Below are 140,878 nucleotides of genomic sequence, written 5' to 3'. Positions count from 1 at the left end.
CTGGAATTAGTCTTGGTGTGGTTTATATGATGTATTCTTAAAACACACTGACAGTGACAAACCAAAGCCAAAAAGCAGACAAATGAAGAACTTTGCTGAGAACTGGAATCTCCGGGGATAGGGGTGAAAGATAAGTGCATCTGCGGCTCAATTAGGATTTTTTAAACTAATTTTTATTTTGTGTGCATTGGTGTTTTGCCTGCATGTATGTCTGTGTGAGGCTGTCGGATCCCCTGGAACTGGAGGTACAGTTCTGAACTGCCATGTGGGTGCTGGGAATTGAACCTCAGTCCTTCAGAAGAGCAGCAGTGCTCTCCACTGCCGAGCCACCTCCAGCCCCTACTGTTTGAATTTTCTAATGCTCCCCAATTGATTCTGGATACAAACCACTCGTTCTTGGATGTGGAATTCTGGAGGGAACTTGAATACTCCAAGATAAAAGGTGTAAGTTCCATTTGGCCATGTTGCCCTTTATGAACAGCTGTGCCATGCACCAAACCCAAATTCCTGGTATCCTTGGTTGTACCCCAGTGTGTTGTCCCCTTTAGATAGGGCCTGTCTTTTTTTTTTTTTTTTGAACTCTTTTTGAGAGCTCAAGTCTTGAAAAGTGGTGTTGGAACAGTGCCCCCAAACCCCTCAATGGTAGGTTCTGTATTTGATGTCCACTTACCAATACGGGTGAAATTTGCATCAGCTGAGGGTGGACGGCAAGATTGAAGATGTGGGTAATGATGGGATGGATTGCTAATTTTCTTGTGGTTTGTCTTGCCTTTGTTCCACATTGACCAGGACTTGGTCTAAGATTTCTGAGACGCCGAGTATGAGGTGTTGCGTGAAATTAGCTGCTATGTCTAATAGATTTAGAAGTGGAAAAGGCATATAACATTGTACGGATTTTTGCCTTTGGAAGCAGAATTTAATGGTCATTGGCTGCTCTATCACCAACACTCACACTAAGCACAATACAAATTTCTGCTGCAAAGCAAATTAGGTTGTACCTCTGCAAAGAAGCTTAGTTCAGGGCACTGGAGAAATAACATTTTTTGGTCCAAGAGCTTTTTCTGATGAATTGGAGAAGAGCTAGGTATTTGTGTGTAAACAGTGGGTTGGCTGCTATTTGGAGGCAGCATGTTGTATAGAGAGTTGGGACAGTCTGGGTCCATTTGGAACTTCAATATTAGCTGTGAGATGGAGGGCAGATTTATCATTTTCATCTGTGAAATGGGACCACTGCGAATTGTTCATGTCCTTATAGGAATAGAAGGAAGATGAGAAACTGGATGGGATATTTTGTGCTTTTTGGAAGAGAAGTGATAAGATTGAATTGGTACATTTTTTTTTCCTGTGCTAAGCTTTGGTGCTGCTTGCTAGCTTTTCCATGTGTGTTATGTGCCAGTCGTCCTGGCAGCCTTGAGGCTGTGAGAACCTTAGTAAGTCTGGCTAGGGTACTTGTGATTTCTGTGGATCTGCGTCTCCTAAGCAAGCCCTCCCTTGTTGGGAAGAACAGTAGCTTGGATTTTCACTTGTTCTCCTGTTTTAAATGGTAATACCTGAAGCACTGAGAAATGCCAGTCCTTTGCCAGTTATGAGGCTTCCACATCATTGTTGGTTAAAGTTAATTATGGGCTTCTGCTGGCTTTGCTATGTAATTTGGGGCATTTAATGGTAACCTCTAGGCATAATTCTCTTTCCTCTTGTCAACATCTACCTTTGACATCTACATGTTTCCCACAGCTATCGCTTTCCATGAGAAAGTATTTCCTAACAATCATTTTTATAAAGCTTAGCAGTCTGCGTGTTCTGTTGGTGAACAACTTGGCTTTTTTCACATACTTTGAATTTGCTTAAGTGGACCTGCCCAGATTGTACCGACTCTGAAGAGTGTGGGGAGATGATGGCTTAGAAGTTGAGAAACTTGCTGACCTTGCAGAAAACTGGAGTTTGGCTCCCATATACCCAGGTTAGGTAGCTCTGAGCACCTGTAACACCAGCTGCAGGGCATCCAGTGCCCTCTTTTGATCTCAGCAGGCACATGTACACATGCCTGCATGTACATGCACACACATGTAAAAGCTATAAATCTTGGGCTGGAGAGATAGCTCAGTGGTTAAGAGCACTGGCTGCTCTTCCAGAGGTCCTGAGTTCAATTCCCAGCAACCACATGGTGGCTCACATCCATCTGTAATGAGATCTAGCGCCCTCTTCTGGCATGCGGGCATACATGGAGGCAGAATGTTGTATACATTATAAATAAAATCTTTTTAAAAAGTTATAAATCTTTAAAAATAAAGAGAAGTATGAGCGTCAGCAAGATAGCTCAGCAGGTAAAGGTGTTTGCTGCCAAGCCTGATGTCTTGATTTTGAACCAATCTCTGGGACCCACATGGTTGAAGGAGAGAACTGACTCTCACAAGTTGTCCTCTGACTTCCACATGCCTGCTGTGGCACATATGTACCCACTCCAAACCTCTTAAATAAATGCAGCTGGGCATGGTGGCACTTGCCTTTAATCCCATCACCCAGGAGGTAGAGGTGAGCAGATCTCTGAGTTTGAGGCCAGCCTGGTCTACATAACTAGTCACAGGTCAGCCAGAGCTATATAAGAAGACCCTGTCTCTTTTTAAAAGATTTTTTCCAAGTAAATAAAATAATAATCATAATAAAATAGTATGAGCTAGCTTTGAGAATTCTTTAAAGTAAGATTGAGCCTGTCAACTAATCAGGTTTTTGTTCTGAGGAGCTGGGCTAGGCCTTATACCACACATATGTCAGAATTCAGAGAGCTGGGCTTCATGCCTATGGGCCTTGGTATAATATAGGACTTTGCTATTTCAGAAAAACCAGTGGAGTTCCCTTGTCTGCTTCACATATGTTGAGCTAATTGTCTTCCTTCAGATCTTGTGGAATAAAACCAAACCAAACCAAAACAAAACAAAACAAAACAAAAAAACCCTCATCTCTGCCCTGTTTGAATCATCAGATAGTAACACTCAGTTGGGAGCAGGTACCTTGTTCTCAATACTGTGTACTGAGCTGAACAGTCGAGGCTCCTCCTGGCAGTCTTTATGGTTGTGTAGTGGAGAAACGGAGAGCAATTCTCTAGTGATTTTTTATTTGTTTTGGGGGAGAAGGTGCAGTTCTGGATGGAGAGGCTTCTTTGGCATGAGTTTGGGGCCCTGCTGTCATGGGTAGACTTGGCCAACATCAGAAACTTACTGTTTCTTTGGGTCTTGAGATCTAAGGGGAAGGGGTGTATTTTGCTGCTGTTTTTGTTTCTTTATTCTTACTTTGGATTTTATTAAATAAAAATTAAAAAAAATGTGTATGTATGTATGTGCACATATTTGTAGGTGCCCAGTGAGGTCAGAAGAGGACATTGGATGCCATCTGTCTGGTGGTGTTACAAGCAGTTGTGAGCTGCCCTGCTTGGGTGCTGGGAACCAAACCTCTTCCAGGTCCTCTGGAAGAGCAGCAAGCAACAGCTGATCACCTCCTCCACACACACACCTGTTTGAGAAAGTCTCAGTGCAGTCTGGCCTGGTCTTGAACTCACCATGTAGCCCAGCCTGGCTTCCAATTTGAGCTGGTTTTCCTGCCTCCGCCTCCTGAGCTCTGGGATTATAGATGTATACCATTATGCCAGGTCTCATATAACCCAAGATGACTTCAGACTACTGTGTATGTGCTCAAGGCTGGTCTTGATCTGATTCTCCTGTTTCCATCTCCCGTGTGCTGGAATCACAGCCGTGTGTTACCATAACAGTCAGGCTCATGACATGACATGCTGAGAGCAAGGCGATGGTGTGGTGTGGTGAGCTATGTTTGGGTTTTTGTTTCATACTCTGTTGACCTTTTAAACTATCTTTTTAAAACTGCTTATGGTTGTCAGCTCTCTCAGAATAAGCTCTCTGGCTTTAAATTTTTTGTCTGTCCACTTGAGTCTTATGCCTTAATAGTCTCCTTGCCAACATCATTCCTGAGTCTTTTAGGCTTTAGACTATGCCCCTTAGCTTATCCCTAGATAAGTTCCCTCCTAGAAGTTCCCTCTATCGGTTTTTCAGTTCGTTTACGAGAGTTTTGGATCTGACCTTGCTGCACAGATGTCTGTGTATTGGAACTAAAAATGAACACATGGTTTTTGTGCCTGTAGCACACGAACAGACACACTGGCTTATGATGTGTTAGAAATGGCACAGGCTGCCTCTCTTGGCACTGAGTGATTAGCAGGGGCAGAGGTGTGTTGGAGCTACCAAGACTAGTATTTGGGCATCCTAGTTTAGAAGGTGCTTTAGGAAAGGGTACTTGTAAGAAGATAAAGGGATTTATGGACAGGAGTGGTAGACATGATTCATCGTTGGATTTTAGGTTCCTAGGAATTTGAAAACTGGCCAATGATTACATCTCTGTGCTATTGTCCTGTTTAGTCTAGCACTTCTGATTCCTTTTATCTCATTAATCTGTTGCAATGTAGATGATTTGCAGAATGGAAATGGACAGAGACTTCCCTCACCTATAACTTAGGCAATTACCTGACTCAGAGGACAGCAGGCCCCCAAAAGACCTTTGCCTAAAGCCATTTGTCCATCACTTGAGTCATGACCTACCAAATCCTTCTCCATTGAGTCTGTTCTAAGGTGCAAGTGGCCCTCTGGCAAAGTTAAAAGTACTTTAATTTTGTACCCCAGTGTTTTTCAAGGTGATGTGGGAAGGCATGATAACCCATGAATGTAGTATGGAGGGTTAATTTGAAATTTTATTTGGGCTGGGGATATAGCTCAATTGGTAGAGCCTTTGTCTAGTATATTCAAAGTCCTGACTTGGATTTCCAGCACTGCAAAATATGTTAATTTGAGGCCTGGGATGTACGTAGCTTAGTTGGTAGTGTATTTACCTTTAATGAATGAAGCCTTGAGTTCAGTCCCCAGAAATGCATAAACTGGGCATGCTATACCTCATAAACAGTGTATGGTAGAACATGCTTGTAACCCTAGCATTGAGGAGGTAGAGGCAGAAGGGTCAGAAGTTCAGGGTCATCCTCATCTACATATCAGATTCAGGGTCAACATGAGAACCAAAAAAGAAATTTTTTCCCCCCTGAGACAGGGTTTCTCTGTGACTTTGGAGCCTGTCCTGGAACTAGCTCTTGTAGACCAGGCTAGCCTTGAACTCAGAGATCCGCCTGCCTCTGCCTCCCGAGTGCTGGGATTAAAGGTGTGCGCCTCCACCACCTGGCCAAAAAAGAAAATTCTATCTGGTATTATTCTTGTTGCTTTCCAAACACTATCTTGTCGTATTAGAAATGGGCTTTTATCCCAGATATTTACTATATGTAAAAGGAGAGATAGAAAATATATATACTAAAGTAATAAATACATACCCAGGTACTCATTAAGCTTAGCAAATAGGTATAGTGTTATCCATATTTTATGTAGACTCAAGTGTTGCTCTCATTATGTTTATCACAACCCCCCAAGGTCACAACCATCCTCATTTTTGTCTTCAATCATTTCTTTGTTTTTTTTTTTTTTTAGTCATCTAGATTGGCCTTTTCATTAGACTGCCATCAGAATGCTCACAGGGTCCTTGAGATAGAAAATGGGTTTTTAGTTAGGCAGAAAGAAGGAAGCACACATATTTATTATTAGCCTTTCAGCCTCTTAGACTTTTTAATCTTTTAGTTTCAAGCCACAAAGTACCCTTTTTTGCCAGGAAAAGCCATCTAGCGCTCTCAGATGGCTCTGCTTAGGTTTAAAGTCAGATGTTTTTCTTTTTCTAGATCCTAGAAACTATGATTTTTCTTCTTCAAAATGTCGGGGGTGGGGGAGAAGATGAGCTGAAGTGAGAAGGCCTCCGCAAGACGTGTGCGTTTGGGTACTGCCGTTCTCGAGAACTTGGCACTAAAGAGACTCGTCCCCAGCATGGGCAGATGGCAGAGGGATGCAGCTTCCTTTGAAAAGAGGCAAACTGCCAAATGGCTGAGGTGTGAACCTTTTGAAAGGCCAGTGCTTTGGGTTTCTACTTGCTGAGTTTAATGTTTTACCCACAAGTCACCAAAGAAAAGTCAGCTTGGAAGCTCCCAGCTGCTTTAAGTTCATGCCCAGTGGAATTCACCTTCCATTCTAGTCCTTTGGGTTGCTGGCACTAAGCAGCAGTCATGAGCAACTTTTATAAATGGAAACCATGTGTGGTTGTATCTTGTTTTTATGTGGCCATGTCCCCTGTGTGGTCTGTAGATGTATTCAAGTGTGGATTATTGGACCTCTTAGAAGGAACCTGCCTATGTTTTATCTCTTTCTTTCCTTGAGACAGGGTCTATGTAGCCCTGGCTGGCCCTGGAATGCACTGTACAGATCAGGCCAGCTTGAACTCACAGAGACCTGTCTCTGCCTCCCAAGTGCTGGGACTAAAAGTGTGGGCCTTTTTTGTTTTTTAAGCTATGGTCTTGTTACATAGCCTAAACCCTTGGACTTCTGTCAGTCCTGCTTCTGCTTCACAAGTGCTGGGGCTATTAAGTAGTTCTCAGCTCTTTCTGACTAAAGTCTTCATGGTCTGGTTTTGAAATTCTGTTGAGTTTTTTTAAATATTCATTTATTCATTTATTATTTATTATTCATTTATTTATTTATTTATTTATTTATTTATTTATTTATTTATTTATTTAATGTACAATATTGTGTCTGTGTGTATGCCTGAAGGCCAGAAGAGGGCACCAGACCCCATTACAGATGGTTGTGAGCCACCATGTGGTTGCTGGGAATTGAACTCCGGACCTTTGGAAGAGCAGGCAATGCTCTTAACCGCTGAGCCATTTCTCCAGCCCCCAATTCTGTTGAGTTTTAAAAAGCTCGGGCATCTATATTAAAACATGAAAGCAGAACTGAGCAGTGATAGCACATGCCTTTAATCCCAGTGCTTGGGAGGCAGAGCAAGGCAGATCTCTGTGTGTTTGAGGTCAGCCTAGTCTACAGAGCAAGTTCCAGGACAGCCTGGGCTACACAGAGAAATCCTGTCTCAAAATAAAAACAGGAGTGGGAGAGGTGGCTTAGCAATTAAGAGCATGTGTTACTCTCGCAGAGGACCTGAGTTCATTTCCCAAGATCCACATCAGATTGATCACAACCACCTACAACTCTAGCTCTAGGGGATCTGACACCTCTGACCTTCGATGGCACCTGTGCTTACAGGTGTAAACACACAGGCACACATACATAATTAAAATAAATAAAAAAATCTAAAAAGTTGAGACAAAAATCCAAAGCTTGGCATATACCTATAGACCCAACACTTAAGAGGTAAAGGCAGAGGAATCATGAGTTCAAGCTCATCCTCACCTACTTAGTGAGTTAGAATCTAGTCTGGGCTACATGAGATTGTATTTTAAATAAAAAAAATGAAGCATAAACATGTTTTTCACTTTTATTTTTGTTTTGAGACTGGAGCGATGGCTCAAGGATTAAGAAAATTTACAGTTGTTCCAAAGCACCAAGCTTAGTTGCCAGCATCCAGAGTAGCTCACAGGAGCTTAAAACCCTTTTTCCAGTTCCTTATCCTCTTCTGGCCCCAGTGGCCATCCATATACGTGTGGCAGACAAACATACTCATGCATATAAAGAAAAACAAACACGTATTTTTTAAAAACATGCTTTTTTGGGGTAGGCAGATGGTACATGATAGGCAGGTGCTTTACCAACTAGACTGCACCTTGGACCCTGAAAACAAATAAGCTTTTTGTTTTGTTTTTGATGGTCTTGAAACTCGCTTTGTAGAGCAGACTGGCCTCAAACTCACAGAGATCTGCCTGCCTCTGCCTCCCAAGTGCTGGAATTAAAGGAATGTGCCGTCAGCACCCTTGAAAACATAATTTTTGGTGACTAGAGAGATGGCTCAGAGGTTAAGAGCCCTGGCTCCTCTTCCAGAGGTCCTGAGTTCAAGGCCTAGCAACCACATTGTGGCTCACAACCATCTGTAATGAGATCTGGTGTCCTCTTCTAGTATGCAGGCAGAACATTGTCTGCTAAATAAATAAAATCTTTTTTTAAAAAGGAAAACAATTTAAAATAGAATTTCATTTTAGATTTTATTCTGCTGTAAATAAAGCATTTGGTTTATGTTTCAGAACATCTGGAATGCAGACTTTCAGTGATTGAAATACCTGTGTATTTACTTTATTCTCTGTGTGCTTTCTTACTCTCTTGGTGCAGTTGAGAGTTAAAAAGAATTTACGCCAGGTGATGGTGGCACATGCCTTTAATCCCAAAACTCGGGAGGTAGAGGCAGGCAGATCTCTGAATTTGAGGCTAGCCTGGTCTACAAGAGCTAGTTCCAGGACAGCTAGGCTGTTTGTTACACAGAGAAATCTTGTCTCAAAAAAAAAAAAAAAGAATTTACTTTGTATTTACTCCTTTGTATCACAGTGTGCCTTGGAAGTGAGTCAGCTGTGATACCTGGAGTCAGGCTCCAAGTATAATGTCTAGTGTCACTTCCAGGATGGGACTTAGACTTTATCAGAACTTACCCCTCACCCTTCATAAGCTTGTAGCCTATTCGTATCACCTCAGTAAAATCTTTATCATCTTGAGATAAATGAAAAAAAATGTTTTTCAGTTGACACATTTCTGGCTGGAACATCTGTGTTGGCATCTTTTGTTCTTTATTTGCAGAAAAGCTACTTGAAGTAGGTATAGTTGTTACTTTGGTGTGTAATCGAAGGTGGTTTCTGGAGAGCATCAAGCAGAGCTGTGTGACTCAGGGAGGGGAGGGTGTACTTGGGTGCAAGCAGAGCCCCTACCCTAAGAATGTCCTGTTAGGCATGGCCTTGGATCATAGCTGTGGGCAGAGAGGTGCTCATGGCTGACAACGGCAGTGTATCCTTTAGTGCTCTTCTTAGGCCGGGCTCTGCTCCCTGGCTCCTTGAGTCTATTTGGAACCTTGGAACCTTCCTCTCTTGAGTCAGGCCCAGAGGGAAAGCTCTTGCTCCAAGCTGGCAGCTGCTCAGATCTAAAGCCTCTTGGTTGGCTTTTACATAAAAATCAACTCTGCATTCAATTTCCTTGTGAAATAGTTTTCGTAATTACACTCAAGGTGCTTTATAGTAATGGTTCTGGGCATGGAAGGATCCAAAGGGATTGCTATTGCTTTGTAGGCTGGTGAATTCAGTAGCCAAATCTATTCAAGGAATTACCTTAATTTATTTCATTCTCCTTTAAAATGTAGGCTTTATTACAGAAGTGTTGCCAACATGTCTGTAATAAAGGGTTTGCTTTGTATTTTAGGACATCTGGAATCCAGTGTTCTAGTGATTTAAGTGCATATGTGTTTATTTTTCCCCTTTATTCTCTGTGTACTTTCTTACTTCCTAGGAAACCCAGGTTGACAAGAACTCAAAGTGCCTTTTCTCCGGTCTCCTTCAGCCCCTTGTTCACAGGTAAGGACATACGTGTCTCTATTCTGATAACTGAAAGTGGGGGTGTTCTGAGACCTCTCAGGGAACACGCTTGCAGATGCGTCGCTCGGGGAGCTCCAGGCACCTTTCAGACTGTTTGCAATAATTTCCTTCATTCCATGCCCCCTGGGTTTGGGGTGAGGCTGTTTTTATGGCATGAGGAGTGTGTCCTTGATTTCAGATGCTTGACACTTGAAGGTAAAGGCTGCTTCTTGGTAATTGGGTAGCCCTAGCAGTTATGCAGTTCAGGGTCATTACATATAAATTAAAGGCAAGAATTACCAAGATAATAGGCTTGCAGTGCATAAAAGACTTTCTTCAAGTTATCATTTCTGTCCCAGCTTCCAAGGAAGTTCATAGATTATCTAATAAAAATGACCTATGAACATATAGATGAGCCAGGCGGTGGTGGCGCACGCCTTTAATCCCAGCACTCTGAAGGCAGAGGCAGGCGGATCTCTGTAGGTGGAGACTGCTTTTTTGTTTTCCAACTGCTCAGACCCTAATAATCACACAGAAATTATATTAATTAAAACACTGCTTGGCCTATTAGCTCCAACTTCTTATTAACTAACTCCTACATCTTAAATAACCCATTTTTATTACTTTATATTTTACCATGAGGCTTGTAGTTTACCAGTAAGGTTTTGGGGTGTCTGTCTCTTTGGGCAGCTATATGGCGTCTCCCTGACTTTGCCTTCTCTCTCTTTACATCTCTCTTTACAAATAAACAGCCTTTCATCTCTCTGTGATTCTAGGCCAGCCTGGGCTACAAGAGCTAGTAGTTCCAGGACAGGCTCCAAAGCTACAGAAAAACCTGTCTCGAAAAAACAAACAAACAAACAAAAAAAAACCCACCCCACCCCCCAAAAAAAACCAAAAAACAAGAGGGCAAAGGGAATTGCTTGAGTTTTTGTCTTACCATTTTAGTGGTTAGCAGTTCTTGCAGCTGTTAGTGATCTTCATTGTGTCTAAGTGTGTCCTCTTGCAGCAAGGAACACAGTTGCTGAAGTAAAGGCTGTTGAATGTTGTCTTGGTAATGGGGTGCTGCCATGCCATCTCATATTATGGGGGACTTTTCAGAGAGAGACCTTCTGATCTGTCAGATGTGAAGCTCCTGGTTGAGTGGAAGCTGTAACAGCCTTTTTCATATTGTTTCAAGTCTGAGAGGCCACTTGCCCTACTTGGTTGTGACTAAGAAGCCCTTCAAAAAATAGTCTTTTGGTTGGATGTGGTAAACCTACCTACTCCTGTAATTCTACCGCACGGGAGGCAGAAGAATTGCCAAGTTCAAAGCCAGTGTGGTTTATGTAGTGAGTTTAGGCTGGTTAGGGCTACATAGTGAGACCCTATCTCAAAAAACAGTAATCAATTAATTAATTAGATTTAAAATGACTTTTTTTTTTTGAGACAGGATTTCCCTGTATAGTCCTGGTTGTCCTGGAACTTGCTCTGTAGACCAGGTTGGCCTTGAACTCAGAGGTCTGCCTGCCTCTTGAGTGCTGGAATTAAAGGCATGTGCCACCACTGCACGATGAAAATGCCAATCTTTAACTTCTTTGGATATTATAATCATCCTTATAAAGGTGATTAGAAGAATTACAATTTAGAATGGACATTTCCCAGCCAGTAGGGTCCCAACTGCATAGGTTCCAGTGAGTTGCTGGAACAAGTGACACAGTGTAGGCATCTATTGTGTTCTCATACACAGAATTCTTTATCTTGTTGGCTACCTATTTTTCTAGTTAATTGTTGTTTCCTCCTTAGGAGCACAGACATTCGTAGTTTCAGGTTAAGACAGAAGCCTTAGCCGGGCGGTGGTGGCGCACGCCTTTAATCCCAGCACTCGGGAGGCAGAGGCAGGCGGATCTTTGAGTTCGAGGCCAGCCTGGTCTACAAGAGCTAGCTCCAGGACAGGCTCTAGAAACGACAGGGAAACCCTGTCTCGAAAAACCAAAAAAAAAAAAAAAAAAAAGACAGAAGCCTTAGCACTCTTTTTAAAGACAGGGTTTCTCTGTGTAACCCTTGTTTATTGAGGAACTCTCTCTGTAGACCAGGCTGGCCTTGAACTCACAGAGATCCACCTGCCTCTGCCTCCCAAATACTGGGGATAAAGTTGTGTGGATTTTTATTTCTAAAATGTTTATTTTATATCATGGGTATTTTGTCTATATGTTTGTCTGTGTACCGCTTATATGTCTGGTGTCTGTGGAGGCTTTTAAGAGGGCATCAGAAACCTTGGAACCCGAGTACAGACAGGTGTGAACCACTGTTCAAGTGCTAAGAATCCAATTTTGGTCCTCTGGAAGAGAGCCTGTGCTCTTAGCCCCTGAGCTATCTCTCCAGCCCTGGAATGATAGGATTTAAAAAGAAAATTTTTAAGTTTTTTTTTTTATTCCTTTTCTGTTTACATTTTATTTATGGATTATGTGCCATATCGTGAATGTAGAGTTCAGAGGACAATTAACAAGAGTCAGTTCTTGTCAGGACAGTGGTGTGGGGGCAGAGGCAGGCAGATCTCTTTGAGTTTGGGGACAGTCAGGGCTACATAGACAAACTCTGTCTTGGGGGGGAAAAGTCAGTTATTTTCTTCTACCATGTGGAGTTTGGAGGTCGAATTCAGATTAAGAGGTTTGTTAGTAAGTCCCTTTACCTCCTGAGCCATTCTGCCACCCCTGTTTTTCTTATTTTATGTATATAAGTTGTTTTGTTTACATGTATGTGTGTACTGTGTGTGGGCTTGGTGACCGTGGAGAAGGTGCTGAATCTGCTGGTGCTGGAGTTAAGGATGGTTATGAGTCCATGTGAGTGTGGAGAAACAGAGCTGGGTCTTCTTCAAGAGCAGCCAGCCTTTTAATCTCTGAGCCAGCACACTAACCCAAGAACAACTGGATTCTAAGGCAGTTGATGTTCAGGGTGATTCAAGGCTGGAGAGCATCGGAGCCCTCAGTCCTCTGGCCTCTCTTTCTTGCCCTTTATTTCCCTTTCTTTTTGGCCTCAGCTTTGGGCACAGGTCTTCTGTAACATGCTTCCTGTGTGACTCCCTCAGGTGAGACAGTGTCGCTTGTGGATGTGGACATTTCTCAGCGGGGCCTGACCTCTCCACACCCTCCAACTCCCCCTCCTCCTCCAAGAAGAAGCCTCAGCCTCCTAGGTATAGTCTCTGACCTGCCCTTTTGCTATCTTGCCCTAGAGGGAGGGTGAGCTCTAGGGACTTGTTCTTTTTTTTTTTTTTTTTTAAAGATTTATTTATTTTATATACAACATTCCTTCAGAAGAGGGCACCAGATCTCATTACAGATGGTTGTGAGCCACCATGTGGTTGCTGGGAATTGAACTCAGGACCTCTGGAAGAGCAGTCAGTGCTCTTAACCTCTGAGCCATCTCTCCAGCCCTAGGGACTTGTTCTTTTGTTAGGAGCCAAATTAGTTTCTGGGTTTCTATTGATGACCCAATTATTTCCTGTCACTTTCTCCACACTTCCGTCATATCCTTAGACATGTAAGTGGGTGGGCATCTTATCTGCATGCAGTAATATTTACTGTCCATATGTTGACTAGCTTCACATATACCTTGCCCTCAGTCTGTTGCTACTGAGCTGTTTTCCAAGCAAAGCAAGGCTGGTTAGGATGAACTTGCCCATGGTGCATAAAGATGACGAGTGAAGGGCAGGCTACTTTGCCCCAGAGGGCAGCCTGAAATCCTCTCCTCCTCTGCCTTCACCTTGCTGTATGTGCTCATTTTTGCTGAACCTCTTGCTTTTGTTCTCTCTTCTAGATGATATCAGTGGGACGCTGCCTACATCTGTCCTTGTGGCTCCGATGGGGTCTTCCTTGCAGTCTTTCCCCCTACCTCCGCCTCCTCCACCCCACGCCCCAGGTTAGCTTAGCTTAGAGGCAAGACTTGTAAGAGTGGAAGGATGGGAGAAGTCTATTTATGGAACTTACAACTTAGGAGAAAGCCTCAATCTTTCTCCCCTCAGCTGGACTAGAACTTCAAAATGAGTCCAAAAAATAATTTTTTTTCTAACCTGTTTCTTTATGGAAGTAAATCTTATTTTTCTTAGAAATAAAAGACTGGGATTTTTGGTCCCTGCTTCTGGGGCTGTTTTACAGTCTCTTGAGTAGATATCACTTAAGAAACTGCCATAATGTCAGTTCAGTGAAGAGGTTGAATATGTTGCTGGTTATCAGAGTTCTGTGGTTTTTTTTTTTTTTTTTTCTAAGCTTTTTGGTATTTACCGCAGCCTTGTAAATAAGTACCAAGCATTTAGTAGCCCATACCTGCTTTGCCAGTCTCCGGTACCCAAGGAATAAAATGAATGAAATCAGCATTCTTTTCTACTTGCCTGGCAAAATCGTTACTCTCCCTGGGCAAGTAAGCGAGTCACTATTTCCAAGGCTGCTTTACCGGCACTTCACTTCGAGGTGGGAGAAGTTGGAATCGCTCTAGGCTGGTGAAGCCCCTGAAGTAGTCACCTTAGTCAGGTTAGTGAGCGGCTCCCCTACTGCTTTCCTGGGGTTGAATGCCCCCACCCATCCTTCACAGCTTACACACGAGCCCACACAGCTTTTTGTTCCAGCCCATCCAGCTCTTTCCCACTGCTTTGGCTTCCACCCTCTCCAGCTTAGCTTCTAATGCCTTGTCCTTCTTCAGTTAGCATCTCTCTCTCTCTTTTTGGGGTGGGGAAAGGGGAAAGTCTGCCTATGGGAGGGAGCAGTGTAGATAAAACAAGTGGTCTCCATTCTCTTGCCCTGCAGATGCATTTCCCCGGATTGCTCCCATCAGAGCATCAGAATCCCTGCACAGCCAGCCCCCTCAGCACCTCCAGTGTCCCCTCTACCGGCCCGACTCAAGCAGCTTTGCAGCCAGCCTTCGAGAGCTGGAGAAGGTAGGTGTTGTGATGCCGGAGGGCTGGCAACTCACCTGTCCTCCCCACCTCACGGTTATGCCTGGGCTGTCCTTCCTGTTTTTAGAGGAAGAGGAGTTTCTGTTCTTCCATATTCACAGTGGCTAGACAGTAGGCTCTTGTTCACGCCATAGGAGAGGAAGAAGATACAGTGGAGGAGGACTGTAGAGAATATTTGGAATAGTTTAAGATGGTTTTGCAAGGTAAACTGACCCAGTTTCCTTTTGCCCTCATAGGGTCATTTGTAATGAGGTGTAGAATTAGTCTTCTGGTGCTGGGGAGGACAAAAAGTGTAAGGAGCCTGATTTTCACTGTTAATGGCTTTACCTTCTCAGATATTTTGAAGAGTGGGGAAAAATAGATGGTGCCCAAGATGTTGGTGTTTCTCTGCTAACTACTGTACTGTTTCTTATCTTATATAGTGTGGTTGGTATTGGGGGCCTATGAATTGGGAAGATGCAGAGATGAAGCTGAAAGGGAAGCCAGATGGTTCTTTCCTGGTACGAGACAGCTCTGATCCTCGTTACATCCTGAGCCTCAGCTTTCGATCACAGGGTGTCACCCATCACACTAGAATGGAGCACTATAGAGGTAGGAGGTGCTGCTGTGGGAGAAAGCCTTCCTTCAGCTTTTTCTGCTTTTGCTGAGTTAGTCCCCTGACCTCCTTTTTAAGTTTTATTTCATTATTTTTGTTTTATGTGTGGGCCTGAGCATATGTATGTATATGCACCACCTAAAGAGGGTATTAGGTCTCCTGGAGCTTATTATCAGCAGTTATGAGTGGCCTAATATGAAGGTGTTCTCCATCGTACAGTATCATTTAGCCAAGATTTAATTCTCTTTTTATTGTTGCTATTGTTTTGTTTTGTTTTTTAAGATAGAATCTCTCTACATAGCCCTGGGTGTCCTGGAACTCACTGTGTAGACAAGCTTGCCTAGAAGTCAGAGATCTGCTACCTCTGCCTCCTGAGTGCTGGGATTAAAAGTGTGTACCACTGTGATCAGCCCAAGATTTAATTCTTTTTTTTTTTTTTTTAAATTTATTTATTTATTATGTACACAGTGTTCAGCCTCCATGTATGCCTGCATGCCAGAAGAGGGCACCAGATCTCAATACAGATGGTTGTGAGCCACCATGTGGTTGCTGGGAATTGAACTCAGGGCCTCCAGAAGAGCAGTCAGTGCTTTTAACCTCTAAGCCATCTCTCCAGCCCCCCAAGATTTAATTCTTTATGTAAAAGATAGTAGCCTAAGCCGGGCGGTGGTGGCGCACGCCTTTAATCCCAGCACTCGGGAGGCAGAGGCAGGCGGATCTCTGAGTTCGAGACCAGCCTGGTCTACAAGAGCTAGTTCCAGGACAGGCTCCAAAGCCACAGAGAAACCCTGTCTCGAAAAACCAAAAAAAAAAAAAAAAAAAAAATAGTAGCCTAGGAGTGATGGTAGTCTGGTCAAAGATCCATATTTTTTATATACATATATATAGTGTTCTCCCTGCATGTAAGCCTGCTCACCAGAAGAGGGCACCAGATCTCATTACAGATGATTATGAACCACCATGTGGTTGCTGGTAATTGAACTCAGGAAGAGATCTGAGCCATCTCTCCAGCCCCATCTTCTAAATAATCTTTTAAAAATAAAAGCTGGGCCAGGCAGTGGTGGTGTATGCCTTTAATCCCAGCACTTGGGCGGCAAAGGCAGGCAGATCTCTGAGTTGCAGGCCAGCCTGGTCTACAGAGTAAGTTCCTGGCCGGGCGGTGGTGGCGCACGCCTTTAATCCCAGCACTCGGGAGGCAGAGGCAGGCGGATCTCTGTGAGTTCGAGGCCAGCCTGGTCTACAAGAGCTAGTTCCAGGACAGGCTCTAAAAAAGCTGCAGAGAAACCCTGTCTCGAAAAACCAAAAAAAAAAAAAAAAAAAAAAAAAAAAGAACTATACAGAGTAAGTTCCGGGACAGCCAGGACAAAGAAATGGTATCTTGAAAAATAAAAACAAAAAAATAAAAATAAAAGTGAAAATCTTTGTGATTTTCAAAAAAAAAGTTTTATCTCTATAATTGTTTTAAATACATAGATACCCGAGTTGCATGTAAAATTTGTTGGGGGGTGGAGATCATATGTAGAAAAAGTTTAAGAAGTCATAAATTGCCAGGAGGTGGTAGTAGCATATGGCTTTAATCCCAGTACTTGGGAGGCAGAGGCAGGTTTGTGGTCAACTTGGTCTACAGAGTGAGTTCCAGGACACCCAAGGTTACACAGAGAAACCCTATCTTTTTCTTTTTTTCTTTTTTTGGTTTTTCGAGACAGGGTTTCTCTGCAGCTTTTTTGGAGCCTGTCCTGGAACTAGCTCTTGTATACCAGGCTGGCCTCGAACTCACAGAGATCCGCCTGCCTCTGCCTCCCGAGTGCTGGGATTAAAGGCGTGCACCACCACCGCCTAGCTGAGAAACCCTATCTTGACCCCCTTCCCCCCCCAAAAAAAAGCCATGAATTAGGTTAGGAGAGGTGGCTCAGTGGTTAAGAGCACTTGTTGCTCTTCCAGAGGCCCAGAGTTCAGTTCCCAGCATCCAAGCCAGGTGGCTCACAACTGTTTATAACTCTAGTTCTAGGGAATCTGATGACTTCTTTTGGCCTCTATGGATACCCATACATACATGGAACGCACATACAAAATAAAAATAAACCTTTAAAAAAAAAGAAGCAGCAGCAGCCATGGATTGATTAGCTAAGTGTTGGAAATGGGATTTGGTAAGAAGCCATCAACTGTCTATTTTTCTGCTGTTCTACAAAAGCAGAATGACAGACCAGTTATGAAATAAACTATTTTAGAATGAGATATTTTGTTGAAACTATTAGAATGATGATTAGCTAGACTCTGGGAATAGTAGATGAATACTTGATGTTTAGGTTCATGATAGATGAGGAAGTGAGAGCTCTCCTGAGTACTACTCCAGTGACTTTGTGGTTAAAGGTCCTTCTTACATAGTGGGGTTTTTAGAAAGAAGCTTTGTTTCTGGTGCCTGTTGGTAGTGGGGCATGCCCTCATTATTTTCAGTGATACAAGAGTAACTGCAGAGACTCCAGTCTGCAGTTCCGTGGAGCGATTAGTTATCACAAATTATGTTCTTTTTGTGGGTGTTTCTTTTGGAACCTTGTATTATGTCATAGGAGTTCAGATTCTCTTTTCCCTTTGAGACTCTGGAGTTGGAGGAGGAGGACTTGCTAGTGTTTTGGGCATGGGTTTTAGAAGCTCAAGAAGGAAAGGTGGCTGGAGAGATGGCTCAGTGGTTAAGAGCACTGACTGCTCTTCCAGAGGTCCTGAGTTCAATTCCCAGCAACCACATGGTGGCTCACAACCATCTGTAATGAGATCTGGTGCCCTCTTCTGGTTTGCAGGTACACATGCAGACAGAACACTATACATAATAAATAAATAAATCTTTAAAAAAAAAGGCAAGACTGATTTTACTTTTTTTGTTCTTGCTGTGTAAGAATGGCTACTTGAAGGAGGGAAAGGTGTGTATATTTGCAGGCATGGATCTTAGATCATTCACACATATTACTACAGTTCTCACCTCTCACATCCTTTATAGTCTGTGTGCATCTCATTATATAATAAGTGTACTTAGATATTTGGAAATATAAATATGGGAAGTATGTCATTTAAGGAATAGTTTAATACGGAAAAGAAGATCTTTTCTGAATTTATTTTTTTTACATTGTTTTTAATTTATGCATTTTGTGTGTGCATGTGTGAACATGTTTATGCTGGCTACCACATCTGTATGGTAGACAGAACAATCGGAGAGAATCAGTTCTTTCTTCCTACTGTGTTGGTTCTAGGGCGAAGACTCAGGTTGTCATCTTTGGTGGCAAGCACCTTTATCCACTAAGCCATCTTGCTGGCCTTATATTTTAAGAGTTTTGTTTGTTTGTTTTGTTTTTCGAGAGAGGGTTTCTCTGTGTAGCCCTGGCTGACCTGGAACTCACTCTGTAGAACAGGCTGGCCTCGAACTTACAATCTCCTGTCTCTGCCTCCTGAGTGCTTGAATTCAGAGTGTATGCTATCATAACCAGCAAAGTGAATTTTTCAAAATTACTATTTTTAAAGATTTACTTATTAAGTATACAGTGGTCTGCCTGCATATGTCCCTGCAGGCCAGAAGAGGGCACCGTATCTCATTACAGATGGTTGTGAGCTGTCCTGTGGTTGCTGGGAATTGAACTCAGGACCTTTGGAAGTGTAGCCAGTTCTCTTAACCTCTGAGCCATCGCTCCTGCCCTTCAAAATTATTTTTAAATAATAAATATAATAATTAATTTAAATAATTAATAATAAATATTTTTAAATAATAAATATTAGGCCAAGTGATGGTGGCTCATGCCTTTAATCCCAGCATTTGGGAGGTAGAGGTAGGTAGATCTCTGTCAGTTCCAAATAGCCTAGACTACAGAGTGAGTTCTAGAACAGCCAGAGCTAAACAGAGAAACCCTGTCTCAATGCCAAAAAAAAAAAAAAAAAAAAAAAAAAAACTTAAAATGCTCAAACCGGCCTCTCAGATCATTTGAGGTTCTTTATTTGGTTTGGGTTTTTGTTGTTATTGTTGTTGTTGTTTTTAGAGTTTTGCTATATAGTCCACTCTGGCTTCTAATTCAAATCTACCTACTTTAGACTCATGACGAGGAAATGTTACCACACCCCACCAAAAAAGTTTGTAAATTTACTCTTTAATCTTCCATTTCAGGAACCTTCAGCTTATGGTGCCATCCCAAGTTTGAGGATCGCTGTCAGTCTGTGGTAGAGTTCATTAAGAGAGCCATCATGCACTCCAAGAATGGGAAATTTCTCTATTTCTTGAGATCCAGGGTTCCAGGTAAAGCTATAGTTATATTAATTATTATTGTTGTTGCTTTTTTGAGACAGGGCCTTATTGTGTTATTTTAGGATGGTCTTAAACTTTCTGTGTAGCCCTGGTCTTAAACATACGGTCCTCTTGCCTGAGCCCCTGCTAGTTGTATTAAATATAAAACCTAACTTGGAAATGATTTAGTATCCTACCAGAATGCCCCAGCTGCCAAACAAAGGTCACACCTGAAACTTTCTGACCTGTCTGTTGTAGGAATCCCTTTTCCTGCAGAGTCCAATGACTAACCCCAGCCCTTGTACATTAATCCTATAATGTTCTGAAAAATGATTTTTCTTCTCTGACCATGTGAATAAGAAAACTCCTCCCATCTCTGAAACCCAGGCATCTTGTACCATTTGACACTGAAATGGCTCCTTACCGCTGTCACAGGTGTCTTGACTCCTGTGAAACAGAAAGTGAGAGCTCCCGTGTCACTTCCCTGGGGACAGGGACGTGAGAGTGGGCTCACTGGGAAGGCGGTGGTGAGTGGGTCCAGGAGGCCGGCTCAGCTGTTTAGGAAAAGATGCCTGCTATAGATTTGTCCATACCGTGCTAGCTGGTGATGAGGAGTGGAGTGGTTGTTGCTGTTGCTTTGTTTTTATTTGGTATATTGGCATCTGTTCCGTTGTTAAAGACAAAGATTTCTCTCCATTTGGGAGCGCTGTCCTGTTCTTGGCTTCACTGCTGTGGTCATATAGTCAACCAGCCCACTCAAGAAGGCGCTTGCCTAGTCCCTGTCAGAGAAGGTGAAGGAATGGTTTAGAGGAAACTGGTTTTGAGCATTGGGTAAAGAACACTAACAAGCACATTAATGTGAGGAATTTGTAGGATACAAACAGAACTTTAGTGAGAGCTTCGTGCTTTCACTTTGAATCAAATTAGCTTCCTAAGCAGGGTGCCAAGAAATTGCTCTAAAATGTAGGAGTTGTTGGGGAGCCTTGGGCAGAACATCAGGAACAGGATCGGGCCAGGTGACAGTGATGTTTGTATAATGTTGGTGATTTAAATAAGGCACGACAGGGTGTGAACTGTATTAATTTTCACTTCATTTGGTATTTGCTGCTGTGCTGCCAACACCATCGGGGCTCATGTGTTAGTCTCAGTTGAAGGAAAATGCTAGAATTCTTCAGGATTGACTCTGCTTAGCAATTTTTAACATTTGTGGATATGATGGATACTTATTTAACATTTACTTGTAACTCAGTATAAAAAGTAAGCTAGCCAATGCCTTCCGGCACTCATAGCCTTAGGAAGGGATGGCAGGAAGACAAAGGTAGGAGAACTCCCAAACATAGAAGTGATATTCAGGGAAAGAGTGGGCTCAGCTTTTGTAAAGTAGGCAGATTCAGCAAGATGTCATAGTACTCTGGGGCATCTCTGCTTGCAGACTGTTGAGGGACTTGGTAGGCTCTTAGACTCTACCAGTACAGCTCAAATGGGCTTTATCTTCAGAAACTGCAGCTGATATTTTAACATTGTACATGGGCTAGAGTTTGTAGTATTTGCTACTATTTATTGAGTGCCTGTTGTATACTAAGTATAGGTCAAGATTCTAATGTAAATATCTCTTAATTTTAACCACCTCAAAATTAGCTAATCAATTAGTCTATTATATTATAGGTAATGGGACTGGGCATTTAGCTCAGTTGGTTGAATGCTTGTTTAGTCAGTCCCCAGCACAGCATAAACTAAGTATAGTGGGCATACTTGTAATTCTAGCACTCAGGGTGTGAACTAAACCCACGGTCTTGGGCAGGGCAAGCTGGGCAAACTCTGTTGTGGAATCACATTCTTGTCTGTCTGTCTGTTTCTGTCTCTGTGTGTATGTGTGTGTTTGGGGAGGTGGTTTGTCGTGTGTGTGTGTGTGTGTGTGTGTGTGTGTGTGTGACTGCTTTGAGAGGTGGTGTTTCCTGTGTGTGTGTTTTCTTTGGATGATGGTGTCTCATGCATCCCATGCTAGTTTCAAGTACACTATCTAGCTGAAGCTGATCTCAGTGCTCAGTATGTAGCCCAGACTAGTCCTGGAACTTGTGACAATCCCCCTGCATTAGCCTCCTAAGTACTGGAATTATAGCTGAAAGCTGCCGTACAAACTTGCCCTGCTATGACAAGATTTTAAGTTTCAAGTTTAGTACCATAGAATGAAACCCTGCCTCAAAAATATTTTTAAGTAAAATATCGTTCTGTCTGGAATTTACCTATTGTAACCCCATGGTTACAATATGGCTCTCTGTATTTCCTGTAAAAATCATTATTAGATTCAAAGACTTGACCCATCCAGTTTGGACATATGGTGGAGGAGGGCTAATAAGACCACTTTTCCTAGGTATAAGGTGAACACCATTCAGGCAGAACTTGAGCACTGCCAGATACTGCACAACTTTTCCCATAACTCTACCTAATTATCTTCTTCGTTGTTAGTTAAGATTTCCTTTTGTTTTTCTTTAGCCGCCCCCCCCCCCCCCCCCCCCGCAATGATGTATAGCCCTTACTGGCCTCAAACTGACTATATTGCTGTGGCAGACTTTGAATTCCTGAGTCTCCTGCCTCTACCTCCTCAGTGTTGGCATCATAAGTGTGTCTTTCATTTTTCTATTACCAGTACTTGGATCACTGAAGTGCCTATCTCTGCACATAAAAGTTTAGTCTTTACAACTGTCCTAGAACTTACAGAGATCCACTTACTTCTTTGCTACCCTGCCTCTAATGCTGGGATTAAAGGCATGTGCCATCATGCCCAGTTTTAAATCTCTCTTTAATGCCGGGTGGTGGCACATGCCTTTGATTCTAGTACTTGGGAGGCAGAGACAGGCAAATCTCTTGTTTGTTTGTTTGTTTGTTTATTATGCAATATTCTGTCTGTGTGTATGTCTGCAGGCCAGAAGAGGGCACCAGACCTCATTACAGATGGTTGTGAGCCACATGTGGTTGCTGGGAATTGAACTCAGGACCTTTGGAAGAGCAGGCTGTGCTCTTAACCACTGAGCCAGCTCTCCAGCCCCCCCCCGCCCCCCGGCAAATCTCTTTAGTTCAAGGCCAGCCTGTAATGGTTTACAGAGTTAGTTCCAGGACAGCTAGGGTTATTACACAGAGAAACTCTATCTCAAACAAGACAAAACAAAACAAAAACCCAGAAACAAAAAACAAACTCTTTTTAATTTTCTTCTTATTTGTCTTCTTCATCTTCTTTCTCCTCCTTCTCATTCTTTTTTCTTATTTGCTTATATATATTTATTTTTTACACACACACACACACACACACACACACACATATATATTTTTTTACTGAGCTCTATATTTTTATCTGCTCCCCTCCCTGCCTCTCTCAAGGTTCCCATGCTCCCAATTTACTCAGGAGATCCTGTCTTTTTCTATTTCCCATGTAGATTAGATCTATGTAAGTCTCTCTTAGAGTCCTCATTGTTGTCTAGGTTCTCTGGGATTGTGATTTGTAGGCTGGTTTTCTTTGCTTTATGTTTAAAAACCACTTATGAGTGAGTACATATGATAATTGTCTTTCTGGGTCTGGGTTACCTCACTGAAAATGATGTTTTCTAGATCCGTCCATTTGCCTGCAAATTTCAAGATGTCGGGTTTTTTTGTTTGTTTGTTTGTTTTGCTGTGTAGTACTCCATTGTGTAAATGTACCACATTTTTCTTATCCATTCTTTGGTCGAGAGGCATTTAGGTTGTTTCCAGGTTCTGGCTATGACAAACAATGCTGCTTATGTACATAGTTGAGCACATGTCCTTGTGGCACAGTTGAGCATCCTTTGGATATATACCCAAAAGTGATATTGCTGGGTTTTGAGGAAGGTTGTTTGCTAATTTTCTGAGAAATCGCCACACTGACATCCAAAGGGGTTGTACCAGCTTGCATTCCCACCAGCAATGCAGGAGTGTTCCCTTTACCCCACATCCTCTCCAGCATAAGTTGTCATTAGTGTTTTTGATCTTGGCCATTCTTATAGGTATAAGATGGAATCTCAGAGTTGTTTTGGTTTGCATTTCTCTGATGACTAACGATTTTGAACATTTCCTTAAGTGTCTTTCAGCCATTTCAGATGCCTCTGTTGAGAGTTCTCTATTTAGGTTTGTATTCCTTTTTTTTTTTTTTTTTTTTTTTTTTTTGGATTATTTGTTCTTTTGATGACCAATTTCTTGAGTTCTTTGTATATTTTGGAGATCAGATCTCTGTCTGATGTGGGGTTGGTAAAGATCTTTTCCCATTCTGTAGGCTGTCGTTTTGTCTTGTTGACTGTGTCCTTTGCTTTACAGAAGCTTTTCAGTTTCAGGAGGTCCCATTTATTAATTGTTTCTCTCAGTGTCTGTGCTACTGGGGTTATATTTAGGAAGTGGTCTCCTGTGCCAAGGCATTCAAATGTACTTCCCACTTTCTCTCCTATGAGGTTCAGTGTGGCTGGCTTTTTGTTGAGATCTTTGATCCATTTGGACTTGAGTTTTGTGCATGGTGATAGACATGGATCTATTTTCATTCTTCTACATGTTGATATCTAGTTATGCCAGCACTATTTGTTAAATATGCTTTTTTTTCCCATTTGATATTTTTTGCTTCTTTGTCAAAAATCAGGTATTCGAAAATGTGTGGATTAATATCCAGGTCTTCGATTCGGTTCCACTGGTCCTCCTGTCTGTTTTATGCCGATACCAGGCTGTTTTCAGTACTGTCACTCTGTAGTAGAGTTTGAAGTCAGGGACTGTGATGCCTCAAGGAATTCTTTTATTGTACAGGGTTGTTTTGGCTATCCTTGGTTTGTTGCTTTTCCATATGAAGTTGAGTACTATTCTATTGAGGTCTGTGAAGAATTTTCTGGGATCCTCTTTTTTTTTTTTTTTTTTCAAGGCTGAGTTTCTTTGTGTAACAGTCCTGGCTGTCCTGAAACTTGCTCTGTAGACCAGGCTGGCCCAGAACTCAGAGATCTGCCCGCCTTTGCCTCCTGAGTGCTAGGATTAAAGGTGTGTGCCATCACTGCCTGGCTCTCTTTAGTTTTAAATGTTTTGGTTTGTTTTATTAATTTTTCTTTAGATTTTATTATTTTATATGTTTAAGTTTTTACCTGAATGGGTCTTCCTGCCTCAGTTAAAATAATCAAGAATATCCTACACAGGCATGCTCAAAGCCTAGGTGATTATAAATCTGTTAAAATGGTAATGCTAACCATGCTCATGGTCATGTTATATCTAATATAACACAATATAATGCTTGGATTCAAGCACCTTTATGCACTGAGCCACCCTGCTGACCCATCAACAAAGTCTTAACTGTGAGTTCCTATAGAATCAAATAAGCTATACACTCAACTTTGAAGGGCTCCTGGGCCTATGAGCTTAAATGAACCCAAGTCTTCACAAGATGGGCCCCCAAGGGGTGAAGTTTTCCCTCAGGATTCCTTTCCTGCTGTGTTAGTAGGGATAGGAGATATCTCTGCCATGGTGCCGATTTCTATAATTACAGCTGCTTTTCTCAGCACTAGCCTGAATGCTCTCTTGTGTTGAAATGGCCTATGCCAAACAAATTAGTTCATTAACTTTCAACTTTTCTCAGGTTCTCAGGACATAAACAGATTGAAGGCACATTCTTGGCTAAAACAGTACATTAATGGCCTCCATCCCAGTTCCTGATAGAATTCTTGCTCCCCTCTGAAACCTCATGAATGGGCCCCCACTGTCCAAATTTCTTCAGTATTCTTGCTTCCCAAGTTCCCAGGAGAATGGCCAGTTAAGCTCAGCTTCCAGCATTCAAGAGCTTTTTAAATACACTGTTCCAAATTCTTCTATATTCTAGCCACAAAACAGTTTCAGTGACCTAAGGACCATATAACCAGGTTTATCAGCAGCGACCCCACCCCACTCCTGGTACCAATTTCTGACTTAGTTTCTTTTCCTGTTGCTATGATCAAATATTCTGAAGCAGTCTTAGGGAAGCCAGAGATAAGACTTAGTGGTTAAAATCATTTACTGCTTTAGCAGAGAACCTGTGTTCCATTCCCAGCGCCCACATGGTGGTTAACAACTGTCTCTAATTCCAATTCCCAAGCATCCAGCTCCTTCTGCTTGCTTCCTCATGCCAAGCATGCATGTAGTGCACGTACATGTAGGCATAACACTCATCCTCATAAAATAAAAATGAATAAATCATTTTTAAAAGAGTGTATACTGCTCTTGCAGAGGACCCATGCTTGTTTTCCGACACTCATATCGGACGTCTCATAACTGCCTGTAACTCCAGCTGGTGGGGGGGAATCCAGTGCCCTTTTATGGGTTCCATGCGTATATGTACACTTGTGCACATAAACTCAAGCAGGCACATATACATGCACATAATAACTAAAAGTGAGTTCTAGGTCAGCCAGGGCTATATAGTGACACCCTGTCTAAAAAAAACCAAAACAACAACAAAAAGACAAATTAAAATAATATAAAATAAAAAGCAACTTAAAGGAAGAAGGGTTTACTTTTTGAAAGATTTAACTATTTTATTTATTTGTTTGTTTATTTATTATGTATACAATATTTTGTCTGTGTGTATGCCTGCAGACCAGAAGAGGGCACCAGACCCCATTACAGATGGTTGTGAGCCACCATGTGGTTGCTGGGAATTAAACTCAGGACCTTTGGAAGAACAGGCAATGCTCTTAACCTCTGAGCCATCTCTCCAGCCCCCTCTATTTTTATATTATGTGTGCCTTAGTTAGGTTATTATTGCTGTGATGAAACATCATGATCAATAGCTATGGAGCAAATTCCAGGAGTGGATCCAAAGCCTCACTGGAAAAAAAGGGGGGGGGGGACTGGAGAGATGGCTCAGAGGTTAAGAGCATTGCCTGCTTTTCCAAAGGTCCTTGGTTCAATTCCCAGCATGGCTCACAACCATCTGTAATGAGGTCTGGTGCCCTCTTCTGGCCTGCAGACATATACACAGACAGAATATTGTATACATAATAAATAAATATCATTTTTTAAAAAAAGGAAAGGAACTTGAGGAGTGTCTTAGATAGGCTTTCTATTACTGTGAAGAGACATGATGACCACAGCAACTCTTATAAGGAAAATATTTAATTGGCTGGGTTATAGTTCAGAGATTCATCCTTTATTATCATGGTGGGACATGGCAGCATGCAGGCAGACATGGTGCTGGAGAGATAGCTGAGCGTCCCACATCTTTCACAGGCTACAGGAAGTGGTCTTAGACACTGGGTGGTGTCTTGAACATATGAGAGACCTCAAAACCTACCCCTGCAATGACACAACACACTTCCTCCAACAAGGCCACACCTAATATTGCCAGTCCCAATGAGCTTATGGGGGCTTGTTACATTCCAACTACCACAGGGAGCAAAAGAGTCACACACAGTCCATCAAGGGAAGCAAAGGCAGGACTCAAACCAGGTGAGAACCTGGAGGTAGGAGCTGATTCAGGCCATGGAGGAGTGCTGCTTACTGGTTTGTTCCTTCTCATGACTGCTTATTAGCTTGTTTTCTGACAGAACCCAGAACTTCAGGCCAAAAGTGGCACCACCTACAGTGAACCCCCCAATCAATCACTAATTGAGAAAATGTCCTACAGCCAAAATAGTCTACCTATACACAGCCCAATCTTAAGGAAGCCTTTTCTCAGTTAAGGTTCCCTTCTCTCATATTACTCTAGCTTGTGTTGACAGAAGACTAGCCAGCACAATATACGTGGGTGCTTTGCCTGTGTGTATGTCTGTGTACCACATGTATACCTGGTATCCAGGGAGGCCAGAAGAGGACATCAGATCCCCTGAAACTAGAATTAGAGAAGGTTGTGAGCTGCCGTGTGGGTGCTGACAGTTGAATCTGTGGAAGAGCGACTGGTGCATGTAACAGTCCAGCCATCTCTCCACAGAGAAAGGGTTTATTTTAAACTCACAGCTGAGTCCAGTAATATAGTCCGTCATGGTGGGAAAGTCACGGTGGCAGAGGCTTGAAGCAGCTGGTTGCATTTTATCCATAGCCAGGAGAGAGCAATAAATGCATGCTACTGCTCAATTCCCTTTCTGTATTTATACAGACTTGTGGGTGGACCTTCCTCAATTGATATAAGCAAGATAACTCTGCAGAGGTACATTTCAAGTTGACAGTTCACAGCATCACAGCTATAGGCACAATACTTTTGCATTTTTTTAAGCTTCATTTATTTTGAGGTGCCGGGTGTCAAACTAAGGCCTTGTTCATGCAAAGCAGGTGCTCTACCACTGTGCTATACTAAGTACCCCCACTTTGTTCATTTTTCAACTGGTTATATATTTCATTATTGAGTTATTAAAAGTTCTTCATACATTTCTTTCTTTTTTTTGTTTTTCAAGATGGGGTTTCTCTGTGTAAGAGTTATGGCTGTTCTGGAATTCGTTTTGTAGACCAGGCTGTCCTTGAAGTCACAGAGATCTGCCTGCTTTTGCCCCTGTAAGCCTCTGCCCTGTGTTAGAAGTAAAGGCCTGAGCCATCTCCTGGGTCTTTGTACATTTTTTGTATAAATCTCTTGTCATATCGGCAACTACTACAGCCTATCATTCTGTGTTCTTTTAAGTTTTGGTTTGTTTATTTTGATTTGAGGAAGGGTCTCACTATGTAGGTCATGCTGGCCTCCGCTTTAAACTCAAAGACCAATCTGCTCTGTTTCCTGAGTAGGTACATCACCATCATCCCTGGGTCATAGCTGTGCGCTCTCTCTCTCTCTCTCTCTCTCTCTCTCTCTCTCTCTCTCTCTCTCTCTCTCTCTCTCTCTCTCTCTCTCTCTCTCTCTCTCTCTTTTCTCTCTGTTGCTTTGGAGCCAGTCCTGGAACTAGCTCTTGTAGACTAGGCTGGCCTCGAACTCACAGAGATCCGCCTGCCTCTGCCTGGGCAGGGATTAAAGGCGTGTGCCACCGCCCAGTGCTTTTACTTTTTTGATGCTGTCCTTTGAAAGGCAGTTTCCCATGGCACATTCCTATGCTAACTCTGTGTCGCCTCACTGTGGGACCAGGCAACTGGAGCTTCCAAAACCAGAAGCCAAAGAAAATCTTTCCTTTTTAAAAATTTGACCTTTTTTTTTTGTTTTTTTGTTTTTTTGTTTTTCAAGACAGGGTTTTGCTGTAGTTTTAGAGCCTGTCCTGGAACTAGCTCTTGTAGACCAGGCTGGCCTCGAACTCACAGAGATCCGCCTGCCTCTGCCTCCCAAGTGCTGGGATTAAAGGTGTGAGCCACCACCACCTGGTAAAACTGACTTTTTTATGTTAATGATCTCCCATTTATCCTGTCCCTCTTTTCTTCCTTTCTGTTCCCTCACTTCCTTCCTCTTTCCTTTCTTGCTTGCCTGCTTACTTCACGGTACTTGGGAGGTAGAGGTAGTAGGAACCCAGCCTGGACTATGTGATACTTCATCTCAAGAAACAAAAACAAAAAAACAAAAACCAACCAACCAAACAAACAAAAAACATACACACAGAAAACCTAAAGAAAGGGACTGGAGTGATGGCTGAGCAGTCAAGAGATGACTCAGTGGTTAAGAGCGTTGCCTGCTCTTCCAAAGGTCCTGAGTTCAATTCCTAGCAACCACATGGTGGCTCCCAACCATCTGTAATGAGGTCTGGTGGCCTCTACTGGCCTGTAGGCATACACGCAGACAGAATATTGTATACATTATATATATATTTTAGAAAAAGAGTGTTCTTTTAAAGGACTGGGGTTTCTCTTCCCAGCAGCTCACAAATGCATGTAACTCCAGCTCCAGGGCATCTGATACCCACTTCTGGCCTCCTAGGACTGGGGGACATAGAGATACACACAACACACACTAAACAATAACATTTAAATTACAAAGAAAGAAAAGATCAGCCACCTGGATGGGGGAAGAAGACTAAAGGCTTTTAGATTGGGAGCTGTGGTCTGTCCAGCGTGAGGTGTCTAGCAAACGTTAGTCACTCACAAATCACCACTGGCTGTCTTGAATACCCTTTATCAGAGGACAAGTACTCAGAGGAGCCACCTAAGAAAAAATTTCTCCCAAGGTTCCCTTTACATGTGGCAGAGCCACCATGGTCCTTTCCTTAAGTGGAGCAGGTGCTGAGGGCAGGTGGCCTTTATTATTTTCTAACTAGTTATGTCTGCAGTATTTCTTTCCTTTTTAAGATGTATTTTTTTTTTTTTTTTTTTTTTTTTTTTTTTTTTTTGGTTTTTCGAGACAGGGTTTCTCTGCAGCTTTTTTTAGAGCCTGTCCTGGAGCTAGCTCTTGTAGACCAGGCTGGCCTCGAACTCACAGAGATCCGCCTGCCTCTGCCTCCCGAGTGCTGGGATTAAAGGCGTGCGCCACCACCGCCCGGCTTAAGATGTATTTTTTAAGGTATATGAGTGCTCTATCTGTATGTATGCCTTTAGACCAGAAGAGGGCATCAAATCCCACTATAGATGATTATGAGCCACCATGTGATTGCTGGGAATTGAACTCAGTCCTCTGGAAGAGCTCTTAACTGCTAAGTCATTGCTCCAGTCCTGACTGCAGTATTTCTTTGGATAGGACTATGGCTAAGAAAAGAATTCCTAGCTGGGTGTGGTGGCATATGCCTTTAGTACCTCCCAGCTCTCTGGGAGGTAGAGTGGATTTCTGAGTCTGAGTCCAGTTGGTCTATAGAGTGAGTTCCAGGAAAGCCAGGGCTACACAAAGAAACCTCGTCTTGAAAAACCAAACAACAGAATTCATTCAGTGTCTTTTCAGCCGTGTTTTCAGTTTGCTCCTCTTACTATCCATAGTTCCTTCATTTATGGAAACCAGCACATTATTATTTTATTTGAACACGTTTTCGTGTCCTGCCATTCTTAGTGGGTGTCTGTTCCGTGGCATTGACTGTGGAATTGGGCTTTCCCAGCATAAAGCTTGCTGATCCATGTGGAGGTGTTTGCTGTGGGTCCTGGCAGGTCCATGAGCTCACTTTCTCAAGCTGGCTGTAGTTCTTTCAGAAGAATCATCATCTTTGTCACTGTAACCCAGCCTAATGCTTCAGGGGTAATACCGAAAGGAGAACAATGAGGGAAGGATGGGACAGAGCTGTCCTGGTCTGGCCTGAAAAGACAGGTGCAGGAGTGGCAGTTTTGACAGCAGCTCTCCCTGCTATACCTGTCCTTTCTGCTTACTAGTTGGTATGTTGTGGGGCCTTTCAGAGCTTCAATGATTTATACCAGCACTGCTGCAGAGAGGGTTTGTAGTGAGTCTCTTTCTGTCCCGCCAGCCAGCTCCTAAATAATGACATCATTTTTTTGTTGTTGTTGTTTTTTTTTTTTTGTTTTTTGTTTTTTTTTTTTTTTTTTTGGTTTTTCGAGACAGGGTTTCTCTGCAGCTTTAGAGCCTGTCCTGGAGCTAGCTCTTGTAGACCAGGCTGGTCTCGAACTCACAGAGATCCGACTGCCTCTGCCTCCCGAGTGCTGGGATTAAAGGCGTGCGTCACCACCGCCCGGCATGACATCATTATTAATTATGAAAGCTTGGTCTTAGCTTAGGCTTGTCCCACTAGCTCTTAATACTTAAATTAACCCATATTTTAAAATCCATATTCTACCACGTGGCTTTTACCTCTGTCCCATTCTGTGTGTCCAACTTGTTCCACATCTCCATGGCCTCTCTTCTTCCCAGAGTTGTCTGTGCCTGGAAGTCCCACCTAGACCTCCTACCTAGCTATTGGCCAAATAAACCAATCAGAAGGTGCCTTGACAAAGACATCTTCACAGTGTATAAAAAGATTCTACAAGAAGGGCTAAACTTTAAACACACATGACCCTTTCTGGTAATAAAGGCTGTTCAAGCCATTGTACCTCTGAACATCTTGAGCCCTGGTATTCAGGATATTGCTAGATAATACTGAACAACTTTCTCACATTCCCAATAGGGAGACATTGGGTTCTTGTCCATTCCTGAGACCCTCAGGCCTGTGCTTGGCCCTTTGGCCCCAAGGAGTCTCTAGCTTGGCCTCATTTATTACACTGTTTTCCACAGATAGGAGTGCTTTTGGAAGCTAGGTGTGGTGGCCCACACCTATGGTACCAGTACTCAGGAGGTTGAGGCAGGAGGATTGCTGTAGGTTGAGGCTAGCCTGTCTACATAGTAAGTTTCAGTTTAGTCTGTGCCATGTAGCAAGACCCTGTCTGGAAAAAAACAAAACAAGACAAATGTTTCTGGAAAGGTTATCAGAGGACACTAAATTCTGTGAGTAACATATGGTAATGGTGCTTCACAGATGACTGACACAGCCCTTTGTGAGGGGTTTTGCACAGGGTATATGCATGAACTCTAACACAGCCTTATGACGCCCCCCACATTTCTCTTCTTCTGTCATTAGCTGCATTACTCTGTCTGAAGATTTCTCTTTGTTTTCATTCTTAAAGGACTGCCACCAACACCAGTACAGCTGCTTTATCCAGTGTCCAGATTCAGCAATGTCAAGTCCCTCCAGCATCTTTGCAGATTCCGGATTCGGCAGCTTGTGCGAATAGATCATATCCCGGATCTCCCACTGCCTAAGTATAATGGGTTCATCAGGGTTAGGGCAGGGATGGTGGGTTAGAAATGCCTTTGAAGCTTGCAAGTTGCTCCCAGAGGCCAAACGCAGTATAAAATATCTGTAGGCAGTGTCTTAGCACTTAACTCTAGAGTTGAATCATTGGAGCAAAAAGGAAGCTATGTCTGTTGGCCTCACTCTGCAGGCCTTGGGCAGAGTGCAGAGCAGTAAAACGAGGGAGACAGAAGTGTGTAAGGAGTGAGGTTAGAATTTTATCAGGTTGGCAAAGACTGTTCAGTAGTTATAGCCAATGGAGAAGGGAGGGTTCAGCAAGAGAGGTTTCTTAAAAGAGACAACAGTCAATTTCCTGAGAAGTGTTCTCTTAAACAGTACACCCTGTGTCTGTTTGCTTTCCACAGACCTCTGATCTCTTACATTCGAAAGTTCTACTACTATGATCCTCAGGAAGAGGTGTACCTGTCCCTAAAGGAAGCGCAGCTCATTTCCAAACAGAAGCAAGAAGTGGAGCCCTCCACGTAGCAGCGAGGGCCTCTGCTGTTCAGCATAAGAAGGTAGGAACACCCAGCCTCTTTATCAAGCCACTAGACACTTCCTGAGTATACTTCTGACCCACGCATTTGTCTGATAATTGGTTCCCTAGTAGGTACATACTTCATTTGCAGAAAAACACAACAGGCATGAAGGCTTAAAGCAGTGGTTCTCAACCTTAATGCTTCAACCCTTCAATACAGTTCCTCATGTTGGAGTGATCTCCAGCCATAAAATTATTTTTGTTGTTACTTCACAACTGTAATTTTTGTTACAGTTATGAATCGTAATGTAAATATTCTTAGAGATAGAGGTTTGCCAAAGGGGTCGCAACCCACAGGTTAAGAGCTCTTACATCTCTTACAGAAGACCCAGGTTCAGCTCTCAGCATCACTACAGCAACTCAAAACCATCTGTAACACCAGTTCCAAGGGCTGTGGTGCCCTCTTCTGGCCACTGTGGACACCAGGCTTACATGTGCTACATATCCGTACATGCAGGCAAACACTTAATGAATATAGTAAAAGTAAAATAAATACAGTTTTTTCCTTTGTAAAGAATGAGACAAAAAAAGAGAGCTGGGGATACATAGTTCAATAGGAGAGTGCTTGATTGCTAGTACTACTAAAAAATTTTTTTTTGGCATCTATGGTTTAATATGGCATCCACATGTTTAATCCCAACACTTGGGGGTAGAGGCGGGTAGATCTCTCTGAGTTCAAGGCCAGCTTAATCTACAAAGTGAGGTTCTAGGACAGCTGGGGCAGCAGAGAAACCTGTCTGGGAAAACAAACAATAACAAGAAGAAGAAACCCCAAAAATAATAATTTATTTTTTTAACCAAGAAGAACATGGTGTTATACACCTGTGATCCTAGTATTTGGGAGGTGACACAAGAGGACCCAGTGTAAGGGGTGGGGTGGCATACTATCAGCATAAGTAAGGCAGACACAGTGACTGCATATGCAGCCTTCTCATATGTGCCGCATCTGATCTCCAGATTACTGAATGCATGATACAGAAAGCAAGAGTCCCAAGAGGAGATAAACTTGGAAGGAATTCATGTATGCCTTTATTTTTAAAAGGCATGCATTTTAGCAAGAGTTCCACCAAGGCTCAAAACTTGAGATGGGGCATGAGAAAAAGCAGTCTGCCTTTTATCAGCCACTATAGAGTAGGTGTTCAAAAGGATAAGTTAGACTGGGCATGGTGGCACACACCTATAATCCCTACACTGACGTGGAGGCCACAGGGTCAGATTTCACAGTTGGCCTCAGCTACACAGCAAGTTTGAGGCCAGCTTCATGAGATCGTGTTTCAAACTACCACACACACATACCAAAGATAGATAGACAGACAGACAGACAGACAGACAGACAGACAGACAGACAGAGGAAGAGGGAAGGGGAGTGAGGTGGGGGAGAGGAGAGAGAGTTTGAAGAGATGGCTCAGCAGTTAAGACCACATACTGCTTTTGCACAGGACTTGTTCAATTTCCAGCACCCATGTCCAGTAGCTTACAACTATTGAGAAGTAATAGGATCCTTCAGTTATAGCATGATTTCTGTGGGTGCTGTGCCCTGCAAGAAACTCACAACATCAGGAGCACATTCAGAAGGCCTCAGGTGTTGGTGGGTAGGGGCTCCAGACATCATCATACAGGAGGATATGTTTGGACTAAAAATACAGTTAACCAGAGTATTAGGGTGGGCAACTGAAAGAAGTCTTTGAGCGTTTATGTCCTTTGTGGCTTTGTGATACAGGACAAGGATCAAAATGAACAGAGGCAATTGAACATCTGGTACAGTATTGTCCAGCTGCCATTCCGATCTTCTCCCACCTCCAGTGCTGGTCTATCCTCTCGTTCTCTGCTACTCTGTTAGAACTGTGGTTTTTGTTTTGTTTCCCTTTTACCTAGGTGTTTTGATTGCCAAGCTCCAGTTTGAAGAACCAAATGAAGCTACCACAAAAGAAGAACTTGGCAGAAAGAGAGAATAGAGAGGTGTTGTGATTCCCAGCACAGACTTTGGTTTCCCTGCAGCTCTGGGGCTTCAAAGAAGCACACAACCATCCTCCAAGTGGGGCTCCCTGTTCTACCCAACCCTGTGCCACCCCAGAGATGAGCTCCTTGGAAAACTGGAAGAAGTCTTAACACTGTTTGTTTTCACGAGTTATGTTTTGATATTTACATTTCTCAGTGTAGGAAACTCAGTCAAAGGCAGCTGGGGTTTGTACCCATAGAAGTGAAAGTGGTGTTGGGATGAGCAGGTCAGGGGAAAGGGGAGGGAAGGGCTGGTAGGTCGGCTGGTGCCAAAGGCAGCATTGAAATCTTTTCCATGACCCTGGGGGAAGAGCAGGGGAGCCAGAGACATAAAAAAGAATGAGATTGGTTTCTGAGGAAAAGCATCCGATTCTCATCTCCAACTTCAGTAGGAGATGAGCGAAGGGGTGATGGGTAAAGAGAAACGGCTGGTCTTGTTGCTGGAGGAATGGTGACTCCGCTCCTTTCCTTTAAGGTTTACAAACCTGATTTCAGAACCGCCTCTCATGGAATCGGTGTTCATTTTGTTGTGCTAAATTCCTTAAGCTCAGTGACCCGAGGCAAACCCAGTTCTCCCTCCATCCTCACCCTCTTTTCCCTCATAACTGTACATTTCCCTTTGGTTATAACAACACTCCTATTGCTTCTGCCAGCTGTCAAGGCAGGAGTGTTTCTTGTCACTTGGGCAGTTCAGAGCTCCAGTCCTGGGATGCTGAGGTTAATGGCGCATGCTTCCAGGTTCTTCATGGCAAAGCATACCTACAGCTGAGGAGTCAGTGTTCCCCCATCTGTCAGCTAGTGAGAGGAAATGTGGAAGAAGTGAGAAACAGCTGTTGTGCTTCTAAAGGAGTCTGCATGTCTCAGCCTTAATGGGATTTCCATAGAGCAGAAAGAGTCTCATGATCATAGTTTTATCATTGTCATCCCACCTCTGGGATGGGAGGTGGCAAGGGCTTCCTCATTTCCCCACGTTCATTCTTGCAACCCAGATATTTCCTGAGTCAGACCTCATTGCCCTTCCTTTACTGGGAAGTCTATCAGATGCTAGTTTGAAAGTTGCCTGTTTTCGAGATAGATGTGAAGAGAGGAAAGAATGTTAGTGCTTGAGTTGTCTTTGTGTCTGAAGCTTGCCATGGCCAGTCATTGGCTACATAAGTTGGCTCTCCTACAGTTAGTCTGGAAGAAGTAACAGTCAAGATGAACAGTGTAGTTGTTGGGTCTTCTTTACTCTCCTCTAGTGTTCCATGCGATAGCCTTTGAGTTCTCTCTGCTTGTATCTGCCTTATATGACAAACTGAACATCATCAGGTTTGGAGTTCGGGTGGTTTAGGGTGAAGCCCTGTGTCTTGGAAAATTAGAAAACTATTTCTTCTGGAAAGTGGCCTGTGGGCTCCCTCTGCATAGAATCACCTTCTTCCTCCTTTAGCTAAACAGAAAGGGAATGAGCTTCCTCAACTGGCTGGAAAGAAATGAACTGTGTGCGTGTCAGTCTAGCCCACTTCGGACATGTCTCGTGGTACCCTTTTCCTACTTGACTTCATATGACCAACAGCATAAGATCAGAGATTGGCGTACCTGTAAGCTCTGCCTCTGGAGGGTACAGGTCACTCACCATCATACATACAGAAAGGGCTGTTCTGCAGTAGAGCCCCAATTCTAGAATCCATAGAGATCTTCATGTGGTTTTGGAAGGGATTCTTTCTCCAACTTCAGCCACTCATAATTTAAAAATTAGTGTTCATCTTGTGTTTGCATGACTCTGAGCTAGGTAGCGTGGAAGGACATATGAGGTAGAAGACAAGACCCCTTCCCTGAGGGAACTGTAAAGTGACTGTTGCATGTGAAGGAACACTCATTGCAGCAGGAGATCCGGGGCCATTGTTAAAGATAGAGTGGGTGTGATCAGGGTAGACCAGATGGTCTAGGAAAGCTCTGTGGTGATGAGGGTTTGGGTTGTAGGCAAGGGCAGTGAAACAGAACACTCAAACTAAAGTACAGGAAGAGAAATGTGCATGGCACGTGTGCAGCTGCCTTAAATAGCATCAGAATCCTGCTTGACTGCAAAGGTCTAGATTGAAACTTCCCAATAGTTGCACAGGTCTGATGGCTAAGGGAGTGTGAGGGTGTTGTGGAGGACAAGACCAGAAGTCAGCAGACACCTCTGTGGTACTGGGGTTACCAGTGGAGAATTTATATGCTCAGGTGCAAACCAGACCTGCTACAGAGCACAGGCAGCCTCATCCTTTGTGTCCTGGGAAAGTGGGTTGCACTGTGCTCACGATCTGCATGTATTTCAAACGCAGACCCTTTGTTGGCAGAATGGGTTGCAAAACAGCAGTGTGGGAGACAGCTCCATGAGGCCTGGCTTGGCACATGGGAGCCTTGGGTAGAAGAGAGTGGTTGGGGAGAGCAGTCCTGCAGGCTGGCTGGAGAAGGGAGCAGGAACAAGGCCAGAAGCCAGCATTGGCCTTCGCCCTTTGCCCATGCTGCGCAGTTCTAGTGGAAATGCAGTCCACTTGTCTTTGGTGGTTATGTGCCAGTCACAGACCAGGAAAGGCTGTCACTAGAGACCTGCTGGGGAGTTGTGGTTGGGGGGGGGGGGGGCACTACTCCCAGACCCAGCCTATAACCTTTGCTTGTTTATAACCTTCCTTAAGACGGGTATGTGCCAGTGTGAGCCAGTGACAACCACTGCTGCAACCTGTTATTACTTGAAATGCACGTCTGTGCCAGCAGCATAGGCGTGGGGGAGCAGGGGCTTGGCTGTGGAGTCCAGTTGTCCTGGTTTGATGTTTAGACTGATCATGGCCTGTCTCCTGCTTATGCCAAGGTGAAGAAAATATAGATGGCAGTGCCAGCCTCTTGAAAAAGCTTGGAAGTGTCCCATAGTTTCCTGTTTCTCCTTTCCTACTGTCACTTAGGCTGAGCTGTTTGAGCCAAGCAGGGAGTGATGGGATGGCTACACATTCCTCTCTGATGCATATCCCATAAGGAGTAGGGAACAGTTCAGAGTACAGCCCCAGGGAGCCTTCCCCATGCTCCTAGAAGGGCATGGCCTGCTTGAATCCCCTATCCCAGTGGGAAGTAGGGATAGGAGAAATTTCCCCAGGTAAGATAGTTTCCTTCTTTGTTGCCTCTCCTGATTTTTGAGCCCAGGAGTCAGAGGTCAAGTCACTGAGATGTAAGGAGCAAGGTCTATGTGTGTCCTCATTTGTAGAAGTCTTGTCTGCAGTTGGGATGTTGGGATATCTCCACTGGCGGCGACTAGGATTTGTTTTCCACTTTAAGAGAATGGCATGCCCCCTGTGTGGAGGGGAGGAGCTTTGAGTTAGACATTTTCCCTATGGGAATCCTCTTGGTCTGGTTTGTGGGAAGAGGGGAGTAGATGTGTGGTTTTGTTTCTGGTCATGGCACGGCTGTCCTCACACGGATGTGTGCTGTCGCGCACCTGTGGCGTCGTCGTTCACTGCAGCAGTGCTATCAGTAGTTCAAAATGATTTATTTGCTCCTGGGGAGTAAAATCTTTTTTATTAAAAAGAAAAAGGAAAAAAAAAAAAAAGGTGTGCCCCATTATGATAGCTGTAGAATTACTGGGCCACAAGAATCAAGTCTGCAAGTCCCCATGCATGGTACATCTTGTTTTGGCATTGGAGCCTTTTGTGCTCGGTAGTGTGCCAGGAGGCCTTCCTTTAACAAGTGGAGAAGAACGTTTTGGGGAGTGAGATGGGACTGAATCACCGAGAGGGCTCTGGGGACTCGGTGCTGCAGTTGAAAATAGAATGCCGATTCTGTAATCTGCCAGAGGAGGAAACCTTTCTTTTTGTGCAGATTTCATGTGTCCGTGACCTTTCATTGCTTCCTGGTGTCCTGGTAGGGGTCATCTAGTCTCTTCTGTTGTCCCTCTTGTCTTTCCTGTCCTTTGTCCTGTCCCTTCCCACTTCATCTACCTCCCGGAAAGCCAATCCTGCATGCTGAGTTTGTGACATGCCTTCACTCCCATTTCATCTTCAGAGGGTTTAAGAGGGTCCCTGGAGCTGCTCCCTGCCCCACCAATCCTCCTCACAATGCCAAGAGGCATCAAGGAGCAAACAAAAGCAGCCAGCTGTAGCGGGCACACAGCAACATTGGATCGCAGCTGGACTGCGATGGCAGCTGCTTCTGGAGACAGATAGGGAAAATAAGACAGTTTTCTTCAGCCCCCTTGGGTGTGACCCCCCACTGTGCACGCAGCTCAGCGGACAGTGGCCTGGTCTGACCACTCCATCCCTGGTGCTCCCAAGAGGGACAGGCAAGATCCAGGCACCGCTCTGGGCAGGCCAGACATTGGGATGCCCACACTGGTGCTGCATGGCACAGGCACTGCTGTGCATTCTGGTGGTTTTTCAGAAACTGCGTGCTGAGGGGTGTCATTCTGGACTCGGTGGTTAGGGGGTTCTTCACTAGAGGGGAGCCATACTCCTGCAACCACTTTGTCCTGCTCAGCCACCCCTGTCCTCCGAGCCAAAGCCTGGCCTGGTTTTTGTCTTCCCATTTAGTTTTCCTTCTTATTCTCCCTTTTTGTGCTTAATTTATTAAAATAGTTGCTGTATAATTTATTTTCATAAAGTATAAAAAAACTAAATGGTTAAAATAGACTTGCAGGCCAATCTTAAATGGGTGGGGGGGGGTCTGGGGTGGGATGGGGAGAGGAAAAGATGTTTTGATATAAACAAAACAAATGCACTTTGGGTGTGTTGGTATTTTTCTGGGCATAGAGGGGCGGGTGTTGGGATGTCCCTGTAGATTAGTTCCAGAATGGGGTGTCTGTAAATACTGTATCAATAGGCATGTTTGACTCTTGTAAAGGGACATTAGTAGCTGCTGCAGGTCCTGTTTGGAAACCCTGTGTATAATTCCCGGTTTTTTGTAAGTGTCAGTGCGGGAGACATTTGACTCTTGTGTTTGTATCTCCTTTTTATGATTGCTGTACCGACCCATGTCTTTTTGGGGAGGGATGAAAAGAGATTTGAAATAAAAATGTTTAGAAATGATCTGCTCCTGGAATTCATGTTTTTCGGTCTCCTGTCTCTGCACCCTCCCTGGGCATGGGGTCCCTGCACTGGTAGCCATGCAGAACACACCCAGTACCATCTTTAGAGTAAAGTTGTTGGAAAATTTCTGAGGCTGATGGCCACTGCCCAGAGCTGCCCTACGAAGTGCAGGAGCATTCCAGAGGACGTTGGGGAGAGTGGGCAGGTGCCTGCAGCCTTCCTGCCTGGGTGAGCTGAGGCACAATGTGGAGTGGCACATTTTTATGTGGCAGTAGCCATTCTGGTGAGGCTAGCCTTAAGCTTCTTTGCCACTTTTCCAGCCTGGCCCTCCCAGCTCTTGGGCAAGGCCGTCACTTTCCTGATTGGTGCAGGGCTGTACTGGGAGCTATTTCAACCCCACCTACCCTTCCCCACTTAGTCTTCTGCTTTCTGCTTAAGGGACCAGTGTGCTGCCTGGAAATTTGTCTGTAGGTTTCCTGCTGAATTCCCTGGGAAGCTTCTTCCTTAGGCTAAGCAGGTGGGCTCTAGTTATGCTGGCCCCCGTCAGCTCATGTGGGAATGGAAGGTCCTTGTGAGAAAACTGTTCCGTGGTCCTGACAATGATAACTCCTGAGTAAAATTTCCTTCGTTGTTGAAGGAAAAAGTGCCTACAACAATAAAGTCAACAGTATTACTGGGTAGGTTTCACTAGCCATTTGGGAGCCCGTCACAAGCAGGCCTCATTTAGAGTGTTAGAGTGTGCTATCAGAATATACTTTCCAAATGTAGCACTGATGGTCATTGTTCCAACTCCAGATCACTCAACATGGTGAGTCCTGGTGAACTCAGCTTAAGAAAGCTAGGCCCGGGCCCTCTGACTTGGACCCTAAGACCCCTGGAAGAATGAGCATCCTTTGGTAAACTTGGGCCCAAAATGTTGTTCACGCAACAACTTGTAACCACCTCTTCACCTTTGCGGTCTTATCCACTGCAGCTGCTGCCTCTTGTCCCAAAGGCTGCCCCATCACCTCCATGCAGAGCTCATCATGCACATGTGTAACTTAGAAGTCCATTGCACACAGCAGTGTGGAAGATGCCCCTGCTATAATGGCCAATGTCCCCTGGTGGAGATGACATAAGGAAAGTTTCTCCATCTTTCCTGACTCCTCCCACATCTCAGTATGAGCATCTCACCTCATGACTCTGCATATTTGTGCCAGTTGGACTCTGGGCACCCAATGTTTTTCTTTGTTGTTCGGTCAAAAGCTCAAGAGTTCATTCAAGCTCATAAGTGAATTGTCATTGGGACTCCTTCCCAAGAGATTCAGAAGGAGGGTATTTTTGCATTGTTAAACTCTACTTTGGTAGAGTTTTGTTTTTTTTTTCCCCTAAGGCAGGGTTTCTTTGTGTAGCTTTGGAGCCTGTCCTGGAACTTGCTCTGTAGACCAGGCTGGCCTTGAACTCACAGAGATCTGCCTGCCTCTGCCTCTAGAGCGTTGGGATTAAAAGCACGTGCCACCACTACCTGGAAGGTATCCCCCTTTTTATCTAAACAGTTTCAGCAATTTCCCAAGTGGCCTTGCCTCCTGTTTCCTCCCTCCCATTCTTTAAAAAACCTAGGGGCTGGAAGGATATGGCTCACTGGCTAACAGCACTTGTTTTTGCAGAGGATCCAGGTTTGGATTCCCAGCACCCACATGGCTCACAAACATCTGTAACTCCAGTTCCAGGGGTCTGATACCTTCTTCTGGCCTTCATGGGCAACAGACATACCTGGTACATACGTACAGACAAAACATTCATACACACAAATGTTTAAAAAAAAATTCCGGGCTGCTCTTCCAGTTTTTTTTTTTTTCCAGGCTGAGCCTCAAACTCACAGAGATCCACCTGCCTCTGCCTCCCAAATGCTGGGATTAAAGGCGTGTTCCACCATAGCTGGGCTATTCCAGGGGTTCTGAGTTCAATTCTCAGCAACCACATGGTGGCTCACAACCATCTACAATGAGATCTGGTGCCCTCTTCTGGCATGCAGGCAGAACACTACATAATAAATCTAAAAAAAAAGGGGGTGCTGGAGAGATGGCTCAGAGGTTAAGAGCATTGCCTGCTCTTCCAAAGGTCCTGAGTTCAATTCCCAGCAACCATATGGTGGCTCACAATCATCTGTAATGGGGTCTGGTGCCCCCTTCTGGCCTGCAAGCATACACACACAGACAGAATATTGTATACATAATAAATAAATATTTTTTAAAAAGCCCTGAGGCAAAATGGAGATAAAAAGAAACAGATTAACAAGAACTAAGATAAGTCTGAACATAACTAATAACAAGTCTCCATGTCATGATTGGTTGGTGGGCCCAAAAAGAAAAAGCCTGTTAACACCTGTCTAAAACTAAAAATAAAAAATTCTTTCTAAGCCGGGCGGTGGTGGCACACACCTTTAATCCCAGCACTCGGGAGGCAGAGGCAGACGGATCTCTGTGAGTTCGAGGCCAGCCTGGTCTACAAGAGCTAGTTCCAGGACAGGCTCCAAAACCACAGAGAAACTCTGTCTCGAAAAACCAAAAAAAAAAAAAAAAAAAAAATTCTTTCTACAAACCACATGTAAGGGCCTGTGAGAAGGCTTAGCAGGTAAAGGTACTTGATGCCAAGGCTGGCTATCTTCGTTCAATGCTTGGATCTGGAGGCACGTGATGAAAAGGAGAAAAGCGACCTGAAAATTGTCCTCTGACCAACACACACACACACACAGAGGGTACACACTTAGACTGGGGGAGGTAGCATCAGGGACAGGCCCTCCTGGCTGAAATCAACTCTGGGCATGAATGTGGGGGCGGGGGAGCTGGGATGGAAACCACACTGGACTGGAAAAAGAAGCAACTTTGGAAGAAGTTTGAGGCTCACTGGCTAGGGGAGAACCCAGCATGTGTGAGGAGGCTGGGAGAGCAGCGGAGTATGGCCTGGTAGGTCTCAGGCTGGGCAGAAGCACTGGGCTGTAATCACACTTCCAGCTCCTGAACCTGCCTGACGCCAGGCTGAATCTCCCCCAGGTGGTTGGAGAGAAGCATGATCAGGACAGGGCACGGGCACGCCCTTCTCTGTTGCACCTCGTGAGTGCCAGCGCCAACCTGTAACACTCGGGCTAGGGTTGGACAAACTGAACGGGGCAGTGAACCTTCAACAAGGAAAAGAATTCCGAGGCAGCTGTTGGACCTACGAATGGAACTTCGCCTGGTTCTGGGAGCTCTGGGGCCAGGAGTCGGCGTGGACGGAGCTAGATGAGCCTTCGAGCTTTTCCTGCCACCTAGTGGCTGCTCTGAGCCAGGCCACCCAGCTGCGCTCTCAGGCTGGTATAGTGGGTGAGGCCTGGATAAATATTCACAAATTCACAATCCTCTTCTGCGGCCAGATTTCGTCTTGGCCAGTCGGGGACTCTGGCTTCTCCGGCATTTTCAGCCTGGCCATACGCGAGGGAAAAAACCCTTTTTGAGGTGCAGAGAGAGCCATGTTTTCTCGTCATGTGCAGAGCTGAGGCCAACAACCCCACACTGGTGGGTGCCTGTCTCTCTCTGGCTGGCTTGACGATGGTCAGTGACAGGTGGGACTCCTGCCCGGCTTGGTGTCATCCTAGGATTCGGTGTAATTCTCTAAATATGTGCTGTTTCGTGCAGGCCCTTGAGTTTCCCCCAGCCTCTCTCCCCCCACCTCCTCTAGAGGATACGTCGTCCCTTTTTCTCTAAGATGACAAGGGACAACAGGCACTCCGAGGCCTGCTGGGGAAGGCCAATCAGGCCTGTGCTACTTCCTGGGTCTCCTGTCTAGACCTCGCCTGGGGGAGAAGGCTGCTTGAGCTGAGATTTTCGTTGCATCATGTCAGGCTCCTGCCCAGAAAGCTGCTGCAAGAATTTGGGGGCGGGACCAGGCCCTGGGGGAGGAGCTTCAGGAGGGATCCAGGAGTCCTCTGAAGAGGCCTCGTGACCAGCTGTGAATCCCGAGTAAGGCGTCCAGGGACACCTGTGTGCACTCGGGTGCCTGCCACCTTTCCCAATTGACACCCACTCTCCCTCTCCAGGCCTGGCAGCCTCAGCTGCACCCGGCCAGATTGCATCATGCTTGGCTTTGTTCTCAAAGAAGCAGGTGCAGGAGGGCCGCTTCCCTCTCCTCCTTTCCATTCCCTCCTGGGCCACCCTCCTTTCTCACCTCACGGTTCTCAACGTCCCATTAGAGGGAGGAAGGCAGACTAGGCTGTATCACTGTGGTCCCCCCAAAAGGCAGGTGGCATAGCAGGATACAGACTATCAGAACTGAATGACAAGGTCAGAAACAGTCTCCTGCTTCTAAAGCTAAAAATAACACAAGCTGAATTAATTCAACCCCTGTTGGAAGTAGGAAGTGTGTGTGCACGTGGCTCGTTCACACACACCCAGTGCTTTCTGCCCATGTTCTGTGTGATCTTTTCTGCCCCTATTTTCCGTTGGAGCGCAGAGATGTGAGAATACTTCCCTAAGACCACAGGGTTCCTCAGGTAGACCTTGGACTTGAGTCTTGGTCTGTTTGGCTTTTGACAGACTTCACCAAGAGACGACTGGAAAATTCTATGCTGACCGGAACTAAACATTTTCTTTAAAGGGAGGCTTGGAGATGGCAGTAGGGATTCATACCTGCAATCCTAGGAGTCAGGAGAGAGCTGAAGGAGGGGGGTTCCATGGGTTCAAGACCAGCCTGAGCTCTGTACTGAGTTTAAGGCCAGTCAGGGTTACAAGGAAGACTTTGTCTAAAAATACAAGGAAGCTGAAGGGAGTGTATTGGACACTCATTAGGAGGCGAGAATGTCTGTCTTTTAATCTGAGAAAAGAACTAAGCTTCGTACCAGGTGACCAGGCTGTGCCAGTCCTGTTCCCACTGCTCTACCCCTCAGGTGGAGCAGCTGCTGCAGACTCTGACTTAGACAGGGTGCCAAAGGGTAAGAGCATGTCCAGGTCCCGAACCAGGTAAGATGGGCATATGGGCTTTTACTGGGGATGCATATAATGCCCACAGGCTGGGCAGAGATGGCAGATGGTACCACTCCTCTCTGTAAGGACTCTATTTGTAAATCTATTGTTTGGAGTGTGTTTTGTTTGTTTTTCCCCGGGACAAGGTTTCATCTTTGTAGCCCAGGGTGTCCTGGAACTTGCTCTGTAGACCAGGCTGGCTTCGAACTCAGAGATTGGCCTGCCTCTGTCTCCTGAATGCTAAGATTAAAGATGTATAGGGATAGACCCTGCGAAGTCCTTGCCACGCAGAGGTTATTTCAGTAGCTTGGAAATGGGTGCCTAGAGACACGCTGCTTTCATTTTCTGGTTACTGAAGGAGAATGAGAGGGACACCAATGGGAAAGAATACTGTCTGGCCTCTGCAACCAGAGTCCAGCTCCTCCAGGGTCTGGAAGAGGCCAGTTGGGGGGTGGGAACATGCTTACTTGCTGGCACTCCTATCTTTTTAGTCCAGGACAGACTTAATATAAAGGGACAAAGGGTCCATTGACCCCATAGCCTTGTGACACCACCCAGGACTGCCCTCCCTCCTCAGGCAGTCAGCAGGGCCCTTGGGTAGCAGACAGGGGCCATGAGGCCACCTAGAGGACATGGCGGTGAAGCCGAGAGAGTTCACAGTCAGCTGGGTGGGGAGTGTGTGGGTGGTACCAGGGCCAGCCAAGGATAAGGGCTGCTTCTGGAACTCTGCTGCTACCCTCAGAGCAAACCTCCTGATGCCCTTCAGTATGGAGGCATGGGAGGAGCTGGCGAGTCCAACTTCAATACCAAAGAAACCAGCTGGGTGCTTAATTGGGTCTCCCTGCCCCCCAAGGCCCCCCCCACACCCGGCCTATAAAGCCCCCTTTGTCTGGTAGGTTGAGATCTTAACTCTCTATTTCAGCTTCCCACTCCCTTCTCGCTCACCCTCTGGTGCCTGACAGAGAGACTGGGTATGAAATGTGGGGCCAGTGTCTTGCCAGCCTGGACACCAGCGTGGATATCAGCAGCCGCTCCTGCATGTGAATGGCAGGAATCCCACTACCCAATTCAGAGCAGGTGAACTGGCGACCCTGTTCCCTCTGGATTCCACTCTTGCCCTGGAGCAGAACACCTACCTCATTTATGCCTATTCATGTAATGTCCCTCTCAGTTTGGTCCTGCTTTGTCTGTGACAAGGAACACCCTGTTTTTGGTTGCCACAAAGAGAAGGAGTTGCTTGGGCACGTTCTTGGCCTTCATCAGGGTCGGTGAACCTTATACTCTTGTCATGTGGGATCCAAAAGTCCCTTCTTGGTAGTGGGTTAGGTCATCCTCTGGTTTGGCTCATGGCTGGGGCATGGCATGCTAAGTGGGCGACAGGAATCTCCATCCATCCCTGTTCCCCACCCCCATGCCCGAGGCAAAACCCCCAGTGCGTGTTTACAGAAAGGCTGGACCTAGGCAACAAGGAATCACCTCTGCTTGTTCTCACCGCCATTGCCCTGTGGAGTGGCACAGTGCCTCCCTGAGTTCAGCACTTTGTGAGTATGTCTGCTGGCTCTCAATCTCTGAAGTGGCCCATTGCCATTTGGGCCATCGGATCAACTCTGCCACAAGCCTTTTGGTTCCCTTGTCCAAGCTTCTTTCTGGAGCCTGTGAAAGGAGAGGCGGGGCCCTCTCAATTTGGCTAGCCTCAGGAAAGTGACAAGGGTCTTCCCCTAGAGCCGGAGTCTTCCCTCCACTGACAAGATGCCAGGACAGGCAGCACTATGGGTGGAGGCAGGAAGAGCCCCTGGATGTGTGAGGCCCTGGGATGCACAGTGTGTGTGATAGAGTGTGAGACTTCGCGCAGCTGGTGGCCGGTGTCTGCGTGTGTGAAGTGTGAGCTCGTGGAGCGCGGCCCCCACCCGGGCCGGGGGAGATAGCGGAGCCCGCGGAGGGGCGGAGCCTGCGGCGGGGCGGAGCCCGCGGCGGGGTGGGCTCGGGCGGCGGAGTCCAGGCGCTCCTAGCTTGGCTCGTGGTCGCCGGGTGCAGCTGCCCGGCCAAGGTACATGGAGGGGCCGCCGCCCCCTGCGCCCTCTGGGGCCAGCGCGCGGAGGACAGCATAGCGGTCGCAGCATGGAGCAGGTCAGCGGATGTCGGGTACGGGCGCGTGTCTGAGAACCAGGGCTGCGGGCGCGGTGACCCGGCGAGGGTGGGCGAGGCAGGAGTGATGGCCGGACTACGAGGGAGGGGTGCGGGCGCGGGGGCTCTGGGCGGGGCCGAGCTGGAGGAAAGGGATGGGGCACCGAGCTGATGCACACAGGCACACGCGCGCTCTCGGGGGCACTCCCCCAACGCTGATAGCCAGGGAGGCACGAGCAGAGGGTGCACTCTACACCCCCCCACACGCACATTTAGAAGCCCCCATCTTCAGTCGGGAAGGCAAGCCCCCAGCCCCTGCTCTCTAAACCTAGGCCTGAGGGGACGCGGGCTCTGCAGAACGGAGGGGTGGCCGCACGACTTCGTTGTCCCCCAGGTCTCCACCCTCCAGTGGGACTTCAAGATACAGCGGCCCTTCCCCCCTACGTGTCAAGGGACTTCTCCCAGCCTGTCTGCCTCTTCTCCCAGTTACAGCAGCTGCAGCAACTGCTGCCACCATTTCACGGCAATGAGAGGAAGGGGTGGGCTAGGAGTCTCGCCACATGCGCCCCAAATGCAGCACTGCAGCTCTGGCCAGGTGGGCGGCTGCCTGCCTCTTACCCAGGTTTCTGGCTGGGCACTGAGGGTATGAGCTAGAGACTAGAGACTATCACTCTGTTAGCTCTGCAAACCTCAGAGAGCCTGGCCAGTCAGGTCAGTGACGGGGGGGGGGGGGGGGGGCGGGAGAGCAGATTTTCGCTCACAGCTCTGGCTCTCAGAGGGGCAGCAATGGATGGGGGTGAAGTGTCCTTCATGCTCCCAAGGGTGCTGCTTGTATGAGGTCCTTGGGTGGGGTTTGGAGTGGTGGAGTTGGCTTTTCCGTCATTAGGTGTTTCTGGAAGTGCTGAACCTGTCCACGTAACCATCTTTTTCCTGCTTTAGGCCGCTTAACCTCTTAAAATCCGACCTCCCCCACTGAGCTGTTACAGAGAGGTTCAGGCATGGGCTACCCACGATGGTGAAGAGTCACCAGATGGATAAACCTAGATTCTGGAAGGTTGGGAAGCATTGAGTGCTCCCGGTTTCTTTCCTGGGCTGGGCTGTGAGGTTTGGGGCGGGGTCATGGGCTACTCCAGTCTCCAGGCCTGTTTGGCATCTTGGCCATTAATTTAAATGGCCAGTGGCAGCTCCCGAAGCAGTAGGTCTGGTAGGGGGAAGGGACACCACTCCTCATTTCTTACTGCTGAGTACTGATGGGCACACTAAAAAGTCAGGGGCCTTACTAAAGGCTGCTGAATTCTTTAATCTTAATATCAGTTTTATGTTACATGAATTTCACCTCCATGTTTTTGGTCTTTGAAGACAGGGTTTCTCTGTGTAGCTTTGTTGGAACTTGTTCTGTAGACCAGGCTGGCCTCGAACTCACAGAGATCTGCCTGCTTCTGCCTCCCAAGTGCTGGAATTAAAGGCGTGTGCCACCACACACCAGCTTTCTTTTTTTTTTTTAAGGCAAGAAGGCTAGGGCCACTGTTCCTGTCCCCTACAGCCCCCACCCAAGTACTCCTCCAGGTGAGTTTTGCTTCTAGAGCGACATCCTCTTCTATTCTGGTATCAGCCTCTTCCCTTTCTCAAAGGACAGGCCTTACCAAGCCCACTGCCCTCCCTCCCAGGGAGCAGAACAGGACAACAGGACATTGGACATTCTTTTCTTCTCCTCTTCCTCTCTCTCTCTCTCTCTCTCTCTCTCTCTCTCTCTCTCTCTCTCTGTATGTGTGTGTGTATGTATCACTGTGTGGCTGGGTTCCCTAGTGCTAGTGCTACAGGAGTGTACATGTGAGCCTGGCTCTTCAGAGCACTGCTCGTAGGCCTGAACTGTGAGTCTCCAGGCTGCTGTGAGAGTTGCCAGCTATGGAGAAGAGCAAGTCTACTCAGCCTACGGCCTTCCAAATGTGAGCTCACTCTTATGATGGGCGCGGTGTGGGGGGATTTGTGCGAGCAGAGTGGAGGTGCCGGCTTGACATGTCTAAGACCTTGGGGTATCCTATACCCAGAGCCCTGCCTGCATCTCTGCCAGTGACTGGTGTTCAAGGCCACCGGAAGCATGGCTTGTAAGGGGTGTTTCTGAAACCAGAGCCGCAGCTCCTATTTTAGGTTTCCCATGTGCTGAGTCCTCTTATAAAGCAGAGAATCCGTTTATAGTGCAAGACCCTCCCTGTGTGTCTGCTTGGTATGTGTGGATTCTGGCATGTAGGGTTTCCTAAAGGGGAGCCTGTCTGGAATCTCTCCCAGGGACTGGATTTGCCAGGTTCCCCCAATCTTGTTTCCAGCTCCGCCCCCTTTCCTCCCCATTGGACTCCCCTCTCTCCACCCAGGGCTGGCTGAGGGCCAGACAAAGGAGAGAGGGGCAGCTGCTGGGGATTTCCAGAGCTTCCAGGGGGAGGTGGGAGCCACCCACCCCTTCCTCCTCTCCCCTCCCCTCCCCTCCCCTCTTTCCTTGTCCTCCTCCCTTCTACTCTCTTTGCTCCTCTACCCTTCCAGGAGGGCAGCCTGAGAGTGAAACAGACCCTCTTATGTGGGGACGGGGCAGAGCCTAAGCTGACCTGATACCCCTCAGCTCCCACAGTGCCCTAGAGCAGAGAGCAAGTAGTTACCATCAGACCTTGCTTGAGTCCTGGATCTGAACTGGGAAAGCCTGGATAAATTACTTAACCTCTCTGAGCCTGTTTCCTCATTCACACAGTGGACCTAATTATATTCCTCTTCCAGTGTTCTCATGGGGTTAAACGAAATTAGATTAGAAAGACCGTGAGCCATCATCAGCGCTCAACATAGTTCAGTCCCTTTCCCCTCCATCTTGGTGTTCCAAAGCCCTCCTAGCAGGTACCACGATCTCTGAGTCATCCTTTAGCATCATATGCATGCTCAGTCCCTCAGTCCATGACCCAGGGGCTCCCTGGCTGACAGCCTACAGTTAGGACCCCGTTGTAGGGCAGAGACCCACCCAAGGCCTCATCTCTGTGCCACCCCATAGCAGTCAGCCAGTTCTGATGGAGCAGGGTTATCACCTCCTGCGGTGACACCTGCCCAGCCTTCCTGTGACTGCTGCCTGCCCAGGGAAACTGCAGCCCCCAGACAGCTGCCCAGGGGTTGCTAGGCTAGGGGCCCGGCTGTTTGGTAAGACCCTAATGCCTTAGCCCTAACCTAGCCAGAGGTCTTTAACCTCCCTTCCCGAGGTGTGTCAGACTTCTGCCATAGGGGCCTGGCAGCAGGGATCAAGTAGGGACTGGAATCTTTTGGAATGAATAGTTTCCCCACTGACAGCATTAAAAACTCTTTGTGATAGCTGGTCAGTGGTGGTGCACGCTTTTGATCCCAGCACTCTGTAGGCAGAGGCAGGCGGATCTCTGTGAGTTCGAGGCCAGCATCGAACAGACCAAGTCTACAGAGCAAGTTCCAGGACAACCAGGGCTACACAGAGAAACTCTTGCCTTGATAAAAGAACCCCCCCCCCAAATTCTTTGTGATGCTTTCTGCCTTTAACCCCAGCACCCAGGAGGCAGAGGCAGACAGATCTCTGTCATTTCGAGGTCAGTCCTAGTCTATCTAACAAGTTCCAGGCCAGCCAAGGCTACGTAGTGAGATTGTCTCAAGCAGAGCAAACAAACCCAAAGGTGTGAGTCTGCAGAATAGGCTTACGGGTTTGCCAGAGCTTGCATCCCACCACTCCCTCCTTCCTCAGTCCTTGGCCACTCAGGGGCCTTTAAGAGTCTAAGCTAACCTCCCAAGACCATTGCCTTCTTTTCTCAGTCCCTGGCTTCCATTGCCATACCATCCCAGAATATCCTTGTGCGTCTCCCTCCCTAGAATACAGAGGGCCAGCACGCCGTCTCTTTCATCAAACTGTCCCCACCACTCCATTGCACACTATGCCATGCTCTTTGGAGATGCAAACTGTAGAGAGGACTGGGTTCCCTCTGGGAGACTTCAGAGGATCTAGGAGCTGAAAGCTAGGGTTGCCAAGACCAGCTCTCCTGTTTAACCCTACTCTCCTCTCTTCTTCCACCAGGGGGCACTCATTTTCCTTTATTGGAAGGGCTGCTGCAGAGGCCAAGTTCATGACCCTTTGGCCCTTTAGTCCATTATTTTACAGACAGTTCCCAACGTATGGTGGCCCAAATGGCAGCTTCTTAACTTTTTTTTTGAAACAAGGTCTTGTTATGTAACCAAGGCTGACCTGGTACTTTCCGTGTAGCCCAGACTAGCCTTGAGCTGATGGCAAATCTCCTATACAGCCTTATGTGTTGGATTACAGGTATATGCCATCACACCCAGCTCAGTTTACAGGATATTGGCTTTACCAGCATGTAAAAGCAATATAACTTCAGCAAAAACCACATTCCGGTTTTTTTTTTTTTTCCTAAAAATAAGTTCTCATGTAGCTCAGGTTGGCCTATAACTCGATAATGTGTGGTTGGGGATGACCTTGAATGTCTAATCCGCTCCTCTTCACTTCCCCAGAGCTGGGATTATGAGAGAAATGTGCGCCCGGGCAGTGCTGAAGCGTGCACGGGCAGCCCGTATACGATGGTTCTAGGTAGGCACTACCTCTCCCCGTTCTGAGGATGGTGTGTGCTGGGGGAGCGTCTGCCAACTGAGTTCCAGTCTCCACACTTGTACCCAATCCTCTGACCTTCCGCACCAAGGAATTTAGGATGTTTTCAGTGGAAGAGACCCCGTGTTCTCCTTACAGGTCCCGGGAGCTTCAGGTCTGATGTTAGATGTGAGCCTCTATGCCTGTCCATTCACAGAGGGAGAGAGAAGGCCTTACTGATTGATCTTCAAGGGTGGGATGGAAGTCCAGACAATGTACTTGTCCTCAAAGTCAGACAGCTGCCTAGTGAACAGGACTGGGCATCTCATCTCAGACCTCCCTCAGTGGCACTCTTAAACTTCTTGCCAACTCAGGACCAGGCCAACACTGAGGCTTCCATGGCCCTTCCCGTGTGGTCCTCCCGGTCTCTGTCCAGGCCTGGGGATGCTTTTCTTCCAGGATTCCATGGCCCTTCCCGTGTGGCCCTCCCGGTCTCTGTCCAGGCCTGGGGATGCTTTTCTTCCAGGATTCCATGGCCCTTCCCGTGTGGCCCTCCCGGTCTCTGTCCAGGCCTGGGGATGCTTTTCTTCCAGGATTCCATGGCCCTTCCCGTGTGGTCCTCCCGGTCTCTGTCCAGTCCTGGGGATGCTTTTCTTCCAGGATTCCATGGCCCTTCCCGTGTGGTCCTCCCGGTCTCTGTCCAGTCCTGGGGATGCTTTTCTTCCGTCCGTTCAGCTTCCTCCCGAATGTCCTCAGTCTTTTTCCCAGACACATGTTCTCAAATGCTTGGTTTCTCTTTTAATTACAGTTCACATGAACTGGTGTTTTGCCTGCATGTGTATCTGGGTGCCACGTGTGTGCGTGGTGCCAGTGAAGGCCAGAAAAGGCTGTTCTGTCCCCAGGAGCTAGAGTTACAGATGCTTGTGAACCAGTGTGGATGCTGGGAACCGAACCTGAGTCTTCTGGAAGAGCAGCCAGCGCTCTTAACCACTGGGCCATCGCTCCAGCCTTCAAATATTATTGTTGGTTTTTTTTTTAGATTTATTTATTATGTATAGAGTATTCTGCCTGCATGTGTGCCTGAACACCGGGAGAGGGCACCAGATCTCATCATAGATATTTTGAGCTATTGTGTGGTTGCTGGGAATTGAACTCAGGACCTCTGAAGAGCAGCCAGTGCTCTTAACCTCTGAGCCATCTCTCCAGCCCTATTGTTGGTTTTTAACACAACATCTATTGATTTTTGTGTGTCTATTTGTGTGCACATGCCTGTACGCCTGCCACTGTGCACATGTGGAGGTCAAAAGACAAGTTTGTTCTGGCTTTTCACCATGAGGATTCTGGGGGCTGAACTCAGACATTAGCCTTGGAGGCAAGTTGTCTTAACTTGCTGCACCATTTTGCTTGGCCCTATACTAAAAACCACAGCAGTGTTCTAAAGATATACTTATTTTCTGCATGTGGGTATTTTACCTGCATGAATATATGTGCACTACAAGTGTGCCCGGTCCCTGTGGAGCTCACAAAAGTGCATCACATCCCCTTGAACTATAGTTGTAGGTGGTTGTGAGCCACCATGTGGGTGCTGGGAACTGAACCTGGGTCCTTTATAAGAGCCACTGCTCTTAGCTGCTGAGCCATTTCTCTAGTCACTTTTAAATGTTTTAAATATTTATTTAGTTATTTATTGAGAAAGGGTTTCTCTGTGTAACAGCTTAACTGCCCTGGAACTCACTCTGTAGACCAGACTGGCCTCCAGCTCACAGAGACCCACCTGCCTCTGTCCCCCGAGTGCTGGGATTGAAAGTGTGCACCACCACAGCCAGCTAGTTATTTGTATCTCAGATGGATGAGCGTTTAGCTGGGTATATGTATGTGTACCACATTTGTATCTGGTACCCACCGAGGCCAAGAAGGAATGCTGGGCCCCTGGACCTAGAGTTACTGGGGGTTATGAGCTGCTATGTGGGTGCTAGGAGCCAAACCTGGATCTCCTGCAAAAGCAGTGGGTGCTTTTAACTGCCTAGCCATCCCTCCAGCTCCTCCCCCTCAACTCTGTTTTTTGAAGACAGGGTCTGATCATGTAGCCCAGGCTATCCTTAAACTCGCTGTCTAGACTTCTGACTTGTGATCCTCCTGCCGCAGCCTCCCAAATACTGAGATCACAAACATGAGCCACCAGGCCTGTCTCAGCATCCCTGTCCCTCAGGCCTTCTCAGGTACCTGTTCTCATCTGATTTTTCTGACCTTCCCACTCAAGCATCAGCCTTGCCCAAGGCTCACCTGGACTGTCAAGTGGCCTGGCCTGGCCTGCCCCACCCCACGCCACCTTCCTGCTCAGTTTCACAGCTTCCTCTTCGCTCTGCCCATATGCATGGTTTGACCCCCGCTGGCTCCCACCGATCTACCAGGAGTCCTTTTTGCCCCATTTACAATGCCACTTGCTTGGGTGTCTCTTCTGTTTGTCCCTAAAGGCTGCTGTTCCTTCAGGTTCTGTCCTCCATGTCACCCCGTTCCTTACTCTCTCCAGAGACTCTTCAGCTGCTTCCCATCTCTCCAGACTTCTAGACTCTAGCTCAGGCCTATCTTCTGAGTAGCCACCAGACCCGTGATTTAAGCGGCCAGTGAATATTTCACTGAGTGTGGATTGAGTGTGTGAACTCACCTGGTGGTGGTGGCGCACGCCTTTAATCCCAGAACTTGGGAGGCAGAGACAGGTGGATCTCTGTGAGTTCGAGGCCAGCCTGGTCTACAAGAGCTAGTTCCAGAACAGGCACCAAAGCTACAGAGAAACCCTGTCTCGAAAAACCAAACCAAACCAAACCAAACCCACACAAGTATTTAAGTTGGTTGAACCCTAGTTTCCTTGTCCATTAAACACAATAGTAAATTCTATGCATGGCAAGGCCTTCATAACTTTAACTGAAACATCTCACGATTTGGTACCTGACCTGTTCACTCTCCTAGGACCATCCTACATAAACCTTAAAATTGTTCTAGATTCTTCCATCGCCTTACCCTTCCCCTAGTCCCAAAGCCTCTGACGTTTGTTGCTTACCCCACATCGCTAACCGCTAACCTGCTTTTTTATTCTCTTTGGTTCCTGTCCTCCTCACTGTGTGCCTGAGGTAACAAAACACACCATGACCTCATGTTTCTGCCAGGCCAGACCAAAACCTAAGTGCCTGAGCCGTGGCTCTCACAACGTCTCTCACACCCTCCTGTCTCCTTCCTCATCCCTCCACACTTCCTGCCCACACACCACCAGAGCCCTCCCTGCCTTTGTCCGTGAGGAGCCTGCTCCCCAGCTAGCCTCCCTCTCCGTTCCCCTCATCCAGGTCTGCTCAGCTACAAAGCCCAAAGATTCAGACAGAGGCGGCTCATATAGGCAGTTGTCCTGTTTCTTTAGCCTTCCATGGCTGCCCTGGGGTCTCACCATAGAATCATGGGTTAGGAAGATCAAGTCACTGAAGGGAAGGAACAGGGCCTGGTTCCTATATCCCCAGGGCCACCTGCCACACCCTTGCAGGTCCCCTGCTTCCTGTGGTAGAACTGAGTCAGCAGCCATGACTGGACTGGTGAAGGGGAACCCCCACGAGGGTCATCAACTCAGCAAGAGCACGCTTGTCTCAAACCCACAGTAAGATCCTACAAGGAAGAAAGTGGTTCCTGGGCCAGATGGTAGGATGTACAGATAGAGTCACACAGAGACAGAGGATGGGGAACCCGGATGGACGATAGACAGAAAGAGTATGTGTGGTGGTATGTATGGGGGGGGGCGGAGAAGATGGATAGGAATGATTGGCAGGCAAGGAGGGGTGCAGGTCAAGGTGCAGGAAGAGGTGGGAGGAGCAGCAGGGTGGGGGACAGTGCACTTTCTGGGAAGTGGGAGGGGGTGGAGGAGGTTCGTGCTGTGCATTGTGGAGGGAGGAATTGGCCTGCCGGTCAGCGTGAGCTCATTTCCTCTTACAACCTCCTGTAGGGTCTGAGGGCATCAGGCTCTGGAAAACGTGAACCAGGGGCACCCAAGGGGCCACCACCCTCCTCCCTGCCCCCACAGCCTCAGCTCAAATCTGCTCTTTTTACGGAGGCAGCCCTTTGTTCTGGGAGGAAAGAACCCTTGTGCCAGGGAGGGCAACACGCCTTGCAACACTGGAGCAACAGGCAGAAGGGGCAGGAACTGGTACTCTGTTGAAATGGAGAAGATCCTGGCATTGTGATGGATAGGATAACAATTAGGGACATTTTAGGAGGAGGGGGTAATTCTGGCTTCTCATCTTGGTCAGCTGAAAGAAGTTAGAGAGGCCTTTACAGTTACTGGAGAATCTTTTTGAATGTCTATCAGTGGCCTTCGGGCTCTCAGGAGGAGGGACGTCCCCCTTGCCACAGCCCAAGGGGTGGGCTTGGTGACTTGGGTCTGTCCTGGTGGTGGTAGTGGTAAAGCGACCTTTCTTATGAGGTCTCCGGACTCAGGGAGGTCTTTCTGCTTTGCCTGCCTTCCCTGAAATCAATGACTATTTCTTGGGGATATCTGCTTTTTTCCTACCTCATAATCTGGGAAAAGGAACATAGAAACCTTTAAAATTGTGAGGAGCCAGATGTGGTGGCTCATGATCATTATCCCAGGATAATAATACTCAGGAAACTGAGGGATACGGTTCAATGCCACTCTGCAGTCCCCTGTCTTAAAAATATCAAACGAAGTCATATCAGAGAAAACCCAAAACAGGGCCTTTTCATCCCAGCACTCAGAGGGCCGAGGCAGGTGGATTTCTGTGAGTTAGAGATCAGCATGGTTTACATAGGGAGTTCCAGGCCGGTCAAGTCTTTTATATTCTATAAAAGAAGGAAGAGAAAGACCCTCAAACAAAAAATCCTGTAAGAAGGCTCAGAAAGAGGCCAGTATAGACTGGAGGAAGAGGGCAGATGAGGTTTAGGTAGAAAAAGAACTTCCCAGCTCAATGAAGGCCTAAGGTACTGGTTCTCACTGGAACCAGTGGGGGCCTGTGAGCTGGGGGAACAGGGTGGGATTCCGTTGGAGGACCGGGAAGTAAGTGGCTGGCTCAGGCCAGGAGTGTCTCTTTAGGCCTAGCTCCCAGTGGAGCAGGAAGGGTAGCTGGGAGGTGGGAGTGTCCCCTAGGATGGCTGTCTTGGCAGAGATCATCTTTGCAGGACCAAAGCTGGGACACAGCGCTGCGGTGGGCACCTAATGCCAGAGACGTCTGTCAGAATTCCCTTCCAGTCCTGACTCTGCTGCCATCGTGGTACCATCCCCTCTTCCTGGGAGGGGTCTTTTCCAAATGGAGGGGAGGACGACATACCTCACACCACATCTAATGTGTCTCAACTTCCATGAGACCCTCAGGGTCTCCACCCCAAGCCTTGTCCGTCTTTCCCTGTATGAGATGAGGTCGTTTCATCCCGTCTCCACCACTCACAGCTTTCTGGACCTCGGGGTCCGTTTCTGTCCCTCTCTAGCTGCCTTTCCTTGTGCTGTTACTGAGTTCAGTGCCCGCATCCTCTTTCTGTGCTTACCGTTCAACATCTGTCTGGGCCGGTCCCCTGCAGGCCCTCTCCAGAAGCTTCCCTGAGACCTTGTCTCTGGACCAGGTTTGTTTCTGACCCTTGGCTCCATGGTCCGTGTATATCCCTGTTTCCCTTCCCTTTACTTTTCTGCTCAGCGTGTGGAAAGGCCACTGGATACGCCGGTTCTGGAGCGTGGCTTGTGGGGCGGGGTGGGAGTAGGTGGGCGGAGCCGCAAGAGCCCGCCCCCTCTGGCCCCGCCCCTCTGCTCCCGGCCCCCCCCTCTCCCGTCCCCTGGGGCCCGGCCCGTGCCCCCAACCGTGCCCTGGCCGCAGAGCCTCCACTGCGGCCCGATGAATGGAGTCGCTTTCTGCCTGGTCGGGATCCCGCCGCGTCCGGAGCCCCGGCCACCCCAGGTAGGGCTCAGGACCCGGGCCAGGCTGGGGCGGGACCAGGGGCAACGTCCGGGCTGGGGTCACTGCGCCGCCGTCGGGCTGGGGTCACTGCGCCGCCCTCGGTGGGCACCGCTGCGGGAGCTTAGTGTCCAGCTGGGGAGCGCCAGGAGGGACAGCTGCGCTAGGCTGGGGCTAGAAGGGGGCCGTCGCGCAGGGGCCCCGACGGGCCCGGGGCTACCGGGCCGGGGCCACCCAGTCAGTGGTGGTGCCAGGCCCTGGGCGGCCGGGCAGCGGGGGTGGGAGGCCCGCGCGCCTTTTGTCCGGGATTTTCAGGCGGGGCGCCCGCCGCCGTTTCCTCTGCCCGAGTTTTCGTTTTCCGTTGGCGAGGCCCCCGCACAGCTGGAGCCACAGGGAGTGGGGGAGGGGTCCAGGGGCGGGACGTCCCCGGCTGGCCCCCTCCGGCTGGGACTGCGTTGTGGGCTGCTGGGCTCGGGACTGGGACCCCAGCCCTGGCCGGCCCTCCCCTCTGCCCGCTCCGGCTGTGGGTGGGTCCGGGAGCGGGGTGCCAGGGGCATTACTCAGCGCTGGGCTGCTTTGCTTGGGTTCTTTCATCTGCCAGCCGCTGAGGCTGGGGAGGGGCCCTCACCTTCCCAACAGGGTCAGTCCCCTGCCTTGGAGTCTGGCTGCCGGTTCCGTGCGTTCACCCCCACCCAGCTCCTCCAGCTCGCAGTGGCAGTGCAAACCGAAAGACTGAACACTGGCTGGTCAGTAGTTTTCCTGAATTTGGAAAAGACATCCCTGGGGTCCAGTTTGAGGGTCAAGGCTAGAACTGAGCTTCACCCTCTTTTGACACTTCAGCGGGCTCCTGTCCTCAGGGTGTTGGTCCCGCGGGCATGTACTTTGAAAACTCTTTAGGAGACTCTGATGTCTGAACTGGACGTATTACATTCCCCCTCAGTTGGCTTCTCTACCCCTCCCTACAGCCAAAGTGTGTTTCCTAATTATAAACTTGAAATTCAGGATGGACAGGGGGTGGGGGGGATGGGGGGTGGGGGGGGGCGGGAGTTGAGGTCATTAGGCTTGAATCTTTCGGATTCTCCCTCCACAAACTGCAGGTACTTCATCCCTGACCCCTTACTGCCTCCACCCATATCCCCCTGTGGGCTACTAGTGGGTGGCCTTTGATCCCCTGTGGTTCTCCCCTCTGCCAGGGCAACAGCCCCATTTTCTAAAGTGGCCAGCGCTGACGGTAGGAGATTTGAATCTCCATTGCAGAACCATTCATTTGGCCTGCAAACTTGGCCCAAAGGCCCCCAGCCTTGGTGGCTTTCTCCCATTGCCTGTATGTGGTTGGATCCACCCCCAGACGGCTGGGAACTCCAAGGCCCTGTGTGTCCTAGGCCCTACCATTCCCTTTCAACGAGAGCAGTGGATCCCCTCCCTGCAATGCTAGATTCCGGGGTCCCAAAGCCCTCTGGTACTGTGTAGTAAAAGTGTTAGTGCCTGTTTTATTTTTTGTTTTGTCCAGACAGGGTTTCCCTCTAAGCCTGGCTGTCCTGGAACTTGCTCTGTAGCCCAGGTTGACCTGGAACTCAGAGATTCATCCACTTGTCTCTGCCTCCGGAGTGCTGGGGTTAGAGGTGTGTGTTACCATGCCTGGCAGTGTTAGTGCTTATTTTCAGATAGGGTCTGACCTAAAGGTATGGAGGCATTGCTGGGTTGGCAGCTGAGTTCCGGTGGTGGTTAGGGCATGGAAGAAAGCTTGGGGGTGGGTTATTAGGAAGAAAGCTTGTATGTTGCTGGGGTGGGGCAGCACTGTTGTGTGGTTCCCAGCTGAAGCTGAGGGAACTGGACCTGGGGAAAAACCCTTTTGTGTGGGTTGTATGGATGAGGCCTGCTGTGTCCTCTCAGGGCAACCCTGAACTCATGACAAAAGGATGCAGTGATGTTGGCATAGTTGGGAGTAGGAGTGAGGGAGGGTGTGGTATTACAAAGCAGGGCAATGTGGGAGTGGGCAGTGGGTTGCTTCATCTCTCATTGCAAAGATACTTTGAACCCTCCCCCCTTCTTTGTGGCTGGAGAGAGAGCAGTGGGTGCTGGGGACTGAACTCTTACACTTTTGGTTGTGAGCCTATCCTTTAACAGCTGAACCATGTCTCCAGCCCTACTTTGAAACTTCTTGTGTAGAGTTAAAAGGCAGACTACAGCTGGGTGTGGTAGCTCACGCCTTTAATCCTAGCACTCAGGACGCAGAGGCAGGCAGATCTCTGTGAGTTCAAGACCAGCCTATTCTACAAAGCAGATACCACGACACACAGAGAAACCCTGTCTCAAAAAACCACACACACACACACACACACACACACACACAAATAATGATGTTAATAATAATAGTATAAAAGACTACAGAGCAGTTGACTGGACTGTGTTGGGGTGAGAGATTGGGGCTAGTTATTCAGAAGAACTCCCAGGGACAGGTTTGTGAGCTGCAGCACCCCAGAGCAGCCTGGAGCATGGTACAGGGATATAGCTTTTAGTAGTGGACTCCTGTGATGCTGGATTCCAATGCAGATAGCTAGAGAGATCCAGAGAACATGCAAATATATTTAAATGAGCATATACATTAGTGTTAGAGACTTATATATTTTTTGATCCAGAATTTCTTGCTATGTAGCCCAGGCTGACTTTGTCTATCTCAGCATCCTCGGTGATAACTAAGATTTGTTAGTGGTTCTTCTGGGTCAGGATTTATATAGCTCATTCTTTTAATTGTTACAGTATCACATCGAGGTTGGTACTGTCATTGTCCCATCTTACAGTTGCTCACTCACTGAGGCAAAGTGAGCTAACGGTGTGACCAAAGCTACATTGTTCATAAAGAACAGAGTCAGGGGCTGGAGAGATGGCTCAGAGGTTAAGAGCACTGGCTGCTCTCCCAAAGGTCCTGAGTTCAATTCCCAGCACCCACATGGTGGCTCAGAACAAACTCTAATGAGATCTCTTGCCATCTTCTGGCATGCAGACAGAACACTGTATAAAGAGAGAGAACAAGAGTCGGGAGGAAGGGGTCACCGGGTTCTAGAGTCATGGCTGGTCCTCACTGCCCAGCTACCACTCTCCTTTGAATCTGTGCCCATTTAGCAGCGTCCACATCAAATCCTCCTTCTGCTGAACTGGAGCTTGCTTGTCCTTGCTGGTCATCAGGGTGACATAGCCTCAGGTGTCCCTCAGTGTGTGTGGGTAGGGCATCCATTCCTTGCTCTTCAGTCTCCTTCCCCACCTCCCAGGCTGGCCCCAGCGCTGCAGGCCTGTGACAGTCTGCTGGCTGGCATTCTCCCCTCCGTCTAGTGGTCTCGGTCCCGCTCTGCTGGATGCAGGGGTTCAGAGGTGAGGTATTGGCTTGGTCAGGGATTTAGACAAAGCCTGGTCTTAATTATCCTGCTCTGCCACCCGGACTCTGTCATGAATAGGGCCTGTGGGAGTTGGCACTGCCTCTCCCCACGCTTACCCCCCCTTTAAACAACCCACCTTCAGATCTAGGCCCCTGTTTCTCATGAAATGATGCCAGTGTGTCAGCAGGGCAGTGCCAGGCTGTACCGGGAGAGTGTCTTCTCCACCATCTCAGGGAGACATCAGGCCCCCAGATGGTCTTGGCTTTGGGCATGGGTAGAGTTAGAGCCCTTGGGAGGGGGGCTATTCAATACCTGTCAGAGTGGTCAAAACCAAAGGACCCATCTTGTTCAACATCTTACGCTAAAGAGGAGAAGGATGCCCAAATGTGTCATGCCCCTCAGACTGAGTGGCAGATAAGGATTTAGGCCCTCTGAGCCCCAAGCTCCCAGGGGTTCTGTCCTTGGTGCTGTGTCCCCCCTCCCCATCCCACCAGCCTCTGGGACTGAGTCCTGGGGTTGTGACAAGGATGAGTGGACAATGTGTCTTGTTCATCTGTGTCCCCAGTGCCCTGCACAGTGCCTGGCACAGGGCAGCCCTCCGTAAATGTTTGTGGAGTGCAAGCCAGAAGCCTCCCCCACTGGTCTCCCAGTGTGACCAGGGCCTAACTCTCTCCCTGGCATTGAGATGGGAGGCTCGTTAGTCTCCCCGTCAGACTAGAGTTATTCAAAGACAAGAGAATAATATCAAATCTCTCCATGGTGCTTAATGCTGGGCAGGTATGTTATTGCTGTCCCAGCTGACACAGAGAGATTCCATGACTTCCTGCAGTCACACAAGTGAGTGACAGAGCTAAGGAACTGACCGTGCTTTTAACCTCATTCTGATGGCCTAAAGGTGTCAAGCTTGTTACCACACAGTCTGGCAGCTAGCCAGAGCTCGGAGAATATTTGTTCCCTGGCTGACTGACTAACTGGATTCATGAATGCTGAGACAGTGTGTGACAAACCCACAGAATTTTGGAGCCTATCCTTCACACGGAGGTGGGGTCAGGGTCTCAGGAAGACAACCTGACGGTAGTGCTGTGTTTTCTGAACCGAGTGCCTGAGCTAAGCCTACGGAGGAAGGGAAAAGTCTCTGACCGCTTCCTGTCACTACTGCCTTCCAAGGCTACCAGGTGCCACTGCAGCTCCTGCCTTCTCTGGCTTTCATTTGGCTCTTCATTTCCCAGAGTTCTGAGGGGAAGGTGCTGAGAAACAGGCAGGTGAGAAAGGTCTCTGGTAGCCCTGAGCAGGTGAGCTCAGGCAGCTGGAAGTTTGTTTTTGTCAAGTTGGACGGTGGTCTGAGTGTGTCTGGAACCCGGCCTGTATTAGATGTTAACGTTTTATTTTATATTATGCTTTCATTTTTAGTGCTCAGGATTGATATCAGGGTATGCTGCCTATGTGCTGTATATCCTGCCCATTACTATCTTTTTGTTTGTTTGTTTGTTTTTGTTTTGTTTTGTTTTTCGAGACAGGGTTTCCTGTGTAGCTTCAAGGCCTGTCCTGGAACTAGCTCTTGTAGACCAGGCTGACCTTGAACTCACAGAGATCTGCCCGCCTCTGCCTTCTGAGTGCTGGGATTAAAAGCAGGCGCCACCACTGCCTGACTCTACTATTAATTTCTTATTCTCCTGTCTCCCCCTAATGCTGGGGGCAGGCACCACTATACCCAATATAGAACTGAGATTTGAATCTGGGGCCTCATTTGAGAGAAGTGTTCTCCTGTTATCTACATGCCTAGGCCCTGTTTTTACTTAACTTGAGTCTAATTTATTTATCTTTGGTTTCTCGAGGCAGGTTTGTCTGTGTACACAGCCCTGGCTGTCCTGGAACTTGCTCTGTTTGAAGCTGGCCTCAAACTCATAGAGATCCGCCTGCCTCTGCCTCCCTAGTGCTGGGATTAAAGCCATGTGCCACCACTGTCCAGCCTGGCACTATTTTTAAAAAATTACTTTTATTATTTTATGTGTACGTGTGTTTTGCCTGCATCTGTGTCTGTGTACCTCATGTGGACCTGGTGCCTGCAGAGGTCAGAAGACAGTGTCAGATCCTCTGGAACTGGAATTATGGACGGTTGTGAGCCACAATATGGGTGCTTGGAATCAAACCCAGGTCCTTGGGAAGAACTACTAAACCATGTCTTTAGCCCCTTTACTTTTTATTTTAAGACAGAATCTTGCTACATTAAGGAGGCTGGCCTTGAGTTCTCTCTGTAGCCACAGCAGGCCTTAAATGTCCATCCTTGTGCGTCAGCCCTGGGATTATAGTCCTCTATCATCCAGCCTGGCTGTTATCAACCATTTTATCTCTCAAGCAACAGGTGTTGGGTTTCCAGGCCACAGCTGCCCTAACCTTGGGCCCGGGGACATCTCCTGCTTCCTTTGACCCTCACATACCTGGGCTGCTGGGTCACCCTTCCTTTCTGTTCTTCTTTTCCTGGTCTGAATTAGCACTAGTCAGTCAGACCTGCGGGCTACAGCTTCATCTGCTCACAGGGATCTACGCACTGGGAGATATTTGACGTTCTACCTTCTGACCCAGCAGACTGGCCCTGGGGCCTGGACCTGGGTCTGGGATGCCCCTATAGGCTCTTGGGAGCCTGGAACACCCTGTAGTTGAGTGTGTGGGTCAGGCCTTACCCTTGTTAGTTCCCATTTTAACTCTACCCCATCTTTACTGTGTGGCTTTGGACACTAGCCTCCATTTTCTCTTTCATGTGGACTTGAGGCTTCACTGTGAAGCTTACATGAGCTAGGCACGCACTTTGTGACTGAGCCAAACCCTAGCTCTTGACCTCCATTCTTACCTCAGCCTTACTGAGAGGCCTGAGTGAGGGGAGTCAGGCCAGTCTCTATTGGCAGCATTGTTAGGCAAATAGTGATCAATGGGTGGTAATCCAAGCCCTGGTGATGGGAGGCAGGTGGCTTGCCACCAGTTCAGGGTGAAGGCTGGCTGGTTATACTGTGAATTCCAGAGCAGACTGGGCTATAGGGTGAGACCCCAAACAAAGGAGCTGAGATGTAGCTGAGATGGTAGAGTGCTTGCCTAGCATGCACAGGCCCTGGGTTCAATCCCTAGCACTGCCCTGATCAGCCATGGTGACATAGGCATGTAATCGCACCACCTGGGAAGTGGGGGCAAGAGGATCAGAAATTAAAGATCATCCTTAGCTATATAATGCATTTGAGGTTATCCTGGGCTACATAAGACACCATCATAAACAAACAAAGCAGGCACTTCTGGTCAGAGTTATCTGAAGAGGAAGTGAGCTTCTATGGAAGTAGTGAGGTCTCCATCTCTGGAGGTATCCAAGCCCGGGTGGACAGTGATGTGGACTAGTGATAATTCTGGCATTGAGGTAAAGGTCAGCCCAGAACCTCCTGGGGGCCCTCTTGGAGATCTATGTTGTGTTAGTTTTAAAGGAACTGTTTCCTGGACTCAGGCACACTGGAGACTAAGACGGGGCCAAGATGCCTGGTCGGAAGAATTAAAGGCTGCCACTATGATTGTGGCTGAGTGGCTCCACAGAGGCCAGGTATCCCTGACAGACTGCCTGGAAGTTGCCTGCAAGGCCTGGTATGAGTGTGAAGTGGGCTGGAGAAGGCAGGGGGCCCCTGCTGAGCCAGAAAGACTGGGTGACCAAGGATAAGGGAGGGACCTGGGTCACTGGTCCTGGAGGCTACTTGATCATCCTGGGGTTGAGTGCCAAGGAAGGGGGAGAGTTCCCTGGTCCACCAACACAGCCTCTCATGTAGCAGGGGCCTCAGCTGCTCCCTGTAGCAAGGGGCTGGCCTGTAGGAGTGGAACTAGGGAAAGAAAGCCTTATGCCCAGTGCTTTTGGGGGCGTCTGGGGGCCAGGAAAACAGTGGAGCCTTTGTCGACAGCTGCCAGGAATCTGGCGGAGGAGACGGCCCTCGGTCTGGCTGGGTTCTCCACAGACTGTCCCCTTTGAAGTGACCCTTTCAAAGCTCAGCCTGTATCCCTGGGAAGAGAGAGAGCTTGAACAGACTGGGCAAAGGGCTTGCTGGCCTCTGTGTCATGGACATAGGGCAGGAAGCCTGTGGGCCCCAGGAATGTTGTGGGCTGGGGGGACATGTAGGAGCCATGTGGGAGGACAAGAACTCGGGGCCTCAATGACAAGCAGGGGTGTCGGTTCGGGGAAGGGCAGAGTTCCTTCTACGGGTTGCCAGGCTTCTTTCAGTCAGCAGTCTGATTCTGTCTACACTGGGCTCCCAATCCAGCTCTTGTTTTCTTCCTTGTTAATTCCTGCCACTGATGTGAGACCCACTTGGGAGAGCAGGGTGGGAGTGTAGGACCTGGAGTGCATGGAGAGGTGGAGTGGGGGTCTGGGCCACAGGGGCCCCTCCCCCAACCCCACTCCACTCCTTAGAGCCTCTAGAAGGCTGAAGGACCCCCACCTCTGAGCAGAGACCCCTGTCTCTGAGTGGAGACCCCCACCTCTCAGCAGAGATCCCCACCACTGAGCAGAGACCCCCACCTCTGAGCGGAGACCCCTGTGCTTTACCAGCGGTCTCCTTATCAATGAGGGATCAGTTGTGGTTCTGCACAGTGGATGGCAGAAGGGAGGAGAGAAACAGCCAGTTAGAGAGGGTACCCTTTCCTGTCTCATCTTTCCTTTAGGGAAATTGAGGCCTAGAGAAAAGGCAGGGTAAGAAGACTAGAGGCAGAGAGGGAGATAGAACTAACAAGAACCGGTCTGGTGACACAGGAGACTGAGGCCAGAGGGATCACAAATTCAAGGCCTACCTGGGCAACTTACTTGAGACGTTGTCTTGAAATTAAAATGAAAGCTAAAAGGGCTAGCTCAGCGATAGAATGCTTGCCTAATGTGCACAAAACCCTGAGTTCAGTCTGCGCAGAGTGGCATAAACTGGGTGTGATCGTGCATGCCTGGATCCCAGAACCCAGGAGGTAGATGCAGGAGACTGGAGTTCAGTACCATCCTCGGCTCCATCTCTGTGAGGCCTTGAACTCACAGAGATCTGCTTCGAGTGCTGGATTCAAGGCTTGTGCCATCGTCCCTGGTTTAAATTAAAAAAGAAAAAAGAAAGAATGAAAAAGAGTGGAAGAAAGAGAAAAGATGCCGTCCAGGTAAAGGAGTAGGGTTCTCAAGTGGGTAAACAGCACTCTGAGTGTTGGACAGAGCAGTGGGTAGGGGACTCTTGGTCCATTCAGCCAGGGAAGCTCCCTGCCCCACCCTGATGCTATGCCACCTCTCTTTGCACACTGACTCTGTATCCACAGGAGGCATGATGGCTCAACAAGGGACTGGAGTACATGGCAGAGAATCCACCAGGTGACAGTGCCTAGTAACCTGTCGGGGATGGACGGTGTAAGCGTGCCGTGATGGTCACACACTGAAACTGCCCCTGATGCAGTTCTGAAAGTGTCATCAGTGGCAGGAACTGTCTTCACTTGGATTTGAGGAGTCTTCTGGAGGTGTGGTCTCGGGTTCCTCTCCCAGAGAGGATGGGGCTCTCTTTGTTGCTCCCTGTATCTTGAGCTGGCATCTACACAGCTGAGCTCTCATTAGCTCTAATGAGACCTTGGCCCTGGGCCCCTGCGCCTTGCTGCACCTGGGGGAGTTGTGGGGACAGCTGAGGGTGAGCAGGTGTACAAAAGGGGAGTAATGGGGTTGGTCACCCAGGCTGGTGAGAGAGTCACTTCCCTTCCTCTCCTGCAGCCTTTGCCTCCTGCATTGGGACCCAGAGGCCCAGGTCCCTCAGTGCTAGGGCTTATCTGAGGGACCGGGTATGGCCTGGGACTGCCAAGGACATTCCCAGGCATGGCTGGCATGGTGCTCCTCTTGCCCTCCCCCCATGACTACAGCCTGGGGCAGCATAGGAGGCTCAATGCTTGGGAAAAATTGGGCAGTGGCCAGATCTTCAAGCAAACCAGCTTTCATTTTGTGGATGATCATTACTTGTAAGCACCCTGGGCTCCACACAGCCCTGCCCTCAAGGGGTTCCTTGTCTGCTTTTTCTATTGCCCAAAAGCCAGACAAAATGACTCCACTAAAATTTTATAAACATGGCTTGTGAGATTCCCATCTCCATTACTTGCCAGTCCGGAATTTTCCCACGGCCCCCTTGCCTAAAACCCTAGTGTTAAAGAAGACCCTGGCAGACCAAAGGCACAGTGTGGAGCAGACCCAGAAAGGGGGACTAAAGGCAAAGTGGGCGACATACACGTGTTACCAATTTAGAAAGGCCCAGTTTCAGTTTGGATCCTGGGTGACCTTGCGTGGTGGTGTTTTTATTTATTTACTTATTTCAGCCTTTTGGCAGAGTCTGTGTAGCCTCTCGGGTGCTGGGGTCACAGATCATTACCCGCACAGGAGCTCAGGCACCTCATAATGCCCCTTGAACATCTGTATTTTTTTTTCTTTTGAGACAGGGTTTCTCTGTAGCTTTGGAGTATGTCTTGGAATTTGCTCTGTAAACCAGGCTGGCCTCAAACTCACAGAGATCCACCTGTGGATCTGCCTCCTGAGTGCTAGGATTAAAGGCGTGTACCACCACCGCCTGGCTGAACATCCATCTTTAGTGTTTTTATTGTCTTAAAAAATTTATTTATGTATTTATTTATTTATTGAGATAGGGTTTTTCTGTGTAGCCCTGGCTGTCCTGGAGGTCACTCTGTAGACCAGGCTGACCTCAGACTCAGGGATCCACCTGCCTCTGCCTCCCATTGCTGGGATTAAAGGCATGACCAGTGGTAGTGCATATCTTTAATCCCAGCATTTGGAGGCAGAGGCAGGTGGATCTTTGTGAATTCAAGGGTAGTTTGATCTACATAGAGAGGTCCAGGTCAGCCAGGGCTGCACAGTGAGACCTTGTCTCAAAAAACAAACAAAAAAGATGAAGACAGTTGCTGGTAAGGTTGCCACGGGACCTACTTAAACCGGGTTGTGATGAGACTAACTTGGTTTTGCTCATCTCATTCCAAACCTGTGGTTCAGATGAAGGGCCTTACCAGCTATAGCTCCAGCTCCTAAGCTGAGCAGTCTTTTCCTTCTCTTCCTCCTGTGTGTGTGTGCGTGTGTGTATGTGCACATATAGACATCGGTGTGTCTTCCCTCCCTTCTCCCTTCCCCCTCCCCCTGTGTGTTACATATATGCGATATATATGCATGTGTGTGTGATGTATTTGCACATGTAGATGTGGGTGTGTGTTCTCCCCTTCTTCCCTTCCTCCTCCCCCTCTTCTTCCTTTCTGTTTGTTTCATATGTATGATCTATGTGTGTGTGTGTGTGTGTGTGTGTGTGTATGTGTGTGGTGTGCCCTCCTCGCCTCCTCCTCTCCCTTCCTGTGTGTTACATATGCATGATCTATATACATGTAGATACAAGTGAGTGTCTTTCTTTCCTCTGTTCTCCCCCTGCTCCTCTCTTCCTCCTTCCTGGATGTGTGATCTACATGCATGCATGTGTGTGTGTGTGTGTGTGTGTGTGTTTACGGTGTCCTCCCCTTCTTTCCTGTGAGTTACATATGTGTGATCTATATGCATATGTGGGGTGCTACTAAGGAGGCCAGAGGAAACGGTGTTGTCCTGCTCCATCACTTTCTCAATTATGATGCCCTTGAGACAGGATCTCTTACTGAACTTGGAGCTATACTGGTGACCAGGAACCCTCCCGTCAGTGCCCTCTGTAGTATCTCTGGGTTTCAGATACAGATGGCTGGGCCTGGCTTTTCTTTTTTTTAAGCATGATTTCTAGGGATTTGAACTCAGGTCCTTATGCCTACAGAGCAGATGCTCTTATCCAGCAGATCCATCTCCCCAGCAAACAGGTGAAAACTTTTTTAAAATGCAGTGTCTATGGGTGTTTTACTTGCATGTGTATCTGTGTACCATGTGTGTGCCTGCTGCCGGAGGAGGTCAGAAGAGGGTGTCTGATCACTTGGAACTGAAGTTACAGATGGTTGTGAGCCACCACGTGGCTTCTGAGAATCAAACCTCAGTTCTCTCTGGAAGAGTAGTCAATGCTCTTAACTTCTGCGCCATCTCCCCAGCCCTGAAAATTATTATTACTATTTCTTTGAGACAGAGTCTAGCATATCCCAGGTAGCCAAGGATGGCTGATGCGGCGGTCGGAGGAATTTGGAAATAACCAAAATAGCCTTTTTAGAATAAATCAGTTTTAATAAAAGGAGAAAGTGGGGTACACTTACAAAGACGAGGTTCCAGCGACACAAAGAACCAAGGCAGAACAAGGGGCGGGCCTCTCCCAAACCCGGTTCTTTTAAAGGTATCTTTTGCCCCTGGAGCGGCCACGCCCCTCAGACAAGGGATTGGTCAGCCGCCCGAACAGATGGCCTTGAACTTGTAGTCTTCTGCCTCCACCTCCCAAGTGCTGGGGTTCCTGGAACATATACCACCATGCCAGTTTGTGCACTGCTGGGAACCTAACCCAAGACTTTGTACACACCATGCAAGAATTTCAGTAAATGAGTCATAGCTCTAGTCCTAAGTGAGAACTTAGTAAAATACCGTCTGCTGGGAGGATGTTCAAAGGCCACCACTATGCAATTGTATATTTATTATAAAAACAAAACAAAACCAAATCCTATATTGCCTGACCCAAAAAGGCATGGATGATCACCTCCCACAGCTCAGCATAGGCTCACCTACCCCAGAGCGGTTGGCCTGGAGCCCAAGGAGGACTGGCGAAATAAGGGAGGGGAAGACATCCCTGCCAATGGCTCTAGTAAACATGCGCACACTTACATCCTGAGTGAGATTCAGAGCATGGGTGTGAATACCAGTTTGTTCCACCTTCTAACTATCTGTCGATGGACAAGTCCTGAATTCTGCTGGGTTGTCCCACACTAACTGTCTAGCATTGGTAAACCTCGCCTTGATGAATCCCTCTCGAAACTTAATGGAGAAGCCTGTGTTTACTGATAGAACCCAGGAATGGCCAGGAGGTGGTGGCACAGGTCTTTAATTCCAGCACTCAGGAGGCAGAGACAGCAGATCTCTGAGTTTGAGGCAAACCTGGTCTGCAGAGCGAGTTCCAGGACAGCCAGGGCTACATAGAGAAGCCTTGTCTAGCAAAACAATAACAACAAAAAAAAAGAAAGAAAGAAAAGAAAAAAGAACCCTGAGCCTTGAGTTCCCTGATCCCATGCAGAACAAACCCTGCTGCAGCCAAACATGAGTGGTGACATCTTCCCCAGGCTGTCCTGGAACTCAGTGTATAGACCAGGCTGGCCTCAGATTCACAGGGACATCCTCCTGCCTCTCCTTCCTGAGTGCACCCAGCTCCTCCCATGTACCTTTGTGTTAGGCAATATGGCAGTGACCACAGGACAGGTGTAACATACATACATACATACATGTTTATACACTTGGTGTGTGTGTGTGAGTATGCGCGCGCGCGTGCACTCGTGCCACAAAACATAAGTGGAAGTCAGGCAGTTCTCAACTTCTACCTTGTGGGTTCTGGGACTTGAGCTCATATTTGTGTCTTTATTTATTTAGGTGGTAGTGTGATTTTTAAAATCATTTTATACACACAAGTAGGTGTTTTGTCTGCATGTATGTCTGTGGTGCCTGAGGTCAGAAGAGGGAAACTGGATCCCTTGGAACTGGAATTCCATGTGGTTGTGAGCTGCCATATGGGTCCTAGGAATCAAACCCAGGTCCTTTGGAAGAACAGGCAGTGCTCTTAAACACTGAGCTATCTCTCCAGTCTGTTGGTTTTCTTTTTTTAATTTATTTATTATGTATACAACATTCTGCTTGCATGTGTCCCTGCAGGCCAGAAGAAGGCACCAGATCTTATTGCAGATGGTTGTGAGCCATCATGTGGTTGCTGGGAATTGAACTCAGAACCTCTGGAAGAATAGTCAGTGCTCTTAACCTCTGAGCCATCTCTCCAGCCCTGGTTTTGTTTTTTTGAAACAGAGTGTCACTAAGCTGCCCAAGCTTTCCTGGACCTTGATATGTTTCCCAAGCCTTGAGTTCTCAGTGATCCCTGTCCCCACACCCATTCTCAATTCTGGGATACAGGCATTCCCTGCTTAGACATTTGTTTTGAACCCTGTGTCCACATCTGCTTTGTTTAATGCATGTCTACCTCTTGGATCTTTATAAAATCGGACTGCTTTTAATTTTGCAAACCCTTTGGGCCTTGCTGAACTAAAAATTGCTGAGCAGCTCCTAGGTGTCAGACATTCATCCAGTCGACTCTGCAGGACCCCTCACAGATGAAGAGATGGAGGCTTCGAGAGAGAAAGGATGAAGCCAGGGTTACACGTGGAGACTAAGCCCCTGGTTTTCTGATCCTTATTTATTGTACCAACCCTTCCACCCAGAATCCCGCTTGGAGATAACCTTTCCATTGTCTTAGATTAGTCTCTGAAACTGAATTGTTTGGGGACAAACGGGGGCAGGGTAGGCCACGGATCGACTCTCCTGTCCTTAAGCTTAACAAGGTGCAGAGCTCTGGGGCAGGGACTGGTTCAGATGTCATTTCCTAAGTGCTCAGCTGTTTGTGAGCTCAGACTTGTAAACTCCAAGAAAGCGTGGCTGACCTGGGGCTAAGGTAGCGAGGGATGGCGTCCCGAGGAGGCAGAGCCTTATTTGGGCAAGGATAGGAACGAGGAGGTCTCCAGCGGCCCCGTGGCATCATTGAGGTGACTGGTGACTGATGATAACCCTAAGGGGCCTATAGGCTTGGGAAACGCAGTTGCTCCAGCTAATGGGCGCTGCCTTGGGCAGAGTGACCGTTCCGCGCAAGCTTCCGATAGGCAGGGACCCACCAATCAGAGGTACCTCTTGTTTTTATTTGCATGACCACGCCTATCATGTTCGGGGCTCAGCCGTCTGCAGGAGCCGCTTTGGCCCCTTGGGCGCTCACCTCGTTTCAGGCCGTTTGTTCCGTGGGGCGGGGCGGGGGCTGCGACCCGGCTGGCAGGCTAGCTGCACTATTCATAGCTTCGGGGCAGGCGTACTTCGCATATTTGTCGCTCCTCACGTCTGGCTGGACCACCCCTCCGCCTTCCCTCGTCCCCTCCTCCCCTGCTCTCCCTCCTTATCCCTTCAGCCCTTTCTACAGTTATCTGATGTCTCAGCTACCGCCTGGTAGCCTGTGCACATAAGGCCACACAGCCGGTGTCCCTTTGTTCTGAGAGAGATTGGTAGTGACGAGGCATGAGATGAGGTGATCAAGAGCCTAGGCTTGACCTGCCAAGGAAGATGTACCTAGCAGGAATCTGAAACACTGTGGCACCTGGGTCCATCCCCTCAGCTGCCAGGTTGACATCTGAGGACCGGGAGGCCAGTCAGAGGTCTTGGGAAGAAGACAGGACTGTGGGAGAGACGGGCAAGTGCTGTGTCTAGCATGTTTGAGACCAGTGAGGAGGACTGGTGGCTGGACCACCGAATGTCAGGACAAGGCATGGCTCCAGAGTATGGAAGCTGATTGCCTGTCTATCCATGTGTGCCCTGCCCCCTCAGCCTTGTCTTCCAATGCTCCAACTTTTGGATATGGTTCCCACCAAGAAAGAACAAAAAGTTGAAATGTGGGCGTGGTCGCACAAGCCTGTATTCCCCCCCAATACTTGAGGGCTAGAGGCATGAGGACCAGAAGTTTAAAGTCATTCTTGGCTACTACATAGTTTAAAGCTAACCTGGGCTACATGGAACCCTGTCTTAAAACAAACCACAAAAAAGAAATGAAGCAGCCTCTTTCCCAGGTGGGCCCTCAAGGGATAGGGGTAGCCACCCCAGTGGTGACAGCATTCTTTGTTCGTTTGTTTGACACAGGTCTCTCTTTGTAGCCCTGACTAGCCTGGAACTCACTCTATAGACCAGGCTGGTCTGGAACTCAAAAAGATCCAATTGTCTCTGTCTCCCAAGTGCTAGGATTAAAGGCACGAGCTACCACAACCAGGCAGTGAGGGCATTCTTTACCCCCCCATTAGAAACATCATGCTGCTCCCCACCTGGACCACATGCTGTCCCTTCAAAGAAGACACAGTCCCGGTCTCTCAGGACTCACGGCTACGGGAGGATACAGGTCAAAATAGCCTCATAAGCATATATGCCCGAGAGGGTGCCCAGAGAGCAAGCATTGAGCACAGGGCAGTATGTGTGTGAAGAAGTGATTCTAAAAATAAAGCTTTATTTTGTGTGGAGTGGAAGGACACCTGAAAGCCAGAGGATGACTTGGGAGTCACAGGGGTCAAACTCAGGTCCTTAGTCTTGGTTGCAAGTTCCTTTACCAGCTGAGCCACCTGGAGCTGCTGTGTCACTAGACGTTAATGTGAATGCTGGGAGTTAATGCTGGGAGCTCCAGGGTGGGTTAGGAGTGAGGGCTGGGGAAGCAGGAATGGGGCTGAAGGCAACAGAACCTTCCAAAAACAGTGTGTTGCAGTGGCCCAGGGGCTGGAAGGGTGCATGCAGGGTGCTCACAGGAACTGGAAGGAGGCTAGAGGCATCCTGGAGCACAGGGAAGGGGGTGTGGTGTGTGTGGAGGCTGGAGGTGTGTCCTCCAGGGCCTGGTGGACAAAATATTATCACCTAGACTGACCTCCTGGAGGGAAACTAAGTAGCTCAGAGTGGGTGTGGGTGGAAAGCAGGCTGACTCACTGGCCGTTGGGTGGCAGGGTCCACCCTAATGGTGTTCGGGAGGCTGGGTGGGGTGGATGATACCTCCCACCTATCCGTTCCTAGAATGCCTTCCCAATAATTTTGCTGAGCAAAGAAAACCCGTGTGAACTTGATTGACAACTTTGATGTTACCTAGAAAAGGGCCAAGGTGAATGCCGGTGTTAAATGTGTCCCTTCCTGAATGCTGGGGTGGAGGTAGGTCTTTCTCCCAGTCTTCTGTCCACCTCCCCCCAGTGTCCCCTGGGTGAGTGTAGACTTCCCTATCCAGTTGTGGCTTGGGTCAGGGAGAATGGGTGGCACCACTAAAGTTCACAGTGCTGTGTGTACAGAGGGCCTGTCATCTACTGTGCTTGTGGTTCCATGGCTGAGGGCAGCTGGGGTGACTGAGGGCAAGGGTCTGAAGATAAGAGATGCCCTCTGTCCCTTTCTGACCAAGGGTTCCAATTCCGGCATAGTCAGGAGCACAGTGGAGGGCACTTGATGTTATAAACCTGTCCATCCCCTCAACTCCCGGGTTACCTGTGCTGCAGCATAGGCTAGACCAGGGAGAGGTTCTGCTCAGAGGCAGGGCCAGGGTACAGAGGAATGCAGAGGTAGCCTGGACAGGACTAAGGTAGGGGGTGGGTGGTTTCAGAGGTGAGGCTAAGAGCCTCTTCCTGCAGAGAACCCCACATGCCCTGGGGGAGAGGCTAGGAATCTGCTGAAACCTGCCCTCTGAGGGAATGTGGTCTCAGCTGGACTGGAGTTGAGCTGTCCGTCTGCTCTCAAAGAAACCAGTGAGTGCACCTGCTGTCTTGTCTCTGCCCAGGTGGGAGGACAACAGGAAGAACGGGGGGGGGGGGAGCACAGAAGGGTGGCTCACACTGGGTTTTCAGTCTGTCTCAAATGAACTGTCCAGTGATAGAATGGTTGTGAGGACTTTGAAGAAGAGTGACTTCAGGCAGCTCCTGTCTTCTTGAATGACTGGAGTCTCACAGTCTCTTCAGGGGAGGGAACTAGGCCTCCTTGGTACTTCTGGACCAGAGGGAGGCTTCAGAATTTTACACGATTTGACCTTTCTCCTGTAAGGGATTTTTTTTTTAATGAGGGGGAGAGGGGTTATGCCTCAGCTAATTGGGACTGAGAATCCTGGAGAATGCAGGGTGGGGGACAGGCCACTGGAATGACACCTGTCCCTTTCTTTTCCAAATGAGACGACATGATGTGGCAGGCATGAGCCAGCAGAGGGCTCTGCTGGCTGTGGCACTGTCAACAGCAGCGTGTAGTCAGGATCCTCGGAGCCCGCAGAGACAGGGATGATCCCATGTGGGCACACCTTTGTGTGGGTGTTACAGGGAGTTGTAGGCTCACTGGGGCTTAGCGCAGACTGGGTGTCCTCTGTAAGGTTAGATCTCAGACAGAGTCTCACACTGAGCCAGAGAACTCTTCAGTAGTCCCACCATCTCTGCGTGGGGCAAGGCTGGGAAGACTGTTAGAGGCCGTTCAGTTTCCAGTGGAAAGGATCCTATGAATAGCAGGGACTTTTTGTGTGTGTCAGGGTTCCTGACAGCCCAGGAGCTTCCCTGTGTGAAACTCTCTAGAACTGCAAAGTGGATAGCAGCAGTCCTGGAAGATGGGACTGGAACTCCAGGTCCCTCAGAACCAAGGTTATCTGGGTAGGGTTCAGCCAGGCTAGGGGCCTTCTGGACAGGTGTATGCAGCATCCTAGGCTGGGAATTCATTCCAGCTGCTATTGACATTTTCCCCCGTTAGGTGGTGGTGGTGCATACCTTTAATCCCAGCACTCAGGAGATAGAGGCAGGAGGAGCTCTGTGAATTTGAGGCTTTCCTGGTCTACATAGAGAGTTCCAGGATAGGCTCCAAAGCTACACAGAGAAATCCTATCTCAAAAAACCAAAACCAAACCAAACCAACAACAAACCATGTCTGTGTGTCTGTGTCGGGTGCAGACATGCACATATGAGTGTATGTGCCCATCAAGGCCAGAGGTGTCAGTCTTGGCTGGCGCTGGAGTTCCTGGCAATCGTGAGCCACCTGATGTGGGTGTTGGGAACCAAATATGGGTCTTCTGGAAGAGCAGTGAGCACTCTTAACTGCTGAGCTACCTCTCCAGCCCCTGACAAAACCATTTTTGAGTGTATAGTTCTGTGACATCAGTCACACAGACATTGTCACCACCATCCACCTCAAGCTATAACCCTGCAATCGTTGAAGCACCAAGTTTCTAGTCTCTCCGGAGGCTAGCCACCCTTCTCCTTTCTGTCTCTGGGAATCTAAGCGTGACATATAAATGAACTTCCTACGAATCTCTTTGTGTCTGGCTTAGTTCATTCAGCGTGTCTTTAAGGCATGTCCCTATGAATACTGCATCAGAACTCCATTTCTTTTTCAGACTGAGTAATATTCCTCTGGGTTGATCTATTATATCTTTTGGGGGGGGGCAGGGTTTCTCCTCTGTGTAACCCTGGCTGTTCTGGAACTTTCTCTGTAAAACAGGCTGGCCTCAAACTCAGAGATCCTCCTGTCTCTGCCTCCTGAGTGCTGGGATAAAGGCCTGTGCCGACACCACCTAGCTTGATATACTGTATCTTATCACATTCATGTACCGTATGGTTAACTCATCTGTGGACGGGTGCTTGGATCACTTTCACCTTCTGGCTATTATGAAGAATACAGGTGTTCTTTGTTTTATTTTATTAAGACTAAGTCTTACTATGCAGCCTCAGCTGACTTGGAACTCACAATGTACACCAGGCTGGTTTTGAACTCAGAGAACTGCCTACCTCTGCACCTCAGGAACTGTGATTAAAATGTCATATGCTATCATGCCTTGGCCAAGAATGCTGTTGAGAACATGTATATGAAGTTCTATACTGGGGCTGGAGAGATGGCTCAGAGGTTAAGGGCACTGGCTGCTCTTCCAGAGGTCCTGAGTTCAATTCCCAGCAACCACATGGTGGCTTACAACCATCCATAATGAGATCTGGTGCCCTCTTCTGGCCTGCAAGCAAACATCCAGATAGAATGCTGTATACATAATAAATAAATAAATCTAAAAAAAAGTTCCATACTGTTTTCCACATCAGCTGCATTTTATCTATATAAATATATATGTATGTATTTTATATATTAAATAACACATGATATATATGTAATATAGAAGATATATATATATTCCCTCTATTTCGGTTTCTCCATGTTCTTTCTTAAAATACAAATAATCTTCTCCCTCCCCTGCCCACTCTCACAGTCTCAAGTACCAGAAGTTGACCTCAAACTTACCATGTAGTTGAGGATGAACTTGAACTTCTGATCTCCCCGTTTTTACCTCTTGAATGCTAGGTTAACATTCCAGTCATAAAGTGTGCATGCATGTGAGTGTGTGTGTGCGTGTGTGTGTGTCTAGGCACTCGTTTCTATGCATTTGTGCAGAGTTTAGAAGACAGCTTTGGCTGCCATTCCTTGGCCACTGTACACCTGGTCGCTTTTAAAAATTGTTTTATATTAAAAGGTTTATTTATTTGCCGGGTGTGATGATGTACCTGGTTAGTCCCGGCACTGGAGAGGCAGAGGCAGGTGGATCTCTGAGTTTGAGGCCGGCCTGTCTATGTCTACGTAGTGAGTTTCTGGACAGCTTATTTCCTGTGCATTAGTGTATGCAACTAATGTGTGCCTGGTGACTGTGGATGCCGGAAGAGGACGTGGGATCCTGAGTGGGACCTGGGGTTGTGAGCTGCATGGGTGCTGGGAGTTGGACTGCAGTCTTTGCAGGAGCAGCCAGTGCTCTTCACCCCTGAGCCACCCCTCTCTGCAGCCTTAGATCTTGTTTGTTTGTTTGTTTGTTTTTGTTTTTGAGACAGGACCTCTCGTTTCCTAGAGTTGAACAGTAGGCTAGACTGTCTGGCTGGTGAACCCCAGGGGTCCATTTGTCCCTGCCTTCCCCAGCACTGGGATAAGATGCACACACTGCTGCACCTGGACCTTTTTTATTTGTTTGTTTGTTTTAAAGTTCTTTGGGCTTGAACTTAGGTCCTCATGTGTGCAGGGCGAGCGTTTTACTGACTGAGTTCTCACTCTAGCCTAGTAGTTTCTGAAAGTCTACCCTGGACAAAGGCTCTCCAGATCAAATCCATTTCTGAAAAACAGTGGCCTTCGTTCTTAGGGAGGCTGTCGTGGTACCCTGAGGCAGTCTCTTTCTCCCGTCTCTTGGGACAGACAGATGCTGGTCAGGTCTTCCAGAAAGTCCAGCATTGCTGTGAGGCAACAAGCCCTCACTCTCCGGGTTTGATTTGAGGAGGCATAGCCGGAGAGGACACCCAGAAGACCTAAGACAGCCCAGGGGCATCTGGGTGGAGTGAATCAGGGCGGAGGGGACTGTGTGGCCCTGTCCCACACTGCCTGTGGTTGCCTTGGCAATGGCCCGGGTGTTTACTTTGTGGCTGACTCCAGGCTCACCCTCTTTTATAAGTGCTCATTTCCCACCATGAGCACAGACTCTGTCTTTGGGCCTCTGTCCCTTGGCGTCACCAAGGCTGGTAACAGCTCTCCCGCTTGGTGGTAGTCCTGCCAGCCTGGCACCTTTTCCATGCTCCTCATCTGCTAGGAGCAGCCTCCACTTGGGAATTCATGTTGCCCATTCCCAAAGGGCCTAGAAACCAGGTCTGTGGATCTCTCTTCCCCTCTGAGGGAAAGCAGTGTTTCTCAGTCCATAAAAGCCTGGATTGGTGGTGGAGGGGAGGGGTGCACACCTTTAATCCCAGCATTCGGGAAGCAGAGGCAGGCAGATGGATCTCTGAGTTCGAGGTCAACCTGGTCTACAGAGCAAATTCCAGGACAGCAACAAAAAGGCAGGAGTGGGTCCGTTGTGGGAGGGGCCATGGTGCCACTGTGTGCAGGGGAGTGCCCAGGTCTGAGAGTGTATGCGGTGCCACTATGTTTGTGCAAATTTATCTGAGTGTCTACATGTCTTGTTATCAAACCTGAATTTTCAAGCTCCTACTGTGTGCTCTGGGCCCCTACTGTGTGCTCTGGGCCCCACTGTGTGCTCTGGGCCCCTACTGAGACTCTATTTTTTTGCTTTTTTGAAATTGTCTCACTGTGTAGGCATGTGTGGCCTGGAATTCACTGTATAGCTCAGACTGTTCCCAAACTCTCCTCCTGCCTCCCCAGTGTTGAGGTTACGGGCATGTATTATTACACCCAGCTAAGACTTTCTGTAGTTGACTTAATTTTCTCAACATTCTTTGGGTGAAAGTTTCTATCCACCTCCGTTTTATCACTGAAGATGCCAGGCTCATGTGCCTGACTGGGATTGTCCCTGTCCCTCCTGGACAGATTAGCTGTCAGGCATGGATCATGCTTCCCTGCCCCCTGTCCCAGCCTTCCTCTGCCTTGGCTGTGACCCACTTTGAGAGGGACAGGTATGGTGTGCCCACAGACCATCCCAGACCTGGGCCCAGTAATCTGGGAAGGACAGCATAGGTGGGGAAGACCTTTTGAATCACCTCATTCTAGCTGACTGGAGCAGCACAGGGTCCCAAGCTCCAAGCTTCTGGAGGTGGTGGTGTGTCAGTGGAGGGGCTGGGAGCTGCAGCTCGCCTGGCCTGCTTGTCAACTTGGCCTGTTAGGACTCGTCAGGAGGGGCCTCTGCTCTATTGAAGCTGGGAACTGGGATGCAAGCAGGGCTAAAGGGTGGAGGAGGCCCTGGAGGCACTGCCCTGGAGGGAGGAGACCAGGCCAGTGGGCCGGCATTGTTTTTCACGTGTGCACACGCCTAGGAGAGCCCCGACTGTGGATTTGTCGTTGTCTGTGAGGTTGTGGGTGGCTTTGGATCTGTGTATGGTGGTGTGATCGACCAGTTGGATGATTCTATGGAGGTGGGGGCCCTTGTTGGTCACCTGCAGTTTGGGACCTAAGGTCTGGGAGGAGGCGCTGAGCAAGCAAAGGAAGGAAGAGCAGGCGGGGCTGACCTTGAGCCCTGTCCCAGGCTTCCTGAGTTGAGTAGCAGGCTCCACAACGCTATCAGCTTCCCTCCTTCTGTCCCTGACCCTTGGGCTGCCCGACAGCTCTCCTCCCTTTCCCTGGTTCCTGGTGACCAGGCTTAGACTATGCAGGCTTCCTTTCCTCTGCTCTTGAACCCCCCTCCCCAAGGGCTAGCTTGGGAGCCCATCACTGCCCCTCTCAGAAGTCCAGCCCCTCCCCCCATGTCACGTAAGGAGCCTCCTTTGTGTGTGAGGATTACCTGACCCGAGGCAGTGAGAGCAGCTGGCTGGGCCTAAGTCTGCTGCTGCGGGACCCTGGAGGCTTCAAGAGCTGGGAGACATTCCTGATGGAACTGCCCTGCTGGCAGGGACTCTGTGTGCCTTAAGCTTCCAAGGGATCTCACGCTGGCCCTTGGCACTACTCTGGGTGGGGTAGTTGAATGGATAGCCCAGAGGTAGCATAGAGGGATCTGGGGGTGGGGTCAGACCCTGGACTACAGCTCTGGTGACACAAGAGTGAGGCCTTCTCTTTCTCTATCCTCGCCCTCTTGAGTATCATTATAATTAAAAAATGGCAAAGGGTGGGGGTAGGAGGTTGGCATGGTGATAGTTGGAAGGCAGAGGCAGGTGGATCTCTGTGAATTCAACACTAGCTTACTGTACAAAAATGAGTTCCAAGCCAGTTAGGGCCACACATTGAGACCTTGTCTCAAAAAAAGTGTGTGTGGGGGGTGAGAGCTGTAGAGATGGCTCAGTGACCAAGAGCAGATTCTCTTTAGCAAGAGAACTTGAGTTTGGTTCCTAACACCCGTGTGGATGGCTTACAACCGTCTGTATTCAGCTCCAGGGGAGCCAGTGCCCTCTCCAGTCCTCTGGGGATCTGTACTCAGGTGCACGCACATGTGCGCACACACACACATAATTAAAAAATAACAAAAATATTTTTTTTTAAAAAAAAAAATGAGAGCCAGGTATGATGATGGTGCACATCTGTAATCCCAGTACTTTGAAAGGTGAAGGCAGAGACTCAGGAGTTCAAGGTCACCCTCAGCTACACGGCGAGTTCAAGGCCAGCCTTGAAATCCTGTCTCCAAACCAAAGAACAAAATAAAGTATTAAGAACTCTGTTTGAGCCAGGAGTGGTTATAAATGCCTGTAATCCGAACATTCTGGAGGCTGAGGCAGAGGAATTACTGTGAGTTCAAGGCCAGCCTGGTCTGTATTCAGAGTTCTATGCTAACAGAGCCACAAAGCAATATCCTGTCCCCCACCCCCAAAAAAAGCCATCATGGGTATGTAGCACTTAGAGGACCACAATTAGAAGTACTTTTTAGAATTCTGGGTGCCCTTCCTTAGGGGGGCTGTCCTGAACCCCGGGGCACGGACCCTTAGGAAGATAAGTGGAATAGATTTTGCCAGCTGAGCCACTTAGGGGGCTGGGAGGGGCTGGCCCGTGCGTGATTCCGGCAGTGGGGGAGGAAGCGGGCAGGGTGTGTGGGGAGGACACACTGGGCAGGAAGGCTTGGAATAGAATCTCAGCAACGCCTGGTATTTCCCAGGCTTGCCCCTCCCCCTTGGGCTCTGGGGCCCACCCCACATTCCTTTCCCAGAGGAAACCGGAGGGAGCTGGCTCCCCAGGCCTAGCAGATCATTTCTAGCTGTGGCCCACCTTTGAGGCACTACTGTGTGCACTACAAGTGCCCTGCCCCCTTCTCTCTGTGTCTCTCCACTGAGGCAGCCTTCTCCACATCTACCAGGTTAAAAGACAGAAGTGGACGCTGGAGATTCTGGTCTCTTTCCAGGTCTGTGTAAGACTGGACAGTGTCACATCCTCTGCCCTCCCTATAGCTCTCAGGCCCCTCCAAGTCTCAATCAAACACTCATTATTGGTCAGCCAGGAGAGGCCCATGGGGTGGAAGAATGAAGAATCTCTTTGCTTAAACGTAAGACCTCTGCTTGCAGCATGACAGAAAAGTGCTAGCCACACAGATCTGAGATCTAGACTCCAACCCTCCAGGTCTATGTAGAAGCCACAGCGTGGGTTGCAATGGCCGACATTGGAGATTTTCCTGACCTCCTAGGGAAGTAGCTTGTGTGCCCTCATCAACACATAAATAAAAAAGGAAAAAAGCCTGGAATAGGTGGCAAAAGCAGAGACGGGCAGATCGGTGCTATCCTGGTCTATATCTCAAGTTCCAGAACAGTTATGTAAGGTGGCCCTTAGGCAGCTGGGAAGACTTAGTGAGGGGGCCTGATGGAGTCAAGGACATCTTTGTGTCTGCCCTCTATTTTGGCTTCAGAGTCTAAGTGGATGAGGACATCTTGGTGGGGTGACCACCTGGTCTAGGAAGGTATGGCCCTTGGGAGGAAGTCACAAGGGGGGCAGAGCAGGACTTGGTGGGATGCAGAATTCTTGATTTTCTAGTCACCCAGTGGGAGAAATGCAGACTCAGTCCCACTGTCCCTGACTGGTCCCTTCCTGCTCTCCCGGAGTCCTGACTCAGCTCACGGCAGCCTGGCTCTTCCCGTTGGGCTTCCGCAGGGTGGAGGTGGGGGTCCAGCTCCCGCATGGGCCCCACAAGCAGCAAACAGGAAACAGAAGAACAAACCCATTCCCTGGCTGACCTGGTCCCTCCACCCTGGGCCTCACCCTCACCCTTCCTCTTGTGTTCTTCCTTCCCTCCATCCTGCCAACCCACTCCCTCCCTCTGTGGTCCTCTTCTGTGCCCTCCTGGAGCTACTCTCACATTGACGGCCTTCCTGGCAAGTGAGGACAGTGACTGGCCAAATGAGTGCTTGAAAGTAACCCAGCCCTGTGGCTCTCCCTCTTAGATGGGCTCTGGGCTTGTGTCCCCTTTTGCCGGGCACTTCCCTCTCTGTGCATAGCCTATCCTATCATGGTGGTAGTCGTGACAGATGCCTTCAGGAACTCGGGGTATGAGTGATAATGGAGAATACATACCACTCAGGGCAATTGCCTGCCCTGCCTCTGCTGGGGGAAAGGATGGGACCTGGAGAGCCAGAAAAGGGGAGAGGGGGTGTCTGGAATCAGCCAGCTTCCTGTCCCACTCACATTCTGGAGGGGGCAGAGGGAGAGTGGACAGCTTGGAGCCTCCTCTCAGCTTGGTGACACCTGGTTCATGGGCAAGGGTCCTGGGGAAAAGGAGTGAACAAGCTTCCTTTGGGAGATTGGAGTGAGGTCTCTGTAGCCTGAGGGCTCTGGGCTGGCTGTACGTGTCCCACTTGAAGAGCACAGTGTCCTGAGGCAAGCACATCTGAGCGGTGTCCTTGTCGCCAGCCTTGTATGTGGTTCAGTGGGCATCTCTGTGGGGTCTGAAAGGGTCTGGCATACCTTCAGGGGCTGTGCTTGTATGTGTTCCCCATAGGGATGTTTGCCTGGAAGGATGTCCAAAGGTGTAATAACCACACTGAGGGGCTCTGAGTACAGTGTATCTCCGGGGGACAAGTGGAGAGGGTGCAGTGAGGCACACAGCTAGTACATGTTTCTGCAGGAATGTGAAGCCAATGGGCCCATAATGTGATCGCCCGACATTGTGAGTACTTGTGTTTGCATGGTGTGGTCGGTGTGTGCTGTGCCTGAGCAGAGACCGCTGGAAGCCTCTGGCGTGGGGCGGAGGGTGGGCTGGCGCGGCGCCGGGGCCGCCCCCGAGGGGGAGGCGTCTTTCCCAGCGACTTGCCGGCGTGTCCCAGCCGGGTTCTGGCGGGCGCCTTCACCCGGGCGGCGCGGGAGGCGCGGCCCCACTCCAGCAGTCCTGCCGCCGTCCGCGCGGGCCGGCCGCCCCCTCGGGGCCTCTGGGCCTCGAGCCCGCGGCTCTGGGGGGCGGACTGGGACTCCTGGGTTCCGCCTGCCGCGCGGCGGTCCGAGGACGTCCCCCGCGGGGCGCCGAGCCGCGGAGTCCCGTACTGCGCGTCCCGCTCCAGAAGCCAGGCCCGGTGCGCGCTGGGGCCACGACGGTGGACGCAGCGCCGTGTGGCGCGTGGAGCGTGCGGGCGTCGGGGGCTGGCGCTGGGAGCGCGCCGTCGGTGTGGACTGCAGCGCCCCTGAGCCGCGCTGCCTCTGGCTGCCCTGTCTGAGCCACAGCGACCGCCGAGCACTCGGGCTGCGTCCGGCCAGGGTGAGGAACAGCTTTGGAGCCGGGCGGGAGCTGGATGTCAAAGACTGTGGGTCTAGGGTTACCCACTTTCGAGCTGAGAGCATCTTGCATTCCCAGACGACATCCTTGCAAGTGGTGTGTGTGTGTGTGTGTGTGTGTGTGTGTGTGTGTGTATGAGCAGGTGAGAGTCAGGGTGAGGTGGCAGCGTTTGCGTGGGAGCTTTCCCAAGGGCTCTGAATGGAACCTGGAGTCTGGGTAATAGCACCTGTGGACTCAGCCCTCCTAGTTAACAGACTGTGGAAGGATGGAAAGGGGGCTGATGACTGGAGGAGTCGCTGGCTAGCATATCTAGGAATCTAGGCTAGTAGAGACCCAGTGAGAGCTAGGCACTGGGTCACTAACCCGAACAGTGGGCGCCACTCTGTTCTCTTATCTTTTTTCCTATCAGCAGGGATGCTGACACAGAGGCAATAATGGTTTCTTAGTGGCCAGAGGAAGTTGAGGTGGCAGAATGGCCCCCCAGCAAGCATTGGGTGATTCCCAGGGCCGGCAGTTGCCCGGCTGGGGGCAGTGTTTCTGATGTTCCGGGATCTGCCGGGCTGGTAGGCGTGAGTCACAGTGGGCGCCATGCCCAGTCTCAATACAGTGTTCTCTGCTATGACCTCTTTATTCTGGGGTGGGATGAGGGGGTGTCATACAGATGTAGCCAATCCATCGAGTGTCCCCTTCTGCCTGATGTGTTCCCTGGGCTGTTTGCCCTTCTTTAACCACAGCTGATGTTTCTGGATGTCTCTTTGTTTTCAGACAAGAGGCTGAGAGTGTTTACAAATAGATTCCAGTCAGGAGGGCTTAATTAGCCATGCCTGTGGCACCTCTCTGTCCTGTCTGTGTGCCTGTGTCAGGGAGCAGAGGAGCACTTCACTGCCACTGCCCTCTAGTTCTCAATGCTGGTCTGTTTCTGTACCTTACACCTCTCCCGCCCTCAAGAGGAGAGCTAGACTCAGTGTTGTCCCAGGTCATAGGGGAGGAGCAGAAACCTGCATGTAAGGTTAGCGTGAGGCTAAGTCTGAAAGAGCTTCCCACAGGGGAGCAGCCAGCCCTGACTGCATCTGTGGAGTCTCCTCTGATAGGGATGTGGTGGTGGTGGTGGGGTGACTGACATTCTCAAGAGACTAATTGAATTGGAAGGAGTGGGAGACAGGACCTGGAAAGAAGAGAGCGATTGGAGAGGCCTAGATATGTGAGAAGGGGGAGCTGTTGTGCTGGGGTGACGAGAGACCAGTGGGAGGAAGGCATACCCACTGTCCTGGATTACAAGCAGGTCCCCTCAGGGAGTGGCACCCCCAGGCAGCTGGCAGCTCTAGGCAGGATGTGTGTGTAGGGGGAGGGGAGGGAAACATGTGGAGACCTGTCCCAGCCGCTTCTCATCACTGGGGCAGCTGGTGGCTTAAACCTTAATCCAGGGCACCAGCAAAACAATGGGCCCTGCAAACACCCTCAGCTCTGAGCCTGGGTGGGAGTGCAAAGGAGGGCAGCCCACAGTAGTGGGGGAGCAGGGGTTTCTGTGGGAGAGGCACTGGGGACCCATGAGATCATCTTTCCATATCAGGGAAATCAGGGAGGGGTGTGTTGGAAGCTCAAGGAATTTCCATGAATGTTCTTCAGGTTCCGTGGACCCCATGAATGTGAATGTAGGGCCCTGGAAGAGGCCAGGGTGTAACCACAGGGGAAGGAACTGAGGGGACACCATTGGGTCCCTGCTAAGGACTGGGACCAGGAGTAGTCTAGGTCTTGCTTGGACCCTTCTGGGGATGGAGAGTTCAGGACCTAACCTGATTTTTTTCAGGCTATGGAATGTCTCCTTTTCTGGGCCCTTATTTCGCTGATTTGTGTCCTCCACCTGGCTCTGTTCCCCGAGACTACAGTCTGCAAACCTATTGTATCTGTCTCGTTTTCCTTTTATTTATTGAGATTCGAGACTCTGCTCTCTCCCCTAAACCTGCTGGATGGCAGCTAAGCCTCCTGGCTGTGCACCATCACGAGCTCTCCCTCTATAGACCGGGGGTGGACAGTTTCTCAGATGGGTCTCTTAGCTAGCAGAAGGGCAGCTTCCTGAGGGCAGAGGCAAGTGCTAGCTAGCTCAGGCTCCCCAGCGGCTGTGGGGATTTGGGGCTTTGTTGAAGGCTTCTTGCTTTTCTTACGGCCTGTCCCCCTGGGATCCATCTTTTCTGTCAGCCTCTCTGCATATGATTCATCTCATACTTGTTACTGCTGTTTATCTCAGTGTCTAGAGATATTCAAGACAGTCTTCTCTCTCCGTCACCCCTTGCCTCCTGCCCCAGATGTGGTCCTAGATGGGCCCTCTCAGCTCTTTTCTTTGGATGACCTACCCTGTCGTCTAGGGGAATCCCAAGCATTCTGGCAGGATGGACGGAGGGCGGTATCTCCCATCGGCCTTCCTGGTGAACCAGCCTGGCCTTTGGGCTGAGCTTTGCAACCTCAGCAAGTCCCTTTAATGGCCTGATGTCCAGTTGGGGCTTTTGATTCCATGCTGTTGGAGAGTGCATGTGTGTGCCAGTGTATGCAGACATGTGGCTGTCTCTGCGCTGTGTGGATACAAGACTGGTTTACATACCTGTGCCCTACCAGTGTGCCTGCATGGTGCCTACACATGGTTCTGTGAGTCTGCCCATGTGCACATCTGCTATTTTTACTTTTATCATTTATTTATTTGTTTGTTTGTTTATTTATTATTATTTTTTGGACGGAGTTTCTCTATGAAGCCTTGGCTGTCCTGGAACTCACTCTGTAGATGAGGCTGGCCTTGAACTCAGAGATCTACCTGCTTCTGCCTCCTGAGTGCTGGGGTTACAGGCATGTGCTACCACTGTCTGGCTTATGTGTACATATTTTTTTTTTTTTTTTTTGGTTTTTCGAGACAGGGTTTCTCTGTGGCTTTGGAGCCTGTCCTGGAACTAGCTCTTGTAGACCACGCTGGTCTCGAACTCACAGAGATCCGCCTGCCTCTGCCTCCCAAGTGCTGGGATTAAAGGTGTGCGCCACCACCGCCCGGCTTATGTGTACATATTTGTTGGTGTTCCTGTGTTGTGTTATGTTTTGTTCTGTCTACATAAGTTGTGTGTGTGAGTGTATTCATGCATGTCAATGTATGTGTGGGGATGTGCAAGTTGTACGCACAGCTTCCTGTGCAGAAAAAGTGTGTGTGCAGTGCCTGGCACACAGTAAGTGTGTCCTGGCTCAATTTCCAGGAGGAGACTGAGGGAAAGCTCAGAGGGAGGAAGCTGTCAGGCTTCAAAGAGTGAGAGAGGAGGGGAACAGTGAAGGGGTCAGGACCCCCAAGGCACCTGGGCCCTTGCGGCTGTAGATGTAGGTGATCCTGTCAGGCCCTAGGCTCTGGGCAGCTGGCGGCGGGTACAGAGCCATGAGCGTAGGCTACACGAAGCTCATTCATCTGTTTCCCTTTGCTCCTGCAGCTTCCACTGGGCCCACGAGATGGGTGCTCTTCTGGACGCCCCCTCCCCTGGCAGGGGCCGAGGACACTGCTGCTGCGCAAAAATCTCCAGGATGGCTTTGGTTTCACCCTGCGTCACTTCATTGTGTACCCACCCGAGTCAGCTGTGCACTGCAGCCTGAAGGTACGTCAGCTTGCCAGTGCCTGGCCACTGTGTGGGAGGAGGGAGCTCCATGGGAGAGAGAAGCTAGTTGGACTATCAGCTACCTGTCAGAGGAGTCCCGGCAGGGGTCCGGCCTGGCTCCTTCAGACCCACAGTAAGAGGGGAGCTTTAAGGAGGCAGTACTCAGTATTCGCTGAGCCTATGACTCTTGCTCCATGACTGTGGACAAATTCCCTAACTTTTCTGGACTGGGTCTTTCCAGAGGGTGCAGAGGTGAGAAGTCAGTATGTGCAGAGCTGCATGTGTGTGTGTGATACTCAGACACACATACAGACACACACACACACACACACACACACACACACACACACACACACACACACACACATTATCTGGAAAGGGAATGATCATTTTGGGCAATGGGCTCCTTGTTCACTTGTCCACTAGTTCTTGACCTGGGTCATCTCTTCAGGGAACCCCCCCCCTTATTTGCTGGAAGGAGTCCTGGGGGAGGGGTCCAAGGGCCCCCGGGTCTTAGTCCTAACTCAGTCCTTTGTGGTTGTGGATTGAGGGCCGTCGCACCGCTCTGTGACTCAGTTTCTCCTGAAGGCTGCTTTGCCTTGACCCCTGAGAGCTTTTCAATCCCTAATACAGATGCCTCAGACTCTGAATCACAGAGCCAGAACTTCTCACAAGGCCACCACCTGGAGAGAAAGTCCCTGAAAGCAAAGGGTGTGGAAGACAGGAAGGTCGCTAGGCAGCAGTGGGGCTCCCAACCTCCCTTCCTGCAGAGGAAACAAATTTCTAGTAGAGTCCATGAACCCCTCTCTCTCCTTCCCCCAGGGTTGGATCAACCTACACAACTGCTGGGGGATTATTGCTTGGGTACCTTGACCCCACCTGCCACACAACCAAAGCATTAGGTTTCCCTGTATGTCTCTGCACCTATGTATGCCTGCTTGCATCGGTGTGTGTAGTGTCTGCAGGCTGTGGTGTGTGTATATGTCTGTCACATGCTGTGTGGCTTTCACATGTATATGAATCTTTGATACTAGGATCATCTTTTTTTTTTTTTTTTTTTTTATATATATTTATTTATTTATTATGGATACAATATTCTGTCTGTGTGTATGCCTGCTGGCCAGAAGAGGGCAGCAGACCTCATTACAGATGGTTGTGAGCCACCATGTGGTTGCTGGGAATTGAACTCAGGACCTTTGGAAGAGCAGGCAATGCTCTTAACCCTCTGAGCCATCTCTCCAGCCCCGATCATCTCTGTCATTTGTCATGTCATGTCATGTCATTGGCTATGCCTAAGCCTTGGGTGTCCGAGGGCACCAGCCCTTTCACTCCTGGAACCCCTGGTTTTACCCTTCCTTCTCTCTAGCTCCTGCCACCTTCTCTTAGGACACTGGAGGAGTGGCAGTGACAGAGGCTGTGCTCTTGCGTGCTGGGCTCGTTTTCTCATGGGTCACTGGCCAACTCTGGGGCAAGACAAGCCAGGATTGCTCCCTCCCTTTCCAGAACCTGCCCTGGACTGAGAGATGTTCTCATCCTGAGGCAGTAGGAGGGAGCCTGCAGTGAGCTTAGCCGTCCATATGCACCTGTTTGCTTCTGCCACCCGCTGTCCATGCTGTCAGTGCCCACCAGTGGGCATGCACCTCCCACGGGAAATCCAGCAGCACCCAGCAACCTTCCTGGTGCACCTTGACCTGACTGGGCTGCTAGTGAGTCCTGAGTTTGGGTCCTGGTTCTGCTGCTGAATGGCTGGACAATGTAACCCTGAATGTCCTGTTAACTCAGGTGTAACACCCACTGGCTCAGCCTGTCTCTGTTCTTCTGGTTCTTCTCCAATAACTAGTACCCTCACCAGATGGACCCCTGGCCCTCCTAGCAGCTCCCCCTCACCCCTGTAGGTAGCTTCAAGAATCCTGCGCCTTGCCTGACACCCACTTCTTATTAAAGAACCTTTCCTGGCCGCTTTTTCTTTCCTTTCAGACCAGAATGGCTTAGTCTGACTTCGCCACTTGCTGGTGTTGGCTCAGGATATCCAGCCCTAAGTGTGCACCCCTCCCCCTTGCTAATCGGACCTCCCAGCACATTCTCTGAGAGAGATAGCCCTGTTTACACTCGCCAGGCTACTTATCTTTGTCCTCCTGAGTCCTCTGCATGTGTGTTGGGGACCTCCTCCCTTGGGTTACAAGGGACCTTCTCCCTAGGGGAAGAGGGCATGAATCCCTGGTAAATTGAATGTTCTTGGAAGCCTGGGATGCTAGTGTGGTGGGATTGGCATGTCTGAGAATAGGATGTATATATTTACTGGACATTTGTTCTGAGCTGGACTCTGACAACTCTCTAGTTTTCTTGCTGTTGGCTGGTTGGAAGGAGACAAGGGTTAGAGTGGGGATCTCAGCAGGCTGCTGCTGCTGCTGCTGCTGCTGCTGCTGCTGCTGCTGCTGCTGGGGGCTGAACAGGTGCCACACCCATCTCTCTGTTCCCCGCAGGAGGAAGAGAATGGAGGCCGAGGCCGAGGAAGAGGAGGAGGAGGAGGTAAGGGGTGGAGCCAGGGTGGGGCAAGGCTTCAGTTTCTCTCCGGCTCCTGTGGGCCCCACCCTCTTGTTGTCCACACCTCTAGTCTTTCTCCTCTTGGTTCCTGGCTAGGCTAGCTCCAGGCATCTCCTCCTCACGCTCTTCTCCTCCCCATTTCCCCCTCTCACGGTTGTCTTCCCATGGGCCTGTCCCTCCCACAGCCATCTGATACTGAGTACTCTGAGTGACAGATCCCCATCTGGTTCCACCCTCCCTCTACTTTCTCCCAGAACAAAGTCTAGGTTAAGGCTGCAGGATCTGCGCATCAGGGTTGGGGTATACTGAGCATGGGTTCATCTTGTGGGTGGAGACAGTGGACAGTGAGGTCCCGAAAGGAATAGTGGGACCCTAAGGCATGTCTTCAATGTGAGCCTGACTCTCCTTACTGTTACCTTTGCTATCTTTTTGTTTGTTTGTTTTTTGAATCAGGGTTTTTCTGTGTAGCCTTGGCTGTTCTGGACTCACTCTGGTAGACCAGGCTGGCCTTGAATTCAGAGAGATTGGTCTGCCTCTGCCTCCCAATTGTTGGGATTAAAAGAGTGTGCACCACCGCCTGACCCACCTTTGCTATCTTAAGAGTCCTTTGCTGGCTCTCGAGCTCCCCAAGTGTTAAAGCAGACCTTCCCAGACAGGCAGCTCTCCTGCCCTGCCTCTGTCTGTGGGCACTGTGGGGACATGATCCTCCTGAGTCACCATGCCACTGGAGGAGAAGGAGCCCACTGTCCTAGCACAGGTTCCAGTAACAGAGTCTTGTTGGCACATGATGGAGTTAGTATCCATCCTGTGCTCATCTCAGCATCCCAGGGTTCTCATACTTCTGCCTGGAGCCCTTGACCCAGGAGAAGGAAGAAGAGTGGAAGAATATTGGGTTTCTCTCTGGTCCTGTGATGCGTCCTCTCTCCATATATGTGAGGTCTTGTCAAGCTTGTACCTTTTTTAAAAAATTTAAATTTAAAAAAATCAAGTGCATTTAAAAGAGTATTTTATGTTTGTATGTGCCTGTGTATATGTCTCTTTGTGCACCATGTATGTGCAGGAGCCCACGTATGTTAGACGAGGGCACCAGATGCCCTGGAACATGAGTCACAGGCAGTTGTGAGCTGCCACGTGTGTGCTGGGAACCAAGCCCAGACCCCACACCAGAGCAGCCCATGCTCTTACCCTCTGACCCACCTCTCCAGTCCAGATTAGGGCCTCTTTTTGAGGATTACCAGTGTGTGTGCTCGGGATAATGCTGGAGTACGCATGTACCGTGCCTAGTGTGTGGAGACCAGAGGATGACTTGGTGGCATTAGCTCTCTGCTTCCACCTTTATATGGGCTTCAGGGACTGAATTCAGACCACGCAGATGCCTTTCCCCAAGCTATCTTGTCAGCCCATAGGGGCCTCCTGTATGGTGCCCTTCCCTGTGTCTTATGCATTGTTTGTGACATCTTTGTGACAGAGAACTCTGGAAGGGCAAGGGCTGTGTGTACATATTGTGTAGCTTGGCTTCTAGTACGGAACAGGGGCTCAGCTCATGGCTGTGGGCAGCTCTTTATGTGTCCTTGGTGGTGTCCTTCTCCTGTTGTGGTACCTTGTGTGGCTGTGGGCATAGGTCCTGTGGAAGCGCGGTCATTGCATGCTTGTGTCTCTGTGTGATCATCCTCTGAGTGTGTCCCCTGTATGTGTAGCTATACATGGGTGTGGCCTTCAGCAGCCACGCCCAGCTAACCTGGCTGATGCCCACCAGGACCCTCCCCTCGGCACCGCCTGGAGCCCATGGACACCATCTTTGTGAAGAATGTGAAGGATGGTGGCCCCGCCCATAGGGCAGGGCTTCGTACAGGTAAGCCTGCCCACTCCTCTGGGGCTCCCTCCCTTTCCTTCTCACTGGGTTGGGGTTCTTGAACCCAGATGCCAAGGAAGTTCCTCTCCTCTCACTGCCATTCATGCTTGGTCCAGGGGCAGCCTCCACGCCCTGCTTTGGACTCTGACATGTGGTCCCACTCCTTGTCCCTAGGAGACCGGCTGGTGAAGGTGAATGGGGAGAGCGTCATTGGGAAGACATACTCCCAAGTCATAGGTCTGATCCAGAACAGGTGAGCAGCCGACCTTCTTCCTTCCCCAATCTGGGCCCTGCAACTGGATCCCTCTCCCCCAGACCCTGCTGCCTCTGGGCTGACTCTCTCTGTCTCTGCAGTGATGACACCCTGGAGCTCTCTATCATGCCCAAGGATGAGGACATCCTCCAGCTGGTGAGTCCTCTGTCTGCATGGAGGGCCCCAGTGGGAGAAAAGAGAGGAAATAGCCTGACGTTGCTCAACTGGGGTTTTCAGGCCCATCCCTGGGCTGGGGCCGCTTGTTGCTTCACTCAGGTCTGCTCTGTGCTAGGGAGACAGGAGGTGCTGGCCTTGGTAGGCAGGATTCCTGCCAGGATATCTGAAAGGGTGGCTCAGCGGGCCCTGCCAGCCTGGCATGTTCTTGTTTGCTCCTGTGAGAGGTGCCTGCTCCCTGTACCCCCTGCCCACTTGGCCTGAGGGCGCACAGCTCTGTAGATGTGCATACCAAAGAGCGCTCTTCAGCACACCCCGCAGTCACAGACACTGACTACAGATCGGGACACTCATCCCTAGCTGTATGACTCCGCTCCATATAAGACACACACGCATTGCAAGCTCAGAAGAACAGACCCTCTGTCTGTTTCAATATCACTGTGGTTTCCCCTTCGTGCCAGTGTACCACAATGCCTGTATAGCACACAGCAAGATCTCACAGCAGTCTGACTTGCACCTTGGGCTTGTAACACAAACGCCGCACACATCTGGATTCTGAGGTGCTGTGATGTAGACACACACTGGCGTGTTATTGCAGTGCTGCCCGCAGCTGCCTCAGCATGCGGCAGCCCCTCTCAGGTACCTGTGCTTAGTGATATTGCAGGATCCTAAGTTCAGGCCCACGGGGATCTAAACTCTGAACCCATCACCCCCAGCGCCTCAGCACGCTCAGAACATGGTGTGGAGGATGCCACACATGTATTGTATGAAACAAACCCAAAGCCCTGGAACACTCCCTCCCCTTTGCCTTGTGCCCTGTTCTCAGTCTCCTGAATCCTACCCAGATGCCAGCTTGCTTGCTCCTTAGGTCACTGCCCCTCAGAGGATGGCTGAAGGCCAAGCCCCGGAGGCTCGTAGCTGCTGTGCTGGCTTTGGCTGTGGCTGTGTCACTGTAATGACAGGGCCACACTTGGCATGTTGCCTCCCTGGGAACCTCCATTCCTGACCTCAAATGTCCCATTGGTCTTCCTGGAGATGAAGAGGAAAGACTGGAGGGGATGGCTCACCCCAGGTCTTAAAGAGTTTGCCTGTATGCCAGACTTGAGGCAAGGCCACTATGAAAGAGTAGCAGGACATGACCCTGGGGTACCCTGGCTCAGTCCAGTCCTTAGGTCAAAGGGGTGGCAAGGGCAGCAGCTTTGAATTCTGCCAGACCTAAACCCAAGTGGGCTGCCAGCCCCAGATGTCAACATCTGGGAGCTTCCACTACCCTGCCATCTCCAGGCAGCCGGAGGGTGGGGCCCAGGCATTCCTGTGGTTGGGAGCCAAGGCTGGAGGCCAATCGGGCGGCGGCAGTTGCTGACGCCACCACCGACGCGGCAAGTCCCCTCCACACCCATCCTCCCTCCTCCTACCGCCAGGCAGCCGACAGAGAGCCGGGTGGTGGAGAGGGGGAGCTTCAGGGAGGGCTGAGTGAGGGGACTGAGGGACCCAAACCAACAGGGCAGGGGCTGTGGTGGGAGGCAGTGGGGTAGCAGGCACGGGTTGGCGGCATGCTGCCTCCGCCACCGTGATGCTGGGAGCTCCGGGAGCCAGCGGGATGGCAGGAGGGAGAGGTATGTGTTGCTGGCCCAGTATGCCAGGCTGGAGGGGCCGAGTGTTCGGGGGTGTGGTTAGCTGGTCCTTGTCACATGATGTTTGTGTTTGGGACTGGAGGGGTAGATATTTGTGTATCTCATTGTGTGTGTTGTGTGTGTGTCAGGGTGTGTATCTTGTTGTCTGTCTGTGATGTGGTGTAGTATGTGTGTGTGTCTGGTTCACCCTCCCACCCTTTGCTTCTACATCCTGAGACAGCCCCCTCAGCTCATCTAGCGCTGGGCTGGGTCAGGGACACAAGACTGCTGTCCCTGGGGGGCTGCCTCCTTTTTTGGCTGAGCCTGGGCGCCAGCCCTGTCACTCCCCAGCAATGCAGCGTCAGCTTTAGCAGCCAGTGCCAAATTCCAGGCCTAGGGGTGGCCCGAGGTGGCCCAAGGCCCCTTAGTCAGTCCAGCCCCTTCTCTAAGCTCGCTTCTGGGGAGCAAGAGATGGTTATGTTCTTCACCCCAAGGCTCAAGCCCTGGGCCCCGGTTTACACCACCCTATATTGAAGGGGCAGTGGGCTCTTCCAGCCTCTGCCCACCCTCAGACCACCCCTCCTTGGACACACCCCTTAGCCAGCTTTCTACTGTTTTCTTCCACCTTGGCAGTTTTCTGTCCATTTCCCCAGCACTCCAGAGGCTGTGGGCATCGCTGGGCATAAAGGATCAGTAGGCGGTAGAGGACAGGATGGGGGAGGACCCTAGCGAGCAGATGTTGGAATGTTTGTGGCTAAAGGCTGTCCTTGTTATAAGTCTTAGAGAAATCTATTTCTTGAAAGAGGGAGAGAGAGAGAGAGAGAGAGAGAGAGAGAGAGAGAGAGAGAGAGAGAGAGAGAGAGAGAGAGAGAGAGAGATTCTTATTTCTTTGTCCTTCCTCAGGACTCTCCCTGGAGCATACCCTCATCTACTCAGGATGCCCTTACTTAATCGTCTCCCTTCCATTCCCTGCTGAGGACTTTGGTATTTTAGGGCTGTCTCATTTCTCTTCTGAGTCCAGTCTGGTCATGCTTCTATGCCTCTGTTTCCGGCCAGGCCTACTCCCAGGATGCCTACCTGAAGGGCAACGAGCCGTATTCTGGAGAGGCCCGCAGCATCCCAGAACCACCTCCACTCTGCTACCCACGGAAGACCTATGCCCCGCCAGCCCGGGCCTCTGCCTGGGCCACTATGGTGCCTGAGCCTGTCTCAGCACTGCCCACAGATCCCCGGAGTCCTGCTGCCTGGAGTGACCCAGGGGCCTGTGTCCCATCTGCCACCCGTGCCCACCTGGACAACTCTTTATTGGGGATGAGCCAGCCCCGCCCAAGCCCTGGTGCCTTTCCCCACCTCCCTTCAGAGTCCCGGACGCCCCGTGCCTTCCCAGAGCCCGGCAGCCGGGTGCTTCCCAGCAGACTGGAGTGCCAGCAGGCTCTGTCACACTGGCTGTCAAATCAAATACCCCGCAGGGCGGGGGAGAGACGGTGCCCAGCCATGCCACCACGGGCCCGCAGTGCCTCCCAGGACCGGCTGGAGGATGTGACTACCCACCACCCATGGCCCTGCTCCACCTCCCAGGATGCCTTGAGCCAGCTGGGCCAGGAGGGTTGGCACCGAGCTCGCTCAGACGATTACCTGAGCCGGGCTACCCGCTCTGCTGAAGCACTGGGGCCAGGAGCACTGGTGTCACCTCGCCTTGAACGCTGTGGTTGGGCTCCCCAGCGTCCATCTGCCCGCACCTCTGCTTGTCCTTCTCGGGACCTGTCAGGGCCCCAGGCCCCTCCTTCATCTGGCCTGCAGGGTCTGGATGACATCGGGTACATTGGGTATCGGAGCTATAGCCCATCATTCCAGCGCCGGACTGGTCTCCTGCATGCGCTTTCCTTCCGGGACTCACCTTTTGGAGGACTTCCCTCCTTCAACTTGGCCCAATCTCCTGCATCATTCCCACCGGAGGCCTCTGAACCACCTAGAGTCGTCCGACCAGAACCTAGCACCCGAACCCTGGAGCCTCCTGCAGAGGATCACCGTGACGAGGTGATCCTGAGGCAGAAACCGCCAACGGGTCGCAAGGTCCAGCTGACCCCTGCAAGGCAGATGAACCTTGGATTTGGTGATGAGTCCCCAGAGCCAGAGGCCAGAGGGGAACGCCCAGGCAGGAAAGTGGCCCCTTTGGCCACTACAGAAGACTCTCTGGCTTCTATCCCCTTCATTGGTGAGTGGTGTTCCGAGCAGCTGGCTAAGGATCCCCGTCTCTGTCCTTTTGTGTCCCCACTACCTGTCTACTGTGCCCGTGACTGGGCTGTGTGCCGATAGGATCATCTGGGTTTGTCCATTCTTCTCCCACTTCCATTCATCTTCCCATCCAGCTTTTCTTTCCTCCCTCCCTTCCTCCTCCCTTTATCGATCCTTCCTCTTTCCTTTCTGCCTTCCCTTGTTCATTCATTCATCATTCTTAACTTTCCTCTTTCCTTCCTTCCTCCTCTTCTTCCTTCCACCCTTTGTGTCTTTCATTCTTTGTTTTTCCCACTTGTCCTACATTCCTCCAACAAATACGTCAGGCACTGTGCGAGGCTTCTGACTTCCCTGGGGGAGTGGATGGGCAGACAGAAAGTACATGGACAGGCTCTGTGGATGGGGAAGGGCTCTGTGGCCTAAATGGGTGTGGTCAGCACTGGGAATATTGAAAAAAAAAAAAACTCGGTTAAGAAGGATTCAAGGTAGATGGAGGAAGAGTGTTCAGAGAGGAAGATGGAACCGTACAGAGCCTGCAGAGAGAGGCAGAATGCCCTTCCAGGCCATGTGGTCCTTTCCCGTCCAGAGCCAAGCTTGGATTTCACCCGAAGAACAGAGGAGGCTGTGGTGGCTGCCTGTAGAGTGGGAGAGGGAAAAGGCAGTGAGGCAAGGGTGATCCCCTCTCTCTGGCTTGGGAGTGCAGGAAGAATAGGAAAAGGGTTAGGGCTGTGAAGATGCAGGCTGGGCTGGGCTGGGGGCTTTAGAGAAAGCCTGGAGTGTAAGATGGTGATGTTGGGCCTAAGACCTGGGACTGAGTTTGGAGCTGAGCAGGCCTGGGAATTGAGGAAGAAGTTCAAACAGGATGGTGTGAAGCCATCAGCAGCCTGCAGTGGGGATACAACCCTGTTTCAGTAAATTCCAGCCGAGCCACTGTCAGGTGCTCCCGTCTACACGGAAGACATAAGGCTTGTCCCCAGCCACCAGTCTGCTAGAGTGCTGTCTGTGTTTTAGGGACCCGCTCCAAAGGGGGTGGCTCAGCCCCACTCCTCAGTGCCCTTGATGCAACGGGAGGCTCAGCCCCTGTTAAGAGGATGTACTCCCCTGCCACATTCTGGTGGGCGAGGCCCCGTGGGGAGTGGGCATGTTGCCAGAAATGCCCTAGTGAGGAGGAGCTGAAGGGTTTGCAGCTTGTTTGCCAAAGCCTGATGAGACTGGGGTATCGAAGCAGCCTGTGCCCTTCACACCTTCCTCCCTCTGCTGGCAGATGAGCCCACCAGCCCCAGCATTGACCTCCAAGCCAAGCATGTCCCTGCCTCTGCGGTGGTCTCCAGTGCTATGAACTCAGCCCCTGTCCTGGGCACTAGCCCATCCTCACCAACCTTCACCTTTGCCCTCAGCCGCCATTACTCCCAGGACTGCAGTGAGTATCTCTACCCTGTGCCAGCCCCTCCCCTGCTGCCTGGTCCCTGTGGGTCTTCTGCCCACTGTTGGTTTGCTTCCAGGTGGTTTTTGCTTCTTCTGGGACCCCATGGGAGATCCCACTCCTGACCCCGACCAGAAGGGAGGGCTCCTAGGGTAGCTCCCAACCTGCTTCTTGCTAATCCTGAGGCCTTGTATGGGCACCTTTTCAGGCAGCATCAAGGCGGGCCGCCGCTCCTCCTACCTTCTGGCCATCACCACAGAGCGTTCCAAGTCCTGTGATGACGGACTTAACACCTTCCGGGATGAGGGCCGAGTGCTCCGGTGAGGCCCTGTCTGTCTGGGGTGGAGTAGTTTCTGCTCTCTTAGGTTGGGCCATGGGTTCAGGTGGGTGATGAGGACGAAGGCCACTCACAGCCCTCATCTTGGGTCTTTGCTTCCCAGGCGCCTTCCCAACCGGGTACCCAGCCTACGGATGCTGCGGAGCTTCTTCACTGATGGGGTAAGCCAGCAAAATGTGTGGGCATTTGAGCCAGTGCTCTTAACCATGGAGCTGTCTCTCCAGCCCTTGGTCTTCTTAGGACAGGGTCTTGGTAGACCTTGAAGACAGGGTTTGAGTCCAGACTGGCCTCCAGCTTGTGACCTAGCCTCAGCCTCCTGAGTGCTAGGAACCCTGTGCCACAGTTATGCTTCTGCAGGGCCCCCTGAGACTTGCTCTGAACCACACCCCCACAGCTGCTGCTTCCTGTCCGTCTCTCTGTGCACTTTTCTCGCATGCATCATGCACATGTCTTTTAGCACCTTAAAGACACGGCCATGGCCGTCTGGCTCCTCGTTATCATTTCCTCAGCTTACTGAACTCTCCCTGGATGTGCCAGCTGTAAGGCTGGATTCCTATTGACACCATCACTTCCTATTTAACTCCTGGTGGGCTTGACTACCTGTTCCATCACTACTTTGGTCTTTGTTGATGTTCCCACTTCCCCTGTTTACTTAACTCCTTATTGCCACAATTGCTTCCCCTGTTTCCTCAATTCCTTCAAAGCTGTAAAACTGAGGGAAGGCCCGGGTTGGCTTTTCCAGCGTGGGGAGGCAAGCATTCTGCTGGCAGAACAGACCCTTTCCTCCTTCCTGGCTTCTTCATGAGGTCTCATGACCTCAACACAAATGGTCCATAGAGGACAAACAAGGCCCATGAGGTCACACAGTACATCAGAGTACAGCACAAATGCCAGGCCTGTGTAGCCCGTGTAGTCCATGGGGTTCCTGAGATGCCGGTACTATGGGAGCCACCCTAAATTGCCTTCTGCTTTCTCCCTACAGTCTCTAGATAGCTGGGGCACCTCTGAAGATGCTGATGCCCCCTCTAAGCGACACTCAACCTCTGACCTCTCAGATGCGACCTTCAGTGACATCAGGAGAGAAGGCTGGTTGTATTATAAGCAGATCCTCACCAAGAAGGGGAAGGTAAGATGGCCTAGGGAAGGAGAGCCAGGCTGGATGGAAGGTGGCTCTGACAGGACTGTCCAGGTTCTCTTATACCTGCCCTGAAGCCTCTGGAGTCAGAGAGGCACTCCTGACTGAGGAAGCAAGCTGTGTTGGAATCCTGACCAAAACATTTTTCAGTGACCCTGAATGGCCATCAGGGCTTATGGTAAAGGAGCAAGACCAGGGTAATGCTGAGGTCCAAGAAGGAAGCAGAAGTCAATTTTTTCATGGCCCTTTGAGGTCTTCAGGATGCATGCAGACTTAGCTTAAGGGCAACTGAAACCCTTGGCAGTGTTAGAGCTTTCAGATGCTCATGTGTCTTCCTGAGGTGAGTTAGTGAGGGATTGCCAGGAGTAAGAAGACCGATTAGAAGCCACCACAGGATCCAGGTGAGAGCCGAGGGCCTGTGGGAGTGGGGGAGAAGGTGGGCAGGGGGTTCAAATGGGATCTGAAAAGAAGGTGGGGCCCTGATCTGCCAGGCCTGAACTTAAGTCCCAGGCTGGGGGCCCTGGGCTGGGGAGTGGGAGGAAAAGGAGACAGGGTGGTTCAGACCAACTTGGTCCTGCTTCTTGATGTCATGGCCTGTTTCTCTGCGGCCCTCTCCCTTGTGCTTGTGACTCTGTCCGTAAGGCGAGCTGACTAATGCCTTTCCTAACTGGCTGCTAGGCATTGAAAGACATGATCTGAACAAAGGGTGTATTATACTAGGCAAGGTGAGATGGTCTGCAATCTAAGCTGTTTGGGAGGCTGAGACAGGAGGATGGAGAGTTCATGACTTTTTAGGCTACAGAGTGAGTTCAATGCCAGCCTGGGCAACTTATTAAAATTCTGTCTTAAAATAAAATGTGCCCGGGCTGTGGTGGTGCACGCGTTTAATCCCAGCACGTGGGAGGCAAAGGCAGGTGGATTTCTGAGTTTGAGGCCAGTCTGGTCTGCAGATTAAGTTTCAGAACATTCAAGGCTACACAGAGAAACCCTGCCTCTAAAAACAAAAAATTAAATAAGTAAATAAATTTTGAAACAAAGGCTGGGAATATAGATTATTGGTAGAATGTTTGCCTAACAGGCATTAGGGCATGGTTTTAAGCCTTAGTCACACCACACACACACACACACACACACACACACACACACACACACACACACACACACAGTGTTTCTTATGGGCTGTGCTTACAGAACTCTTTCCTGACCTATGGAAGGGCCTGGGCTCCATTCCTATCATTGCAGATAGAGTCAGGGGAAAGAGGGGCTGGAGTTATCAGAGCTTGACACTTGGGGCTCTTGTTCTTCTGCCTTACTGCCATTACAGGCATCCTACGATATTTAGGGGGGATGACTCCAGAAGCTCCCATGGGTACCAGACATCCATGGAGGCTCAAGTCCCTTATATAAAGCAAATTAGTATCGGCATGCAGCTGATGCAATCCTCCTATACTCTGTAAGTCATCTCCAGATGACTTATGCTGCCTCATACTATATAATGCTGTGTAAATAGCTGTTACAGTGGATTGTTTATGAAATGTGGAGGGGAAAAGTCTGTACACCTTAGTACAGATGCACGGTTTTTCTCTGAGTTTTTTAATCCATGGAACCTATAGGAGGGATGCCTCTAGGGGCGGTACCTGGAAAGCACGAGCTTTGAGATAGCCGGACTTTGAATTCCTACACACTGCTGCTGTGAATGACTTCAGGAGTCACCTTAACTTCCCCGAGCTGTAAGATGAGTCAAGAGGGCAGAAGTGGAAGCCAGGGAGCACTGGAGTTCACAGACACAAGGCCTCCTGCTCCTGAGGGTCTGTTGAGCTTCTAGGGACTTAGGTGCAGGAGCCAGCTTGCCGAGTCCTTGGGTTGATGACCACAGAGAAAGTGCTAATTGCTCCTCAATGACAGGTGCACCCACTGTCAGCACAGGGAGTTTCGAGGCTTAGCAGGGTGGGGTTTACATGTCTGGGAGACCGTGACCTGAAGCTGTGGTAGTCTGTGGTAGAGAGGGAGTGAGTGGGAGAGAGTATCCTGGGGGAAACCCCCTCACTAAGGGCTGAAGCGAAGCTCAGAGAAGAGTGCCAGGAGCCAGGCTGCCTGGAGAGCCCAGAGCACGTGGTAGAAGGTGGAGTTGGGGCTTGGTACCCTTGGAACTTCCCTGTCCTGGAGACTAGGAGTTGGCATCATTGCTGTTGTTTATGTGACCGAGGTCCTGGGACTGGACCAAGGACTGTCTGTAAGAGATTTTAGGGAGAAGGTTGGCTGATGGCCTCTGGGGCCAAGGACGGTAGAAGATAGGTTGAGGTTCCTGACTTCCTGGGTTGGCTAGTGGGAGGGATACCAGCTTCAGTTTCTGGCCATTTGAGGACCAGACTTGGGAAGAGGAAGCCCTGTGACCTTCCACACTCTGGCTGAGGTCCTGTGAATGGAAGCATGTATGTATGGCATACAGGGAAGCCCAACTGAAGGTCACCTCAGTCCACCAGGTGTCCCAAGTGCCTATGGCCTTAGGTACAGGGAGGAGGAGAAGACCAGGCAGTCTTTTGTTTTTTCGAGACAGGGTTTCTCTGTGTAGCCCTGGCTGTCCTGGAACTCGCTCTGTAGACCAGGCTGGCCTACATCTGCTCCATCTGCTTCTGCCTCTCCAGTGCTGGCATTAAAGACCAGCCCCACAACTGAATCCTGACAGGAAGTGAGATCTGGGGAGGTAAGACTGGCTAGGAAACTAAAAAGACCTCAGAAGATGGGAGTCACTCCAAGAAGGGGTGAACCCACAGGGGGCTGTGTGGGTTGTGCAAGCAGAGCCCGGTATGGAAATAGCCTCTAGGCCTGTGGTGGTGAAGAGTCTTACTGACATCTCTCCCAGGGAGCTTGGCCCCAGCTTCAGTGTTTTCTGGGCAGGGAAGGCACTGGCTTTTTGGCTCACTGACCAGTTGTGAAGTGTAGGGGCTTCCTCCCACTCTCTTGCTGGCCAGAACCCAGTGTCACTTGTTTACCTGGTGCCATGCCTAGGGACTAAAGAAGGGTTCTGGAATCAGCTGCAGACCCTGGGTCTGTCTGGGGTCCTGTTTTGTTACCCCATGTCATCTACGCTAGTAGTCCCAGCCTCTCTCTCCCACCCTCTGCCTGCTTTAGCGACCACCAGTGGCCAGGCAGAGGGTGGGCAGTGCTTGTGCTATTCCTTATGCCAGGGTCAAAGTTGAGGGACATGGGCATGGACACTTGCCGCTTAACTCTCAGTGTTTGTTAGCAGTGACATCAATGCCAGGAAGAGACTTGACTTATTCAGGGTAATCCAGCTGGTTTGGTTTCAAAGGGGCCCTTGGGGCCACCTCATGCTAATAACATGGTCATTCTCTTGGAGCAGGAGTCTAATTTATTGCATTAGCATTAGGGTTGCTCCAGTTGGCACTCTCTTGGCCCAGCAGCTCTGTGATAGTACACTAGGATCATGCACTGGCATCTACCCTAAGGGAAGCTGGGCATGCTTCAGGCCTGCTCTCTAGAGGGCCCAGGAGCCCCCACCATCAGGACACAGGGCATACTCAATATTAGCTAATGAACATTTGGCTTCCAGCCCGCCCTGGGGTTGGAGCACCTGTGCCAGCAGCTTGCCATGCACCCAGGAAACTCACGGCCGGAACCTGAGATTACGGGGCTATCTGCAGGGCATCACGGTAGTCAGAGGCATTTATCAGGCCGCTGATGCTGGTGACTTGGAAGGGTCAGGTGAAGGAGGAAGCCACATAAAGTGAGAGACTCTGAACATTTGGGAGTCCGAGGCATGAAGATTAGGAATTCAAGTACATCTGGGGATGGCGGCCCACGCCTTTAGTCCAGCACTTGGGAGGCAGAGGCAGGCCGGTCCCTTAGATTGAGGCCAGCCTGGTCTATGGAGCAAGTTCCAGGACAACCAGAACAGAGTTCTAGGACAGCCAGGGCTAAGAGCTGGGGAATCTGGCTCAGTGTAAAAGGCTTAACCTGACATGCACACACAAGTCCTGGGTTCAGTCTCCAACACAGCAGAGAAGACAAAACGGGGTGAGATGACTAGCTGGCCCAGCAGGTGAGGGCGCTTCCTGCCGAGCCTCAGCTTCATCCCTGGGACCTGCATGGTGGAGGGAGGACACTTGGTCGTGCAAGTTGTCCTTTGACCTTTGCTGGCATGCCATGGCACACCCCCATCTCCCCACCCATAGGGGAGAGAAGATAGGGTACAGGAGAAGACGAGCTAGTGCGCAGGCCCTGAGAGCAGAAGGCTGTGGCCAGGCACTGGTAGGCAAAGGCCCGGTGGTTTGAGAGACCGAGGAAGCAGGGAGATGAGTTGGAGAGGTCACATGGGACCTCAGGACATTGTGTTTGGTTCAGGGTCTTCCCGAAGGAGAGGCAAGCTCACTGTAGAAATGATGGTGGGGCAGCCTCCTGGAGGGCCAAGGCCGGAGGGCTGGGAAGGTTGCTGCTGTTGTCCAGGTGAGAGGAGTCAATGAGGCGGGCAAGTGGTACCAGGTGGGGACAGATGACACTCTGAAAGCAAGAGAGTTGATTTCTGATGAGCTGGGTGTCAAGGGCAACTCCCAGGTTTCAGGCAACTGGGTGGATGGCCTGAGCTGGGAAAGGTGGCATGAGGGTGGAGAACAGGCTTGAGGGCAGAGCCGCTTGCACTACAGTGAGCAGGGAGCATGGGGCCTACCCATGTGACATGCAAATTGGGGAGGGGGTTGTTGCTGAGCCGGCTATAAGCCATTCACACTTGGGCTGGTGCCTATTGCAGACCGACACTGTACAGTTGGCAGTTGCCATCAGCAGTCAGTTGTTTAAAGCCACGGGTGTGCCTGGTGTCCCTGCAGGAGGTGTGCAGGGTGAGGAGAGCTCAGGACAAAGCCCTGAGGGCATTGTGCCAGCAGGTTTCCTTCTTGCTCTCTGTGGTCTGTTGAGCCAGGACTGATGCTTTGCTGTGGGTGCTGTCTGGATAGGCGGATGGTCAGTGCCATCCTTAGCTACCACCTGTTTAAGCACGCCACCCCCTTCCATCATGTCTCCCTGGGTAAGAAAGAACTACAGGTGCGGTGGTGGGGTGGGGTGGGGTGGGTTCTGTCTCCTCTGTGGTCCACGGTCTACTGCTGCTCAGCCTAGGGCAGACCCGTGGCAGGCCTTGCTCTCATCATTGCCCTGTCTCTCCCACCCCCTGTCTCCCTGCAGAAAGCGGGCGGCGGCCTGCGCCAGTGGAAGCGTGTCTATGCTGTGCTGCGGGCACGCTCGCTCTCGTTGAGCAAGGAGCGGAGGGAGCCCGGGCCGGCGGCTGCGGGGGCTGCGGCGGCCGGCGCAGGTGAGGACGAGGCGGCGCCCGTCTGCATCGGCTCCTGCCTGGTGGACATCTCCTACAGCGAGACCAAGAGGAGGCACGTGTTCCGGCTGACCACCGCTGACTTCTGTGAATATCTCTTTCAGGCTGAGGATCGGGATGACATGCTGGGCTGGATCAGAGCGATCCGGGAGAACAGCAGGGCCGAGGGCGAGGTGAGGCCCTGGGCGTATGCCCATCGGGCCACCAGGGCAAGACAGGGGCAGGGCAGGGCAGGTCTCCTCTCAGCTGCTATGACATGGGGTGGCCACTCTGAGCCTCATTCCCTCTACTAGAAGACAGAGCTATTGAGAGTCCACCTTGGGACTGCCCACCTGGGTGAGGACGGACACATACACAGTGACAGCAGGGCAGCTGGCATCCTCAGGGCCCAGGGACCAGCAGACACAATAACAATTGCAGTCGCACAGTAATTACTATTGTTGTTGGGGCTGCCGTGGGCAAGCTCTGGCCCAGAGAGGTCAGCTCCAGGCCAGCCATAGCCTCTGGACAGATAGTAGACAATCTTCCATGGAACATGTTGTAGAATGAGCTGTCCTGCCCAGATATACTAAGTCTGGGGACAGTCACACTGACCTCAGCCAGAGGCTTAGGCTTAGCCTTTGGCAGCAGGTGGGCAGGGGTTAAGCTATTTGGTGGAGATTTGGAAAAAGCTTTAAAAAAAAAAAAAAAAAAGAAAGAAATGGCATCTCTCTTGGGAGTCGCCGATGATTCCTGTTGGTCTGCCCAGAGGTCATTTGTCATACCTGTGCAGAGGAAGACACAGTCCTGGGCTTGGGGGGTTGCATCCACCAAGGGTAGTGTGTCTAGGCTCCGCCCAGGTGGCACCCGACCAGCTCTCTTTCTGAGGACAAGCCCTTTCACTGTCGGGGGTCCTCCCCACTTGAGGAGCCCGAGTCCCCTGTTCCAGAGACCTGGCCAGATTTCTCCTTAGTTACTGTAGTAGCCACCTGTCTTGGTTGTGCCCTGCAAACCTGACGGGCCTGAGAGGAACACTACCTGGGGCTGCTTTGTCCAGCCCCGCTGTGCTTATTGCTGAGGTGACTGAGGCTCAGAGGTGTTAGGTGGCTTACCCAAAGTCACACAGCTGCCCAGGGAGTCCAGCCCTGGCCTGTGTCCATCCAGGGTCTATAATGTCCACCTGGTGGGGAGAGGCAAGGCTGAGGCAGGGGCCAGGGAGGAGCCCCGGTGGAGGTGGCCTCTGGGCACTGATGTGGCTTCTCTCTCCTCCCTCGTTGCAGGACCCCGGCTGTGCCAATCAAGCTCTGATCAGCAAGAAGCTTAACGATTATCGAAAAGTGAGGTAAGGCCTGTTCTCTGGGGGCCGTCAGTGGTGGGGAGGGAATCCTACAGGCTTGGGAGTTCCTAGGCAGAAAGCTCTAGTCCTCAGACAGGCCTGGGGGAATTGTCTCTAGTGGGAGGGGTTGGAGGCCAGTGAGAATGGCATGCTGGGTCACCCCAGATGACGACACCCCCCTTCCTTTTTCCCTCTGCAGCCATAGCTCTGGGCCCAAAGCCGATTCCTCCCCTAAAGGCTCTCGGGGCCTGGGAGGCCTCAAGTCTGAATTCCTCAAGCAGACTGCAGTCCGTGGCCTCAGGACTCAGGACCAGCCTGCAGGAAGCAAGGGTAGGAGAGCAGGGTGCATTGTGTGTGCTTGTGTGGGCAATGTGTGTCCAAGGTTATTTCCATGTCTGCCCTACAGACGAGGGTCTGTAGCCTCAGGGTTTCAGGACTGAAAGTTTCTGGATCCCAGTTGCCTTCCACAGCATCCTTGTTGGATAGGTGTCTGCTTGTGTCCTTTGGGAATGAGAGGGTCACTCGGCAGGCAGCGTCCATCTTTATACTCTGGGGAACTAGGAAGCATTTCCTGGGCTGGAGAGATGGCCCAGTGGGCAGGAGCACTTCCTGCTCCTCCAGAGGGCCTGAGTTGGGTTCCCAGAGTTCATAACTACCTGTAGCTCCAGTTTCGGGAGATTCAACACTTCTGACATCTGTGGGCATCTGCACTTGTACACTCTTACACATTCACACACCCACAAACACACACCCACACATCCACACTTACACACATAATTTCCTTCTCTCTCTCTCTCTCTCTCTCTCTCTCTCTCTCTTTCCCAGCCATGGTGATGTGTTTTTGTGATTTTTGTGATTTTTTTCTTCTGGTTTTTCGAGACAGGGCTTCTTTATGTAACAGTCTTAGCTGTCCTGGGACTCGCTTTGTGGCTGAGACTGACCTTGATCTCATAGATTTTTTTTTTAATTTTAAAAGTCTCTTTCTTTCTTTCTTCCTTTTTTTTTCTTTCTTTCTTTTTTTTATTTTTTTTTTGAAAGCATTTCTTTTGGTCATGCCAAAATATACAACACACTGCCACTTCATGGGTGGGTTCTTAAAGCCACCACCAACCTTTTCAGAGCCATGATCTTCCTGAGGACTAAGCACCTCATCTTTTAAACCATCTCTTGCTGGATGTAATTTTCAACCTCTGTAATTCTTTGATAAAGTCCCCGAGTCCTAGTATGTGTATGTGGCTTTGAATGTGTGGGACCCTCTGGATTCCGCCAGCTGATTCTAGTTCTCTTTGCTAATGTTCATCCCAGAAGACAGTGCTGCATCTCCCAGAACCCCCTGGGGTATCAACATTATCAAGAAGAACAAGAAGGCTGCCCCAAGGGCATTTGGGATCCGGTTGGAGGAATGCCAGCCTGCCACTGAGAACCAGGTGGGTCCCTGTGGTGCTGGAAGCAGGCAGTACATGGAAGGCAGTGCCAGGGACCCACAGCTGTCAGAATATGGCACCAGCCATTCCTCTTACACACAACCTGGTGGCCATCTCAAAGAGGGGATCCCCGAGTCCTGCGGAGGGCCCTACTGAACTGAGACCCACCCTGGCTTGTACCTTCTCAGTCAGTGGTAAAATGCTCACACTAGTTCTGACCCTTAGAAGGGAGGCAGGAAGGGCTTCGTCTCCTTGTATGTCCATAGAGCAGCCCTGGCCTTTGTGCTGTCCCCACATCAGCCTCCTCCAATAGCCCTAACTCCTCTGCCCTGTCTGTGCCCACAGCGTGTCCCCCTGATCGTGGCTGCCTGTTGTCGTATTGTGGAGGCACGGGGGTTAGAATCCACTGGCATTTACCGGGTACCTGGCAACAACGCAGTGGTGTCTAGCCTGCAGGAGCAGCTCAACCGTGGGCCCAGTGACATCAACCTGCAGGATGAGGTGGGTGTGGCAGGTGTGGCAGGCTGTTGGCAGAGGTCGGGGACTGTCATGTTACACTCACCACACTCTACTATATGCTCGTCGTTGGGCCAGAGTGTCCAGGTGGCAGGAGAAAACCTGCCCGGTCAGTCAGCCTTAGTGGCATCTCCCCAAGAATGGCCCAAAAAGGAATGAAGTCCTGGGCTGATGGGTACTGAGACAGGCAGGTATTTTTGTTTGTTTGTTTGTTTTTCTCCAGTCTTCTCTGTAACCCAGGTTGATCTTTCTGCTTATGGCTTCCAAGTGCTAAGACTACAGATTTGTGCCACCGGCAGGGCAGCTGTCCTCCTGGCTGGATGACAGTTTTACATGAACACTTAGGATGGCTGAGTTCACTCAGTTAAAGTCAAATATGGGCAGAGGGAGGCTGAACACTTGCTAAGAATTAAACTAGTGCACATTTTAGGTATCCTGCATCGAGTTTCTCCCCCTCACTCCTCCTCATCCTGCCTCCTATCCCCACAGTCCTCTAGCACCAAGCTAGGCAAAAAATGGGGTACTGGCTGGAGTCCATAGGCCACTGAGGCCTGCAGAGCCCTGGCCTAGGGGAAAGGGATGTGCCATGTTCTCAGGGTAGCCTGGAAAGGGAGGCTGAAGCTGGGAGCAGCCTCTAGAGGTGGTGATGTCACACCAAAGAGCTTGTAGCATGGCTGGCAGTTCCCAAGTGATTGCTGAGTCCAAGGGTTCCCAGAGGAGCTTTGAGGAGCCACACGCAGGCCAAGACCCCCTTCCTTTGCTAGGACAAGGGTCACCCTACTTTGTTCTGAATCTTACCTTGAGTTTCTTTCACATCTATTGATTTATTTGCTGAGGGGCCCACATGTGCGGTGTGTGCCATGGCGCACGCACAGAGGGCAGAGGACAGCTGTGGGAGCTGGGTTTCTCTGTCCACCGTGTGGGTCCTGGGGATTGGGCTCAGGTCATCAGGCTTGGCAGCCAGTATCTTTGCCTGTTGAGCCATCTCTCACGAGCCTACCCTGGATTTCTCTGTAAGAATTTATTTGACCAAAGAGGCGTTGGGTGGAAGCCATGAATCTGATGAGTAAAGCACCGTAGACCCCGTGACCCAGAGTATTTGTGTCTTTGTGATAGGGAGAGAAGACAAATAGATGTGACATCAAGGACAGAGAAGAGTGCTCTGCCATCAAGGGAGAAACTGCTGAGGGCTGGAGCAGGGACAGAGTCCTGAATGTGTAGGAGAGCAGGGGGGGTAGCCATAGTAGGGAGTGACAGTGTTGTTCAAAACTCATGGAAGGGTTTGAGGGTTGGGCAAATGTGAACACATCTTCCTTGTTCGGGGCTGGGGACACTAAGGCCCAGGACATGTGATGGGTTCCTGGACCCTTTGACCTGGAGCCAGTGGGAAGTAGGGAGCTTTTAGTGCCTTACCCCTGGGAAGCACAGCCGAGAGCATGAGACGCTGAGGTTTAGTGGCAGCTGTGAGTGGAGGAGGAGGAAGAGAACCCTGAGGTGTTGGGGTCTCTGAAGGTCAGGATGCTACAGTGGGCCCTGGGTAAGTAGAGGCAGCGAGAGGGAGGAAGGGAAGGCAGAGCAGAGAAACCAGAAGGGAGAGCTGGTAGCTGCATGAGGCATAGGGTGGCTTGAAGAGAGGCTGAAGTGGGGAATGAGTCAGAGTGTGGCCCCTATGGGTTTGGGGTGATGGTACCTCACCTCTATGGGTTGACAGCATCCTCAGGCCCTGACTAAGTGGGGTCATGTGACAGCCTGGAACCAAGAGACTGCTGTCTGGGAAAAGGCAGACTGACACCAGCTTGGAAGGGCAGGACAGGGTTCTTAGGAAGCTAGGAAGCGGGGCTGGAAGCAGATACTGTCACAGGAGACCAAGGCTGAGCTGAGGGGTCTCGGGTTTGGCAGCTGGGAGATGGGAAGCACTCAGCCCCCGGGGCCGAGAGGAGGTAAGGAATGGAGAGAGGTGTAAGAGCCACTCCACTGGGTTAGCCTGCAGTGAAGCCAGTCAGCTCACCTTAGCCAGGAAGAACGGGGGCAGAGTCGGAGGGACGGCTGGCCTGAGCCAGGATCAAGCTGGCTTGTCCAGTGTGCTGGCTGTGCATTTGGTGGCAGGCATTACTCACACAGGCTGCTTCAGAGTGTGCAGGAAGTCAGGGCTCTGTGTGGGGCCCAGGGAGGGTGATGCTGGGGACTATCTGACACTAGGCTGTGGCTCTTTGTGATGAGTGTGCATAGCTTTGTGTCTTCTGCTGACCACGTTCCCTTGCTTTCTAGGCACTTCTTTTCTGAGTGGTTCCCAGCAGAATAGCTAAGCCTAGCTCCTGGCTACGGCATGTGGGGTGTTGGTGCCCCCTGGTGGACAGAATGGCCTCGTGCCTCGTGGTTTCTTCTCTAGTAGAGCAGTTTCTGTACCCTAGCTCAGGGGCCATTTGGAATGTGTGTATGTGTTTTTAAAATATTTATTTATTTATTATGTATACAATATTCTGTCTGTGTATATGCCTGAAGGCCAGAAGAGGGCACCAGATCCCATTACAGATGGTTGTGAGCCACCATGTGGTTGCTAGGAATTGAACTCAGGACCTTTGGAAGAGCAGGCAATGCTCTTAACCTCTGAGCTATCTCTCCAGCCCGTGTGTTTTGTTTTTTTTTTTTTAATTTTTTTTTGTGAGGGGATAGGGTTTCTCTGTGTATCCCTGGCTGTCCTGGAACTCACTCTGTAGACTAGGTTGGCCTTGAACTCAAAGAGATCTGCTTGCCTCTGCCTCCCTAGTGCTGGGATTAAAGGTGTGAGTTTGATTAAAAGACCCTGCTTCATTGAATAAAGTGGAAGAGCAACAGAGAATCAAGCCTCCACATACATGAGCATGTACCCTCCCATACACATACATGTATATATACGCATATGAAAATGGAAAAAGAACCCAGATACTGCCAAATACTCCTGGGGGCCAAAAATCAACCCCCACTTAGGACACAGAGCACAGCCTCCCAGGAGATAATGACAAATAAGGAAACAGACAAAACAAGCACCCAGGAGAAAGTTGGAGTGTGGGGCAGATGACTGGGTAGTGGCATTCGTGGCTGCTCGGGCTTTGGGAGTGAGGCAAGGTGAGGGGCCAATCCTGTGAAGGGCAGAGGTGGAGAGTCCAGTGGGGGCAGCATGTGCAGAAGGGCCTAGGATAGGAAGGGGCACTTAGTCTGTGGGTAGTAGGCACACATAGGAAGGGGGCAGTATGTGAGGCCTGTGCTGTGGGCACTTAGTCTGTGGGTGTAAAGGGTCACACTTAGCTTGGTGGAGAGTGTCTGGAGGCAGGACTGACCCTGGAACTTGTGGATACACTGGAGATGTCCAGGACACTCTTATGTGGGCTAGCTTCCCTCACTTCTGTCCCCCAAATTTGGGTCCTTTTGCTTTTTGTCATAGGCAGTATTGAACCCACTGGGCTAGCTGGAGTCAGGCTGTGTTCTGGACAGGCATGGAGGCCTGGGCACTAGGGTGACCTGGCTACACCTAGGCCTGGTGTGGGACATGGGGCCATGGGCACCTGGGATGAGCATGCATGTGTCCTGATCTCTCTGCTCCTCCTTAGCGCTGGCAGGACCTCAATGTGATCAGCAGCCTGCTCAAGGCTTTCTTCCGCAAGCTGCCGGAGCCGCTCTTCACTGATGGTGAGTAGCCGGCAGAGGGGAGGTGAGAGAGGGGGCACACCATCCATCCATTCCCCACCATTCTCCCCCCCTCCTTCTCACTCTTGGTCGTTGGTTTTAATTTTGAGTTTTACTTTATATGTATTTATTTTTATTATATATTTTTTTAAATATTTATTTATTTATTATGTATACAATATTCTGTCTGTGTGTATGCCTGCACGCCAGAAGAGGGCACCAGACTCCATTAGAGATGGTTGTGAGCCACCATGTGGTTGCTGGGAATTGAACTCAGGACCTTTGGAAGAGCAGGCAATGCTCTTAACCTCTGAGCCATCTCTCCAGCCCCTTTTTATTATATTTTTTAAAACACCAAAGAAATTTGTGCATGTAAAACATGGAGTCAGTGTAGCTGTATGTCAGTTCTGTCACTCCGTCCTTCCTCCTGAGGTCATGGCCACCCTCTGAGTTTTCATTATAGCCCAGTGCTGCTCCCTGTAACAGTCCCTCAGATCGGGCCAAGACCCGGGGCTCAGAGAAGGAGAGTGACGTGCTGAGGTCACCGGCCTGTAAGCAGCACATCCAGGACCCCCAGGCTTCCGGCCACAAACCGTTCCCAGCCGTGCGCTCAGCTGCACGGTATTAGCTGCCTGCGCAGATAGAGCAGTGCATGCCTTTAACCCCAGCACTCAGGAGCCCGGGGCAGGGGAATGATGCTTTTAAGGCTAGCCTTGCTAAATAGAACCTATAAAACAGAAGCCTGCCTCAAAAACAGAACCGCACAGTAGTCTTGGTGGCACACACCTTTAGTCCCAGCCCTCGGAAGGCAAAGGCAGGTGGATCTCTGTGAGTTTGAGGCCAGCTTGATCTACATAGTTCCAGGAGAGCCAGGGCTGTGTAGAGAGACCCTGTTTCAAAACTCAAAACAAAACCAAAACAAAAATCATAATCAGACAGACAAATCAATTCTGCCATGCTGCTGTGTTACTTTCCTGGTCTTTATGCTAAGAGTGAGACACCCGGACCAACGCGGGGTGGACTGGGGGTTTCACTAAATGGTGTGCTGGTGGGTGAGAAAAAAGGAGAAAAAAGTTCTAGTTTTGTTGCATTTTCCAATTTCCATGGTGTATATATTCTTGCTGGGACTTATTTCAAGCCACTGGCATGGTGTCCCCAATACAGAACAGGAAAGAGACACACGTTTGTATCTGCGGAGCCAGTGTGGACAGGCTGTGGGTTTACTGTTGAGTTGTTCTTAACAGTAGCCAGTTCTCAGGGCTGGAGAGACGGCTCAGAAGTTAAGATGCTTAGACGTGGAGTGGTGGGCCAGGGTCTCCCTGCGAGAGCTGCTGTGGACTGCACACGGGGAGGCTGGGTCCACACTCCCAATACTACCACAAGCAAGCGTGTTGGTGATATAGTTTTATTCAATTTTGTGGTTTTATTTTTACATTTTATTTCTTTGTGGGATGTGGGGCAGGTGTGCATGTGCCACGTGTGGAGGTCGGAGGACAACTTCACAGGTGTTGGTTCTCCCCTTCCAACCTGTCAGTCTCGGGGATTGAACTTGGGTCTTCAGGCTTGGCAGCAGATGTTTTACCCACTAAGCCATCTCATGAGCCTTTTTACTTTATTTTACTTTTCTTTTCTATTGGTTTATTCATTTATTTTACATATATGGGTGTTTGCCTGTATGTGTGTCTGTGCCTGGTGCCTGAGGAGGTTCGAAGAGGGCTCCAGATCCCCGGAGCTGAAGTTACAAAGTGGGTGCTGGGGGTGGAACTTGGGTCCTTTGCAAGAGCAGCCATCTCTTCATCCCTTATCGTTTCCTTTAAGACAACAAGTTACTCAGATTGGCTTTGAATGTCTGATTGTCTCTTACCTCAGCCTCCTGGGTATGTGGAAATACAGGCAGGTCCACCACACCTTGTTTAGTTTTTCCTTTTTTGTAGTCTGGGCCTTGCACTCTACCCCTGGACGACAGCCCCAGCTTTGTTATTAGTGTGAAGCTTCTGCTGACCAGTAGGGGATGGTATCGTGTTATGGTTTCACAGTGTTGCCCTCGTCGCTAGGAGGTCAGCCTCTTTCCATTTCCTCTGTAATTGGTTCTTCATTCTCTGCACCTACATTTCTGTTGAGCTATCTTTTTTCTCTTGATTTGTGGGAACAGATTTTTTTGTATATGATATGCATTAACCTTTGTTGGCTGCAGCCTCCTTCTGTCTTTCTATGTTTTTCTTAGACGAGGTCTTGATATGTAACCTAGGATAACGTCCTACTTGAAGCAATTCTGTCTCAGCCTTCTGGATGCTGAGGTTACGGGTTAGATCAGTCCAGGCAACTGCCATTTCCCTTTGGACTTTTCAGTCTAGAAACTGAAAATAGTGTTAAAAATCTAATAACATTCTTCTTATTTATTTATTTATTTATTTTGAGACAGGGTTTCTCTGTGCAGCCTTCACTGTCCTGGAACCTGTTCTGTAGACCAGGCTGGCCTCGAACTCACAGGGATCCACCTGTCTCTTCCTCCTGGGTACTGGGATTAAAGGTGTGCGCCACCACCGCCCAACTATATTTATTTATTGAATACGGAGGGGAGGAAGCCTTAGCATGTATGTGGAGGTCAGAGATGAACCTTGTAGAATTAATTCTCCTTCCACCTGTGGGTCAAACTCAGGTCATCAGGCACGGCAGCCAATTCATTTCCTCGCTGAGCCACCTCACCTGAGAATAATGGTTTAGGCGCCTAAACACTCCTTCTTTAATGGGTTGAACACCTCATGTTTAGGCCTTGTGGTTATAAAAGTATTTTCCCCTGTGATTTTTTTTCCCCCTTTTGAGTCAGGTTCTTTGGGGGAGGGGGAGCAGTTTGAGACAGGGTTTTTCTGTGTAACAGCCCTAGCTGTCCTGGAACTACCTCTTGTAGACCAGGCTGGCCTTGAACTCACAGAGATCCACCTGCCTCTGCCTCCCAAGTTCTGGGATTAAAGGCACACACCACCACTGCTCTAATTTAGGCTGGTCTCAGATTTAGGGAACTCTTCCTTCCTCAGGCTTCTGAGTATTGAAATTATAGACATGAGCCAATGTGCCCAGCTTGACTTTGATCTTTTAAAATATGATTACATTTATTTGTGTATTTCGTACACAAGCATGCCTAGTTACTCGTGTTGAGGTCAGAGGACAGCGTACAGGGTTTAGTTCTTGCTCTCCACCATGTGGGACCCAGGAGTTGAACTCAGGTTGTTAGACTTGGCAGCATGCACCTTTACCACGGAGCCACCTCATAGGCCCTCACCTTTGATACTTTGATTTACATATTAGTCTCTGTTGAACAGCTAAGCTAGCTGGTGTTGTGTTGGTCCCAGGCGTGCCTCCCCCTGCCTTTGTCCTGTAGGGGAATCGCAGTTCTTCTCACTGCCCCGTGAGCACATCTTCAGAAGCCAGCACTCTATATCACTCTATACCTTATTTTCAGAGACAGGGTCTCTCACCGGGTCTGGGACTTGGCAGTTAGACTGACTGGCCAGTGAGCTCCAGGACTCCGCCTGGCCCTTCCCCCAGTACTGGGATGACAAGGCGTGCTGCCACAACAAGCTTTTTTTTTTTTTTTAAGATTTATTTATTCATTTTATGAATATGGGTGCTTTGTCTGCATGCATACTTGCACACCAGAAGAGGGCATCAGATTCCAATATAGACAGTTGTGAGCTGCCATGTGGGTGCTGGGAATTGAACTCAGGACCCTGGAAGAGCAGCCGGTGCTCTAAACCTCTGAGCCATCGCTCCAGCCCCACTGTAGTAAGCTCTTTATGTGATTCTGTGCATCCAAAATCCTGGTCCTCGTGATGGCGCTTCCCCCCAGCCATGTCCTCAGTCCCAAACCATGTCCTTGTCAGTCCTTGTGCGTGGCTCATCTGGGTGGACTGCGGTGTTGGGGATGGTACTGACGGCCTGGGCATGCTAAAGTCCTATTTACTGGAAGTTCCATCCAAAATAACCTGATGGAGGCTGAAGCCCCAAGGAGCATGGGAAAAAGGGTTTCTTACCAGAGTATTAAGTTCCCTGGTATATGCTTGGGAACCTCAGAGCTGGGAACCTGGGGACTGTTGAGGCAGGTGAGGTGTCTGAAGGCCCTTCTCCTTTTTTCTGACCTACTAAACCCTGAGGTCCTTGGCCTGAAGATGGGGTGGGGACCCTTTGCTCTGGTCTTCCCACACAAACACTCAGGCTGCAGCAGTGCCTTTCCCCTGGCTGGGACTCTAGTGCTCCTGAGGGAGGGAGGGGCTGCCTCCCACCACTGAGATCTCTCCTGTGTTCCAGACAAATACAACGACTTCATCGAGGCCAATCGGATAGAAGACTCAAGAGAGAGGATGAAGACACTGCGGAAGCTGGTGAGGACGGAAGCCCCGCTGGGCAGGAGGGAGCCTGGTGCCATCCCCCCAGAGGCTTCCTGCACTGAGAGCCTCAGTTTCCCCATCTGAACCAAGGAAGGGAGTTGGAAAGTGGATTCCAGCTCCCTGAACTGTGGCAGTGGACGTCTCTTCAGAGCGTGGCCGGAGGCTGAATTGGAGAGATCACCACAGCCTCGTCCCTTTTCCCTCTTTCTGTCCCCTAGATTCGGGATCTCCCAGGACACTACTATGAAACGCTTAAATTCCTTGTGGGCCATCTCAAGACCATCGCTGATCACTCAGAGAAAAACAAGGTGTGTGTAGCTCCCTGGTGGAGTCCAGAAGCACAGGGTGCATGGGATTTGTGCTTCCTCAGCATGATTTGGGACCTATTAAGGCCTCCCTCTTCCTAAGGCTGTTCCACTTCTACCACAGCAGGCCAGTGCCCAGCCTGCAGCGGGGCCAGCGCCATTCCCTCAGAACCAGCTCCTGAGCTGCTGAGGGCCATGTAGAGGCCAAGAGCCGCACTCCCCTGCAAGGTAGCCTCTGTCCTCTGATCCAGTTCCAATCCCTTCACTTATATCTTCTCATCCAGTTCTTTCTGTCTTTTGGTTCTGCAGTGGAGAAAAAGAGAGGGATGATGGGTTCCTCCTTAATCTGACCGACCCTAGACTCTCCAGCATGCCTCCCACTCCGGGATCCACTGCTAGCCTCCAGGGCTGCCCTGGATGGGTGTGTGAGGTGGGCACTGATCATGGCTGCCAGGCCTGGAAATGGGAGAGGCTAACCATCTGCCTTGTACTTTACTTGGCAAACCTCTCTGTGCCCATGTAGGATATTCAGTCCCTAATCTAGGGACACATCAGGATTGGGGATGGTGGTCTCGGTGTCCTGGAGTGAAGAGCGAGGGTACTGGCGAGCATGCTCAAAGCGATGATCCTGGGTTTTTTTTCCCTCCCCAACCCAGATGGAGCCCCGGAACCTGGCTCTGGTCTTTGGGCCAACGTTGGTAAGGACATCTGAAGACAACATGACAGACATGGTGACCCACATGCCAGACCGCTACAAAATCGTGGAGACCCTGATCCAGCATGTAAGTGCCCGTTGTGAGATTGAAGCCTGAGTGTCCAGCCTAGCCTGGGTGCCCCAGGATGCTTGCAACAGCACCTGCAGCCCGAGAGGCTACTGCGAGAGGGTGTGTGGCCTTCAGCCGTGACAGGCTGCCACTAAGGCCAAACAGCAGTGCATCCAAGTCCTTAGCAGAGGAACAAGAGCGGAAGGAGAGTCAGGGAGGAACACAGGGCTGGAGGCTGGCTGCAGAGGGTCCTCAGGAGGTTGCTGCAGTAGAGGTAGCCTGCAGAACTGGGCACACAGGTGTGTGATTTGGATGTCAGGTGATCTGGGCTCCAAAACCCACAGACTCTTCGGTCAGGGGTCACAGATGGTATAGAGAATGGAGCAGAAACCAAGGCCACATCCTCCATGGTGCTCTGGTGCAAGCCACTGCTTCCCCTTCCTTCTGACCCCTGGAAGGTCCAAGGAGCCCCTGTATTCCTCTAGGTCACTGGTTCCCAACCTTCCCAACGCTGCAACTCTTTTAATACAGTTCCGTGTGTTGTGGTGACCCCCAACTATAAAATTATTTCTGTTGTTTCTTCATAACTATAATTTTGTTAGTGTTATGAATCGTAATGTAAGTATGTGTGTTTTCTGATGATCTTAGGTGACCCCCATGAAAGGTTTTTGAACCACTGTGCTAGGTTCTTGCTTTTGTCTGGGAAGGATGAAGAAGCCATAGTGGCCAACAGAGGGCGATAGAGGCCTCTCTCTTCTGAAGCTCTCTCCCAAAAGACAGTTCCTTCTTCCAGCAGCTCAGGGATGATTTTATAAATCAAAAGATTTCCTACTTACCAATCTGTGACAGCCACAAAGAGTCCTCTTCTGCAGAGGGAGTAAGGGTAGCCATTGGTCTGAGGAAGGGAGCCCCATTACCCCCACTTTATAGATGAGGAAATCAGGATACAGAGAGGTGCTGAAGGTCACACACCAAAAGATGGCATCTCCAGGATTTCAGACAGGTCCATCTGCTTAAGCCTGTGCTCCCCTCCCTACCGCCTCTGCTCCCTGCCAGGGCTGACTGCGCAGAAGGCAGCTTCAGGCCGGGAGTGATGGGGAGTGAGGCAGCAGTGGGCTTGGATCATGCTGATTCTCTTGCCGGCTTATCTGTCCTTTACTCTCTCCTCCCAACCCCCGCCTCCATGTCAGGGCCATGGCTGCAGAAGGGAGCATTGGGGCCTCCACCCAGCATGGGACCGGTGCCCTGGATGATAAAATGACTGGCAGTACCAATATCTCCTGTGTCGGATTTTGTTCACAAGCACCAGGATCCCCAGAGGCTCCCACAAGTGAAGCCATGGTTAGGAAGGAGGGCTTCTGACTGTGTGGTTTCTGGAGAAGCTGCTGGGCCTGAGTTCTGTGGCCATCGCAGGATTGAGAGAGAGCAGGCCCTTTACCAAGGCAGTTTTCCCAGAGTCTGTGTCTGGTCCTGGGGCGTGGGGTGTCACAGGTGTGCATGTCTGTCTCCGTGCCTAGCCCAGGGTGTGTGGTGGAATGCGCTGTTTTTACTAAGCTGAATGAGTCAGCAGTGAGTGAGTGGCTGAGGCTGGGCGGCCTGAGCTTTCCACTCAGGGATTCATTTCTGACAGAGAGCTGAGCTGGAGACCTTCGCTTCTCAGCCTCCAAGCCTGGGGACATCCTTAACACTGAGTAGGCACCACCCTCTGCAGCCCCAGGCTTCCCACCTAAGAGTCCAGGGGCTTCTCTACAGGGGTGGCAGGACCAGCAGGGGTAGGTTGTAGAGACGAGTCAGTCCTGGCCAGACAGTGACCATTGGTAACGTTAACTCCTGTGATTTCAACCCAATGGCTTCCAACAGGGATTCCTGTCACAAAGGGAAGCCTAGGGTGGCCTCAGAGAGGGGTTCCCATGCATCCAAACCAGACTTCATGAGGTAAAGGGTGGGGAGTGGTGTGGGAACAAGACTGTGCAGAGCAGAAAGGAGTGCAGGCCCAGGCACTTGGCAGAAGTCACCCCATAGCCCTGCTGTGTCCCCCAAGTTAGCTGGCGGCTGGTGTCCAGCACCCAAGGTGGGGGACCCTGCCACTTCTCAGCCTTGGCATTTTTTTTTTCTTTTTCCTGTTAGGGTTGGTGTCCAGGGCCTGGGGAGTCCTAGGCCAGTGTTCTCGCACTGAGCCACAGACGTGACTGTGCCTCCTGTGTCTTGGGAGGTATTTGACACCACTGCTGGCCCCTGGCCCCCTGTAAATTTTACTTTCCTCCCACCCCTAAAGAGGGCGTTATGTAGCCCAGGTTATATGACTAGGGCTAGCCTTGAACTCTTTTTAAGATTTATTTATTTAATATACACTGGTGTTGTGCCTGTATATATTCTGTGTGAGGGTGTTGGTTCCCCTAGAACTGGAATTACAAACAGTTATGAGCTGCCATGTGGGTACTGGGAATTGAACCCAGGTCCTCTGGAAGGAAGAGCAGCCAGTGCTCTTAAACCGCTGAGCCATCTCTTCAGCCCCTAGCCTTGAACTCTTGATTCTCTTGTTCCCACCTCCCAAAGGAGGGGGGGCTTACAGGTGTAATCCATACCAGGCTAATTTTTCTTTTCACAGAACCAGCTTTTTATCTGTTCAATCCCTTCATTCTTTTAGTCTCTACTTCATTCATTGGCATCTCCTGCTTGGTGTGTGGCTTATTCTTGTGTAAGACCTTGAGGCGTGCCATTAGATGATTATTTGAGATCTGTTTTTGTTGTTGTTTTGCTTTTTTTTAATTTGATTTTTTCAAGATTTATTATGAGTACAATATTCTGCCTGTATGTTTGCCTACAAGCCAGTGGTTGCTGGGAATTGAACTCAGGACCTCCAGAAGAGCAGTCAGTGCTCTTAACCTCTGAGCCATCTCTCCAGCCCTTGTTTTGTTTTTTTCAAGACATGCTTTCTCTGTGTAGCTTGTCCTGGCACTTGCTCTGTAGATCAGGCTGGCCTTGAACTCATAGAGATCCGCCTAACTCTGCCTCCCTAGTGCTGGGATTAAAGGTGTGCGCCACCACTGCCTAGCTGAGATCTGTTTAAGTTAGAAAAATATTACTGTTTGTGTGTGAGTGTGTGTGTGCGCATGTGTGGAGGTCAGAGTGCTATTTTGCAGCATCAGGTCCTTTCCCTCTTTATGTGGCTTGAACTCAGGATACTAGGCCTGCATGGCAAGCCGCTTAACCAACTGAGCCGTTTTCCTGGCATCTTCTTATTTTTAGTGAATATTTACTATTGCTGTAATTTGTATTGTTTTCTTTTTTTGAGACAGGGTTTCTCTGTAGCTTTGAAACCTGTCCTGGAACTAGCTCTTGTAGATCAGGCTGGCCTCGAACTCACAGAGATCCGCCTACCTCTGCCTCCCGAGTGCTGGGATTAAAGGTAATCATCACTCCTGCCTGGCTAGACTATCTTTTTTAATTAAATTTTTTTTGTTTGTGTGTATGGGTGTTATGCCTGCATGTATGTCTGTGCATCCATGGAGGTCAGAAGAGTGTTGAATCCTTTGGAAATGTAGCCCAGGCTGTCCTCAAATTCACTATATAGCCAGTACGACACCAAACCGGCAAGCAGTGCCAACTGAGCTGCATCCTCAGCTCAACCAACCATTTTTTATTAGTAGTATTTCTGGTGACTTTTTTAAAAAATATCTGTTTATTTATTTGTTATGTATACAATATTCTGTCTGTGTGTATGTCTATAGGCCAGAAGAGGGCACCAGACCTCATTACAGATGGTTGTGAGCCACCATGTGGTTGCCGGGAATTGAACTCAGGACCTTTGGAAGATCAGGCAATGCTCTTAACCTCTGAGCCATCTCTCCAGCCCTTCTGGTGACTTTTCTTCCATGCTGGGTAATGAGTTCAGAGCTTGTGCTTGCTGGCCTAGCTCTGCCTACTGAGCCATATGCCCAGCCTGTACCTTTCACTGTGTGTAGCCATTCTTTATTTTTTCTAAGTCTGTTTGGAAGTTTACTTAGCATATACTAGAATTGGTGTAGCCGTGTGTTCTCAGCTCCCGTTTGTTTGCCACACTGACTTCTGTCCTTTGACTCTGTGGTAATCTTTGCCGATGAAGTGTGTTTCTTGGAAACAGATAACTAGGTCTTTTTTAAAAAAAATCCAGCCAGCTAATCTGTGTCTCTTTATTGATGGTCTGAGATCATGTACATGAAAGACTATAACCAAGTGTTATTTACTTAACGCCTGTCGTTTGGCAGCTTGGGTACTGTTTGAGTTTTCGGGTTTATTGCTGGACCTTTGTCTATCTCTTCTTCCTCATAAGATTACTCTTTCTCATGATGGAGGGATCCGGTAACAGCTCCTGCAGTGCTGGCTTCCTTTGTCAAGAACTGCCCTCGTTGGCGCTCAGGTTTCTGTCAGTCTCTTCTGGGCCCTGGCTTGCAGTTCTTTCGGTACTTCTCAGGTTTGGCATAAACAGTCCCATGCTCTGCTGGCTCTGGCTAGCTGAGAGCCTTTGTGTGTTTCTGATGGACTCACCTGTGTAGATGCGTCCACATTGCCCTTACAGTGTATAGTAGTGCTTCTTTATTTTCACACATCGCCTGTGATCTGCCTCGACACTTATTTGGGATTCTCTTTGGGTGTCCATTTGTTCTCTAGATCTGGCATATTTTCTGTTATATTCATAGAAGAGATTCTGAATGCCTTTAGTTTTAACTCGGTTCCCTCTGTCCTGTGACTGAGACAGAGTTCCTGGCCGTTGTGGTCATGCTCATGTTTTTTCTCTAGTGTTAAGTGGTTGTATTTTGTCCACCATGTCCTCTGTCTTAGTCATCTGCTCTGATGAAACACCATGACCAACCTGGGGAGGAGAGGGCTTGCTGTGCTGACATTTCCACATCCAGTCCCTCGTGGAAGGAAGTCAAGGCAGGAACTGAAGCCGAGGCCGTGTAGGAAACTGCTTACTGGCTTGCTCCCATGGCCCGCTCAGTCTGCTTTCTTTATTTCTTTTCTTTTTTGTTTGTTTGTTTGTTTTGAACCTGTACTGGAACTTGCTCTATAGATCATAGATCATAGAGATCCACCTGCCTCTGCCTCCTGAGTGCTGTGATTAAAGGCGTGCGACACCATTGCCAGATTTCAGCCTGCTTGCTTTCTTTCTTTCTCTCTCTCTCTCTCTTTCTCTCTTTCTTTCTTTCTTTCTTTCTTTCTTTCTTTCTTTCTTTCTTTCTTTCTTGACTTATTTATTTATAATGTATACAGTATTCAGTACTCCATGTAACCGGCATGCCAGAAGAGGGCACCAGATCTCATTACCCATGGTAGTGAGCCACCATGTGGTTGTTGGGAGTTGAACTCAGGACCTCTGGGAGAGTAGCCAGTGCTCTCAACCACTGCTTTCTTATAGAACCTAGAAGTGGCACCACTCACAATGGGCTATGCCTTCCCACATCAATCATTAATCTAGAAAACGCCCAACAGATTTGCCTGTAGACCAATCTTGTGTAGGCATTTTCTCAGTCGAGAGTCCCTCCAGTTTGTATCTGTTCGCATAAAACTAGCTAGCACCTCTTCCACCGCTGACTCCCTTCTCTGCTGCATTGAGTCTGTCTGCGTGCTTCCTTCTGTGTTTTTTTATTAGAGTCACTGAATTTTTCATTTCCAAGATTTCTATTTTTTCCCAAAATCTGTTTTTTGGGGGGCTGATCTTTTCTTCTACTTTGCTGACTCTCCTCACCAGATCCTAAATTGAATTTAACTGCCTGTTATTCATCTTCTTTCAATATTGATTATTTGTACTAGTAAACTTTTGAAATCTTCACCTAGCATTTTACTATTACAGTATCTCATTCATATGTCTGAATGCATATGCACATATATGTAATGTGTATGTTTCATGTGCATGTATGTATGTGCACCACATGTCTGCAGAAGGAGCTTCTGGAACTAGACCTACAGAGGTGTGAGTCATGTGGGTGCTGGGAACTGAACCCGGATCCTCTGTAAGAACAGCAAGTGCCGTCCACCACTGAGCCATCTCTCCAGCCCTCTTCCAGAATCTCTGATTTGGGAAGAGTGGCTTGGCAAGTTTTCCGTTTTTTGGTTTCTTTCTGTTCTGCGGTTTGGACGTCACTTGCTGTGTTATTTGGAGATTTGCCTATTGAGCAGCCGGCTCTTGAGGGCTCAGTCCCCAGCACTGCTCAGAGAAGAGGAAACAAACGACTGTAAAAAACAGCAGTGTCGCCCATGCTAGAAGCCAGGCCAGGGCGCACGCCTTTAACCCCAGCACTCGGGAGGTAGGGCAGGCGGATCTCTGAGTTTGAGGCCAGCCTGGTCTACAGAGTGAGTTCCAGGACAGCCAGCGCTACACAGAGAAACCCTGTCTTGAGAAACCAAAACCAAAACCAGCCAACCAAACAAGCAAACAAAAAACCAGGGTCTTGCTGTGTATCCTGGCGGTACAGACCAGGCTGGCCTCAGGCTTGCAGTGAATTTGCTGCCTTGTTTTCTCAGAGGGCTGAGCTGCCACCCTGGGCCCTCTCCCAAGACTTTTTTCAGGCAAGATGTCTTCTTTTCAGCATGAGAACAGATTTCTGAGTTCACTGCCTCTGCAAGGGAGCGGTGAACTGGGCGGTAGCCAGGGTGCTGCTGTGCCCCCCCCCTCCGCTTCTCCGACTACACTTGTGGCCGTGTTTAGACTTCACTATGTTTAAAAATTATGCTGTTATCTTTTTTCAAACATTCTTCTAATTTTGTTTGCACGTTTCTTTTTTATTATAAATAATCGTTCTTTGTCCTTCCTTCTTTTTTCCTTTTGTTCTGTTTTCCTCTCTTCTATGCTTTTTTGTTTTGATTTTGTGTTTTCAATTTTTTGTTCCACTTGTTTGTTTGTTTGTTTAAAGAGTGGGGTATGAGGAGTCTGGTAGGGAGCACAAAAGGGATAAAAAGAAAAACTGAGAAGCCAGAGCACTTCCTGGATCCCCAAACCTTGGAGCTTGCTGGTTCTCTGTACTGGGCAGGTGGTTTATGCTGGTGTCAGATCTCTGTTGGACAAACTCTTGCCAGAGCATGACTTTACTTTAGTGACCTCCCTTCTGTGTGTGCCGGGGGCCTCTGTGGCCACACTTAGCGCTGCTGCCCGTGGGATGGGCAGATTTTTCTAGCCTTCTTGAGACCCGTAGGGTGGGGATCTCCCAGATGTGTTCAGGGTATGGGAAGTAACCGTGATGCAGAGATCTGCATAGGTGGAGGACTATCTTATGACTTTTAAGACTCCCCCAGTGATACTCCCAGTGCTAAAGGGAAATCCTCAGACCAAATGGGGTATCCTGTCTTTACAAGTCCTCAGACTGAAAGCCTTCAGTTCCTGTCTCCTCCTGCCCAGCCATAGCCCTTCCTGTCTCCACCTTCCTAGTTCTGAGCTTAAAGGCCTGTGACTCCCAAGTACTGGGATTGGAGATGTGAGCCACCACTGCCTGACTCTGTTTCTCTTTTAGGATCAATCTCAGATAGCCCAAGGTAGCCTTGAACTCACAGAGCTCCCTCTGCCTCCCGAGTGGCCTCTGTGGCTATATCTAGTGACCAGCTCCACACTCTGCCTTCAGGCGAGAGTTATTTGTTAGTGCACAGACAGCACCACTGCCGTCGCTAGTTCTCACTTTACTCCACTGTGAGGGGAGGACAGGGACTGTGGCCATGCAGTTGCTGAAGAACCATTGGCATCCCATGGTGGCCCAGGGCGGGCTTGGCTTTTGGATAGTTTGTGTATATTTCAGAATTTATTTTCTCTAATGACTGAGGGCAAGGTTCCAAATTATGTTCACTAGTTCAGATTTGTCTATTGAGTTGCTAAAGGAATCAGTCTTTTTACATGTATATTTTAATATCTTATGTGTATGGGTGTTTACCTGCATGAGTGCCTGTGTACGCATGAGTGTCACAGTGCCTTCAGCGGCCAGAAGAGGTCAACAGATTCTCTGAACTGGAGTTAGAGCAGATGGTCAGCTGCCTTGTGGGTGCTGGGAATCAAGTCTGGGTTCTCTGGAAGCACAGCCGGTGCTCTTAACCACTGAGCATCTCTCCAGCCCCTGCTTGGATTTTTTCCAGTCTCCTGATGGACTATTACTTGTTATCTGTGTGTGCTGATGCAGTTGCTATGTGTGCACATCTGGAGACCAGAAGTTGACTGACATCCAGTATCTTCCTCTGCCACTCTCCATATTATTATTAATAACACTGTGTCGGCGAGGCTGGCAGGTCAGCAAAGCCCTCATATCCACCGTCTTTGCTTTCCAGTGCTGGAGTTCAAAGCTTGTATCACCGTGCCTGCCTTTTTACTTAGGATCTAAGCTCTGATATTCGTTCATTCTTGTGCCACAAGCACTTTATCTACAGAGCCGTCTCTGCAGTCCCCAATTGTCCTTTACACACACACACACACACACACACACACACACACATTGGTTTTCCAATACAGGGTTTCTCTGTTTCTCTGTCCTGGACCTAGCACTATAGACCAGGCTGGTCTCAAACTTACAGAGATCCACCTGCCTTTGCCTCCAGAGTGTTGGGATTAAAGGTGTGCACCACCACTACCTGGCAAAATATTTTAAGATATCTTAGAGCTAAGTGTGGTGGTTCACACCTATAATCTCAACACCTGGGAGGTGGAGGCAGAGCTATCAGGAGTTCAAGGCAAGTCGGGGTTACATGATATCTTGACTGAAAAAGTAAAAACATCATATATGCTACAATTTTTTATTTTTGGGACAAGGTCTCATGTAGTCCTAGTTTGTCTCACAAGCCTGGCCTCAAAGTTGTGACAATCCTCCTGCCTCTGCTTCCCTAGTATGGATTGTAGGTACGTACCAGTATGCTTGAGTTTGCCCTTAAATTTAAATGAGAGTTTAGCAGGGTATAAAGTGTCTGGTTTCAATCAGGTAGTGGCGGCACACACCTTTAATCCCAGCACTTGGGAAGCAGAGGCAGGTAGATCTCAGTGAGTTCAGGGTCAGCCTGGTCTGCAGAACCTAGGACAGCCAGGGCTACACAGATAAATCCTGTCTTAACAAAACAAAACAAAAAAAAATATGAACTAGAAATTCTGGTTTCAAAATGGTATTCCTTCAGCACAGATAGGAAACATTGTTTTCTCTCATCTGCTGCTGCTGGAAGGTCGTTTCTAAGTAGTCTGAGCCTCTGGATTATAAAATCCTGGATTTTTCATCTTTATCTTTTAACCTGTTTTGTTTTGTTTGACAAGGACTTCTGTAGCCAGGCGGGACTGGAATTCACATTGTAGCCTGGGCTGCCCTTGAACCCAAGTCTCTAGCCCCAGCTCCCTCCAGGCATGAGCCATCAGGCTCAGTGTATTTGGCATTTTTTAGAAAGCTCTTGCCTGTCTGTCCTGGGGGAAGCTAAGACCTGTTTCCAGGTATTTTCCTTCACTGGATAGAGTGTGCCGCCCCAGGTGTCAGTGTGGAGCCAGGGTCGGATGGTAGGAGATGCTGCCCTACAGGCTCAGCTCCAGCTACTAGGTGACACCCACACACTGTCAGTCCACCTAGTGTCCACGAGAGGGCGCTGCCGCCCAGGGCTCCCAGCTGGCTCTGGGGGCATATACCATAGTGAGGCGCCCAGGACCAGTTTGTGAAAAACCTGTAACCTGCTTGTGGTGGGCTCTGCCTAGCTCTAGTCTGTTTCTCTCCCACATGGTGGTCCCACTTTTCCACCTAAGGTTTCCCTAAGGTTTTCTCCTACCTGTGGAGCTGTCTGAACTCTCCTAGGACTTAGGAGGGATCATCCTCAGGACTGTGTGTCCTTTGGCCCGAAGGTTGAGGAGCCCCGTCTTTCCTCTCCCCATGCTAATTCCACCCCTGTCCTTTGTCTCTTCTGCAGTCAGACTGGTTCTTCAGTGATGACGAGGACAAAGGAGAAAGAGTAAGTGATGAGAGGGGTGGGTGTGGTCTGAGATGACCCCTTTTCTTGAAGGGTGGGTGTGGGTGTGGCGGTGGAGAGATGGCTCAGAGGTTAAGGACACCCACTGTTCCTGCAGAGGACCCAAATGTGGTTCCCAGCACCCACATTCAGTTCTCACAACCACCTACAATTCTAGAACTTCTGATGCACCCCCCCCACACACACACACACCCAACCTCCATGGGCACTAAACTTGAGTGCACAAGCCCACACTCAGACACAGGTAATCATGCAATGAAAAGTAAAAGAGGCAGCTGGTAATGGTGCATAGATTTAGTCCCAGCACTTGGGAGTCAGAAGCAGGCAGATCTCTGTGAGTTCAAGGCCTTCGTGGTTATAGGAGCTAGTTACAGGACAGCCAAGGCTACACAAAGAAATCCTGTCTCAAAAAAATAAATAAATAAAATAAATGAGGCTGGAGAAATGACACATTGGTTAAATTCACTTGATTCTCTTCCAGAGGACCCAGGTTGGAGTCCCATATGGCCTCTCATAGCCATTTGTACTCCAATCCCAGTGGTGTCTGATGCACAGATATACATATAGTCAAACTACCCAGACATATAAGGAGATTAAAATAAAAATAAAATCTCTTTAAAAAAAAGATTGAAGGAGAGGAGACTCCTTAGTCCTAGGCGCCTGCAGTAGACAGAGGAGACAGAGGAGACAGCCCTTCCCTTCAGGAGCAGCAGTCTGTTGGGAGGATACAGCTCCAATTCCGAGGAGATCCACTATGTAGCATGTAGCATTGCCCAATCTGATGGGAGAGACGAGGCCCTTGTTCTCAGCTGAGGGAGCCTTCAGGGTTCTGTCCTGGTGGGGTAGCACCCAGCAGCACCATGGGAGACCTCAGATCTAGTCTCAGGATGCTCCCATTGAGGAGACAGCCCCACTCGTGGAGGAGGCCTGAAGGCTGTCCTGAAGGCTGCCACCATGTTCTGAGGAGCCTGAGGGCTAGCTATCTGGGAGACTCTTGGCTGAACCCCTCTCCTGTTGCAGACCCCTGTTGATGACAAGGAACCACAGTCAGTGCCCAACATCGAGTACCTCCTGCCTAACATTGGCAGGACAATGCCCCCCAGTGATCCAGGCTCAGGTGAGTACAGGGACCTGGGAGGGGAGAGATGGGGGGCTCTGCCTTCCTGAGGGTCCCAAATGCCTGGCCAGATGTTTATCTTCCCTGCCTCAGGCACCTGGCCTGGCTGTACCCCAAGATCAGCCATAGTGGGCTATCTCGCTCTCTGGGAAAATCCAGCTATGTGTTCAGCATCCCCAGGACTGGGCGGGACTATGCTTGACCATCTTCTCTGGTCCTCTCCTGTGCCTTTGGTTTCCACAGCTGAGGGCTTTATTCTGGGTGCAGATTCCTCTTTTTTAATTTCTCTTCCTTCTCTCCTTGCACCTTGTCCCTCCCTCCTCTTCTCCCTTCAATCTCCTCCCACCTCCTCCATCCTCCCTTCCCTCTTCTTCTCCTGCCCTCCTCCTCCAGCGGACCTGTTGGAGATTTAAAGGGTACAGTGCGGTGTCGCGGCCTCAGTCACTAACAGTGGCGGGTGATTATAAGAAGGCAGGGCAGGCCCGAGTGGTAGACATGTCCCCAGCAGTGAGCACCCCAGCTTCACATAGCAGCTGACAGTATTGGTCCATGATTTACCTATGGCCCCACCCTGCCTCCTCATATCCCTGTGTTCCCTTTTTGGAAGGAAGCCAGACCTCTTGCCCTGCCACCAGATGGCTAGCTTTCCTTCCCAGCCCCCAGCTCTGTGGCCTTCCCTGTGCAGAGCAAGCACTTCAGGTTGACCAAGATGAAGGAAGCTTGTCTGTGGACCCCGCCTTTGCCGGGAGCAGTGATACCAACCCCAGATGCCATTCTAAAATGACAGCTCACTCGGGAGGCAGAGGCAGGCGGATCTCTGAGTTCGAGGCCAGCCTGGTCTACAAGAGCTAGCTCCAGGACAGGCTCTAGAAACTACAGGGAAACCCTGTCTCGAAAAACCCAAAAAAAAAAAAAATAATAAAATAAATAAATAAATAAAATGACAGCTCCTGCTTCAGGTCAGCCATGGACACTGATGCTGGAAGTCCTGTTCCAGAGGCAGGGTGGCTTCTGTGCCCAGAGGCAAATGAATGGCCCCTTTTTTCTTGGTCCCAGCCATTAGCTTTTCTCATGTCTGACTATTCTGCTCTGGCATGTCCAGTTCTTGCCCGCAGCAGCCCTAGTTATGAGATACAGTCTGTGGGTGGGTAGGGGAGGAGCCCCATGTCTCTTCTAATCACCTGCTGCCGCCTGCCTCATGTGTGTTGAGTGTGGTCCGCCATTCTTGCTCTTCTCACCGTTTGCTGGGAGAGGGGGCTGGGGAGGGGCCTCTAACCTGCCTGCCAGAGAGTGTGGATTAACTGCACTTGCTCGTCCCAGGCCTTTGAACCAACCTGCTCCCTCTCCAGCCATGGAGAGGACACAGCCTGGTCTTGTTATCTGGTTCCTTCTCCATTCTGGAGACACTAAAGACTGGGACTCTAGTCCCTCAGATATACCGGTTTTGACTGGTTTTAAAAGGAACCATGCCCCTTAAGGGCAGGTTGATGTTGGCTCTATCACCAGTCCACTGCCCCCCTGTGTCTTACCCACCTCATTTCTGCTCTTTTACATGATCACTCAGTGTGGTCCCTTCTCCTCTCATGTGGTGGGGTGGGGCGCACACCTCTCTCTGCACTGTGTGGTCTCCATGTTCTCCAGAGTATCTGTGATGTGCTGTGTCGCATCGTTGTGGTTTCTGTGGACTGCATCCGGTACTGGCATTTTCTCTCCAGTGCTTCAGAGTCACGGGGCAGGAGCGAGAGGGGAGGGAGGGCAAATGAAGACTCATTGTGGCCCACAGCTTGATGTCACTTCCTGCCTCTAAAGAAGTGGTGGCTAACATCATCTTGTGCTCTGGGCCATCCCTTAGAAAATGCCAGCAGGAACAATGGCATTCCTAGGGCCTGGGGAGAACACCTTCATCTCTGAACTTTTGAGGCAAGGAAAATGTGTTCGTATGACCCTGCTTATCCTTCCTGATCTAACATCCAGTTTTCTTTCTTTTGTCAACAGATTCCACCACCTGTAGTTCAGCCAAGTCCAAGGTTAGTGCCGAGGCTTCCTAAATGTGTTCTGCTTGGACACTTCGTTTTGGTCAGGAGAATTAGAATGGTAGTTGAACTCAGGGAAAGTTGAGGGTCCCATGTGAAGGAAAGTGGGAAATACTGAGTGTCCAGGGGAATCTGAGACATCGACCTTAGTGGTGCTGGAGGGGTGTCTGATGTAGAAGAAGGGCTGGCCTTGGAGTTGGATAGCTGAGAGGCAGTGTATCCTCAGAACAGACTCTGGGGGCAGAAAATCCTGGGTCTGAGTCCTGGCTTTGCCACTTAGTTTTAGGATGTTGGGGTAATTCTTTCTACTTGCAGCTTCCTTCTTTGTAAAAAGAAAGTAACAGCAAGTGTCTCCTGTGATAAACATGCTTTAGGGTCTCTAGGGGAAGCTGACTGTGGTGGCTCATGCCTGTAATTCCATCACTTGGTAGGTACAGCCTGGGCTACATGCTGAATTCCAGATTAGCCAGGCCTTCATAGCAAGATCCTGTCTCAAAACCAAAAAAAAAAAAAAAAAAAAAAAAAAAAAAAAAAAAAAAAAAAAAAAAAGGAGGGCTGTCTGGGAGGGCTTAACAGAGGAAAAGAAAGGAAAGAAGACAAATGAGAAATCAGTGAAACTGAAAATTAAGAAAAATCAATGAAACTACAAACTGTCTCTGTGGGTAAAAATCAGTAAAATTGATAGACTTGTCACCAGACTGACAGAATAAGAGATGGCATAAATTACCAGTGCTAAGGATGACACAAGTGTTTCTAAAGACCACACACACACACACACACAGACACACACACACTAACACACACAGACACACACACACACACACTAACAGACACACACACACTCTAACACACACACAGACACAGACACACACACACACACACACACACACACTCTAACACAGGGACATCAGTACAGACCACACAGACACGAACACAGGGACATCGGTACAGACCACACAGACATTATTAACACAGGGACATCGGTACAGTATACACAGACACTCAGAGAATACAATCAGCAACTCTGTGTCCATAAACTCAATGACTTAAAAGAAACAAACCTATACTTAGAAGGATTCTAACTACCAAAATTTGCAAAAGATATAATCTGAATAGTCCTGCATGTATTAAAGAAATTTAAATTGTGTGTAAAAACCTTCCAACAGAGAAAATGCCAGATCCAGATGGCTTCACTAGTAAATTCTACCACATATTTTAAGAAGAAAATGTTTGGGGTGTTGTAGTTTTGTTTTTGTTTTTGTTTTTGGTTTTTCAAGACAGGGATTCTCTGTGTAATAGTCCTGGCTGTCCTGGAACTCATTCTATAGACCAGGCTGGCCTTGAACTCACAGAGATCTGCCTGCCTCTGCCTCCTGAATGCTGGGATCAAAGGTGTGTGCCACCACTGCCTGGCTCGTTGTTATTCTTAAAATTACTTATTGTGTATGTGTATGCACACTTGAGTATTCCAATGTATATGCCATCGTATGTGTATGTGTGTGTGTGTGTGTGTGTATGTATGTGTGTGTGTGTAGATCAGAGGACAACTTTTTTTTTTGGTGGGGAATTCAAGACGGTTTCTCTGTAGTTTTGGAGCCTGTCCTGGAACTTGCTCTGTAGACCAGGCTGGCCCAAACTCACAGAGATCCGCCTGCCTCTGCCTCCCGAGTGCTGGGATTAAAGGTTGCGCCATCACCGCCTGACCAGAGGGCAACTTTTGAAAATGAGTTATTGTCTTTCACTATGTGGGTCCTGGGGGGTTGAACTCAGGTCCCAGGCTTGGTGGCAACTTCCTTTACCTGTCAAATTATTCATTCATTCATTTTTGATACAGGATCTCTATATATAGTTCAAATTCCTTCCTTTTTCCTAAGTAGTGGCATTACAGGTGTGTGCCATCTCACCTGGCTTATTTTTTAAGTTTTAAATAATTCATCTATTTGTCCAATTTTATAGAATCTTAGTTATATAAAATAGTTATCTTAGTCTCTGTTCCATTGCTGTGAAGAGACATTATGACCAAGGCAACTGTTATAAGAGAAAGCATTCAACTGGGGGCTGGCTTACAGTTTCAAAGGTTTAGTCCATTATCACCGTAGCAGGGAGCATGGCTGCATGCAGACAGACACTGGAACAGTAGCAAGAATTGTATCCTGATCCACAGGCAGAAAGAGAGAAACTCTTGCATGGGCTTTGGAAACCCACCCCCAGTGACACAGTTGCTCTAACAAGGCCACACCTCTTAATCCTTCTAATCCTTTCAAATAATGCCACTTCCTGATGATTTAACATTCAAATATACATGAGCTAACAGAGCCATTCTTATTCAAACCACCACAATAATATAATTTTAAAAAGTCAGTAGTGACACAGGCCTTTAATCCCAGCACTCGGGAGGCAGAGGCAGGTGGATCTCTGTGAGTTTGGGCCAGCCTGGTCTATAAGAGCTAGTTCCAGGACAGGCACCAAAGGTAGAGAGAAACCTTGTCTCGAAAAACAAATCAAAACAAAACAAAAAAAGCAAAAAAAACCCCAAACAACAAAAAGTCTCCCACTTCACAGTGACAGCAGTGGGCCACATATATGAAAGTGGCCTCTTACAGCCTTATGTGTGTGGTAGGTTAAGCAATACTGTCCAGTTTATATAAGTACACACCACAGTGTCCACACAGTGATGAAATCACTTCATGACATGTTTCTTAGAATTCATTCCCACTAGGAAGTGACCCAAAACTATAGTTGTCTAATATTTAAATACTTATTTGAAGTATACTTGAGGGCTGGAAGGATGGCTCAGCTGTTGAACATGTACTGCTCTTGCAGAAGACCAGAGTTCAGTGTTTAGCACTTACATTTGATGGTTCACAGTCACCACTAACTCCAGCTCCATGGAATCTGGCACCCTCTTTCGGCCTGTATGCATGCCCATGTAAACACACACACCCATTCTTATGTGCACATGTGCACACATATACCCACACACTCAAAAATAAAAATAAATCTAAAAGTGTTATTTAATTGCTTACATAGAAATACTACCTCAGTTGTTGGAGAGAGATTGTCTCAGAGATTAAAAGTACTGGCTGCTCTTGCAGAGGATCGGGGTTTGGTTCCCAGAACCCACATGGCAGCTCACAACTGCCTGTGACTCCAGTCCCAGGAGATCTATAATGAGACCTGGTGCCCTCTTCTGGTGGTCAGGCATACTTGCAGGTAGAACACTGCATACATAATAAATAAACAAATCTTTAAAAGGAGAGAAAAGAGGCCCCAGGAACCTGTGTCTGCAGCATCCCGTTTCAGGCACCAAGGCCTAGGCCCCCAGCCAGCCTTGAGTTCCCAAGGGTAGGGCTACATCTGCTTAGTGCTGAGACTTACCATTGCCAGCCTCTGACTCTGAAATCCAGGCCAGTGATAGTCAGCTGTGTTCCCCAAAGCAATGCTGGGGTCATCACACAGCAGGGTACAGAGGCCGCAGGGTGGCCTGCTCTATGTCTTCTTTCATGCAGCAGGTTTTTCAGAGGCTTCTAATGGGACAAAGGAGTTCTGGTCCTGTCACAGGCCATTGTCCTAGCCTTTTTCTCGGGCCAGGGGCAGGACACTCGGCTGGGATCCACACCCAGCCACTCGGGACTTAGTCACATTCGGTGGCTCCTCCCGGTGAGGGTCAGTTTCCGGCTCTTCCTTCTGGAGTGCACCGGCAGCACACATCACAGGCTCAGCTAAGCATACGAGTTTAACATTAGAAGTTCATGTTTGAGGGAAGGGTCCCTTTTACTTCTTGGATGGCCCCTCACTCCTCTCCATACAGCCGGCAGTAACCAGCCCAAGGCCCCTGGTCCTCAGCGGGGCTGTCTGATCCAGCATGGCCTTATCCCATTTCACCACAGGTTCCTTAGCCCCTTGGCCCATCCAAAGCTGCAAGGGAGAATTATCTGGCCACATGGAAATCACAAACACTGGAAAGAGAGCTTTCTGTCCTCACACACTCCTTCAAAAATCAGATGACAGGGCTGCAGAGATGAAATGACTCAGTGGTTAAGAGCACCCACTGCCCTTCCGGAGGTCTTGAGTTCAAATTCCCAGACGCCACATGTTGGCTCACAACTATATATAATGGAATTCGATGCCCCCTTTTGTTGTACAGATGTGCATTCAGGCAAAGCACCTATATAATAAAGAAATAAATGAATGAATAAATCCGGAGACAGCTATGTAATCTTGTTCCGAAAGCTACGCTCAAAACTCTTGCAGCAAACACTGAGGCTCAGCGCCCATGCCCTGCCAGGCCCCCAGTCGGAGCCCTTGTGTGGAGGCTGTGGCTGGTGATTTCCCTGCTGGCTGAAATGGAAGTGCAGTTCTCAGCATTGAGAGATTTAAATAAAAATTGAAATTGGCCGGGCAGTGGTGGCACATGCCTTTATTCCCTGCACACAGGAGGCAGAGGCAGGTGAATCCCTTGGGAGTTTCGAGGCAACAGCCACTGCTGTCTAAGCACTTCCGGTGCTCTTTGTGAGCATGTGCATCTAAAGAAGCGAGTGCTGGAGTAGGGTGTGGGGGGGGGGTGGCTGGGGAGATGCTCAGTGGTTAGGAGCACTGGCTGCTCTTGCAGAGGACCTGGGTTCAATTCCCAGCACCTACATGGCAGCTCACAACTGTACCTCCAGATCCAGGGGATGCATTGCTCTCTTCTAACCTCTATAGCAATAGGCATGGATGGTGCACATACACACACACACAGACAGAACACTCAAAACACATAAAATGAACAATTCTAAAAAAAATTAAGAAAAAGAATCTGGAAAAAGCAATATTGTGGGGCCAGCAAACACCCATAGGTCCAGCTCCAGGAGGATCCCATGCCTCTGGCCTCAAGCCCCTGCACTCAGCTGTGCACACCCGTACACACACACACACACACACACACACACACACACACAACTAAAAATAAAAAGATAAATACGAACAAAAAAGGAAATCAAGAGTTGGAAACTGGGCATGGTGGTGCACGCCTTTAATCCCGGCACTGGAAAGGCAGAGGCAAGAGGCGATCTCTGAGTTCAAAGCCAGCCTGGTCTACGGAGTGAGGTTAGCAAGAACAACACAGAAGTCATTGAGTTAATTCAGGGCTGGGGATTGGCAGGTGACAAGGGAGAAGTGACCAGGGTGCTGCCCTGCAGAGGAAGGCTTCTTGAGCGGGAAGAGTGGAGAGGGAGAAGGGTAGGTACTGTGACTAAGGAAAGACCAGCTGAGGAGTAGTATGCCCGAAGCTTTAGCATTAATTACACCGGGGAGCCCATACCAGGCACTGTCGAGGACTGTTACTCGTGTGCCTGAAGAATTTATCTGCAAGTGGCTGGAGAAGAAAGACTCCCGCCAGCTCCCAGATCAGAGATGATGCTGAGTTATGGATAGGAGCGCGCGGTGGTAATCCTTGGGTGATGATGACACTCCAGAGTCACAGAGTGGATGGGAAACTTCGCCTACTGGTGTGGAGATTGGTTTGTTTTGGACATGGTGATTGGATGCCATGGTATTGGGAGGGGAGTAGGAATGTGCAAGGTGATGGATGAGTCCTTCCTTACCCTCCTTGTCTCCTCTCACAGGGTTCTTTGGTTCCCAAGAAAGAGCCTTACGCCCGGGAGATGCTGGCGATCTCCTTCATCTCTGCGGTCAACCGCAAACGGAAAAAGCGGCGGGAGGCGCGGGGCCTGGGCAGCAGCACCGATGATGACTCCGAGCAGGAGGCACACAAGGCTGCGGCGGGGACGCAGGAGCCACCCGAGGAGCAGCTGCCGGGTCCCACAGCTGTGGAGGCCCCGGGTCGCCTCAGCCCCCCGACGGCACCCGACGAGCGGCCCGCGGCGGACACGCGCTCCATCGTCTCGGGCTACTCCACCCTGTCCACCATGGACCGAAGCGTGTGCTCGGGCACCGGCGGGCGGCGCGCGGGCGCGGGCGACGAGGCGGACGACGAGCGCAGCGAGCTGAGCCACGTGGAGACAGACACGGAGGGCAGCGCAGGCCCCGGGGGGCGTCTGTCGCGCCGGCCGTCCTTCACCTCACACCATCTTATGCCGTGCGACACGCTAGCGCGCCGTCGCCTGTCTCGCAGCCGCGCGGATGGAGAGAGTCCGGGCGCAGGCACGGCCCGGGCGGGTCCCCGCGGTCCTGAGCCGCTGGGCTCGGCGTCGTCCAGCAGCCAGGAGTCGCTGCGGCCCCCAGCGGCCGCCTCGGCGCTCGGATCACGACCCTCGCGCGTGGAAGCCCTGCGGCTGCGTCTCCGCGGCACCGCCGACGACATGCTGGCTGTGCGGCTTCGGCGCCCGCTGTCGCCTGAGACCCGGCGACGCCGGAGCAGCTGGCGCCGCCACACAGTGGTGGTGCAGAGCCCGCTGACCGACCTCAACTTCAACGAGTGGAAGGAGCTGGGCGGAGGGGGCGCCCCGGAGCCAGCCGGCGCTCGACCGCACAGCGACAACAAGGACTCTGGCCTCAGCAGCCTGGAGTCCACCAAGGCACGGGCTTCATCCGCCGCCTCGCTGCCATCGGGGGACCTAGGGAACCTACAGGGACTGCCCTCGCGCCGCTCGACTGCCGCCCGCCTCCACCAATGTCTGTGACACCCTCCCCTATCCGGGTATCAAGTGGGGAGATAGGGCTGTGCTGGTGCCGCCGGCTGGAGTTTGATGTGATGGGCAGAAGGGGGAGTCTTCAGGAGAGGGAAAGGGCTGCTGGGATTCATGTCCCTTGGATAAAGGACTGAGTGGCCCATTTCGGTGAGTTCACTTAGGGACCCTTGTTGACAATGGAGTGTGGGCGGATCGCCCAAGTTTCATACTGAGGGAAATCTACAGGCTGGATTTTTGCGTCTGTCCTCTGCCTTCCTCCCACCCCCATTAGCTCCTAACCGAGGAGGGGAAGATGAATGTCTGGGGAGCGGATGTATAGGGTTGGGTGTCCATGGGAGAGGGGGCTTGTGTGTGTGTGTGTGAGTGTGTGTAGTCACTGTGCAAAGGTGTTTCCAGTAGCCACTTCTGCCCCAACCCCTTCATCTCCTCACTTGTCCCCAAGCCAGGGCCCTGCCTTTGGTGTACACAGGCACCTTATCCCAAGCTTGTCAGAGCCCAAGGCTTGAGTTGAGGCCGCTTCCAGAGGCAGGACTAAACCCCACCACCACCAAGTCACTCTTCACACCCTTTGCCAACCTTAGTCACCCCTCTAAGTTCTTTGACCTGCGGACCTGCCTGCTCCCCAGTTTTTTGGAGTGTCCAGGATCTGGCGTCTTCCTCCTTTTGACCTTGCTTCCATGGCTCAGCATGCAGACCCCCCACCCTTCTCCTTCCAGGGGAACCGTCAGGAAGAGCCCATTGATTTCTAGGGTCTCAGCTGGGCTGTTCCTGCAGGGTGGGTGGGATCCAGCTTCCCGCCCCCACATTGTAAATAAACCTTGGAGCACCTGTCCTGCCTCCACCGGTCCTCACTCATTCCAGGGAAGCCCCAGTGGGGTTGCCAGCCCTGCAGCCCAAGTCCCTCAGTCTCCTTGGTTTATGCAAAGGTTTGCTGTAAAGTCTCCCCCTCTCCCTTTTACTGTAAATATTGTCTCTAATGTGTAACATATTATAAAGAATTTATAAGGATTTTTAAAGATGTTTTGCTCATTTTAAAAAGTGTTGTAACAGTGTTGGATAAAGCCCCTACGTCTGCATGGCTCCTCCTTCTGTGTCCCTGACACATCTCCTCTCTAGGCGATAACTAAGATTCCTGCTTCTGAAAGCCCTGTCTTCAAAGTACAGTCTATATCTTGGAAATAAATGGCCTTTCTTGGGCATGAACCAGAGTCTCACTTGTTTCAGATGGGGAAAGGAACATAGCAGCTCTGGGATGGAGACAGGTGAGGTTCGTGTCCCTGCAAGGAGGGTTGCCAGGTCAGTGGCAGGGTAGAGGAAGTCTCTCTGGTGGCTTCTTGTGTCCTAGGAGACTGGTATGGGCAGAGACAGTCACACAGAGTGGGTGGTATTGCCCCTACACCTCCATCCCCACATCAGCAAGAGGCCTCAGACGCCCACCAGGCAACCCCTGCAGAGGCTCTTGTTTCTCAAGCCTTCAGAGTGGTCTCAGGTACTACAGTCAAGAGACTTAGCCAGCTGCCCCCATAGGCATCTCAGGCCCAGTAGCATCACCAAAGGACAAGGTGGGACTTGAACATTTTCTCATATATGTAACCCTCAGGATAGCTCTGTGGCTGCTGCTGCTAGAGAGAGCTCAGAACCCCCCCTTGAGAGCTTTGCCTAAATCCCACCTCCAGCCATCAAGCTTAGGGCCCTCATTAGGTCCTTTCCGGATGTGAGAAAACTGAGACGTGGGACGTAACAAGGCCACCCTGTTAATAAGCTATGGAGCCAGGGAAAAGACACAGCACGGTTGGGGCGGAGTAGGTGTGAGGGTGGGACCCCCTCCTCACAGTCAAACGAAGATATTTCTAGATAAGAGAAGCACAGCTGGACAGTTGTGGCTCACACATTTAATCCCAGCGCTGGGTAGGCTGAGGCAGGTGGATCTCTGGGTTTGAAGCCAGTCTGGTCTACCCAGAGAAACTCCCTTGAAAAAAAAAAGGCGCCGGGCGGCGGTGGCGCACGCCTTTAATCCCAGCACTCGGGAGGCAGAGGCAGGCGGATCTCTGTGAGTTCGAGACCAGCCTGGTCTACAAGAGCTAGTTCCAGGACAGGCTCCAAAGCTACAGAGAAACCCTGTCTCAAAAAAACCAAAAAAAAAAAAAAAAAAAAAAAAAAAAAAATAAGGCAACTCACTGCACAAAGCAATAATTGCAAAACTTGTCCATAAAGGTGTGATCTGTATGACTCTTAACTGCATGAAGGGATAGGGAAGAGATAGATCTACATTGCAGCAAAGCTTTGCTTCTGATTGTTGTTGTTTTGATTTGTTTTAGTCAGGGTCTCACTGTTTAACCCTGGCTGACCTGGAACTCGCAGTGTAGACCAAGCTAGTCTCAAACTTATGGCAATCCTCCTGTCTCAGCCTCCTGAGTGCTGGGAACTACAGATGTGTGCCACCATGCCTGGTTTATGATTTGAATCTAAGCTGCCCCCGATAGGCTCAGATCGTGACCTCATGGTCCCCAACTCACTTGTAGCACTATTTTGAAGTCTGTGGGTCTGGCTGGCAGAAGTAGGTCGCCAGAGCAAACCTTTGAAGGTCATACTGCCCTCATTCCAGCAGGATCTTCCTGTCCTCGTCCAGCAACCATGTGTTCTCCCCAAGATGGCTCGAAACTCCCTTGAACGTGTCATGCAAAAATAAATCTTTTATTTATTAAGTCGATTCTGTGAGATAATTTGGTCATAGCAATAAATAGAATAAAATTTGAAAATGGAAGTTTAGAATAAGAAACCATGTGAGAACTTATGGGGAGAGCTAGGGTAACTATTCTAAGTACAAGACAGAAATGCTAACGAGAGACAAGGACATTTTGTTTCTAACCAGGAACAAGGATATTTTGTAACAGTCTATAAGCCAGCCAGTCAGGAGATAAAAGCAGGTATGTTCCCAAGGACAGTCCGGATGCAGGGAGTCTAACAAGCTTGAAGGAAAACTATACAATTTTCTATGCTAGCTGGAGACTTCAACATCCCATACTCAGTGGTGGACAGACTAACCACAAGGAAGAAAGCCCGACTTCTGCAAAGCAGCTGGACTCAAGGGTTCTGAAGAACACTCCAAAGGACAGAACAGGTCTTTCTCGGGCACACGTGGCACACTCTCTGGGCCAGTCCATATAGTAGGCCTTAAACAAGTCCCCATGCATGTCCAAGGAGAGAAATCAGACACTCTTGTTCTCAACCACAATGGGATTAAGTTAGAAATTAAGAGGTTGGGGCCAATGAGATGGCTCATCAGCCAAGGGTGCTTGCTACCAAACCTTACAACCTGAGTTTGCTCTCTGGAACCCACTACGTGGAAAGAGAACCACCCTTTTTGTTTGTTCTGTTTTTCAAGACAGGGTTTCTCTGTGCAGCCCTGGATGTCCTGGAACTCACTCTGTAGACCAGGCTGGCCTCAAACTCAGAGATCCACCTGCCTCTGCCTCCTGAGTGCTGGGATTAAAGATGTGTACTACCATGCCCACCTGGCTGAAAACCACTCTTTTTTAAAAAAAAAATATTTATTATGTATACAATATTCTGTCTGTGTGCCTGCAGGCCAGAAGAGGGCACCAGACCTCATTACAGATGGTTGTGAGCCACCATGTGGTTGCTGGGAATTGAACTCAGGACCTTTGGAAGAGCAGGCAATGCTCTTAACCTCTGAGCCACCTCTCCAGCCCCTGAAAACCACTCTTGAAAGTTGGCCTGAGACAAGCTGGACCTTATGGCTCATGCTTTAATACCAGCTCTCAAGAGGCAGAGGCAGGTGGATCTCTAAACTCAAGCCTGGTCTACAGAGTAAGTTTCAGGACAGCAGGAGCTACACAGAGAAACCCTGTCTCAAAAAAACAAAACAACAAGAAAAGGAAAAGAGAAAGAAAAAGGAAGGAAGGAAGGAAGAAAGAAAGGAAGGAAGGAAGGAAGGAAGGAAGGAAGGAAAAGAAAAAACCAAAGAAAGCCAGGTGGTAGTACTCACCTTTAATTTCAGCACTCAGGAGGCAGAGGCAGGTGGATCTCTGTGAGTTCTAGGGCAGCCGGTCTACAGAGCGAGTTCCAGGATAGCTGGGGTTGTTACATAGAGAAACCCTGTCTCTAAAAACAAAAAATAAGAGGAAGAAAAACTCCAATTCTGTTAGTGTTGAGGGTGCCCCCCATGTGCATACACCCACCCACCCCCGCGCACGCAAGCACACACACACACACACACACACACACACACAACTACCACTTTTCTGGCATTGGTGAGGACAGGATTGTGGTTATCTGGCCCGACTACAGCAGTCAGATGAGTGACCGGGGTCAGGGAGAGCGCCCACTGGAGTTCAGGTTTCACTCTGGCCCATCACTTATTGCCACTGCCGAGAATCTGACGCTCCATGCTCCTCTCCCGAGACACTGGATTGTCACCCGCAGATGTGAAAGCTGCAACAGAAGCCATCTCTGCAGCAACTGGGCAGGTCTTGGACACTTGCCTATTGGAGTATGTTGCTCCTGCAGAGGGTCAGTGCTCGGTTTTCCGCACCCACGTAGGCAGCTCATAACCTGTCCTGTTCCAGGGGATCCAATGCCCTCTTCTAGTCTCGTTAAGAACTCCTCTCCCCACCCCAACATACACACTTAATTAAAAATAAAATGTAAGACCCCCACCCCCATCACTTGCCACAGCTCCTAGAAGACATGCAGCTTCCTGTTCTTGGCCCATGACCCTGCCCATCTCCCTGACTGTCCCTGCCTGGAGCTACTTGGATTTTATTTCCTAGAACCCAGAGGCTACCCCCTCCCCTGCCCTGCCTAGGACTTCAGTTATCAGCTCCACAGTGACTCATCTATTTGGCTGGCTGGTTGGTCAGTTAATTTTATTGAGACGGAATCCCACACCATAACCCAGGCTTCTAACTCAAGGGAATCCACCTACATCAAGTATGGGGATTACAGGTGTGGGACTTGTCCGACTTTATTTGGGAAGAGGTCTCTCTATAAAGCAGACTGGCTCTAGCACTCCAAGTTCTTTACAGCACAC

The 140,878-nt window shown here is 49.6% G+C and overlaps 2 protein-coding genes across 4 annotated transcripts in view; both read left to right on the top strand.

Moving 5' to 3' along the window:
* Positions 1 to 37,947, top strand: part of Socs7 (suppressor of cytokine signaling 7) — a 39,939-nt gene extending 1,992 nt beyond the window's left edge. The window contains exons 2-10 of one of the 2 annotated variants that reach the window (XM_038327994.1): positions 9,360 to 9,424; positions 12,492 to 12,596; positions 13,220 to 13,321; positions 14,203 to 14,333; positions 14,774 to 14,942; positions 19,091 to 19,219; positions 31,649 to 31,784; positions 32,181 to 32,333; positions 34,229 to 37,947. In XM_038327994.1, coding sequence (XP_038183922.1) covers positions 9,360 to 9,424; positions 12,492 to 12,596; positions 13,220 to 13,321; positions 14,203 to 14,333; positions 14,774 to 14,942; positions 19,091 to 19,219; positions 31,649 to 31,784; positions 32,181 to 32,301 — 958 coding nt within the window. In that variant the 3' untranslated portion in view covers positions 32,302 to 32,333; positions 34,229 to 37,947. The remainder of the gene's footprint in view (positions 1 to 9,359; positions 9,425 to 12,491; positions 12,597 to 13,219; positions 13,322 to 14,202; positions 14,334 to 14,773; positions 14,943 to 19,090; positions 19,220 to 31,648; positions 31,785 to 32,180; positions 32,334 to 34,228) is intronic. The other variant, XM_042054993.1, reaches the window with a different exon arrangement.
* An 18,937-nt stretch (positions 37,948 to 56,884) lies between these two features.
* Arhgap23 (Rho GTPase activating protein 23) lies at positions 56,885 to 137,033 on the top strand. 2 transcript variants are annotated; one of them, XM_038326032.1, is made up of 24 exons: positions 56,885 to 57,008; positions 86,655 to 86,816; positions 89,300 to 89,345; positions 91,117 to 91,212; positions 91,387 to 91,465; positions 91,567 to 91,621; positions 94,309 to 95,467; positions 96,752 to 96,907; positions 97,119 to 97,230; positions 97,351 to 97,408; positions 98,230 to 98,373; positions 103,579 to 103,896; positions 104,983 to 105,044; positions 105,238 to 105,368; positions 106,344 to 106,465; positions 106,808 to 106,963; positions 110,566 to 110,644; positions 114,947 to 115,020; positions 115,245 to 115,334; positions 115,988 to 116,113; positions 125,984 to 126,025; positions 127,064 to 127,160; positions 129,156 to 129,187; positions 134,800 to 137,033. In XM_038326032.1, the coding sequence occupies exons 1-24, from the start codon at positions 56,946 to 56,948 to the stop codon at positions 135,814 to 135,816; spliced, it is 4,476 nt and encodes a 1,491-aa protein (XP_038181960.1). In that variant the 5' UTR covers positions 56,885 to 56,945; the 3' UTR covers positions 135,817 to 137,033. The 2 variants fall into 2 exon arrangements, with proteins under 2 accessions (XP_038181960.1, XP_038181961.1); XM_038326033.1 differs by lacking the exon at positions 56,885 to 57,008 and adding an exon at positions 83,052 to 83,181.
* Positions 137,034 to 140,878: the final 3,845 nt, after the last annotated feature.

Source organism: Arvicola amphibius, chromosome 4 (assembly GCF_903992535.2).
Source record: "Arvicola amphibius chromosome 4, mArvAmp1.2, whole genome shotgun sequence".
NCBI classification, from domain to species: Eukaryota; Metazoa; Chordata; class Mammalia; order Rodentia; family Cricetidae; genus Arvicola; species Arvicola amphibius.
This window is presented reverse-complemented; position numbering and strand designations above follow the sequence as displayed.

What these genes read in the sequence shown, in the direction of transcription:
- Arhgap23 (XM_038326032.1), top strand. Translation starts at nt 56,946, where the DNA reads ATGAATGGAGTCGCTTTCTGCCTGGTCGGGATCCCGCCGCGTCCGGAG. An exon ending in ATGAGGACATCCTCCAGCTG is followed by an intron (nt 91,622 to 94,308) that starts GTGAGTCCTCTG and finishes GTTTCCGGCCAG; the next exon opens with GCCTACTCCCAGGATGCCTA. An exon ending in GGCTTCTATCCCCTTCATTG is followed by an intron (nt 95,468 to 96,751) that starts GTGAGTGGTGTT and finishes CTCTGCTGGCAG; the next exon opens with ATGAGCCCACCAGCCCCAGC.